Genomic DNA, 144,179 nt, shown 5'->3' with positions numbered 1-144,179 from the left:
ACCTGAAACGCACAAATGAGCCGAAACGGTCAGGCGTCGGCTGAGCAAACGCTCCGACGTGACCATAGCGGCAGGTCGAGAAGGTCGGGGGGTCACCACCTGGCGATGGCCTCCAGCTTGTCAAAGAACTGCGCCTCCACCATGGAGATCTCATCAATGACGAGGTGCCGACAGCTGGTCCAGTGCTGGAGGACCCCCGGCCGCCGGGCCAGTTCCAGACACTGCTCCAATGGGGCCGAACCCGACCCGATCCCTGCAGGCAGGGGCACAAGGGGACAAAGGGAGGTTGTGGGTGCGGTGGGAGAGCTTCCAGAAGCCCCTGTGATAGATACCACACTTGGCAAAGAGTAAAAGAAAGGGCATCCAAGCACTGATTGGTTCTGTAAAATATCTACAAAACATTAATCTTTTTTTCCATTTCACCCGGGATTTCAGGAATTGCGAGGTTAGTTGAGGGGCGGCATGTTTTACATCCGTGTCCTGATGCATCAGCAAAAGCCATTAAAATCAGACGCAGCTCCTGGTTTCCAGTGTGAGTAATATTCAGAAATGTAAGTACAATGGTCGTTAAAGGCACGCAAAAAAAGCAATTTGTTATAATATCTTTGAAATGGATGTTGATCGATTTAATAGACTCCACCAAAGAGTCGCCCCAGGCACACGCGCGGAGAAGCGCACGTGGAGAAAATGAACCAACTCGGCCGAGTGTGTAGCGGAGCTGGAGGGAGGCCGCGGCGGGACTGGAAAAAGCACTTAATCAAAACACATTACCTAAAGTCTTCATTAGCCGTACGCGGAATGTTCATTTTCAGAACAAGGCACCGCGTTTCACGTGCAAAACGGAGAACGGGGCCACGGAGACGTTCCATTTAAATCCGCTGAGATCAAGAAGTTCGGGGGAAGTTCTTTGGTTAACTTTTTTTTTTTTTAAGATTTTGGTGATTTTCAATATTGCCTAATAGGTTTCTCTCTGATGCGTCAGGTGGGTCATCATAGCTTAATGACGATAATGTTCTATGTTTAATCTAAAGTGTGTGTGTGGTTCAGTAAAGCAACGACACACACACACACACACACACACACACACACACACACACACACACACACACACACACACACACACACAATGAAACTGCTTGTCCCAAGCAGCGTCGCGGCAAGCCGGAGGCTAACCCAGCAAGACAGGGTGCAGGGCCGGAGGGGGAGGGGACACACCCAGGACGGGACGCCAGTCCATCGCAAGGCGCCCCAAGCGGGACTCGAACCCCAGACCCACCGGAGAGCAGGACTGTGGTTCAACCCACTGCGCCACCGCACCCCGCTACTGAACCTCAGATATGAATAAAAAAATGGATTGAGCTCACCCCCCCACCCCCCAAACAGCAGGGCCCTTCTTACCTGCAAAGTTATGCAGAGTGGTGCCCCCAATATGACAAGCTGCCACACCAGTACTCGCAGTGGCATAGGTGCTCTTTGGAGGCAGAGATCCCACTATCCTTTTCAGCATGTAGGACTTCCCAGTACCTACACACACACACACACAAACCCATCATCTTTCCATCCAGCTGTGCCAGAGCGACGAGTCGTGCCTGTTGATACTACGCCATTTAGCAGGGCAGCGCTGCTGTGAGGGAAGTGGGTCTGACAGCGGATGCTTTTACCAGCACTGCCAGTGAAGAAGATGTTCTTCCCACTTAAAACAGCATCCAGGATCTGGGCCTGTTCCTTGGACAGCTTCCTACCCAGAGGCAAGGAAAAGCTGGGCTTCTTAGCTGGGTGCAGCGCTTTAACCTTAAACGGAAATTTTAAAAAACAAATTAAGTTAACTGTAAATAACGGGAAACCTCAAACTTTGTTCGCTGCGGAGGCTGACCGGACTGGCTTTCAAAGGCACGAGGACACACTCACCGGGCTGCACTCGCTCGAATCTGGTTGTCGTCGCTTCACCCGCTGCCCCGTGGTCTTATTGCTGGTTCTCTCCGCCAAACCTTTGGCGGGAGGCGGTGCGTTCACCTTACCGCGCAGCTCGTTGGCCTGCTGGACGTCTTTCTTCTGCAGGGGACTGATGGTCTCAAAGGTGCGTGGCAGACCGGCGAGCATCTTAGCACGATCTCCCATTGGCTTCTTGGCCTTCCACGCCTGGTACTTGATGCTCAGGGTTTTTAGAAACACATGCAAGCGGTCTGGGGGGCAGTCAGAAATGAGCACCTGGATGTTGCCGGGGAGCAGTTTGATGGTGCTCTTGCCGTCTCGGGCAAAACGAGTGAAGAGCTGCATTTCGCGAAACGTGAAACTTTGAGGCGCTTTGCCGTTGTGGACACGCAGAACGATCTCCTGAAACTCATTGCGACCCAGGGTCACGGCGGCCTTTCGGATGACCTGGCGCTTGGTGGCCTGGCCTGATGCGTCCAAGTGCTCCACGGCGACACAGCACAGGAGATGAGCAGCGTCTTCTCCTTGGAACATCATGGATTGACAGCTGAACCTAGAAAAAAAAGAGGCCCAAACGTCTTATTCTCCAACAATCATCACAAATGATAAATACCCCAAGAAAAAAAAATAATGAGGAAGTAATAATAAGGGGCCTTTAGTCTCATGATGTTTTGTATTTGTGCCTTTCATATGCACGCACACGCACACGCACACAAAACAGCAGTAGAAGATGAACATCTAAATAGTACATGCATAGGCGTATATATATGACAGATCCAGCGTTCAAGACCTGATAGAAAAATTGTTCGATTACTTTCTGATCACATCAGTCATAATAAAAAAATACAGAATTTAAAATTTAAAAAAAAAAAAAAAAAAAAAAAAAAAAATCACAGACCAACGTCATCAGCTGTCAGCAGTATGACTATGTACTAGACTCTAGAGCGCGGCTATCAATGTGCGATCGCGAAGTTACCAAATATCTGCTTTTTGTGCTCAAGAAGTCACAGTCTTCACACAACAAATGTATCATCGGATTTTATTTTATTTATGTTTTTACCTGACACTTGCGGCAGCAGACGTCCACTGAACCTCAATGCGCACGTTTCAAAATGAGCCGGTCTGTCATTTTAGCCAATCAGAAACGGGAAACGTTTTAACCAATCAAAGCAAGGACATTTAAAACGATGACCAATGACGATGTATATCGTCATTTCCGCAAGGAGCTCCGCCCGCTGAAATGTGGCTTTTGGTCAATTCGTTATCTTCGGGCATGTGGGAGGTTAACAAACATCCAATTGAATTGTGTTTTCGAAATCATTACTTGTTAACTTTAAAGTGTATGAAAAAAATAACAAAATATGCGTACTTATGAAGTATAAATCAGAATGTTTACTTCAAGTTTAGTCCTCAAGTGTCGTTTTCTAAGTGAGTCGAGTTGAGTGTTTGCTGATTATAATTAATAAATATAATCATAGCTGCGAAATTAAATCTCATCACTAAAGTGTTCATGTAGGATAAAAAGGTGATGAGACATTTAGTCAAACACCCCACTCTGCTTCTATTTCACGCCTCTGGTTGCTGCCCCACGATATATACTGTAATATAATTAAATGACCGAAATTTAGTGGTGTGTTCTAATAACTAATTAGTCACAAACAATGGGCTGTGATCTTTAATACAAGGGCTCATTAATTCATCCCTTTCATTAAGGTCATAATGCTCAGCAATCCTCTGATCAGGGCCTGCGTCTATAAGTATATAAATATTATCACTCAACACTTCAGAGGAAATGTTTCCCATTTACCTCATACTTTTCTTCAAAGCAACTTGCAGTGTTAAGCTGCTTGTCATTATTTACCCATTTATACATTACTGGGTAATTGAAAGTTGTAAGTAAAGTTGCATTCGGACACGGAAGTCATGGTTAGCCTTTATTTGGAGAAATCGTCTTAAACGCTCGAAAGAAACATGAACCTGAAATTGGAGTATTTCATAATGATGGAATTTTAGTGGGCTTTTACACACACACACAGTTTCTGAACCGCTTGTCCCATACGGGGTTGCGGCAAACTGGAGCCTAACCCGGCATCACAGGGCGCAGGGCCGGAGGGGGAGGGAACACACCCAGGATGGGGTGCCAGTCCGTCGCAAGGTACCCCACGTGGGACTCGAACCCCAGACCCACCAGAGAGCAGGACCTGGTCAAACCCGCTGCGCCACCGCACCCCTTGTAGTAGGCTTTTAAAGTGAGATTATTATTATTATTATTATTATTATTATTATTATTATTATTATTATTATTATTATTATTATTATTATTATGTTGACCCTGCTCAGGACAGGCGGCTGTTGATAATGACATGAAATGACAAACTTCACTGCACAAAAAATTAGAAATGCAGTCTCCTAAGAGACCCCGGTGTTGTGGTGAGACACATTTCAGTTATGAAAACTCATTTTGTTGGTTAAAAATTTACTAGAAAATACCATTATTCAGGGTTTCTGCCTGCTGCTGTTACACTGTTATAATTATGCCTGAGTGGATTTCAAATTCAGACTTATAAATCATCTGCTGCTACTCCCTAATTAGGAACTGTTTCCAGTAACTTTAGACACTGGTTTAAAAAGCGAGTTTTAATTCTCAGAGAAAGAGTTTGGCACGTGTATACGAGCAAAGCTGTTGTTTCTGTTGAATGAACAAAAGGAACATTTTTTCCCCTTGACACGGTCATAAGCAAAAGAGTTATGGCCTCATTAGCTCAAGGGCTGCTGGTGTCATTGATGGCGGGGTTTGTTCACGTACGCAACGGTTGTTGCGCAACAACGCTGAGGTTGGGAGGAACTCAATCAATCAGGATCGGCCCACGTTACGGCACGGTTGAAGCAATGTATCCCTAAGGTGTGTGACCTCCAGCTGATAGTACCCATTACCCCTATATTCTGTGTTGGTATCAGATAGTTTGACAACTGAACTCAACCCACTTCCTACCAGTTATCATAGATAGATAGATAGATATACTTTATTGATCCCACAAGGGAAATTATTATGTTACAGCAGCAGAATACAAGTCTGAAAATACTTGCAATATAAAAAATATAAAAACAAGCTGAAAAATACAAGAAAAAAATATGTACAATTATATATACAGCTGGAGGAATAATAAGTATATTTAAATAAATAAATCAAAACAGTATGTAGTGCAAGTAGTGCAACAGTATATAGTGGTTTATTTAGCAGTGAAAGCCACTGACATGTTCCATCATATATTGTTTTCTCTTAAATGTCTCTGAGAAACTGTATTTTTCTCTGAGATGTACGTCGCTTTGGAGAAAAGCGTCTGCTAAATGAATAAATGCGAATGCGAATATGACGTTTGCCCACATCCTAGTTGCCGTACAAATGTAACTGGAGGCTGGCTGAAAACAAAAAAATAATTACAGAAATAGCACAGACTTTATATGTACAAACCACCGGTAGGATGTGACCTCACACTTAGCCGTTTTTATACCTTTAAACAAGATGGACTGCAATCTGACCTCATTCCATTAAGTAACAATTTTGCCGTAATTACAACAAATATCAGCAGACATTACATGAGGTACATTATGCTAAGGGCGCCTGATTTTTGTTCTTCTAATTTCTTGAGAAATCCATTAATATTTCAATTACACTCTCCGCTGCCTGGCGAACAAAAGCTGGCCAGCCAAGAACATAAATTTTCTCTGCTTGGATGCAAGACAATATTCAGTCATTGATTAAGAAAAAGAAAAAAAAAAATACTGTACACCATAAATACGCCATTAAAAACTCAGACATCTTCCGCTGCTCAAGGAACAACATAATGCCTTGACGGTAATACAGGTGTTTTTACACTTTTACAATTTAGGTTGGTACAATATCAAATACTGCAACAACAGTGTCCCTCAGTTTGCGAGAGAACGAGTAATTTAGGACGAGTCTAGTCCCGTCTTCAACATGAAATGCAGAAATAACTTACATGTAGCGCATGTACATACTGCATGGAAAAATATCAAGTACTTGAAACATAACATTTATTTATTTTACTGAACAGGTTTATGTCAGTGTTCTCTGTTTTACAGTATAGTCAAATTCTATAGTGCTATAAAATTAGTGGAGGGAGAATCCCGTATATTATTATTGTCTTGAATACACAACCATGGCAAAATTCTAATAATGATGCTCATTTTATAATAAAAAAATTGATCTCATTTAGCTAGAAGACGTGAAACATGTTCAGTCATTGCACTAACACTTCATAAATGTCATACAAGGGGTTGTTTATGACATGAGCTGAAGTGTTCCCAATGGAGGGGTGGGGTGGGGTGGAGCAGGGAATTGTACTCTGCTAAAACAGCCTGTGTGTGTATCTGTGTGCCGGTTCTTCAGTCCTTACTGAAAATCATCCACTGTGGAATCTGAGCACTAATGCATACACACCTCAGACACGCTCTCTGAAGCCATTTGACCCGAGTGGGGTCGCAGTGAACCGGAGCCTAACCCGGCAACACAGGGCACAAGGCCGGAGGGGGAGGGGACACACCCAGGACGGGACGCCAGTCCATTGCAAGGTACCCCAAGCAGGCTTCAAACCCCAGACCCACCAGAGAGCAGGACCAGGCTAAATCCGCTGTGCCACCGCACCTCCTACACCTCAAACAGGCTTTTGCAAACCAAGCGGTCAATTCAGGATGCCAGTCCAGCGCTGCTATGGAAACCTATTATTCTCATTTGGCTTTAAACATTCTGTCCGGATCTCTACAGCACATTAAAACAATGCCACGTATCTTTTCTCCGAACAACGTTAAATTACCTATTGTTTTTTTCCAAGGTTAAACGTATTTGACATCAATGGGTGTAAATGACAGGATACATATTCAAAAAGCACTGAAGCCCATGCACACCAGCACATTTCAGTTGTTATTGGTATCAAAGTGCTGATAATTAATAGAAGCAGAAAAATAATGTAAGGTCATTGGAGAATCAAGTACCATTGAAGTGAGTCATACTTCAACGACTTAACTACAGCAGCAAATCAGTGCAATAAAAAATGACATTTGTGGTCCCATTTAACGTTAAACATCAATCATTTTATATTGCAGAGGAAGTTTAATGAAGATAACGAGTCGTGTTCAGGGGTAGGTCATAAATGTCAGTTTAGTTAAATGTACACCGGCAAATTGCTGTCTAATTCCAGATTTCTCACATGATCTGTGCCTCTTGAACTCCTCCCTCTTCCCACTGGTGAACAAATCTTTTGCCTTACATGTCACGCTTCAGCATTCCTTTGAATAAAGATAAATACATACGATAGGCTGAGTAAGGGGGGCACAGTGGCGCAGTGGGTTGAACTGGGTCCTGCTCTCCTGTGTGTCTGGGGTTTGTGTCCCGCTTGGGATGCCTTGCGGCGGACTGGTGTCCTGTCCTGGGTGTGTCCCCTCCCCCCTCCTAGCCTTATGCCCTGTGCTGCCAGGTTAGGCTCTGGCTCCCCACGACCCCATATGGGACAAGCGGTTCAGACAATGTGTGTGTGATACACTGAGTACAAGAGATATGAGCTGTAAGTAAACTTTCTGTTAAAATGAACACAGCCTATTAGAATCCATGCTAAGTGTTAATATGGATCCTTAGTTGCTTTCAAACATCCCGACAACAGACTCTTTTTCAAATTAGCAAGTTAATGGGACAGCCTCCAGAAGAAAATAAAAGCCATGATTAAAAGATCAAGCTGTGAAACAGTAAGACTGTAAGGCATAACATGGTCATCAATCACAGCTTCAAACTCACACTGTCCTTCAAGTGAGGATGTATAATCAGTTTCACATGGAAAGAATCACATTGCTTTTACGAGCAATATGCTGCCATCATTGCAGATGGAAAAAATCATGCGATTTTTTTTTTTTTGTTTTTATGGGCAATCTGTTACTATAAAAGCTTATCTCCAACAATAAAATGAAAAAATAAATAATACCCAGGCATATTCTCTTTTTATACAACAGGGCATTTGCATTACAGGTAGTGTCTCGCAATATGACTTTTCAAAAATTCTGTGTGGGCAGCTCTTCTTTCCTTGTTCATTGCAACACCAGTTAATTGTAAGGTAGCTGGTGATTCCATCATCATGATACCAGGAGGAAAGGTAATCAGTGTGTTTCTCCTGGTGACTGTAAACCTGATAGGACTGGTGTTATTCAGCGCACAGCAATGCGAGCAGGTCAGCACCTAATCTAGAAGATGGAAAAACACTCCCAGCTCTTTTGTTCATTCTGCTGGAAGAAAGTGAAAGTTTACTCATAGGTTCCCTTAGCTATGAGCTCACTGTTCCGCGTTACAAATTGTCAGACCGTCTGAAATGAGTATGAATAAAACATAGTTTGACAGCCTCACTCAACGGCCTGTATTAATATTGGGTGTTGTAAGTCTCTGATGGGTGGCACAGTGGTGCAGCAGGTAGCACAGGAGCCTCACAGCTCCTGGGTTGTGGGTTCAGAGATGGGGTTCGAAACCATCTCGGTCTCGGTGGAGGTTTGCATGTTATCCCTGTGTCCTTGTAAGTTTGCTCTGGTTTCCTCCCATAGTCCAAAAAGTATGTTTTTAGCTGGATTGGTGATGATAAATTTTCGTTTACACCTATGTGTAAGGGAATGAGTGCATATAACTGTCCCGAAACAGACTGGCATCCCATCCAGGTTGTACCCTGCCTCACGTCCTATGTTTCCAGGATAGGTTCCAAACCACCACAACCCTGCGAATGGACATGACTATTAATATTGGATTGGGCCTATGGATACATTTTACATTCTACAAACCCCACATTATTTGCTGTACAAGTACCCAGGCTTTTATGAGGAAAAACTGGTTTTGACATCATGACTTATTTAATCCAAAAACTGAAAAGGAAACATGAGTGGACAATAGGCAACACTGATCTGGGGTAGAAGTTACAGTTAATGATTTTTTTTCTTGCTGCATATTTTCCAAATTTCCAATCATTCAGCTGCCGCCGTAACTATTTCTCGCAATATCCATACACGTATGTGGTAGGCAGCCAGTTGTACGGTAAGCTGTTCCGCTCGTTTGATTCCCCTCAAAACTGGTACTATGAAATTAATATTAAGACCTCCCCGATAAATGACTAATTCCCATCATTTACTAGTAAATGACTCACTGTACCCCATTTTCCCCTGGATTGTCCCGCAATGCTCTGCACGGGCAAACACGCTTTGTGGTCTAACCTCACCGGGAACACACCGGCTCATGTGGCAGGACACCTAGTTTACCGAAATCCCGTAAACATTTGTTTCTCCACGTTGTTTTCATGTGAGCAGGCGTGCATCTGTCCGTCAGCAGGAGACTGAACAGCACTGGTCGATTTGTTTTTTTTCCCCTCTGTAAATAATTTTCATTGTGCAGGGAACAAAAGCGATAAAAAAAAACAAAGGGGCCTTTTCGGCTCGGCTGGGTTCTAGAACAAAAAGCTGACCTTCCGAAACCAGCAATGAAACAAGAATTTGTGAAACCTGTTTACACAAAGGGCAGCATGACCTGGGCTCTCGAACCTTCCATTCGGTGACATTTGAAAGACTAGTTGAAAGCTGTTACGAAGCTCATGCTATGGCTATCACTGATGCAAACCGTAAATTACGCGGCACTGGAGAAAACGACAGTTACACGGCCTTGACTTTCCCGACAAAGCGGATCACGTGGAAAAACTTGAGCTCCTAAACTCACTGTGGGCAGCATAGTAGCACAGCAAGCAGCGCTGCTGTCTCGCAGCACCTGGGTGGCGCGAGAGGACATGGGTTCAGTCCCTGCTCAGTCTGTGTGGAGTTTGCGTGTTCTCCCCGTGTCTGTGCGGGTTTCCTCTGGGTGCTCTGGTTTCCTCCCACAGTCCAAAGACATGCTCTTCAGCTTCACCCACAGTGTGTGAGTGACAGAGGGAGTGTGTTGCACTGATTTATGGATGAGTGACCCAGTGTAAGTAGTGTATCTAGCAGTGTAAGTCACCACGGTGAATAAGGTGCATGGGCTGATAACACTACATAGTGTTCATTGGAGGTTGCTTTGGAGAAAAGCTTCAGCTAAATAAAAAATGTAATGTAAATGTCATTAACCGATGGTGCACTGGTGTCCGGAGGTTCTGGGAGAAGAACCTGGGCTGTGGCCAAAACCTGACTGGAACCGCAGTCAGCACCAGCAGCCCAGGAAGCCTTGGGGTACTGCTAAATGCACCCATCTCAACCTGAACCCCAGCTACACAAATGGGGTAATTTACCTCATTTGCGGAAGAACCAGGTGAAGTCGTTGGAGTGGTTTCACCGCTCGGTAAGTAGACTAATAATATAAAGCCACTAAAGAGAGACGGGAGCTGTCTGGAAACGGTGAGACAAGTGTCAGATCCCGACAGGGGAGACACATACGAATGTCCTGGGAGATACTGTATATAAGCTGGTTGCTGCTGCTCTTGCAGCTCCTCGTCTCACCAGCGAGGGTTTGACAGGCGGCTTCCGGAGGTAAACATACATTGCTGACGAAGTGATCCGCAGCCCGCAGAGTGCCTCTACGTCAAGGTGTGACACACAGTGCGTGTTGTGTGGATTAAACACCCCAATTACAGAGGCTCACAGTCAGTCTCTCTGCAGGGCGCAGCGTGGGTGTCATTCCCATCGCCGCTTCGGAGAGCATCCTGGTGGTGCTTTCTCGTGAGGGACCCGCGGCTCTGCCGACACCGTTACATCCTCCGTGTGGCCCCAGGACTCTACATCGAGTCATGATGATCTCTGAGGTGGCCTCGCTTTCAAGGGTCAGACACAGTCACTGTTCCACTGGCTGAACAGGAACTTTTCCACATGTGAAGGTCTGCATCTGACTTCATACTAGATGGACAGTACCGGGTCCAAAGCAGTTCAACCACAGGTCAGAGGTCCAGTCCCTTCATTACTATCCATCTTATATTTACATTCACTTGGTACCAGATGCTTTTCTCCAATATTACATGTAAATTAGGGTAATTTATAGCACATTTCCCAACAGGCAAAGAGCTTTAGATACAAACCCATGACTTGGTTTATCCAGTACCAACTGTCTTGCCAGCACACACTACACAAGCACTGCCTGTCATATTCAGGGTTAGGTAGGAAATACTTACATTGCATTCATTCATTTAGCCAATGCTTTCTTCCAAAGCAACTTATAGCATTAAGTTCTTTACAATTATTTACCCATTTATAAGCTGGGTAATTTTACTGGAGCAATTGAGGGTAAGTACCTTGCTCAAGGGTACTACAGCCAGAGGTGGGAATCAAACCTGCAACCTTTGGGTGCAAAGGCAATCGCTCTAACCACTACACTACCAGCTGTAATTCTGGCATCCTAAGGAAATCAGGAGTGACCTTATACTATATATTGTAATATTTCCCCAGGAATGTGGGACTGGGATTCTGTTGGCAGTAGTACGAGACATTACCCACAGTTAGCAGGTATGGTCAGTTGTGGACAGAGCTCTGACTAGATGGAACCAGAACCATCACATTGTACTTGAACACATGCAGCTGTTGGACTGAGTTCCCACTTTGTGCCCTTGGCTCCCTATTAGCTATTGGCAGGAATTATCCCATTTCGGTGAAATGAGTCTAGTGTTAATATGGGCTCTAATTGGCACAGCGGTATCTGGCTGTAAGATGCCCTCAGCCTAATGGCTCTCACTGTGCCCTGTTCCACGCTGAAGTTAGGTAGGAACACCATTTAGAAGCATTTAACATCGCGAGGGAGGTGGGCATTTAGCATCTGGCAAGCTTTTACACATATTTGGCACACACCTTCTCACGTTTTTGTGTTATATTGCTGAGCAGGTTAACAACTATCACGCACACACTCACACACCGATTGAAGCCGCTTGTCCCAAGCGGGGTCGCGGGGAGCCGGAGCCCAACCCAGCAACACAGGGCGCGAGGCTGGAGGGGGAGGGGACGCACCCAGGACGGGATGCCACTCCATCGCAAGGCACCGCCAGAGAGTAGGACTCGAACCCCAGACCCGCTAGAGAGCAGGACCCCGCCACCCCGCCACCCCGCATTTAACAAATATCCTAAGGGTTTAATGCATTTCAGAATAAGTGCTGACAAATCACTACTCAGCCTTGAAAAGAAATCAGGCACGTAAAACGCCGCCTTGCGCCTTTGCCTCACACCTCTTTATCTCCACTTTAGAATCGGTGAGAAGGAAACTGATGTTCCCCAAAACGCACCCCTTTGGTCCAGGTGACGCTCACATTTCCAGTTTGTGAAATCAGAGAAGCTATAGATATGTGCTTCGTGACTCACCGGACCTCTCTTTACGACCAGGAATGCCTCATTCACCAAGAGGCGGCGCGGGGGAGACTCCCCTGGCGTTCGCTGTAGCGTGAACGCGTAAACGGCGCTGACGTTAACCGCCTGTCCTAATGGGCGACAGGCCCTGGCCAGCACCGGCATCAAATTAGCAGCTCTCGTCCCCCAACGACCATGGTCCTTTCCTCTCTCCTTGCTCCTCAATCTTTGTGCTCCCCTGGATGCTCCAGCTCGCTCGCTAAGTCATAATATTTGAGATCTCAGCAACGTCCAAGGAGAGCCGGCACACGAACATAATTTGAACGTTGTCTTTCTGCTGAGCACGCGGGAGCTAAGAGGAAGTCCCTGCACTGATGTACTGTACTTCTCTTTATATCTGCGAGGTATGGTAAACGTGGGTTCTGAACCTGTGCTCCCATCAACAGCCTTGGCTGGACTTCTCAGGATGATGAGTGTATAAGCGAGGGTCGGATAAGAGAATAAAATAACTCCTAATAAACTGCCGTATCAGTATGAACAAGATTCATTCATTCTTCCACATCAGTACCCGTCCAGTACAGGGCTGCGATGGTCCAGAGTCTATCCTGGAAGCATAGGAGGTAAAGCACGGTGCGCACTGGGTGAAACACCTTTTCATCGCAGATATGACCAAGAGGGTTTTGTGAATTGCTTTAAAATTCATACATTTTCCCGTACGTGTTGAACAAAATATACCTTAGCATTGTACAGGGCAGAAGAATTTTAAGGAGACTGAAAATCAAACATCGGCTCAGCAGTTTTTTTTTGCTACCGAAGAGTTTCTCCACAGCCACGTGTTATAAAGATCAGACCTGGAAATCCTCCAGGAGATTGTGGAAAGCTCATAAAAACGTGCGCGCGGCGATCTCGCCAAGATCGGGTCGGGCTTGTTGCTGCTCAGAAAATCGGAGAGCCTCGGGAATTAAGCTCCTCGCCGAGAGCTATTGCTTACATACACCGACTGCGATCGTGTTCTCGGTTAACGAGAAGAGAAAGAGTCTCTGCTTTCATGTCGATTAGATTTGGGAGTTGGCTTTAAGAGCCGAAATTCAAACGCGTAGCTTTCAGTGCCATCCCCTTTCGAACCCAGTCAGTGTGCGCGCGGGCCACTCCCACGACTCAATCCAGCCACTCGTCCTTTGGGAAGCCTGCTTTCGCCAGGATGACCGTGTCCGCTCCTTCTCAAGAATCATCTTCGACGAAGTTGAAAAGTCAAAGGAAACGTTGTACTCCGATATAACGTTTCAGAATCGAACTCCGTTCTGCGTCTACATTCGTGTTCATGAGCAATTGTCTTTGAACATCTAAGAACGTAGCAGTCGCATGTCCTCGAGCCATAGGGGTTGCCTCACCTACGCAGAGAAGAATCGGCATCTGAACCCGCAACCGTAGAGCTGTAAGGCACCAGCGCTACCTGCTGCGCCATTGTGCTGGCCATGGCAATAACATTCCCTGTTCGGATATATTTTGCAATGTACAGATGCCCTAGTAATGAAATGGGCCCAAAGGCTACACAGACACACACACACACACACACACACACACACGATGAGCTTTCCCTCTCTCCTCAAGACTTAACCTTTTCAGCCGAGTGACAGAGCTCTTTTTCTCAACAACAGGATCCTCATTACCGCACACGAAGATGAGCACCTAATGAGCAGGGGAAGGAGAGGAACATGCAGGCCGCCCGACTCTAATGGAATGAGCGTCGAGACACTAGGGGTCTACATCTGATGCCTGTGTTTTACTCGGGAAATCCGCAGCGTTGTAAACATCTCTTTCTCCTTGACAAAATGGACGTCGGTGTCTCCCTGTCTCCACGTTGAGCGGAGATCCGCATGACGAAGTAGCATAATATGCAAAAGCCACTAGGCACATGCTAAATGACGGCAATGAAGCAGAGATGACGCTAAGCCGGTGTTCAGTCGCTGACGGGCCCCGCTTGCTTTTTTGAGCAAAGCGCAGGAATGTTCCACCGAGCACTGAGGACAGGTGTTTAAACCCACCGATTATGGATTGCGCTGACACATGTGCTTTGTTGCCACGGAGACACAGGAGCGATGCTCACCGCGCAGCCGAAGACGGCACCATCGGCTGTAAATGCACAAAATTGTGCGTTTTATGGCTTTGCGTTGATCAACATCCTGCTCTGGCAGCGTGTGGCTACGAGGCAGGTTGAATCCCTCAGTGCGGCGTCGCCCCGTGTGGGAGGGCCTCGCTCTGCTACGACTGGGGGAGGGGAGTCAAATATCCACCGGCCTGAATAATGCAACATTCTGGGTGGCATGGATGGATTAATCACCAAACAGGTTTAGCCCTAAGCAAAAAATATATATTTATTTTATTTTATTTAGTTTATATTTATTAGTGTGTGAGTAACAGAGAAAGTGTGTTCCACTGATGTATGGCTGAGTGACCCATTGTAAGTAGTGTATCTAGCAGTGTAAGTCACCCTGGTGAATAAGGTGTGTGGTCTGATAACACTACATAGAGTTCATTGGAAGTCACTTTGGAGGAAAGTGTCTGCTAAACAAATGAATGTAAATGTAAATATTTTTAAGTGCTGCACTCCTCAATGTTTTCACCGCAGAGAGCCCAACTGAGTAAAAAATAATTGACGAGAAAAAGAAAAAGGGTCCAATATCAGCAGTGCATTGACAGGTATATAAGAATCATCTGACAGCCAATCTTGAGATCACAGATTCTTTTGAATGTATTAATGTTTAGTAATTTTTCCAAAGATTTTCACCTATTTATGGAGGAAAAAATGTTCAGTGTCGAAAACACCTAATGTGTGCGGTAATAGCTTCCTAACGGATGATTTTTTCCTATGAAATTGCTGACAGCTTTGGTTAAACAAAAGAGGACCAGTGGGGGGTCATAGACAAATCTGTTTGCCTTCCTTCTACTATGGTGCAAATTGGAGGGAAAGCAAATCCTACTGAAGATGTGGTGGATTTAATGAGCCGCAAACTCAGGCACCATGCTGATGAATATTTCGAAAAGCATTGGTGTTTGTTTCACAGAGACGCAACCCGTCCGTGAGTAACATTGTCGCCAAGAAGCATGACTCAATGCATTCATATGGTGGAAAGTGGCACCTGAGGATTATGCTTGGTGACTTCATAGCACCATTGATCGTCACTGGAATGGGTGAGAGGAGCATAAGGAAGTCTTTGCAACCATTCAGCTACCAAAGAGGCCTTTGTTGAGATCAGTGGTGTTATAACCCCCCAAGAAGTATCAGCATATCATGACTGAACCCCTTGTTGGCAGCATCCGGGATCTGCAACTTGGACACAGGTGGCTCTTCCGACATGACAATGACCCCAAACACACCTCGAACTGAAAAAAAAAAATTGTTGACAGAAAATAAAATCAGTGTTTTGCAATGGCCATCACAGTAACTAGACTCAAAACCCATAGGAAATATATGGTCTGAATTGAAGAGGGCACAAGCACAGGTCCAAGGGCATTGTGGATCTGCAAAAGTTCTGAATGGAGGAACAGTCCAGCATCCTGATCATTTTGCTCTCCAATCTTATTAAAAATATAGGATAAGTCCTTGTGCTGTAACTTTGCCAGAGGAGGTTGCAGCGAATACTAGAGAAAGGAGAGCCGATAATTCTGAAACCTGAATTTCCCAAGACAACAAGGGCGCCAATAATCCTGGAGAGCACTGTGTACAAAACAATACATCCATGCTGGCTGCTGGGGGCTCAGATGATCTCGGTACACGGTAAATGCACCGGGCAGCAGGATTTAGAATACAGACTACATGGAGGGGATCAGATTCCTAAGAGGGATGAAAAAGATACCATTCATTTAACACACATTGGTCCACACAGCTACTAGAGGAGAGCTAACAGTAAGCTGTCCCTATGCAAATCCCACATGACTGAGAGCAGGCAGCCTGCAAGCCACTGACAGCTCTCCTGGAAGCAGAACCGAGATGCTCCGACCACCTCAGAGCTCCCAATGACCCACCAGTGCCAATTATTTTTTACTGCTGCAATGGTCCTGGTTGCAGCCGACCAACGATCTGGTTCTGGTTATATCCTTGGACAGAGTGTAGGTGATGCATATTTTCAAATCACTCTGTAGATAAAAGTTGATCATCTCCCTCCACACTGTAAAAGAACAGTAACCTGAGAGCCAAGCAGAACTTCACGAAACCACAACCTGACAGCCCACCAAAAACTCGTGTGACGCAGCACTGCATGAGCATGGTGAGTTTTCGAATTGCCTTCGTTAATTACCGATCTCTGGCCGCTACACTTCAGTGCAGGCGGCTTGGCAGAGCTACATCTCGCACTCCACGACAAGCCGCATTACTTAAAACAACATGTCTTTCAATTGTGGGAGGAAACCAGAGCACCCAGAGGAAACCCACACGAACACAGGGAGAACATGAAAAAACTCCCTGATGAAGTAGAGCGGTACTTAAACAACTGAATTTGTTCCTTTAGGTCAAAACCCCCAGAGGAGATCAAGTTCTCCTGGAAGGTTCCAGAAATACTGCATCTGTTATATAGAATAATGCTTTCTCTTTCAAAAATTGTTCACAGTTTGATCTTTGTATTTCCTTCTGTGAATATTTGGTTTTTCTGTTAAAATACACACGCTCTTATCATCACAGTGAAACTTGTATTCTGTCTATGGCAACACAGGGCACAGGGCACAGGGCTGGACGGGAGAGGACAAACCCAGGACAGGATGCCAGTCCATTGCAAGGCACCCCAAGCAGGACTCGAATCCCAGACCCACCGGAGAGTAGGACCCAGCCAAAGCTGCCATGCCACCGTGCCAAAGTGCCACCACACCCCCCTCATTAAATAACCATTTTGTGGAAATCCTAAGGAATACTGGGGGTATACTTCCATACTTCCAAGCAGCACTGTAATAGAGTCTACCCTCAGTGACCCCCAATATTGTTGTGGTGCAATAACCTGAGTGTGATGTAACACTAAGCAAAAAGCTAATTTATCAGGTCAAAATGCATCCAGCAAACACATCTTTCTCTCTTTTGCCTCCTACACAGCAGTTTGTGGGCGAGTGTGAACTAAACCTGCTATGTGGAGGGTTTTCATCCTGCACATTAACGTTCAATATTGCAATGCCACACTACCTTATAGGTCTCACACACACACACACACACACACACACACACACACACACACACCATCTGAAACCGCTTGTCCCATGCAGGGTTGCGGGGAGCCGGAACCCAACCCGGCAGCACAGGGCGCAAGGCCGGAGGGGGAGGGGACACACGCCAGTCCGTCGCAAGGCACCCCAAGTGGGACTCGAACCCCAGACCTACTGCGCCACTGCACCCCCCCCTTATAGGTCCCCCTTGCTTTTATTCATTTGGCTGGCACTTTTCTCCAAAGAAACTTACAGTGTTAAGCTACCTATAGTTATTTACCTGTTTATAGAGATGGGAAATTTTACCGGAGCAAATTAGGGTATGTTCCTTGGTTAATCGTACAGCGGGAGGTGGGGTTTGACCTTGCGACCCTTGGGTCTAAAGGCTGCAGCTAGGGTTAGGGTTAGGGTCAGCTGGACAATGACAAGCAGGCTAGCAAAGGTCGGCTGCTGATCAGCATCAGTCTTGGATTTTCAAGGTGATGCCTGGGCCTCGTGGCCCCGGCTCCTCTCCCCAAGGGTTTCCCAACCGTTAGAGAGTTAGAGAGGCAGGCGGAACACATTCGTTCCTCCCCGTTACGTGAAATCAGCTGCGACGCAATGCAAACATCACCTTCTCCCATCCAAGTCGTACCGCAAACAAGGCGGCGAGGTGTTCCGGGGTAAACGAGGAGCTACGAAATGGTGTCGCTTGGATCGTCACCCAAGGGAATCCCGATTAAAGCATCGCCCCGGTAAGACTCATCATTCTCCCATCGCCATCGCCGCTGTCTTTACGCAGCCGAACCCTGAGGCTGACACTGGAAGTGAAGGCATTTTCAACGTAGTTATGAAAAAGGCCCGACGGCAAAGGCGAATGCCTGAAATGATATTAAATGGCAAACGCTCAATTTTGTTTTCATATTATTTTACATAGAAAATTGTAAAGTACCAGTTTCACTGCTTTGTAGTTGCAGGTCAAGCTGGACGGAGTTAAGGTTAATAAGAATTATTAATTTTTACTTTAGTAATTTTTTTTTAAAACATTTTTCATAATAAGCACGCTTCCTCCAGTCTAAATGTTCGTTCGTGGCCAGAATATTTGCACGCTGTTCAGCCGAGGACGATGGACTCGCTCACCCTTTGCCTACGTACGCCGTGTCCAGACACACTAAGCGCTTTCTCCGTCTGCATCTTATGCACAGCGGCAGCTGGAAGGAGAGCGAAAGAGCTGCGGGAGATGGTGGGAGTGTGAGGGGGTTTATTAAACCCTGTCTCTGTATTTCCCTCCCCCTTCCTCATGTGCGCTGCGGGGGCGGTTGGCCCATTTGCTCCAGGTCGAAGGCGTGGGCACGAGGGCAAGCTGACGTGCGTTGACTCGAAGTCGTCTCGGAGGGAGGCGGCGCGCGCGAGCGAGGCCACGGAGCCTGAGGGCTGCGTGTTTGGGGGTGGGGGTCGGGGAGGGGGGGGGGATGGATGGATGGTGAGTGCAGCTTCCTACGTGGATGGGAATCTACTTAGAGAGACAAAGACAGAACATCAGGCACTCTGCCAGTAGAGATGCCAACTCTCCAGGAGGAAAAGCATCTTCGGTACTCCATCAGACGACGTCAGTAAGACAGAGGAGAATAATATCCTTCTTTGAGTCTTTAATTATATTGACCGGCTCTTTTCTCATGTACATTTACGTTTATTTTTCTTTATTTATTTAGCGGAAGCTTCTCTGAAGCCGAGAACAATAGAAAAGCGCATCGCAACAGGCGGAGAGATTTAATGCAGACACGCGACTCTTGGATACAGCCAGTTTGTCTCGTACCACCGCGTAAACCAGCATACATCACGCAAGAAGCTGCATACGGGGTCTTTTTAAAGTAGGAACAATGCGGTATAGCTGGTCGCATAGTGGTGAGAGCTAAATGGAGACCCAAATGTTGTGGGTTCAGATCCCCCCGTTGACTGTGGTACACCTGAGCAATGTACTTTCCCTGAAATTACCCCGTGTTATAAATGGCTAAGTAATTGTAAGTAAATTAATATTGGATGTCACTTTACAGTAAAACATCAGGTAAATGTAATGCAGCCCATTACATTTATTCATTTAGCGGATGCTTTTCTCCAAAGCGACGTACATCTCAGAGGAAATGCAATTTGTGAATTACATTAGGAGAAAGCGACATAGTTGCAGACGTGTCGTTCTTAAGTAAAGCTAGTTTGTTTCTTTCCTCCATATGAACCTATTTTCATCACACAAGTAGCTACATATAATTCAGAATGTCGACAATTCCTGATCACCTTCCGACAATTTTTTTTTTTTAAAGTTACACGAACATTTACATACAATGCAGGAGTAGCGGATGCGTAAAGGCTTATCTGGGCGTGACCACAAAGTTATGGTGCATGAATATTTACACCTTAGATGAGCTTGAGAGATCATGGGCAAAGTGAGTCTGGAAGAGGTGAGTTTTCAGACCCTTTTTAAATGTGGACAAAGATTCAGCAGTCCTGAGTGAGAGGGGGAGGTCGTTCCACCACAACGGAGCCAGAACCGAGAACCTCCGTGGGACCACCGAGCGGGCAGAAGTAGAAGAGCAAAGAAGTCCGGTTGGGGTGCACTTGATGAGGTAAGTGAGGCGTAACGGAAGAGTTAAGTCTGAAAGTGATGTGTTTTGAGAGCTTTCTTGAACGTTAAGGAGGATTCAGCAGTTCTGAGTGAGAGAGGGAGTTCATTCCACCACATCTGAGCCAGAACCGAAAAACTTTGTGCTTTTCATTTTGGACCTCTTGTGGAGGTATGGGACCACCAAGCAGGCAGAAGTTGCGGAGCCTAGCAGTCTGATTGCGGCAGAGCAAGCGATCAGGGCTTGCACACACACACGCGCACTTTGGTGAAGCTGCTTGTCCCAAGCAGGGTCGTGGTGAACCGGAGCCTAACCTGGCAACACAGGGCGCAAGGCTAGAGGGGGGAAGGCACACACCCAGGAGGGGATGCCAGCCCATCACAAAACACCCCAAGCGGGACTCAAACTCCAGACCTGCCAGAGAGCAGGCACAGGCCCCCCTCAGGGCTTGTAGGTATTTCAAAATGAACGCATTTTGTTTGGAGTGTACGGTTCCCTCCAGCAGCGCGGTTCTGCAACAAGTAGTGCTGCTGCCACACGGCACCTGGGTGGTATGAGAGAATGTGGATTTCATCCCCTCTTAGTCTCTGTGGAGTTTGCATGTTCTCCTTGGGGCCCAACGGTTCTGGGATAAGCTCTGGATCACCGTGACCCTTCTCAGGAAAGCGTGGTTATTGAAATTGGGCGGATGAAGGTTTCCCCCAGTTCCTTCATTATCAAACCCTTACAATTATTTGCATTCGATGGAAATGGGTGTGCTGGAATAGTTACGCTATATCAGTGTGATGTTCTTCTGCTTCCTATACGAACAGTGTGAGTGTGCAGGTCTGCCTGGAACGGAGTCACGCAGACAGAGACAAAGCGTCAGCCGCCGTTGTGCCAATTAAGACCCAGACCCCGGCTCTCCCGCAGATGATGAATCCTCTCATTATTCTAAATCACATTTCCCCTCCCCTACTCATCTCTGGAACCTGAGAGGAGAATACCATTCCTTAAAAGCCAACCTTCAGCATGACAAATGAGGGTGGCGAGTCCACTTCGGCGCGTTCCGGCCCCCTGACGCTGGAAGCCAGGATGACTGCTCGCTGTCTGATGATTTCGCTGTACGTCTTGCATCACCAACATGGATATTCCAGCTGCAATAATTAGTGTGAAAAGCAATTGAATACATGTCCAAAAAACTGATCCTAATGATTTTGAGGCAATAAGGAAATCTAGTCATTCCATGTATCGTATATACGATATGAGATACTATAAGGAGCTAAACTAAACAGGACGGAAGAGGAACTAAAGCTCCTGCAAATAAGACACATGCAAACATTCAGCAAGTCACGCGTTCCGATTGCATGACGAGATTTACATTTTTCATTTAGCTGACACTTTTCCGCAAAGCAACCAACACTCTTTAGATATCTGCTGCTATTAATCCATTTAGACAGTAGGGTAATTTTTACTGGAGCCGTGTAAGGTAAGTTCCTTTCCCAAAGGTACAGCCCTAGGTAGAATTCAATCGTTCGACCTCTGGACCCAGAGGCTCTCACCGCTACTCCACCAGCCGCCCCAGCACTTTCAGTCTAGGGCTTGTAACGAAAAGACAGGCAAGACAGAGCACTTCTGCATAAGCCATGATTTCTCTACAGCAATAATAAGGTCTTATAATAAGTATATTGTATTTCCTGAGAAACTCACCGGTGAAACTTAAAGCAGCACCACAGCCAGAAAGGACAGCATGGCAGAATGAACAATATTTTCATTAACTGGAGCGAGATTTGGCTTCAAGGGGCGAAACTAAGCACGTCACACAAGCTTTAGCGAACCTGTATTGCCATTGCTGCGAGTGATCTCAGGCAACAAAATGACTCACCTTCTTATGGGCCAAAAAATCACGTTTAAAACTGCAAGAATCGCCTTTAATGTATAGGCCAGATATCTATCACTTCTGACTGGATGATGTCATCTAATTCGAATGACACAATAAGAATGACATCACACAAATTTAGTTGCATCGATTCTATACAACACACAGAGCAAAGGATGTAAAGTCGTGTTTGCAATTTTACTACGGCTTAGATTTTTCTCCATAAATTCAAACCCTGACAATAAAACGCTTTTGTGTAGAGGCTGGGAAAAAGCTTATTCGCCCAACAGGTTTTAAATAGTGAGCTAAGGAAAAAACAGCGGGATAAAATTCTTCTGATGCTTTTCTTTCATTACCTGAAATGCAATTGAGATCATGGGGACAGCTAATAATCCAGAGCTATCTCAATATAGCTATGCTGCAATTTATTCAAAATTCATTTCAGATACTTCAACAAAGTGACTTTTTTTTTGGAGAAATAAAAAGTTAAAGGAACGAGCTCGTTCACAATTTATGTCAATCAGAACTGGTGGGGTTAGGACTGATCATTTAAGTCATCACTGATTAGTATTCATTCATTCATTCATTCATTGCTTGCTTCATTCATTAATTCATTAGTTCATTCATTCATTGACAATAAGTGCTTCTTCAATGCAGGTTTTGTGGTGATACCCATCCTATTTTGGAAGCACTGGGCACAAAGGCGTTCCTTTACAGTAGTTAACAATCCAATCATTGAAATGTCCCAGATTTTGCTCTTTTCAATGTGTCAGAGGTTTACCATGGTGATTTCATCATTCAAAACACCATTAAAACTTATTACCATCCACAGGTATGGATAAACTCATTTTTTTGCAGCAACGCCATTGTGTGGAAATTTTATTTGGCTGTGGGAGATATAGTCCTCCCACAGTGCATGAAGTTGAACAAATGTGACTTATGGAAGGATTTGAGTAAAACGCAACATAAAATTGCACTGAAACAATAACAACAATGTATTAAATTGAAAAAAAAAAAATAAAAAAACACGTTTTCAGATTGTTCTGAAAAAGTGGTTTATATGAATTGGCCAATCTTTTATGGAATAAATAGGTCCCAGAAGCTTCACTGGCACAAGACTATGGAAAATTTATTCAATTATTTAATAATAGAAAAAATGTACAGTAATTGTAAACATTAACAGGTTCATTCAACAAAATGTAAAAAAAATGGTTAATACTTGGCTGAGTAGGGCCTTCAACTACTCTGCTTTACACTCTAAGATCATTTTTTCCTGGACTGGCCTTATGGGTGGTCAGACAGAACCTCATATTCCAAAATCCTTCAGAGAAAATGTATTACTACAGTAATACCACACACACACAGAGAAACTGCTCGTCCCAAGTGGGTTGTGGCAAGCTGCAGCCCAACCCGGCATGGGAGGGATGGGACACTCCCAGGATGGGACACCAGTCCCTTGCAAAGCACCCCAAGCAGGACTTGAACCCCAGACCCACTAGAGAGCAGATACAGGCCAAACACACTGTGCCACACACAACCACTGTAGTAAATAACTGCCCAAAATGACAGAGGTGAGCACAATTAAACACAATGATCATCTGGCTCACTGAGCGAGAGGTCAGATTATCGTGAAATGAAGATGTGCTGATGTGCTGTTACACCCCCTTAAGCACTATGGTTTTAAGAAATAATGGCAGCCCTTTCTTTCAGAGGTTAACACACTTATAAGGATGAATCAGGCTCACAAATATTGTCCAGTGACAACAAACAATGTATGGGAGATGACATACACTCATACTATAATTTCACATAAAAGCGCAACGGAGCTGAACCTGAAAGGCGCTTCAGTGTTTTGCTGCTCTCAGTAAATCATTTTTACTGCTTCAATTTCAGTCGTGACTGACGGTCCGTAATGGGGTTCTTTATCAAGCCTTCCCTGAACCACTGAAGGGTGTAAAGGCCACAGCTGACATCAGTCCCAAACTTGCCATCCTTTGTTCATATACATGTCAGGGCATCACACACAGACACACACATATATATATATATATATATATATATATATATATATATATATATATATACTGTGTATATATGTATATGTGTGTATATACTGTATATGTAGGTGTGTTTGCATATATATATATATATACAGTATATACACACAGATATGCATATATATGTATATAGCAAATTATGTTCTGTAGAGTGTTGCTTGAAAGTAAGTGAACCCTACAGAGATGCTCTTTATTACTCTATAAAATTTTGAAACAATTTTAACTTAAATTTATGAAATCAGTACATTGTTATGATTTACACTCCTGATTCTACTTACCTACTTGGTTTAACCAGTGCAACTTGGGGTTCACTTATTTTTTGCACCTGCACTACTTTTGTTTTCCTACTACACACATAATTTCCTCTAAACCAGCATCTTGAAGTGGTAACTACATACCTATTATGTCATCTGTTATGTCAGATGAGAAAGATTGATTCTCATTAAATAGCCATTTCGTGGTAAAACTGCAGGATACAAAGGGTTTACATACTTTCAAGCAGGATTTTGTGTGTATATATATATATATATATATATGAGGGGTGCAGTGGTGTGGCAGGTCTGGGGGTTCGAGTCCTGCTTGGGGGCCCCGTATTTCTCCCTGTGTTTGCCTCCCCCACCATCCAGCGGAAGGACCTGCCGACCCACCTCTGTTCCTCCCTTGACTTCCCTTGGAAACCACGCAAGTGGTCGCTATGGGTCAGCTCCAACTCAGCACCTTGCATGCACGTGTGTGTATAAATATATATATATACACACACACACACATTTTCGGAACCGCTTGTCCCATATGGGGTCACAGGGAACCGGAGCCTACCCGGCAACACAGGGCGTAAGGCCAGAGGGGGAGGGGACACACCCAGGACGGGACACCAGTCCACCACAAGGCACCCCAAGCGGGACTCGAACCCCAGACCTACCAGAGAGCAGGACCCGGTCCAACCCACTGCGCCACTGCGCCCCCCCGGGTACTGTAGTAGTTGGAATTTATTATATATACATGCTTGAATACTTTGTGCCTCCGGTAATTCCCCGATTACCTTACCTTTATGAGACACATGGAAATACGCAACATCCGATGCTCTACACTAATCTCAGCATTTAAGCAGCATGACAAATTTGTGTCACCGATTGCCGTCTTTGTGTTCGGATGCATATTTAATCTCAAGATGATGCCGTGCACAACACGGACTTTGAAATGTAAGCAACGCAATATATAAACAAGTAAAGATCTTAGATAAAATTCTGAGATGATGTGCATTTGGGTAAAATAATTTAAGGGGGAAAAAGAAATGAGGGGAATTTTAACGGGAAGCGGAATTATTTGCATATTTGGCCTTTTTCATTCGGAAAGAGCTAATAGCGGAAACAGGAGAAATAGCTTGGAAAGAACTGTTAATTAGGTACGAAATGCTGCAAAAATCATTTCTTTGTTAAGCAGGGACCAACGAGTTAGAGCACTATGGTATGACACGTTGTCTTAAATGGTGAGGAATAAACCACCGTCATCTCCGAACAGGTTATGAGCCACATCCAAAAAGAGCTCTATGTCTCAGGGATAGACTCCAGATCACCACAACCCTACATTAGGACAAAGGGTGGGGAAAAATTAATAAATATTCATTACTCACTCAGATTAATAAATTGAACTGCTCAGAAACAAATATTGGACTGTAACCATACATCTTTGGCTTATTGCATTTATTGCATTTGCACTACATTTATTTTATGCTTTACTCCAATAGTGACTTACAATTTTAAGGTACTCACAATAATTTACCCATTTATACAGCTGGGTAACTTTTACTGAAACAAATTTAGGGTAAGTACCTTGCTCAAGGGTACTACAGCTAGAGGTGAGAATAAAACCTGCAACCTTTGGGTCCAAAAGCAGCAGCTCTTAACCACTACGGTAGCAGCTGTACTATAATTAGTCATAACCATTTAATAGTGGGGGCATGATTTGCCAACCTCATTCGAACAACGCTGAGATCTGACAAATTTTCCACATATCTGCTGGTTTGTTTGTTTAAACACATTATACTGTATAAATAATTGAACTGAATAAATATCCACCCACGCATTGTCATTCAGCGCTTGTCCTGATCACAGAGCCTATCGCGGAATCACTGGGCGCACGGCTACGGAAGGGAGATACCGGCTGGGATGTTGTTCCGTTGCAGGGTAAATGAATGTAAATACTAGTAAATCTGTAGTAAAAAAGGACGAAAGGCCTATTGCAGGTCCAGGTACCGACACCCGTACTGTGAGCTGCCCTTTCTCCGGTCTTCATCAAAGGTCAGGCTATTGGCTTCATTAAAGCTGCAAAACACATAATAAATAAGACTTCTGCTCGTCCACGGGGCGCCGGGCGTAAGAGCCAGAGCCGATTTTTCTCCTCCGTTCGCGAACGAGGCGGCGCAGGAGCCGAACAGATGAATGGTTCGCGCGGCGGAACGATGGCGTCGATGCAACCCCTGCAGAAAGTCCAAGTGCGGCAAGATGCATCCGCACACCGAAAAGTTTTCTTCCCGCTTGTTTTAGGGAGACGAAACGCGTTTGATCGTTAAGACGGGATAAATCTTTCGTTAAAGAACACCGAGGATTATTACGGAGATTTTTCCGCTCGAGGGGTGGAAATACGCAAAAGAAATTAAAACCATGAATTTACCACTGAGGAGAACAGGCGTGTGGTGAGCAAAATGAGACACTCAGCCAGAAATCAATAACCGGTGAGGGCCAAAGTGTCAAAGGGTCCCGAGAGGAATGGGTCACAGCGGCGACAAACGCTGAGGGGAACTGGGTTTGTATCGATCTCGGCTGTTTCACCGGGAACCTGGACAAATGGACGCCCTCCGGCAAGGTTCAGAGAGGAGTCGTACAGCGTCTTGTAAGACTCTGAGCAGCAAGAATGAACGACTGAAGGAAGGTTCCTTGCGTTTCGGGGGCTTTTGGGGCGCCCCGGATGCACACGCCTGAGCATCATTCCCTCACTCGCGCTTCTCTTGGCTGCGCTGGTCATCGGCTGGCGACTAGACAAGCTGACTGGCGACTAATTAGCGTGTGGAGCGACGGCCAAATACCGCCGCTGTAGACGACATGGACAACAATTATTCAGTGTAAAACAGCAGTTACTATTATATTATCACACACACTGTCTGAAACCGCTCATCCCGAGCGGGGGGGTCGCGGCAAGCTGGCAACACAGGAGGAGGGGACACCAGTCTGTCGTCAGGCACCCCAAGCAGGACTTGAACCCCAGACCCACCAGAGAGCAGGACCAGGCCAAACCCACCGTGCCACACTATATTATACTAGATTATATTATGATGTTTATTAATTATTATTCACACTTGAAAACAACTGCGAGTATAAATCAAGGACAGCAAATAACAACGTTGTCCGGAGCGATCAACTACTGCTGTCCATGTCTGAAATAGTATGAAACTATGAGCTCCCATTCAGACCTGACGATTATAATGTTATCTGTTAGGGTAAAATTTATCTGTAGCATCCTCCATTTCTAAAGAAAAATAAGGTTTTATTATTATTATTATTATTATTATTATGAATTAATAATATAAAAATAATTTCATTGTATTATTTTAATATTATAATTAATTATCAATAATATGACTAATCAGATAATTATACAATTATTTTTTTATATTAATTTTTGACAATTAATAATAATAATAATAATAATAATAATAATAAAATGCACAATGACATCAGGGCTTTCCCCGTTTATCAAGAGTTAAGGTAAGCAGTCTCAGAAATTTATTCTTCCATCTAAACGGTCATTAAAATTTTCGGCAGGCTAGTGACACCTGATACACCTGCAGATATTCCTGAATGTCACAGAGGAAAAGATGTTGCGGCGAGATGTGATCAAACAGCCAAGAGATCATTATATTATGGAGCTTTATTGACATTTTCTTTTCATTGCCAATACTTGGTGCATAGACGGCCTGCTTATCCGTATCGTTGCGTTGCACGTTACTGTACCAGCACAAGGGCGTATTAATCAATAGACTAATTCATAAATGCCAGCGCATTTTGTTGTGCTCAGAGCGCTCTGAAAGGACACCGTCGGACTGAAAGGATGCTAGTGCTGTGCTCACAGGTCAGCGTTTAAGCGTTAACGTCCCTCACTTAGCTTTCTCCGATGCATAGTGACATCACGCTCATGTTTCCGCACATTTGTCAGCCGAGGCACGTTGGACTCCTCTTGCTAACCGTGACTGATTTAATTAGTTGGCTAATTTCAGAGCCTTGGACAGATAAATATGTCCGTGGGGTACCGACGACGGGAAGTAAATTGATTTAAGAAAATTGGTCTCGGTTTTGTTTTTCGGATGAATTTTAAGTGTGCCGAGAGAGCAATAGCCAGGTGAATGTGGGGGGGGTGGGCGTGTAGCGAGGCAGCCGACGATAAGCGGGCGCATTTCACAGACCTGTGATATGATATGGAAGACGGGCCCTCTACTCGTACACACTTGCTAGGGATGTATATTTAGTTTTACAGTCTACACTGGACATTTGCTCTATCAACAGCATAAAGGGGAACAGCTGTTAGTGTAGTGGTTTGAGCTACTGCCTTTGGACCCAAAAGTTGCAGGTTCAATCCCTGCCTCTGGTTGCATGACCCTTGAGCAAGGTACTTACTCTGAAATTGCTCTGGTAAAATTACCTGGCTGTATAACTGGGCAAACAATTGTAAGAATTGCAACCTTAACATTATAAGGTACTTTGGAAAAAAGCATCAGCCCAACAAATAAATGTAAATGACCAAAATGTTCAACCTTTTCCCAGTAGAAAAATTTGCATCCGCATAATTCAGACTAACTCCGGAATATCCGCGCTCCTCGGATTGTGTAAACCTTCAACGGCGGTACATGAGCTCACCTTTAAAATACTGTAATCTCTTGCCCTTGTCTTATGAATGTGGATGTTTTTGCAGTTTCTCTGTGTACCATTTGTGTCCCTACAGTGACAGGACCCAGTGCTTTTCTGAAAAAGGAGACCTGTTTAACTAGCTGGGTATTATATTATTGTATATTGTGTATCGTTACATTAATAAATGAAATATCACGCACACATCGTCCTAAACCGCTCATCTCAAGCGGGGTCGCGGTGAGCCGGAGCCTAACCCGGCAACGCAGGGCGTAAGGCCGGAGGGGGAGGGGACGCACCCAGGACGGGACGCCAGTCCATCGCAAGGCACCCCAAGCGGGACCCGAACCCCAGGCCCACCGGAGAGCAGGCACAGGTCAAACCCGCTGCGCCCCCCTCTAAATGAAATATATTTTATAACATAATATTTGGGGTGTTCTTGGCTCCATGGGGATGTGACGAAGAAGCTGCTGCCAGAAAACACCGCGCTCCTGACATTACCAGTGTCACGCATCACGAAAAAAGCACAGTAACTGAGACAAGTGCGAGTAACATCGTATATAAAGCTGTGGTTATTCCGTACGTGTTAAATGAGCAACGTTTTGGATTTCTACTGTAAACTGCCATTCGAATATAATTTCAAGTAATCTTTTTTTGTCCTCCGTAGACTGCATGAGCATTAAATTGCCACAATTCTCTAATCATGATAAATTAATTAAGTCCTGCTGGTATGACCCACCACCACGACCCATCCTTAGGCCTCTGTTCTCATGTCTCCAGTTTAGTGTGGGTAGCTGGTTCTACCTCCAGGTGCTGCTCTGGCCTGTTGCTTCCTCTTCAAATTTAATATGATAATAAACATATGCAAATATATACAGCATCTTGATATAAGTGGAACTGAAACAATTCATCCGTACTTTGACTCTAATGACAAACACTTTTACTCATGTATTAACAGTAAAGTACCTGTAATGCTTCTTATGTTTTGTGTCATTTTGTCTCAAAATCCTCAGTGCCAATTCTAATTATGCTTTTTTAATATAGAATTATGCTCACAGAAATAAGACGTCTGGTACTGCGGTAAACCACGAAACCTTAAGGAACAATTTGGTGACACCGGCTGACAGCTTCATCAGCGCCCAAGGTAATACAGCCATTTCTCCATCCTACACTTCCTCCATCGATACGACAAACCTGACAATGCATCGGTACGACTCTGCGGGGCTACACTGTCACTTTCCCGACAATGCGGTAAACAGACTATTGTTTAGCTGCGTAACGCAACAAAGCCATTTATTCCTTTAAATAGACAAAATGTACTGCCTGAAAAAAATGTTTTCCTAAAACTGTGTCTGATGTGACAATTGTAATAAAATAATAACTTCTACAACACAGCTCATGGGACTGCGCACAGGTTTCTGTTCAGAAACACTGCAGGAAGCATCAAAAAGCAGGTTCCAATGGCTCTCAAAGCCAAAAAAAATCAGTCTCTAAGGAACTCAAATCATTTAACACATACTGTATAGCCACAGGGGGTGCGGTGGTGCAGTGGCGCGGTGGGGTCCTGCCCTCCGGGGGGTCGAGGGGTTCGAGTCCCGCTTGGGGTGCCTTGCGATGGATTGGTGCCCTATCCTGGGTGTGTCCCCTCCCCCTCCAGTCTTATGCCCTGCGTTGCTGGGTTAGGCTCTGGCTCCCTGTGACCCAGTATGGGACAAGCAGTTTCAGAGGGTGTGTGTGTGTGTGTGTGTGTGTGTGTACCTGCTGCTCTATTCATAGTTATCACTATCCATTGTTATTAACCGCTCGTTCAGTGCTGGGTCACTGTGGTCCGGAGTCTACCCAAGAATCATAGGGAGCGAGCCAGGGTGCCAGTAGGCACACATACACACTCTGGGCAACGTAACGTTGCCAATTTGCCTGAAACGTGTCTTTGGACTGTGAGAGGAAACCAGAGCACCCAGGGGAAAACCACATGAACAAGGGGAAGAACGCAGAAACTCCACACACACAGATGAACCAGAACCTCGATCTACTTGAAATGAATTTGAAGCTGTGAGACAACAGCCCTATCCGCTGCACCGCTGTGCTGCCGAACCCTCAACTACTAATTTAAAGATTGGTTCATGCAACCAGCACTGTAATCGATTTGGAGGCTCTTCGAGAAAGTACAGGATGTAAGGCCTTTGAGGGACCAGAATACAATGGAGGACAGCTGTGGGGTGGACATGCAGACAGATGCTGCTGCACAGACAGACCCCAATCTGCTTTAGAACCCACAACCCTGGAGCTATGAGTTCAGGCGCTGAGCAGCTGGGCAGCCCATGAGCTCACGGAGGGGATTAAACGGAGCAGGACCCTGGGTCAGTCTCTGGTCGAAACAGTAGCCACAGTGGTCACTATCCCACAGACACCCTCTCCCTAAGGGAGGGTCCAGTGTCACCTGCACCCCTGACTCACTCTGGCTTGGTTAGGCTAGTAGGATAAACAAAAGTGCAGTGAACAAAGTGAGATACAACAGCCAGTGAGGGCTACGGTGAAAAAAAGAATAAACAGAAGTATAATACATATATACGTCATGAAAGCATTCAGTTTTTTCCATTCGAATTTACAGCAGCTACAATAAGTGCACAGAAGAGTGATGACGATATTTTCTGCAGCGACACTGTTAAAAGTGTCCTTCCTGGAAGAGAAAGAAAATCACAGCAAAAAAATGTTCTGCCAAAAAACACCTTTACGCTCTTCTCCAAAGCAACTTACAATGTTAAAGTACTTTACAGTTATTTATCCATTTGTACAGCTGGGTAACTGTTACTGGAGCAATTCAGGGTAAGTACCTTGCTCAAGGGTCCTACAGCTGGAGGGGAGGGGATTCGAACCTGCAGATTCAAAGGCAGCAGCTCTAACCGCTACGCTACCAGCTGCCTATATAAACAAGAAAACATTTAAAAAATATATCATTTACAGCCAGGTTTTACTACACATGGGTTTTTGAAATCCCAGTACTTCCATTCTATGGCACAGGTTACACAGAGGAACAGAAAGAAGCAGCACAACCTGTAGAGTCTCGCGTTACATAAGGAGAGCAAACAGTCATCCTTGGCATGTTGCCCGGTGATGATGATGATGATGATGATGATGATGATGAAACAGAAGATCCCAATGAAGCGCAAGAAGGTCCCCGGCAGGTGTGTGGCGTCAGGGCTGAGGGTGACATCAGCACTGAGCTCCTTTATATCGGCTGCACTAGTAGAGCCCGGGGCTCAGAGCCCACTCGGGAGCGCGCAGGTGGAGCAGAGCGCTGCGCTCCGGACACGCGCGGTCACGGGGCACCTCGGGTCACACAGCGCAGCAAAGCACACAGTAAGTTTTAAATCCGTTACTTTGTTGCAAAGAACATGTGCTCGTCGCCGGCGAGATCTTTTATTTTAAGTTTCGACTGAAGCAAGAAGAAGAAGAAGAACACGACGGAGAAGAGTAGGGCAGCAACAGAGTAACGTAGCGATAATCGGCGTCATCATCATCATCATCATCATCATCGTGGTCGTCGTCATCCGACCTCGCGCTGCCCCGATGCCAGTGAGACCGCAGCCGCCCGCGCTCATTATGAACGAGAGCAGCTTCTCCTCCTCCATCGCCGCGGCTGCCAACTTCTCCGAGCTCGACTCGATCCACCTCCTCATCTGGGAGAACGGAAGCTCCTCTCCGGCGCCCCTGCGGCTCAAGGCGCGCGCGGTGGCCACCTCCGCAACCATGTTCGCCGTGGGGGTCCTCAGCAACCTCGTGGCCGTCGTGGTGCTGCGCGTCTCCAAGAAGGAGCAGAAGGAGACCACCTTCTACACGCTCGTGAGCGGCATGGCCGTCACGGACCTGCTGGGCACGTGCTTCACGAGCCCCGTGGTGATCGCCACGTACGCGGCCAACAGGTGGCCCGGCGGGGAGCGCCTCTGCCACTTCTTCTCCTTCTCCATGCTGTTCTTCGGCTCTGCGGGGATGTCCATCCTGTGCGCCATGGCCGTGGAGCGCTACCTCGCCATCAGCCACGCGTACTTCTACTCGCAGCACGTGGACCGCACGATGGCGCGCCTCGCGCTCACCGCCACCTACCTGGCCAACGTGGTGCTGTGCATCATGCCGAGCTTCGGCTTCGGGAAGCACATCCGGCACTTCCCCGGGACGTGGTGCTTCCTGGACTGGCGCGCGATGGACCCCCTCGCCGCCTCCTACTCCTTCCTGTACGGCGGGGTCATGCTCGCGCTCATCGCCGTGACCGTCGCGTGCAACGTCGCCGTGTGCCGCTCCCTGGTGGGCATGAGGCGGAGGACGCGCGTGGCGAGGGCGGACGTGTGCGAGCACGAGGGCTCCCGGCGCAGGTTCCACAAGCTCTCCTCGGTCAGCTCGGCCGCGGAAATGCAGATGTTCTGGCTGCTCATCTTCATGACCGTGGTGTTTCTGGTGTGCTCCATCCCGCTCGTGGTGAGTGAGCGACTGCGGAGCGCGGATCGTTATTCGGACGCGCCTAATTAACGCGCTCGGCGACGGCGCGCAACGCAAATGGCGATGCGCACGTTTGGAACGCGATGCGGATTGTGCACGTGATTTCATGCATTTCAGGTGCAATCCAGATATAGCAGAGAATCAATCGATTAGGCGAGGCGCGAATATTCATTAAAAATGTGATCCATCATAAGAAGACATGCAGGAAGTGTTTCGGGACGGGTAAGAGAGCTGGTGGAGTAGTGGTAGAGCTCCTGCCTTTAGTTCTGTAAGGCACAGGTTGAGGTTGGAATTTCACTAGCAGCTGCAGAGGGTCCCTCCCGAAACTGCTCCAGTAAAGTTACCCTGAGTAGATGATTTATTCATTTAGCAGACGCTTTGTCCAAAGCGACGTACATCTCAGCAAAAGTACAATTGATGCATTACATTAAGAGAAGGAGACATAGCTGCAGACATGATGAAGGTCTCAAGCAAACCTGTAACCTACCACGTTGCTGCACCGAGGTTCATCGTTCGAGTGGGTGCATAAGACACAGGACAGACAAATCCCGATACCCTCCCTCCCACCATTTAAGTATTAAAGAAAAAATCAAGTTCGGGGCAAGAAGTGCGTTTCGAATGCGCTGCGCAGGACTGACTTCACACTGTATTTCACGCGCCCTAATAATCCCCCCTCCAACCCCACTCCCACTCCACCCCACCCCAGGTGCGCATCTTCGTGAACCAGCTGTACGGTCCGGCGCAGATCTCGGCGGGGCACAAGCCCGACTGCCCGAGCGACCTGCTCGCCATCCGCTTCGCCTCCTTCAACCCCATCCTGGACCCGTGGGTTTACATCCTCTGCAGGAAGAATCTGCTCATCAAAGGCTGCGAGAGGCTCAAGCGGACCGTGGGGGTGGTGCGCGAGGGCCACGCGCGCAAGGTGGGCTGGACGAGCGGCCAGCAGAGCCCGCCGTCCTGTGCGCGCAGCAACCCCACGAGCTACGCGTCCCTGCGCGGCACGAGCGCCTTCCCGCGAGACTCGGGCTCCCCGGCGGTCACGAGGACCAAGTCCTTCACAGACTTCACCGTGCGGCAGACGTGGGAGCGCGAGGCGGCGCGAGCGACCTACCATCCGTTCAACGCCGACCAGAGCGCCGGCCCCGCTTTCGAGAGCGCGCTGAGCGCGGACCCCGAAGCGCGCGAGGACAACTGCAGTTCGCCGTCCGTCCTGCAGGAGACGCCCGTGCGCGCGGGGCGCGGGGAGGCCGCGCCGCGCGTAGAGCGGAGCGCGCGCGCACTGCGGGAGGTCGTCACGTGCACCTTCAGCTCGCCGGCATCCAGCGCGTCCGAGAAGTGCGCGTGAACCGCGGCGCTGTGTGCGCGCGGGGAAGCGCGTGGTCCTCGGACGTCTTTAATTGACACGACGGAGCAAAGGAAGCGCTAAATATGAAGCTCAGTAGAGGATCAGGCTGGAGATGATTTGTAGCAGGAGGTGATGTGTGCATTTCAGGCAGTCCTAAAAACGAACGTCTAGGTATCACGCTAAGCTGCTCTTATTCCCTCGCGGAATTACGGTGTACCTGTGTAAAAACGGCGCTGTGCACGTGCAGGCAAAATACTTGAAGAAAAACGCACATGATGGGCTAATTCCTCCTGCATTGCTGCCATCTGTGAAGCCATGTACTTTTACATTTTAATTCATTCCTTTAGCCCTCACTTTTCTCCAAAGCAGCTCACGGCGTGAGGCTACCGACAAATATTTACCCGCTTATGCAGCTGGGTAATTTTCGCTGGAGCAATTCAGGGTAAATACCCTGCTCGTAGTTTATCTGGGGCAGCAGGGGGCGGAGTGGTTAAGGCATGAATCACCTCTGCTGTAGGGCCCTTGATCAAGGTCCTTACCTGGAATTGACACAGTATGAATACCCTGCTCCAGCAGCAGGTAGATTATTGTAAAGATATGTAACACTGTGCGTGGCTGCAGACGAAAGTGACAGCTAATGGATGATAATAACAATATTTTAATATCTACGGCTGAATTGTGGCACTGCCGATAGGGGCAAATTTTGCTCGCGCGGTAGGCCGTAGGATAGCAGGGTGTGCGTCGCCAGCACTGCGTGGAACGTCTCACCTTTCGCCGCTACGGCGAGGAGAGCACTGGGAGGAGCACCTGGAACGTTCTGTCGCCGCACTCCAGGAAAGCTGGCGTTTCGGATCACCTGAGAAGCGAATGCGGTGTCAAGCTTGACACCGCATTCGCTTCTCAGGTGATCCGAAACAGGGGCTCCTCGAGGCAGGGACCGCCGGCGCTGCGTAATTCTCACGGAATGAGGTTACTCCGGGTCACTGTGTCCAGGAGAGCAACGGAGATGCCCCCTGTCACACACGTACTGACTCGTGTGCCAAAGCTGGTTCCTGGGGTCCGGCCACGGGGTCGGGGAGGGGGGGGACCTTCTCGGCTCTGCAAGGAACCCCTACGGACAACACTTTTGTAAGAATCCACAGAAAGGCAGGTGTTAAAGCAGCTGCTGGCATTACTTTGAACAGTGACATTATTCTAAATGAGGTGAGCATAAATATTTTATTTAGTGATTACTGTACCGGGGTTCCTTTCAAAATGAGAAATCCTCCGCCCCTGCTGCACGGCTGCAAAAAACGCAATTTGGGACAATATTTTCAGGAGTATTGAGAAATTTGTCTCCCATGTGGTTCAGTTAAAGAATCTCCACAGGAGAAACAATTAAGTTTTTTTCAAGGAGAAGCATACTGAGCATAAGTCGTCCTGCTGCCGTGGTATTCCGAGTGTGTTTCCTTTTGGAAATGCTTTGTGGCATAAGTCACCATCTGTGATTTTAGTTTTATGCCGAGGACCACGTTCAGGAGAGACCGGTCAGGCAGGAGGCACATGGGCATCGGGCCTGTGTCACCGTACCTTATTTATACAGGAACGTCCGCAGGCGACAGCGTTACGGCGGCGCGTGTCACAAATTAGGCTGGACCGACGTGACCCCGACGGAAGGATCCACCTGGAGTTTTACTCGATTTAACGCTCAAGCCCTTTGGAAATTGATTTGGGGAGTTACGGGTTGCTACGAATTGCCCTTCCGCCTGACGTTATCGTGAAATATGAACGACCGAGTGAGCGCGGGCTGTCCGGGCTCCGGGGCCACGAACTCGTTCCGCTCCGAAATGCCGCTGTGTGTTTTGTTTATGTCGCGTGCCGGGTGCCACTCGAATGCAGACGCGAGCCGTGGAAGAGCGTGCCGTCCTGCTAAATGTGCGCTGGAGCAGAAACGTAGCTGTCTATTTTCTAATTTAAATAAAACTCTCAATTTTTCATTAAAAATTATCTGTTTGTATACTGTCTTAACATTGCCTGAGTTTTCTCGGTTTTATCGGCAGCGGATGGGCTGCCCTAGTCCTTTTTACCGACATGCTGTCGTATCCTTCAGGTGGGAAATGCGGTATGTTGAGTTAAATGCCGTAAGTCGCTTTGGATAAAATCGTTGGGTGAGTACTGTATGACGAAGGAGCATTTTTCATTGCAGGGGAAATAAACATGGAGAGATCCCGTACAGTCCACGCAGTCAGTAAAATTACATGCTGTGCAAGGTAAATTTACCACAGTTCACAGCCAGAGCCTGATGATTGTTCACTCCATTGTAATGTGAGAGAACTGAGGGCAGCCATTCCCATGGAAACTCTCTCATACACACACACACTGTCTGAAACCGCTCGTCCCCAGCAGGGTCGCGGTGAACCTGAGCCTAACCCGGCAACACGGGGCACAAGGCTGGAGGGGGAGGGGACGCACCCAGGACGGGACGCCGGTCCATTGCAAGGCACCCCAAGCAGGACTCGAACCCCAGACCCACCGGAGCGCAGGCCCTGGCCAAACCCACTTCGCCACCGCACCCCCAACTGTAATATATTTCTGCTGTAATTTTCTAAGTATTTTTTCAATTCATCACAGCGCTTTAAAATTGTTTAGCATCCTCCACAGAGCATATCCGCATCAAAGCTCCAATATATTATTCTCCTAAGCAAAAGCAAGTATTCCATCAGCATCCATGGAGCTCTTCTATATATAGTTCAGATCCTGACAAACTTTTTACTCAATCGTGACATCATGACATGGGACACAGGACACCCCTTGTGACACCAAATAAAAAAGGAATGTTAACCAGCTGATGCTACATTGTAAAAGGAATTAAAAGTTAAAGTAAAAGCTACAGGTACTGTCCCTGTAAGTCAAACACGACAAAATCACTAAATACACACACAGTCTGAAGCCACTTGTCCCAACCGGGGTCACGGCAAACTGGAGCCTAACCCGGCAACACAGGGCACGTGACTGGAGGCGGGGGGACACACCCAGGTACCCCAAGCAGGATTCGAACCCTAGACCCACCAGAGAGCGGGACCCGGCCAAGCCCGCTGTGCCACTGCACCCCACCCAATCGCTAAATAAATAATATAAAAAAACTAAATAATAATACAGCAGAGCACTAGATAATGGGTGCCCACCAGCCCAGGTAACTATTGTCTGATGTGTCAAAGTTTAATTTCAGCATTGCAAGGTTACGTTTTATCAGAAAAATTTTCCATTTAGCTGAGCTTTTCTCCAAAGCACCTACAACGTTACTCTCCCAACAATTATTTACCCACTTTTACAGGAGCAATTTACAGTAAGTACCTTGCTCAAGGGTACTACAGCTAGAAGTGAGATTCAAACCTACAGCCCTCTGGTCCCAAGGCAGCAGCCCCCCCCCACTACGCTACCAGCTGTATTATAGGAAAGACCTTCAAGGCCCCACTGCAGTACCGCTCAGAGCATTAATTCTCAGAACTTTCCAGAGAGAGGTGTCCACGATGATCTCAGCGCCGTCCTGCTTGGAGCCACGATTGCTACGCGCAGCCAGAGCGACGCAGGCGCCCCCTCCGCCAGCAGAGGAACTATGGGAGAACTCAGAGCTGCTATGAACTGGAGCGCCGGCACTGGGTCGGTGCCACCAGCAGGGGACACTGTCACACCAGGCTAAGGCACACGTGTGTCCATCAGCAGCAGTGCCAGTGCCTGAACAGCTGTTTTATCAGACCCCGCTTCCAACGTGGGGTCTTTTACACTCTCTGCACACGGTTTCCCACAAACAAATACCGCGAACCGATGGAGACGTCAGATTTATGAGTGAAACATGAGTCCCGGGCTTTGAGAGCAGGGTGTCCACGCTGGACCTTTTCTCCCTCCATCCATTAACAGGACGGTAACATGAGCCGCCGTCTGTCATCGAAAGCACGGCTCGACATTGCGCCTGGGTTGTGGCTGCTTGTCCTCGGCGAGGGCAGAGTTGCGTTTCCTCAGGTTGGAGGGCTCGCCTCGCGAGATGCGGGCTGATGGTCCCTGGGACGTTTCCTTCGGCAGAGCCCTTCGCCACGCTGCGCATGACAGGTAATGGCTGGGGAACGGGACCCCTGTCAGTCATTCCTGTGAACGAGGCATCGCAGAAGTCATGAACTCACAGGTAAGAGTAAAATCAGCAGTGTCTTTTTATTACCGCTTCGGCATGCGAGGTGTCCTCTAGATAGCCCTCGCCGATCCGATTGAACACCTCTCTAACGGGCGGCACGCTGGCACGGTAAATAGTGCTGCTGTCTCACAGCACCTGGGTGATGCGAGAGGACATGGGTTTGAACCCCACTTAGTCTGTGTGGAGTTTGCATGTTCTCCCCGTGTCTGTGTGGGTTTCCTCTGGGTGCTCTGGTTTCCTCCCACACTCCAAAGACATGCTGTTCAGGTAGATTGGTGTGTGTGACAGAGAAAGTGTGTTCCACTGATTTATGGATGAGTGACCCAGTGTAAGTAGTGTATCTAGCAGTGTAAGTCACCACGGTGAATAAGGTGTGTGGGTTCATAACACTACAGAGTTCACTGGAAGCCGCTTTGGAGAAAAGTGTCTGCTAAATAAATAAATGTAAACTTCTCAGTTGACACCACAGACCGACATCCCTCCAAGGGCGGAAACAGGATCACATGGCGGAGCACGAAATGCGCAGGTGTAGCAATGTGGTTTAACAAGGTAAGTGCGACATAAAGAACGGACCCCGGTCCAACCCGCCAGAGCGAAAGGGGATCGTGTACGAAACGGCCAAAAATTCACAGGCCGAGCCAGGCCCGTAATCCACGTAATGAATATCAGAGCGATTGGGAACGACGTGTTTTACGGGGCCTGTGCCGCCCGCATCTGTTCTTAATAGCGTAATTACCCCCCCTTTTGATCCATAGCATCTGGGTAATGTACGACCCGGCGAGCCACACGGCACCCAGGAGGGCGACGGACACGCTCTGCTCATCGAAGCCCTTCGCTCTTTAAGCACAGAGGAGGTGGCTTTTTTGTGTCCTGCGTGTGGGTGGTCAGAGAAAAATGCGCAAAGATGTCGAGGCAGATTCGTAAACTTCCCCACATCTGCGCTCTTGGGCCGAGCAATAATTATATGACGTTTTACAATATACCGCACGCTGCACCGTCCAAAGCGTCGAGCCGATTTGCGACCGCTCTCAACCCGAGGGTCTGCACCGGTTTCCGATAATATTTTGGGGTGAAAAAAATGCAACGCAAACAACGTGCTTTAAAACCGTTCTAAAGTCTGCTATGAACTGGCTATTAAAAAAAAAAAAAGTACCGAGGGCATTTGAAGTAATCTTCAAAGTGTTGATTCGGATTTACGAAGCCAGTTTGGCGCAAACGCGGCGGTTTCATTAAATTCCTCGCGAAAACAGGGTGTCGGATTTTCAGAAGAAATGGCGCTGCGGACGCCCATAAAGAGCCGAGAGAAAGGAGCGGCCGATTTACCGCGGTTTCAGCGCCGCGTCGGCTGGGTGGAGCTCGGGCGCTTTCGTTAAGCATGAACGGGTTCCAATTGAGAGTGGAGCTGAAAGGAGGCTCTGGAGGGTAGGGATAGAGGGCCTTTCGGGGAGGGTTCGACCCCTCTCAGCAAAGCGCATCCCCCACGGAGCACTTCTGGCTGGTTGAACTTGGCTTCTTCCCTCATACTTATCGCCGCCGGCAGCTTCGGGTTTGGTCCTCTGGGCATCGGGTGCCTCCTGATCCTCAGGGCGAAGCTGTAGGAGGTGAACCGGACCGATCCGAGCGGACGTTCAATATTAACGATTTGCTAAGACCGAAAAAACAGAAAAAGAGATTTAAATGGAAAAACCACTGAAAACTTTACAAGTTCATGCGTAGTGGGAGGACAGTAAACGTCTCACCTGTAGAGCAGCGGTTGTGGTGGTTCGGAAACGACCAGCAACAAGAAGCTTTGGGGTTCGGCGTTGCCGCTCACGTTCGCAATACGTTAATAAAATCACGCAAAGTATATGTCAAATATATTATTCGTGCATCCATTTTTAATAATTACTTGTCTTAATGCAGGGTCAGGGTGGTCTGGAGCTTATCCTGAAAACATGGGGCATGAGGAAGAGTGCAGCCTGGGCAGGGCTCCAGTCCATGGCAGGGCAATCATGCACACTCATTTACTCACACTCACACACACACACAATTTAGAGTCACCAGTTCACTCGAAACATGCCTTTGGACTGAGTGAGGCCCCCCACAACACAAGGGGGACGATCTCTTCCCAGACTGAACCGCATTCGAACCCGCAGCCCGGGAGCCGTGAGCAACCGGCGATGCCCGCTGCACCGCCGTGCCACCCAGCCTCACTAAAAGTCAGACCGTGATTTCGTGCTCGGAGTGACAGGTAGGCGAGCTGGTAAATGAACGTGCGCTGTGCTACGGCTCCGGGGCCGAGGGGCTCTTCATCGGGGGACGTTGGCATCGGATGCCGGCTGACGGGCACTACGGGGGTATCGGGATTTCTTCTTCCGCTACCAGCAAGCAGAGGCGCCCGGAGGCTTTCCCCGTAGGGCACGGGAGTTCACAGCAACCCTCCCCTCCCACACACAGGCATCCCTGTGACAGGCAGAAGGTATCTCCCAGCAAGCACGTTCCACCCGGCTTTTCACGAGCGCCGGCGAACACAAAGCTCTCGCCCACTCGCGCGGCACCTATTTCCGAACGAATGTTTAGTCACCTGTGCTCCGAGCTGAGATCCAAATCGCGCCGGCCTGCCGCCCACGATGGAGGCAAAAGGTCTCCCTCTGTGGGTCCCTGTAAACAGCGGCGCAGGCCTCTCCTCTGCACAGGTAAATAAAAGGCTCCGCTTCCACAAAAGAGAGTGAGTCCCGGGGAAACACCAGGGGTGGGGGAGTCCTTTCGCTGCCAGAGAGCATGCTTCAGGTGTCTTATCTGGGAACTTGTAGCAAAAGGAAAAGGCGATCAGAACGCGATGGCTGCTGGATAAGAGAACAAAACGCGCTTGTGCCGTAGTTTACAGAGACGTGCAGATCCGGGCGTCTCCTCCGTGCCCCCGGCGCGCGCCTCTTACGAAAGGCCCGGCGCTCGGGACTTATGCAACAGAACTGTCAGCCATCCTCCCTCTTCCGCAGTCAGTCTCGGGTCCAAGGCAAAGGGCATCGGGTTCCACCCGCTCGACCGACAGGCGCGGCCCCCACCCACCTGACCCGGCTTCGCTCCTCTTCAGCAGCAAGACCAACGCGTTGATGGTCATCTATCGAGGCTTCTAGGAGTCGCTGCGTGGTCACCTAAGGGTCAGGAGGGGGTGACCGTACCGTTTCACATTTCCAAATCAAGAGTCAGACACGACTTGTCTTTTTTTGGAAAATTTTTATTTCTACTGAGGAAACAGCCTTGTACAAAAATAGAAGGGACCTTTGGAGATGTAGATAATAATATTAACAATATCAGTACTAGAAATAATAATAATAGCAATAATAATAATAATAATGATGATGATGATGATGATGAATCCTTTACTGAATAATAAATTCCATTTTGCATTTGTTTTGAAATACTGAGTTTAAAAAAAATTAGTTCCTACATGTCTGCTGAGGTTCTTGTCCCTGTTTTCAGAGTAGCCTGTGAGGCTTCAGAGGTGAAGGAAAAGCGAGGCGATGAGCCGAGAAACGCCGCTGACTCAAGCGGCTGCAATAAGGGCAGCGAACCCCCCCGCCACAAGAAAAGAGGAGGTGATGGGAGCTGTGTGGTACACACTGCCACTCGTTTCTCCTTGTCTGACTCTCCTAGGCTCACTGGGCCTTCAGTATCACATCCGTTCACTTCTGCACGCAGCTAGCGGACATTTAAAGAAAAAAATAACAAAAGTCTTTAAAAAAAAAAATCTGAGGACAACCAAAATGACGCACGGACACTTTGTAATAAATAAAATAAAAAAAAATAACAGCATACATACATGAAACAAATCTCATATAAAACGGTAATTAATAAATAAATAACTTAAATGAAATAAATATGTTGCCTATAGAACAATTATGCGAAGAGATGCATAGCATCCATCGGTGGAGTTTGTGCTTAGACAATGAAGAGAAGCTCTGAAGGAAGCTCTCATGGCTGCTGCGGGAGGGTGTGCAGAGGAACGCGCTCATGCTGAGCGGCCTCACCGTACGTAGGGCCTTCGGCACCAAAGCGGTCTTCTCCAGGGGGTCCTTACATTGATTCATTTCGCAGGTGCTTTTCTCCGAAGCGACTTACCATGTTAAGGTTACAAACCCATTTATGCAGCTGGGTAATTTTACTGGAGCAATTTAGGGTAAGCACCTTGCCCAAGGGTACTACAGCTGGAGGTGGAGATCAAACCTGCCACATTTGGACCAAAGGGCAGTAGCTCACCACTGCGCTACCAGCTGCCCCTACCATGCTAAGGCCGGGCTCCCTCGCGTATCAGCAGCTTCACCCCGCTGAGATGTTTGGCCAAGACTCGGGATTTGTGGGGAAAATTCACGGGCGCTGAGTCACGTTCCGCAACAGCTGCCGAAGAGCTTCCTTCTGGTAAACAGAATTCGGCGTTTTATGAGACACTTGCAACAGAGCATTGTCGATGGCGGCTCCCCCCCCCCCCCCAGCGGGCTCGTATTCGAAACCTCGTGAGTCAGTGGCGGAGGACAAACAACCGGCGATTCCACACGACAGGAAAATACTGAGGGTTTGTCGAGAAAGCGGCGAGAGTTTACGTGGCCGGCCTCGTATTTCATCTTTCATGACCTTTTCATGAATTACATTTCTCAGGATAGGATGGGCCAAGGTATTCTTCATTAGAATGTCAATAAAAGGTGATGTGAGGAGTCAAAGTAAAATGTAATTTTTTTAACCTCTACATTTGTCTTTAAATTTATCTATGCGTAAGGTCAAATATGACATTAAAAATTATGCGTAATTTCGAGGTTACTTCTATCGTTTATCACTACGATTAAAGGCGGACAACAAATAACGGCTATCCCAACGCCAGCAGCAAAAAGACGGCTGAGTACCATGAGGAAAAGATTTACAGTTACAGTAACATGAAATCCTGAGAAACCACGAACAAAAAGCAAATGTCTTCGCACAGCAAACGCGACGATGGGGAGAGGAAAAAGAAATCTTTGTTTCAGAAATTGTTCCGACTTTCAGCAGAGCTACCGAGTCCGACCGCACACCGATTCTCATCGCCCAGTGTGGGCTGAAGTCGAAGAGCAGGGCTTCCAGCAACACATCTGAAATCCCTTTGGAAGGAGAAAAAAAAAAGTATGGTGGGGGTTGGAAAGATCATGAAGGTTCCCCAAGTGGTCCCAAAGTACACAGTCTGCCTAAAAGTATGTGAATCCTATAGGGATGGTCATAATTCTTGTACAAACTTTTAAAATTTAAATCTTGCACCTATAAAATGAATAAATGATTATGATTTACACACCTGATTCTACTTACCTACTTGGTTTAACCAAGGCAAGTTGGGGTTCACTTATTTTTGCACTACTTCCATTTTTCTACCAGACCCATGATTTCCTCGAATCTAACATACGGAATTAATAATTACACACCTATTACGTCAGATGAGAAAGACCGCTTCTCATTTTGTGGTAAAACCGAGGGACGCGAGGGGTTCACATACTTTCAAGCTGCACTGTACGTGCTGGTCTTCTTGGTCAGGGTTAGACCTTAGTAAACTGCCCTTGCTTCCCCAGCACCAAGTTCTGAAGACCTGACTACCTTTTAGTAGGTTTGATTTTCCAGTCCCATGAAAGTCCATACTGAGTGAGAACTACAGTACGTGGTCTGGATTGGCACCGGATGCGGTGAAATACAGTACCTGTGAAAAGAGCGAGTCCACTTACTGTGAGTGAGTTTTTTGTTATTTCTGGTCGGCATTCCGTTAAGAAGTCTGACCGGGAAACGAGCAACCATGTCTTCTGATGTAGGATATTTGTGGGTCTCTTTCCTTTCACTCCCGGTCTGGTCAATGCCATCCAAGCACTGCTCAGGTTGTCCAGGTGGACTCGCACATTTCACTGGTACTGTAGATCCAGGATCTGGGTATTCCTCCCAAAACTGGTGCAAGATTAGGTCTGGAGAGACACCTTTACACAGCAGCAATAATCATCTCAGGGTCATATGAACACATTCATTCTCAGAGTCGAATAGAGCAGAACACAAAAGATCAGAACCTGACTGCACCTCCAATGAGAGACCCCCTCAAATACAACAATTTAGACCGAAATTTGCAGAACATAATGATGTCAGAAGATGCCCACTGAATTTCTTTTACATAACCAAAGCGAAAGCAGTAGAAATAACCCCCATAACTCTGCCCGTTTCCCACCGCGTAGGTGAATGGGACAGGTACTCAGTTGAATTTGCCCTCATGGCTTGATGTACACAGATTAGGGACGTAAAGATGAGATTCCCCGGGTCGACTTTCAATCTCTCATCTGTTTCCAAACAAGTCCGCACGGTCTAATCCCAAACGAATCTCCTTCAACCGCATCCAAAAAATTCCCCGGTGACTGGTCATATCGGAGCCACGCAAACTTAAAACCACATTTAAGACCCGACAGATGACAGGACGCTGATAACAAAATGCGACAAACATTCATATGCTGTGAGAAAACAGCACTGCCTATAAGCCAAGGAAGGGAAAGACGTGCAGGTGGAAGCCTTGTTCTCTTTGGCAACGTCATTGATGACGCCGAGAAAAGAAATGCCCTACATCACAGAAAGATCTCCACCACAGTTTATTTGGTTAAATAATGGTCTAAATGCCCCAAACTGAAAGTGACCATTTTACTGCTTAGTCACATAGTAGACGTGAAAAAACATTCTAGTAATCTATTTGAACTTCATTCCTTTTCTGTTTGTTTGCAAATATATATTATCTATGTAGAGATTTCATATATCTTTCCATCTGCACAGTGGTACACTATAAAGATTTTCTGTTGCAAAGTGACACAAAAACGTTATTATTGCATGTTAAAAAGCCCACGTGACCCTTATGATTTACCCTTATGCCTTACAATCTTAGTATCTCTTACCATGTTATGACATCATCAGCTCATGGCTACTTCATCCTGCTTACGGTCATTTATTGTTCCGAGTGGTGACCGGCTCATACCCCCCGTCCGCAGTCCCATCCCAGAGACAGTGCGGAGTCGCAGTGAATCCAATTTAATATCGATCCTTGTGCACACCCAAAAATTATTCTGGCTCTGAGCACAGCCACTAGTTGGTCACGCAGACCGGTGTCGATTTGCCAGGCTTTGAGTCGGTCGATGATGTACCTACCGACTGCGAACGGCCGATCGCCAACAGCCGCGACGCCGCCGGACACGGAAGAGCAGCTGCTCACCTCCCGCTGCTCAACACGAGATCACGCTACGTAGCCCTGTATATTACCGATATGGACACAGGCGGATTTTGCGGGACGTCGTTGAGTGGACGTCAGGATGATGGTATCACAAGTAATGCTTACACTTTGGTTTCCCAAGAAGCTTCTTGGGTTTTTGAGCAAAATTATTGACCTTAAATATCTATCTTCATTTGACCATGAGCAGCTACAGTTCCCCGACAACGTTCCCGGTCGTAGTCATCCGTCCTCCAGAGTGTACGGTGCGCGATTTCCACTGTGTCCCAACGCTAAGCGAACAACACGGAACCACGCGAAACCTTCTGGAGCGGACCGTTCCTCCCCAGCGTGCGCTCATCTCAGGCACTCGTAGTACAGTGCCTATGTGTCTCTACTCTTCAGACCGGGGTAGTCCGTCTCTGGCGTTCCCACCCTTCGAAGCAGGAACCCCCGCACTTGGTGCAGGCAGGTTCTTGCCATCGTGTCCTCATTTGTCAACTGGGCCCAGAGGGAGTGGAAACAGAGAACGCCAGGACCTCAGACTGGAACCCTGGACCATCGTTCCACAGCAGCCGCTGAGGGGAACCTCCTGGCCTCAGAACCCATCCCGGCCCTCCTGCGTACATCCCGGCTTCCAGAAGCAGATCCCTCTCTTCTCTTCCCTGCTGGTGATCCTCCGTGGGGTGTTCCCCCCTCCCCGCGCTCAGCCCACACAGCTACAGCTGGCTGCCGACAGGGACTCAATCGTCCGCCAAGTGGTCTGGGCGTCCATAAAGGACACGGTCTCATAGCGGGTAGGCCGGCAGCAGGGGTGCGCGCTCACCTTCTTGGCAGCCTGCTTAGATATGGTCCGATTGTCCATCAGAGTCTTGAGCGCCAGGTCGTAGTTCAACCGCGAGCTGCGGCAAGTGCCAGCGCAGTACTTGAACAGGACGATCTCATCCGAATCGAAACCCAGTCCGAGGTCTCGGACCCGCATCTCCTTCCTCTCCATGCGGCAGTCCCGGCTGCCTTTGGACTTCTTCCGGTTCTTCCGCGAGCTCTTGAGCGGGGTGGAGCCGGAAGGAGAGCGTGCGAGGCGGCCGCGGTGAAGGTCGGCTCTGTCCGAATGCGGCAGGTTGGCTGCGAAGACAGACGGGCACCGAACAAACAGCATGTAACCACAGTCTGCCTGGGGGAAAATGCACATTAATGATGTGGGTCCAATAAAACCACCGTACCTGTTATCACGACACCCTGGGGTGCGGTAATACGAAACTGTCCAGCCAATCAGGACCCCGCGAAAAAGACGACGAGATCAACGGGAAGAGAATGTTCCGGCTTACCGAAGAATGCTCATTTATGAGGACCATGTATCGAACGCGGTTCGCACGACAACTAGTCTGAGATGCAAATTCAAAGCATTTACAGAACATGAGCCACATGATCGTTTAAAGCAACGCGGTTCCACTGAGTGTTCGGTCACGAAAAAACGAAAAAAGCGAAGACAAGCATGTGGTAACGAAATGTAGGCAAGGCAACATGCAGCTGGTTGAATGTTTATTTACAGCAGTTTTGTGCCGACTTTTTATAAATAACTTAACAGGAAAACAGCACCAATAGAATAAGCAGGAAATAAAGTGGGGATCGAGTTAATGCAAGATGTCTGTTGCGCATAAATACGTACGCTGACGTTTAATAAGTGGCGCTGTCCCATAAACAAGGCCATGTCTACATCGGGGACGGGGAACGTCCGGTGCTCGCATGTTGCAAGATGTGAGGCTGGGGCGGTTAGTCATCCCACGCGGCGCTTTGCGTGTAAATCAGTGTAAATGCAGGGTAAACCTCAAAAACCTGAAAAATTAACACAAGGTTCCCTGCCCTTGACATCTGGATTCGGCCACTTCGGGGCAGCGGGTATTTTAAAGGGTCACAGATTCGGGACCGAAACACGAAACAGCGGTCCTCCGTCTGACTCCGAGTCAACCTTCATCGGCGGCGACCGAGGTCCCGCCGCTCTTGGACCACTTCCTCCGGTTGCGAACACACCGGCCACGTTTCCAGGGGCGTGCGATGCACACGCTGACTAGAGCTTTCCGCTCCGGCAGCCGGTACCGAACTCCGACGGCTTTAAGACACGGTTCTTGTTTCGTTGCCCGCCGTGGGTTTCATTTCACCCGGTATGTTCGCATGCCGTTTCTATTATGCGACGGGCACGCGAGCGTTCCCGAGCGCATCCGCAGTCTCCGGGTCCCTCGCTACATGTGCGCGGAGCGTGCGGGAGGAGAGCGGGCGGCCGCTTGCGTTTGCTCGCTGAGATCAAGACCGAGCTCGGAACGAGAGCCACATGATCCCGCTGGGTTTCTCCGCAGCTCCTCTTGCCGTCCTGGGGGTCAGCGGCAAAGCCACACTGGTATCCACGGAGATGATTAGCGATTATGAAAAAAAATAAACAAGCAAAGCTGCGTCTTTCAGCAAAGCTACCCAGATATAGGCCCTATAGGGCCATGCGCTGAGCAACCTGTAACTGTCGTTACAGAGACAGCTTTTTACTCCCGACGCTTACAGTTTACGTCTTCACATTTAAGAACCAGCATACCGCAGTCAACCGCCTCAGCGGTACCTCGCCACCGCAACTCACGGAGGAAAGCTCGCGTTAAGATGAAAACGTCCCACGTTGTTCTAAACATCTGGCATCACGTAAGGTATTATTTTACACATTCTTCTCTCTGCCAGGGTTTCCTACCAATTTTAGCTGTTCTACTAGGTCTTGCACCTTTTTTCACATTAAAAATCAAGGAAGCATAATAATATACATACCACGCACCTGGAATAAATTAAAGTGTGAAAATTAAAGCCATAAATAATTAAGCTCTCTGTTCTAAAAAAAGAATAGAGAAAAAGGCAGCCGGACACACGTGACATTATTCTTGGAACATGCCGATCCCGTTCTAATAAACTTTAAGATCCTCCCTGCGAAGCGCTGACCGAATCTGGGACCGAACTGCTCGGGACGTTTGGAGAAACCTGCAAAGCAACTCTTTCAAAGTGCTCGAGTGGCGCGACAAGATGTCGGCGAGCAGCACGCGGCCTCGGAAGGAGAGCGGCGACTCGGCCCCTGTAGAAAAGCCACGGTGGAGCCACTCGTGGAGCGGCGAGGCCCTGATTTCCATGTTACGAAAGCGACGCGATTCGAGCGCTCGAGTGAAAAGATGGTCGCGCTTGGTCGGAATCATGGACGGTACAGTTACAGCGGGGGGGGAGGGGTTATGGTCCATGTGGCGCCACGAGCGTCGAGCTCCAAACCGCAGGCTGCTATGTTGGGGTCTTCCAGTGTGTGCGTGTGCTGTAACTTCCTGAATTTCAGGCTCATTATTCCAGAATATTCTGAAGGACTCGACTGCCCTCCATTCTTAATTTAAGCAACTATATGACACTACAGGACGAGATGGGCTGGGATAGGACAGGATTCGACAGGATAGGATACTATATACTATACAGTAACTATATACATGGTCTATATATACATACGTGTGTGTGAGCGAGAGAGACAGAGTCCAGTCAAAGAGACTGAGCACTACTAGTGTACTAGATTAACAAAATGCTAAAGGGTTCAGAAGACAAGTGCTCTTACAAAGTAATAAACCAAAGAGGTCATGTGATCAACACAAGCTGGATGCCAAGGACATGCAAGGGGATGTGAAGGGCTGCAGTCGTTCAGTTTCCCATAACCGAGCGCACTTGAAAAGTTTATGGCGCAGTACATGATCTCGGAGGTTTAGAGCACATGGTGTGTGTGTGTGTGTGTGTGTGTGTGTCTGTGAGTGTTTAAATTCCTCCCACTGAGCTCCCTGCATATAACACCCACCCCCCACCCCCAGGCCACAGCTGCAGTAATAATATTGGGGAAAAATGACAGTAAATCAAAGTGTGGTTTCGTGAACAGTGATGTTCATTTTAGACTTACATTACTTCACTCAGCTGACGCTTTCCTCCAAAGCGACTTACAATTATTCACCCAGCGATACAGCAGGGTCATTTTTTTTTTCCCGGAGCAATTTTAGGTTAATTACCGTATTCAAGGGTATTACAGCTGGAGGTGAGACTTGAACATGCAACCTTTGGGTCCAAAGGCAACAGCTGTAACCACTACGTTATTATTAAATCAAAACCAGTTAAACGACCAATATGTTTATTCAGTGCTGTCTTTCATAAATTTGATATCCAGCTGTTCGGTGATTAGCGTCAGCAACGTAACGCCCTTCCTGTTGGGTGCGGAGAAGGACGTGGCTCAGCGTGATGCGAAGGGTACGGTGACTCACCCAGCAGGGCGCCCCATGAGCTGTGGACGTCCCGACGGACCTCTCTGCCCTCCACCTCCGGGGTGGGTGGGGGCTGGCGGCCCGCTGCGTCCAGGTTGAGCCGGGGGTCTAGCTCCCTGCCCGCCCCAGGAATCGCCCCTTCTGCCAGAGTCAGGACGCACGCCAGCATCCAAAGCATCACCTGGGAGGCGGAAAAGAGAAGCGGCCGTGAGTCTCTCAACCAAACACCTCCGTGCTGTGGGGTCACGGGAGCGGGCAGGGAAATGAACGCTTTCGGTCCTCCCTCGGTGGACGCTCGGTTCCCGCAAGGCGACCTGCACCGGATGAGCTGTGCAAGGTCCTGCGTGGGGGGGGCAACGGGGCTTCGTTCTCAGGATGTGCAGTGCCGCGACCCACCTCCTTTTGACACGGTACACACTGGAGAAGGGCAGCAACTCAAAAGCGCCCGTGAGCGTACCCGCGTGAACCTTCGAGCGGGCCGGTGAGCGTAACTGGGAGCGGGAGGAGACACTGAGCGGGAGATGCACACCGAGAGACCAGATGAGAAGCCCTGTCTGATTTACCGCAGTGGCGTTTCTGGAAACAAAGGGTCGAGTAAAGAGCCCAGAGCCACAGTACAGTGCAGACGGCCTCCCGACTGCGTGTGTTCAGAATTAGCCCCGTGGTGACTCCTCTTCAAAACTGCGGCTTTGCAGCACATCGAACTTATTAACATACGCAGTTGTGCACGAGCACTGCTTTTATTAGCACTTTCGAGATCAAACGATGAGAACGAGGGCAGTGAGAGAAAAAGAGAAATTCACGATCCGATAAAATGACACATACAACCATGCAAAAGGATAAGAACCAGACAAGTGCTTTAAAAAGTGTTTTTTTCTTTTTTTTTTTTTTAAATAACCTCATGGTCTGATAAAATACACAAACAAAATCCTCGCCGAATAAGTGAGGATTTATTACACATTACATACTTTTTTCATATGCACTTCACGGGGGCAAAAAAAGGCAACTTTTATTCATTTTCCCTTTGATTAATGGAAGATGAAAGCTAAAGAAATGAGGATCAGATAACATTTTTATAAAATACCAGGCACGTTTGCCGGTGAAAAAAGCAGCTTAACAAAACAAATCCTCGCAATTTAATGTTCCTGTCACTTTAAGTAAAAATGAGTATGAAAAAACATAAAGCAGTTAGTCAGCAGTGCTCACTTATATTAATAAATACTTTGAGTTACCACAGGTATTTCCCCGCTTTTGTATGTCACAGAGCCATGAAATGCAGTGGGTGTGTGTTCCTTATGCTCTGCTGAGAGCTCAGAACCACATTAAAACACCAGATCCCTGCTTCCGAGTGTGTTCTGCGCACAGCAAGCAGCCTGCAGCCCGACTGCGCTCGACCACACACCCTGTTTCGCGGTGCGACCGCTTGTAGGTCACCGAGTCGGGATGGTCCAGAGGACCCTTCTGTTGCGCCATGAGTCCCGCCGCAGATTGCCTCTGGGAGCCTTAATTTGATTCGCTGCTTGTTAGTTGGCCCCGCCCACCCATTCATCTTAGGCTGACACCATTCCAGCTGCTCCTAGCAAACTGATCCTTGCTGCTCTGCGGAACCCATGGCAACCGGCACCACGTCCGCTCGCCTTGGACAGCCCCCTACACCACATACCCCGTGACTCGGGGTGCAGGTCCACCAACTGCTCATCTCTGGGTTCACCAACCTTCAGCAGAAACTCACACAGCGGTGAGTTGCACCCAGGCGAACGCTGCAAGCGACACCATCCCTCGTGGGTCAAAGGAATGGGAGAGGTTACCCAGAAGCACGTGCTGTGTAACCCAAGAGCAGCTGTACCACACAAGTTGTTAGGATGCATCATGAAGCCACATGTCCGACCTACTGAATTTCACCGAACATAAGACGCTCATAAAGCCCCACAACGCAGGCGCCTGTGTAATTCATCAATATTCTTCCAGAAGTGGACCAACCAGAGAAGTGACGCACGAAACCTAGGTCTTCGACATGAACACAACACTATAGGAAGCACGTGGGCTAAAGGAACAGTGGTCCTTACCTTGAAGTTTCGCAGATGATTTGGAGGACCTGCTGGGAGTTTGATGGAAGCCTTCGTCCGACCCGCCTCCCTGCACGGCCTCGCCTCACCTGAAGGAGGGACAGAGGCACCGCTGTTAACTGTGCAGTGAGCAGGTCCAAAGGAATGGAGTCAGCAGGAGACGTGGTCCATGGGTCACCCCTTGGTCCAGAGGTTCAATCCTCCACCTCTATCCTGAAGCCCAGAGCTCTGTTCGGCATTATGTGTCTCGTCCGGCGGAGCCAGGCTGCCCTCAAGAGAAGGGCCTTGCAGGAATCCACATCCAGGTCCAACTACTCCTTCTGTAGAGCTGCCTGCTGTCCTCCTCACAGGTCTTCTCGGGAAAAGACCATAAGGGTTTGCCAGAAGTGCACAGGTTCTAAACCTCAAGAACAGATGCTCATGCTATAGGGTTACCAGGCCATCAGAACACACCTTACAGTTATAACGTCCACTGCTTTCATCCCCATCGGACAGAACCTGCAGCTTCTGTGACATGTCCAAGCGTGGACTCTGCTCTGGTCCAGGTGTGTGGAGGGCATTATAAACACTCACTAAAACTAGGAAAACACCATACAAACAATCCAATATCGTACATATGCTGTATGGTTGTCTACGATTTTTATCAGGATTCCGGCTTGGGATGAAGGGACTGCAGCGGACATGTAGTCTCAGTCGACAAAGAGGTCCCTGGGACAGCTGGAGTTCGTGAAGATGACACCACTCTCTTTCATCAAAGCTTATTAATAGACCTGATCCCCCATACCAGGTGAGCTTGATCCACATGTTCTTCTTCCATACGGTGCACCATCTGACTTTTGTTGTTAGACCGATTGCACCCGTTTAATACCCGTTATGAACTCCTAATGGAATGTGGACAATGGAACGTCTCAGTGCTGGACTAAGCCTTCCAGGTCTGAAACAGAATAAGGCTGGTCTTTGCAATGCGGTGAGACACATGTGATCGTCCTGGGGGGGCCAGTCCCGGGCAAAGCGAAAACTCTGTTTCTGAAAGTCACCAGTTAAAATACATCTTAAAGTGCAGAGGTCTGCAGAGTATTTTTCAAATCACTGCATATGATAGTCAGTGGAAAATTGATGCTGTGAGGCAGAAGGGTCCGCTGAATGAATGAAGAAATGGCTGAAGAAAAAAATAAATAAATAAATAATAATGGTGGGAGTGAGATTTCAGTATGCCCCTTCACCCTTCCAGCGGGGAGCCGAGCTCTCCTAGAGGAGGTCAGGTGAGGTGCTGGGAGAAGAGCTCTTAACTGGAACCTGTTCTCTGCAGAAGGAGGAGAGAGCTACTCCGGTAACCCTATTCCTGCATGTGGGGCTTGTGTTACTGCCCAGGGAGGGTATCCCTGCTGTGGAAGGAGAGACCGGTGGGTGTGTGTGTGTGTGTGTGTGTGTGTGTGTGTGTGTCTGGGTGACAGAGAAGGGGAAACACACACAAATTAACACATAAGTAAGTTACAGACCAAAAGGTCATGGGGTGGAGTGGGGGGGTCAGCGAAGCCTTGTTAGGAAAAGTGGATCCATCCATATTTGTGGAAATGCAAAGTTCCAGTTGGGCAAACGAAGAGTAACACCCACGAAAGCAACTTTTATATTCCCTGGCTTCCTCTTCCTTTTGCTGTTATAATTAATGTGGTTATTGGCAGTAAATCGCACTTGGATATCTATTACACGGTGGCCTCCTAATCAAGTCTAAGCATTAGATAATTTTACTGCTTATAAACACAGTAAAAATATGTGTTACTCATAAACATGCTGTAATAGCTTCTAGGAACCCTGCCATAAAATTATAAACAGTCATCTGTCTTGCAGGATGAGGTATATATATTTAGCCAGGTAAATCACAAGCCAGACAGCGGCATGTTCTATTTAAATCATTTTTTATCTATTTTACTGCAGCTGGTTTCTAAAAATAGCACAGCAAACAAACACCCTGAATGCGGCTGCCTGTAGGCTGGATGGCACAGGGGCGAGGTGCACACGCACCGGGAGGCAGCCGGTGTCGGGTTCCCCTGCAGGGCGGCAACGGGTTCGAGTTAACCCAGCTTTTGTCCGGCGAGACTGTACAAGTGGGGGTTGAGCGCCTACGGAAGGGGGTCCAGGTCACTGTTGAAACAGTGCCTTCATGTTCTGGTACCTTGGAACCATTGTACTGCGGTAGCGCTATGTCATGTTTGGCAACATCACATGACAAATCTGCAAAAAATATCTTTTTTTCTTTTTCTTTTTTTTTTAAATAAATGTTTTCCAGAATCACCGAGTAAAGAAAGAGAGAGAAAAATACTTTCTAATGAGTTCCATGTTTTTGTTACCAAACACCATCTGCAACTGTGCAGACACTTTCATTCGCGGAAAGTGCATCGGCGGGATTTTAGGTTTGCTACAAATGAGAGGGGAGACCTGCAGCCGCGTTCAAAATATGACGGCGAACATAAATTAGTGTGGCTGAGGGCCGGGAGAACGAAAACGCACGTCTGTGTGGGCCCGAGTCCCGCGGGAGAACGCCGGGGAGGCGACTGAGCTGCGCAACGCCGAGATGCTGAAACCGAACACCGGGCCTGCACGCACTTAACGGGCGGAGGGGCCGTTCGGCAGGGCTGGAAACGCTGCTCCAGGAGGGCGTACGAGGCGCGTCGATGCCGTTGACGGTTGCGTCACCACGTCTTTAATTGAGTCCACGCGGCACTTCGACTTCATTTAGCCCGCAATGGTAATTATTACATGTAAAAAAATTCAGGACCCATCAAAGCTGCGTGTTGAAATACTCCTCAAATGGCCCTCAGTACGCAACCTCGAGGCGTGAGTGCCCCCCGCCGCCCTCCCTCTACTGAGTAGGGTAATAGAGGTCCCCATGAATCAAGTTAGAGAGCAGGATCTGCTGGTCCAAAGCCATTTTACAGCCCTCTTTCCAGTGGCGCACCCTGGGAACCTCACCATTAACGGTTTTTCACCTGTCGTTAACGGTGAGGCCGCGCAGCGAAGGGGGGAAGCCACTAAATCAGGAGGGCATCAAAAGCTACCTGGGGAAAGCCGATACGCTGAGTGCACGCATGATTATTTCCAGCTCAGTCCCGGGCCTTCCGCCTTCCTTCTCGTAACCTCGCACCTGCGTTCCCGACCGAATGCTCGTTCCCATCCGCCATAAAGCCATCGATAAAATAACAAAACCCATCCGGCACAGCACGTCCTGAGCGCTGCCCGCGACGGCTTGTCGGATGTTTTTGCCTCCCTCGGGTACGGAAGTGTCGGCTTTACTCGGTTTTCACGGTAGATCAAAAACACTGGGAGACCATTATATATCGGTCAGCGCACCCAGAAGTGGTGGGAAATACAACTTCAGTTGGACAAACACCTGCCTACGGGTCATATTCGAGCCCTTTTTACTGAAGCGAGTGAGGATATTTACAAGGCATGGTCATGAAGTTAAAAGGATGTACGTGTCTCTGCCAGTGGAGCTCCGTAGAGCACATGGATTTGTGGAAGTGAAGCACGAGCCCCCTTTCTCCGGTGGGTAGGAACTAAGTCCAGACATGGTTCACAGGCAGGGATTACTGCTGTTTTTGTGAGACGGGCAATTAGAGAGCGTCCTAATCTCCGCTGTCACTTCAAAAAGGGCCATGTTGAGGCAAGCGTTCACCTCGGACTCAACTCCTGGCCCGTTCCCTTCTCAGGGCAGCGGGAAGGAAGCGAAATATCTCCACCCAGCAGTGTGGCACTGACCATTATGTGCCGAGCTTCACGGTACAGCTTAACACCACATATGCTCGCAGTGTACGTGAACACTGCCTGTTACTTCTGGGCACAGTTTTACACTGAACCCAGTAAGACAGAGCAATACTACTCAACGATTCCAAGGGAAGCTCACCATTAATTTAGTTAAATACAACACAGCCCAGTGTTACACATAATTTCCGAAGACGGCAGAATCCTTGCCAGTTCCACCCCATGAAATCACCAGTATCGAAAAGTGCATAGCGCTGCTCCCCATCTTCTAATACGGTGACATTTCAGCTCCGTACCCCTGATTAACATGCACGGAGCTGTTTGGTGCTGTTTAACAAAGCGCAAAATGAGGCCACCGCTAACACGGTGAAGAAGTCGAAAACACGTCAAGCGATGCAGAGTCTTGTTGGACATGTTGCCCAGCAGACGCAAAGCGATGCGGTTACACCAACTTCTACGGCTCGAGGGCTTGGTCACTAAAGGGCAGTTAGGAAACTCCAGGAACAGCCAATAGCGATAGAAAAACAGATCTGATCCAAGCCTTCTTCTCCATAGCAACGGGCTGCAATTGGCTGCATCCATCACAATTCCACACGTGGAGGAATTTCGGAATAGTTTCTTGAGCAATCAGCAAAAGTGCAGTCCTCTGGGGGACAGACTCACCAGGGAAAAAGGCCCAGACTTAAAGAGGCCCTACTCTTTCCAACCGTTGGAGCCATCGCCCCAGGCTTGCGCTCTTTAGCTCCGCAAAGATTTGCGGTTCCTTCTAGAGAAGTTCTTAGCCCGTGACGTGGAAGTGGGGGAAAGTAACTGTCTCTTCGAGCACAAGACGCACACCTTACATGGCTAAGGTCTCAAGAATAAATCCAAATGTAAGACACACTCCTGACATAGTCAAGGTCTCAAGACTAATGCATCACAGGAGTGCTGAAACTCATAATTTTTCTGAGAAATTCCAATCCGGGAAACAACCTTTATCAGCAAATATCAACCTGCAGTGAGATGCTGCAATACGGCCGTATATTTTTCCATCAAAACTGCTCCAACCCCAGCTGGAATTAAACTCTCTGTTTTGAGTCCACCTAAAAATACACTTATGATGTATTACAATGGGGCACTGTGGTAGCAAGTAAACTCTCCCTTGGGTCCACCATTCATCTGCAGATTTCTTCCTCATACTTCTTAATGTATATGAGCAGGAAATACATTCTGTACTATCACGATCAGCATGCATCACGGCAGCGCACCAGAGAAGGTCTTTGTCCTCTCGTGATCTTCTTAGCCTGCTGACGACACAGGCAGGTATTACCGTAACATAGGTTGAACATAGGTAAAGGTCAGTTGGGCTTCCCATCAACGATCAATAGGGCTTCCCGCCAGCGATCAGCAGGAGTTTCCATTGTTAGTTAAACTACTATGAGCTCTGTGACTCATCTACTGAAATAATCACACACTTCATTATCCCAGGTTTTCTAGCAAAGGGCTGAATCACAGAAATAAGGGAGACCTAATACACAGACGTAACTCGACTGCAGCTGCTACTACAAACTGTATTTAAAAGTTGTTTTACAAGGTTTTGTATAAATGGAGTTTATTAAAGGAGACAAACAATAATTTTAAAGTCCTGATTCTCAAACCACTGGGATCTGCAGTGGGGGAAAAAAAAAAAACAAGCAAACTCACACAAAGCAACTAATAAATTCTCTCATTTAGACCACATAATATTTAACTGGGAAATCAAGAACTTTGCTGAAGAATAGCACAGCAGGACTTTTTTTGTGACGACTTGACGTATACATCTTTGCGAAGAAGCCAAGACAGTGGATCAAATTATGGAGTGTGGAAGAGTCTGAAATTTACCCTCAGTCACACACACTTTCTTCAAATAATTAATAAAAACAATACTGTATTTCATATAAAATATCCCAGCTTCCCACAAACCCAGAGATTTTCTTCCTAAATCCACTGATCCCCATCCTCCCTAAAGCAGCTCGATGAGACATGCTCCTGCCTATGAGATGGATGTCACTTAAAAGCTTGCTGAAAAAGTATTTCTGATCAGCTTGCGAAGCGTAAGAGGAGGTGGGTTGATGAAGAAATAAAGCAAGACAAAGGGACAGGGGGTTCTCATTTTTCGTGCCAACTGCATTCTGGAAACACGGGCACATCTCAAATTTTAAACTGTTTTTTCCACAACTGAAAATAACGGTAAATGCAACATTATTAAGTATAATATATAATATTTGAGTTCCACATGTGTAATTCTGACCCTGCTTTCACCTTATACATGGGAATGATGGGACCTTCCATACGCTAAATACCTTCTGTACATCAGCAGGTAATGAATTCATACAACTATGAGTCACTCTTAGTAAGATGTTTGTTAACCATAATCCCACACAAACTGCACACATTAATAGTGTTTATAGGGTTAAAAAAAAAGAAAACTCTTGAAACATCCTGGAAAACGTCAACACTGCAACACTAGCGCCATTAGTAATGGTGTAACTACGAAAATTTTTATTCGCACCAGGTAATTTAAGAGAAAATGTACTTCGGGGTATATGGCATTATTTTTAAATCAATTGGTTTAAAATTGCATAAAAAACAAACCCACTGCATAGATATTGTAGCTAATGCCTAACAAAATGTGCAAGATAGCCAGCTGCCATATTTGGCTCTAGAAACACTGGCAAGGAACTAGTTAAGTAGAATAATTTCATTCACAAATCTTCCTGCTATACCTGAAATTTTCCAGCCACTCCTTGCTACCTGGACCTAAACTCGATTTTCTCTGCTGGAAATGATCTTACAGGGCTAGCGGATATAAAGGCGCTAAAGAGCCCATCAATGGTACGTCGTTAGCTTACGTAGCGAAGTTTAGCGATCCCACTACTTAAAAATGCAACAGCTTATTATGTGAGGATACGCATTTTAAATTTTCATACAAAAATCCCATTTGACATACCATGTATTGGTTTTGACCGATGAAATATAGTGTTTGGCCAAACAGTCTCCAAAACCGTCAACATGGCGATGTATTCGTAATATTTAACTGAGTATCTTAAAACGTATACGAGGATTAAAAATAGGTTGTGCTGCGCTTTGACGGTAGCTGTAGTGCTGTTTCAGAAGGAGCTCTTCAGACTGGACTCTGACAGAGGAATGTAGCACTTATCGTCGGATGTTTTTGTGCGACTGTTCAGCGTGCCACTAACCCGTTTTGGCCGTGTTTACACGACTCGAGACAAAGCGGAGGATGCCAGTTATCATACGGTTAGTGTCAGACCAGGAAGAGTCATCACCAAGAACGGCACATTCCAAGCATAGCCTCGGGCTGTATTTACACACCATATACAGCCTTGAAATCCTTTTTATTTTGCAACAACAGATGAAGCAGACCATCTCCCCGCATGCTATAAAAGTACAGCTCTGCCATCACAATTCCCCTCTGGATGGAGGCCAACTGTGTGGATGTTAAAACCTCACCACAGACAAACAATGCGAGCTTCACGTGAGCTCTGGAGCTACAACTGTGATGGTTTTGCTGTGGGACCACCAGACAAGCCTGGAAGCTAATATGGCAATATTTGGAAATGGCAGCAAGCTTTGTTTATAAGAACAGGCGCTCGAAAGCATAGAGTCTACCTGAGGCTCCGGTTCCACCACGCAAATACCGTCATGTAAAGTACATTCTTTTCCCCTGTGATGTTTTCCGAGTGCGGCGGCCCAACCTTTTGCCCGACCTCTCCCGGGCTTTGATCCTCGGCGGCTGACCGACGAGCGTTTGCCGGCATACCGCGGCATCCATTACGGCGCATCGCAGTCGCGAGTGTGGCCACTTGGCTTTGCATGCGCTGCGCCCCACCTGAACCTTGAGACGGGTGCGTGCGACGACTCCGGCTCAGACTCCATTTGCCTTTACAAATTGAGTGGATATTGTTTGCATGCCCCTGCCCACGGAACTTCTTCGCCAAGTTAAGTTCCTACCGTGGCTGTCTGCCTCCGCATAGTCGTGCGACTCTGACCACCACGGGAACGATCGCTGCAGGGCTACACGCAGATCCCCGACATTTCCTACAGCGGAAGCAGGCTCACCACCTGCTGGATCCACTGTACCTGCGGAGCCGACGGTTCCCGAGAAACGTTCCAACCGCACGTTAATGAGAGGTTTTGGAGCACTGACAAGCTGGACAAAGTTTCAAATCCCAGCAAGGACATTAGCCAAGGCTGTGAGCAGGGTGCTTCTTCTGACCTGCTTCCAAAAACATCGAGCTGTGTAAATGGGGGAAAGGTCAGCGTCAGTCTTGGTGAGAAGCCAGCCGTGAAAGGAAAGCGTCTTGAGCGCTGGGAAAAAACTACGTAGAGCTTATCAACACAAATCAACCCGACTCGTCAGCTCGACAGCCTTGATGCTCCTGTGCCTCTGGTGTTTTGGTCCGCAAGCAGATGCCTTTGTCAACTAAAATGCCCACATGACAGAAGTCTGAAAGAGCCCAGGTGTTCTGTTAGAGATGACAAATGTAGCTCTCGAGCAGGTGGTTCCATATGTCAGGGGAGATCGATTAGCTAAAGGGTCGGTCTTGCGCCGCACAAGCTACAGCCCTAAAGAGTCGCTTTGTCTTTGCACACAAACCGATCAGTGTGAGATCCCTGAAAAAGAGCAGGGAATTGCAGAAAGAGGTTCAATTAATTTGTGCTCTTATTGGTGCCATCATGTGAAAACAGGGACCTAGGGAGTGTAGATTATCCATCACAGTGCAAGAAAGAGGGGCCAGCAAAATATGAAATGCTGTTAATGTCCCCAAGAGCATCCCAGGATTGAGACTGTTTCTAGAAAGCTCTCCGAAGAGTGACTCAGGCATCCTGAGAGCATTCTACTGTGTTTACACTCGTGCTGTTACTTGGCATTCCAAGGCTTTGTGTTTGTAATACGGTGATTTAGACTGCATTACCAAACCGCAAGTCACAAAAAAGCACGGGTAACGGGGGCACGACTCTCCGGTGCCAGCACTTGTACGGACGACGCAGCGATTTTGTCGCGATTCAACGTTGCCTTTGCTCAAATCTTGGGACGGCAGGGCTTAATTTCCCGCATTGTCGCTCCAACCTCACACATCGCTCGAGTAAAACGCAACCCTTGCATGGCGATGCACCACAGACTCTTCCAGCTCTTCAACAGCATCAGCATGAGTCAGCTCACCTGAAAAAGCCAGCGATTCCTCGTTCAGGAGGACCGAGGAGCAGCTGACACCTTGAGCTCAGCTCATCATTCTTCCAAGAGAGATACAGTCATGAGGAAGCAATTGAGCCAGAGAAGAACACATGGCTGCAGGGAAGGCATACCTTTTCCCCAGATCTGCTGCACGCCAGTCGTCCCTCGCTCTGCTCTTTGTCGCTGTGGGGTGATTTAATTGCGGCTCTTGGTGTCCTTTCCCTACCTCAGTACTTAAGGCGGTTTTTGCGACTACAAAGCCCAGGAGTTCATCAGCGCTCTGAAGCACGAAAGCATCCTGCAATTACCGCAGCCACAGAGTGATGAAGCCCTAAACTTTTCCCAGCCCTGTCGCTTTGTCAAGCCTTCGGGGCATTTACTCAGCACTGGGGTTCACACTGGCTCAATTGCTCAATGTCTGTTTGGCAGGAAGTGCAGAAAGTACAGTATTTATCGGCGTGCTCCGTGCCAGCACGCCCCGCAGCCGAGTCACCGGCGAAACACTAACACGCCATTGCCTGGAGAAAGCAAACGCAGGCTTTGATGTAGAGGTCCTGAAAATCGATGTAACACCGTCCCAATACACCACTGTCTTATAATCAGAGCAGTGCTTCTGAAGATCTTAAGAGAACTGCCAGAAAGAAAATTATTGACTCAAATTAAAGGTGTATTTCAAGCAGACACACCCTTGCACGCTGTCCATAATCATACCGGAAAAGGAGGATCGACCAATCAAATCACAGGGACTAGGAAAGAGAGGGAGGAAAAACAAAGACCGAAGTGAGCTTGCAGTGTCATGTATCTGCTTTGTCCTTCATGCCCCACAGTCCACAATTTTTGGTTACCTTTGGTTACCGCTCCACGCTGCTGTCGACCGCCTTCAGATCCGAAGGTGGCCGGTTCTAATCTCACCTACTGCTGTAGTACCCTTGAGCAAGCTATTTACCCTAAATTACCCAGGATAAATAGCTGTAAGTCACTTCAGAAAAAGCAACTAAAAGAGCCGTCGTCTTTATCCTGCTAAACGAATAAATGGAAAGCACACCCTGGCTTTTGGACGTGGTGTAGGTGTGCTGCTCGGCTCGCTGTACCGGCGCTCTGGAGCATCTGGGGTTCTGCGGAGCACCATGTTTCGAATCACTTTTCTTACGTACCCTTCCCACCTTGCCCCCCTACAGCCCTGAACCCCTGGCCCCTGGCCCCGTGCAGTGAGACACTGTGATGATTAATAACAGACCCACGCATTTCCAACACATCTTTCTTTCAAGCCTTCACCTCGCACTTCCCTCCAATGGGTCCCTCCGCCTCCTTTGGCAATAGCTGGTGCTCTTTTGACCCTTCGGAATAAGTACTTCATTAAAGCTCCTCTACATTTCAAATGACCCCCCCCCCCCCCCCCCCCACTTTAATAAGCAAGAAAAAAAGTGTACGTGATTAAACAGAAAAAGTAGTCAACAGTGGAAAAGGTGCTCTTGAGCGAACCATGCCTTAAATGGTAATAAAATGGATCAGACTGCGCCGACGGTGGGGATACTGTTTCAGATGGCAGGACCGCAAGTGCAGTAACTGTGACCTGGTCGAGGGAGTACAGTCAGGGACCCGTGGCAGCAGGAGAGCTTTTCCATGTGTGCATGCGTGAGCATCGTGGCTGTCCAAGGGTGTGTATGTGTGACTGCGTGTCCATTTGCCTATGGCCGCACAGAAGGGGATCAAGGTATCTGTTCTAAATACACGGTTAAAAAGTAGTAAATATGCACAAAAAATCCAAGACAGCCAGAGGTGACATTTGGACCGTAACCGTCGAAGGCATGCTGAGTCTGTCATTTTAACACATTCCTACACAAAGTGGTCCCGGCGTGTGATGCAGACACATGGATGGAGGAAGCGTGTCATTTAAGTAGCCTTTGGAAGAGGTGCTCTTCACCTGGGATGCGTGGATGGGCTACAGGGCGTCTGCGAAGTGCAGGTTTGCTCTCAGAATGACACAAACCAAACAAAAGGTACAAATGAAACAAAAACTGTACTATGCCGTTACAATGCATGCTATAATTCTGTGTGAAGGGCATCAATTTTCGGCGCAATACATTTAGAGCAGCATCAAAACGTATTTCTAGACATTCTTCTAGGAGGGAAATGATCACTTTCGTCAGATTCCTGAAGGGGTCTGCGGACCGGAAAAGGTTACGGACCTTTGGCTTGAAAGAATCCTCTTTCTGGGTGGCAACAGAAATTGAAGCCCACAGTGGGTTAGTATTTCATATTCATGTGAGCATCACCGATAAGCTTCTAGAAAAGCCAAAGCCCGTATAGTCCTGAGCACATGGCCTGCGGAGAGCAGGTGCTCTGGACACAGCGGAGGACCCGAGCGCCTGTTTCTAAGCTTGGCGCCACAGGCTAAGGTCTTTCAAGCTGATACAAAGCACATATGCCCCCCCCCCCGACCCCCCTTTCTCTGAAAGAAAAGCAATTATTTCAATCAGGTTCCTAAAGAGCCAGTGCATCCCCAGGACCTCATATCTCCCAACACATTTGTCCAAATTATATCCACCAAAGGAAAGTAAAAAAAAAAAGGGGGGCCATTAGTCCGTCTGGATGAACAAATGATATTCGAAGCATTTCCTTGTCGCCCAACTCAGTGTCTGGCCAGGGTCGCGTAATGACCAAGCCGTTGTTTCAAAGGAAACAGCCCAGGCATGATTAATGCTTTCGACCCCTTGGGTAGGAATCAGAGGAATACCGTTTATTGCACTGAGCGAAAATGGACAGCAGCTCCACTTGACATGATCTCGACACCTTTCATTCAATGACACAGTTTCCAAAGGTTTTCTTTCTTTCCGTTTTATTATTAACCTTCCTTTATGTGTTCAAGGTGTCCTACAGCGATTCGTACCTTGAGGAAGGGCATTAGAGCAGCGGCGGCACGGGCGACGGGGCTCTAGGGCTCTAACCACTGCGCCACCTGCTGGCCCGAGCATTTGCAGCACGCTGAACGGACGCGGCAGTAACTGCGCATCGAGTGAAGAAGAAATCATTTCGCTCACTTTCCCGGCCAACTCGGACAAGAAGAAGAACACTGGACCGCGCGCGGCACGACTGACGGTTTCTGGGAGCCTGCCTCTCCTCTCCCGCGCCCTTCGCCCGCCCGGTGCTTCACGGAACGTCACGGAGATTGCGCAACGCGCGCGCTCGATCGCGCGGTCGTTACGCGAAGCATGTGCAGCTCTTGCCCGCGACGAAGCGCTCCCTCCGTAACGCGACGTCGTACGCGCGGGGCTCCCGCGGCACCGTCGCGTCGGCGCCACTTGCGCGCGAGAGGCGGCCGAGATCCCCCGCGCGGCGTCGGCGAAGGCGGGTGTCGCGCGCGCGCGCGCGCGCGCTCCTCCGCTCGCGCAAACACCGCGAATCGCTTCTCGTTCGGCGATCCGCCGGCGGGAGACGCAACCTTCGTACCCTTAACGATATGGGTTCGGGCCCCTTAGCGAGGCAGGTTCGTTTCTGGGCTGCAAGTTAACTCTGAACTTGCGTCCGGCGACTGCGAAATGAAATGGGAAGAAGCGTTTGAAACAGCGCGGGATTTCAACATAATGACACCGGGAACGAACGGCATCATTAACATGTAGAGTACATCATCATCATCATCATCATCATGTCATATCACGTATTATTATATAATCGTGTTTTCTTTGGCGGAGCGAAGCTGCAGCGCGAAAACAGGGATGCGAACCCTTCAATTTCTTGCCTCCTTCCTCGCCTTCCTTGGAATCGCACAACAAGTCAAGTGCGGATGAACTTTCAGCAGCTGCGGCTCGAACCTGCAACCAGCCGCCCGGCGGAGCAGAGTCCAGCAGAGAGTGAGAGCCTCTGCCGAATACGAATTAATATAATTTTGTGTTCGATCGATCGATCGATCGACGCCCCCCCACCACGCACCCGATTCCGTGCTGCCCGGGAGGCGGAAAGTGCTCGGAAACCCTTAAGTGGGATCATTAACGCGCAGACAAACGGCAGCGGTGCGTCTCCGACGAGGTGCCATCCGTCCAGCCGGCAGCTGTGCGAGGGAAGCAGGGCCCCGGAGTCCCGGCCGAGTCCCGGCCGAGTCCCGGTGGTAACAGGTGCTCTGTCGCCCTCCTCGGAGGGGGCAGCTTTACGCGCGGCTGCGCCGCCACATTGTGGCACATCATCGCTCGCTCGCTCGCTCCACGTCGCGCTCGGGCCACAGCAGCCGCGTCCCGGCGTCGCCCCCCGCGGCCTTAAACGCTTCGCGGCGAGCGCCGGGATGGAGAAATGCGTAAAGTTGCTCGTTACCGTGGGATCGGCGCGGCGGGGTCCCGTGCGCAGCCTGACACCCCCTGGGGGGAGCAGCGCGTCCTCCTCCTCCTCCTCTTCTTGGGCAGCCGAGCATGTCTCTGGAGTGTACAATCCACGGGCACGGGAGTGGAGTGGAGTGGAGCGGATAGGAGTGGAGAGGAGAGGAGAGGAGGAGAGGAGAGGAGAGGAGAGGAGGAAAGGAGAGGAAGGTTCCTCTAGAGGAGCATGGCTCTCTGTGTCCGACCGCCCGGGCGCCAGGAGGGATCTGAAGGCGCCTCCCTCCCTCCCTCCCTGAGAGACGAATCCGTTCCCTTTCGCGCTTTCCGCTAAAAGTCGCTCCTTCTCCACCTCTGCGCTCATTCCTCCCAAGTGGCCGCTGGAGAGGACAGGGGACAGAGGACGGAGGACAGAGGACAGGGGACAGGGGACAGAGGACAGGAGACGCGTCCGTCGCTCAATTGTCGGGAGGAGCAAAAAAAACTACTGACTAGTACTTTACCCGTTTTGTCTCCGAGCTGTCTCATAATAATAATAATAATAATAATAACAACATTAACATTTTACGGAGCTAATAAATATCTGTCTAACACCATTTCTACTCTCTACATCTTCTAGTGAAGCTGACCTTATATATGTTTTTTATTGTCTTTTTCGAGAATACAGGCGAGGACCTTCTCTACATTTTGGAAAAAATTAAATAGAATTTATGGCTTCAGACTATATATATATATATATATATATATATACACACACACACACACACACACACACAGTTTTTTACCTGTAAAATGTATAACCATTATTTATGGAAATTTCCTTTAAAAAATTAACAGTAAAATATACATTATACAATATAAATTCCAGATTATAATCTGTGGAAACTCGAGCAAGGATCTTGAAAAGCCTATTATTACTGTTTATTCCCATGTTTAATTCTTCACTTATGTTTGACAAATGCGGGACACACGGACGATGTACAACAGCAGGTAAAATCCTGTGACATCACATACTTAGACTGAGTGATGCTGAACAGTTTACAGAATGAAGCAGCAGCTCTTGACAGAATAAAACAATTACACATCACCACGGAGCCTTACATTTCCACTCTAAATAATGAACACAAAAATCATTTCACACTATTCCTTTAATGCCTGGAGGCTCCACAACCTGACAGTACATATTTATACATTTACGCTGCAGCTGTATATTTAAAGTGTTTTTTTTTCTCTCTTTCTTAGTTTTCCAGATTAAGATGATGGGATGTATGTCTGAGGTCAGTGACGCTTCTGCTGTATATGTTAACAATGTGTTTTTTTCAACACGGAACATTATTAACAGAATCGCAGAAAAATGCTGTTTGTTCTTACCGTGTCTGGGTGCTATAATGAAAAGTAGACGTTCCAAACTGAAAACAGATGGGGAACGGCGTGTGTCGACCGTGTGTGTGTGTGTGTGTGTATTTCCAGTCAGAGTGACACAGCGAGGTCGTTCCAGAGGGGACGGTGTTCCTCGCTTACTAGTTTCCGAGCATCTCTCTGCCCTGATGATGAGCGTGAGGATGCGGGCAGAAAGGGGAAGGATGTGGTGCCACTGTGTGAAACGATGGTGAGTGTGCTAAAAAAAAAACGGTGTGATCTCAGAGCGGGACCAGGCCGAGCATGGTAAACAAACCCCCGAACGCGCTCCTCACGCCGCACTCTAACCCGCTGTACGGGCAGTCAGTTGGAGCACAGAGAGCGAGTGACGGCGCCGCTGGAGACAAACAGCCGGAGAAGACGCGTCGCTGGAGGCGCGAACGCGCTGCGTGCCGAGGCTCCCACCTGGTACTGCTAAGGCTAACAGAGGACCCAGCTCTCGTTGTATTTGTGGCAGCTTTTCTAGTGCTGGGACAGCTGGTGCTGTAGTGGTTCGAGTTACTGCCTTTGGACTCACAGGTCACAGGTTTGAGCTTCACCTCCAGCTGTAGTACCCTTGAGTAAGGTACTTACCGTAAGTTGCTCCAGTAAAGTTAACCAGCTGTATAAATGGGTAAATAATTCTAACCTCAACACTCCAAAGTTGCTTTGGAGAAAAGTGTCAGCTAAATGAGTAAATGTAATGTACACCATCAATTACTCATTATCATAATTTTATGCAAAGTGACTTAGAAAGTTAGTTTTGTGCACTGAGATGCACACACACACACAGTCTAAAACTGCTCATCCCGAGCAGGAGCCTAACGGAGCCACACAGGGCGCAAGGCCGGAGGGGACGCACGCAGAACGGGACGCCAGGCCGTCACAAGGCACCCCAAGCAGGACTCGAACCCCAGACCCACCAGAGAGCAGGCACAGGCCAAACCCACTGTGCCACCAAACCCCCCGTGTGATAAGATACTTTCAATTATTTACCCTTTTATGCAGCAGGGTAATTTTTACTGCACGAATCCCAGGTAAGTGTCTTGATCAAGTTCACTCCATCATAGGCAGGGATTCAAACGCAGACACCTGAGACTGCAAGGCGATGTCCGTAAACACCACGCCACCTGCACCTGCAGGGTTATTATTTTAATAACAGAATTAATAGTCCTCCACTTAGCTGAGGTTTTCATTGAAAGCAACAGAGTATTTAATCCCATATTTTACTGGTAACCAAATACAACATTCATTGCCAGTGATACTTATTTCTATATTAAAACATCTTCACAGCAGGAGGCAGAATGTCTCCTCCTTCCTGAAAAGGTACCTTCAGACGGAACCACGCAAATCTGCCATCACCCCCAACAGATCTCGCTAATTTACCTTGCCGTTTCCCAACCAAGGGGGGTGCGGTGGCGTGGTGGCGCGGTGGCGCAGTGGGTTTGATGGGGTCCTGCTCTCCGGTGGGTCTGGGGTTGAGTCCCACTTGAGGTGTATTGTGATGGACTGGCGTCCCGTCCTGGGTGTGTCCCCTCCCCCTCCAGGCTTACGCCCTGTGCTGCCAGGTTAGGCTCCGGTTCCCCGTGACCCTGCGTGGGACAAGTGGTTTCAGATGACGTGATGTGTGTTTCCCAACCAAAGTTTCTGGAAAGATCATCACATCGTATACGTTTGTGAAAGTGCATTGCAGGTCATACCAACAGCTCGACTGACATTGCTATGCAGTGTGTACAGCACAGCTTGTGTCCACAATCATACAACCTTAATTAGGCACAAATAATGTTGACTACAATCTCGCTGTCAAATGACAAAGGGCTTTGGTGACTCTTCATATTCATACATGCAGTACAAGCTGTGTGAAAATGCAAAGCGCTTGGACAGAGCCTCGCCCGCCTGGTCTCTTGGGGGACTTTTGGGAATCGGTGTCGAGCTCGACGCAGGTGTGCCTCTCAGAGGTAATACTTACCTGAACGCCGAGGGCCGCGTGTACAAACCACAGCTCTCGCCTTCGATCGTGGTGCTGTTTGCTCTGCCATCGAAGCCTAACCTGCGTGTCACGCCTGATGCCGCCTGTCCGCAGGTGACAGCGACAGGCGACAAGGCCTCGTGGGTTCGCTGAGGGGTGGAGCAGCCTGCGCGGTGCCATCAAACACCGACCCCTCAGCTTTCCCTTCCTGACCTATCCTGCACAGGCCATGATCAACATGACATGACCATCACGGGCCATCTGGAGAACTGATCAGAGCGGTACAGCGGCACGGTGGCACAGCGGGTGGCACAGCGAGTAGCGCTGCTGTCTCACAGCGCCTGGGTGGTACGAGAGGACGTGGGTTTGATCCCCACTTAGTCTGTGTGGGTGTCCTCTGGGTACTCTGGTTTCCTCCCACACTCCAAAGACATGCTGTTCGGGTTTCCCTATAGCGTGTGAGTGACAGAGAGCGTGTGTTCCACTGATGTATGGGTCAGCGACCCATTATAAGTAGTGTATGTAGCAGTGTTAGTCACCCTGGTGAATAAGGCGTGTGTGGTCTGATAACACTACGTAGAGTTCATTGGAAGTCACTTTGGAGAAAACCGACTGCTAAATAAATGTAATCAAAACCATGGCATTCAGAGAAAAACCGTAACGTACTTAACAAACGAAAGCCAGCAGACCGTGAAATCACAATGTTCGGCTCTAATACAGCCTGTCGGTGCGTTATTCGCGTCTTCATTGATCGTTGATTACGCGCGGCCCATCGTTAGTAGGTCTCGGTTGTGGAGAAACCTGTCATGGAGATGCAGTTGGGGGGGCATCTTGCTCCCAACTTGGGTGACATGTACGAAGTATGTTTTTGGGTTAGTTCCCCCCCAAAGCAGGGTTCTGTGCACTTCATACACACACCCTCTACACACACTCCTACCGGTTCCCCTGTTAGTTGTCAGGACCGTTTTCCAATTAATTCTTTTCCAATGGCCAACGGCTCCGGATGCGCTCCGGTCCGGAGGACGTTGGGAGCGAGAGACCTTTCTCTCCGACACAGAAAGAGATCATTCGCACGCATGGATGTAATCAGCGGTTGCGTTGCGGAGCTGCGCCGGACACTGCCAGGATGATGTATCGTCACACACGAATACTTCAGCTGGAAAAACAAACTGCTAATTTCTTAACAACATCGGGGACACGGAGCCCCAGAAGCAGGAGCGGTCCAAAGGCGAGTCGCGGCCGGAAACCCGCGCAACGGTCAGATGGAGTCGGGCAGGAGCTCCCCCGATATCCACGGCTCCTCCCCGGGGTCAATGGGAAAATTGGTACAAAATACTTAAGCAAACGGCGAAATAATTGCTGCCATTTTTATGACAATAAATCACGGGCGGCGTTTTCGTTCATACGCAGCTTGGAGAACGCACGGGGAGGATAGTATTACACGAAGCGAAGGGCGATAGGCCTCGTACTGGAAGTTATTGTCAGGAAGTGCAGAAATATATACGTACTGTTTGGTCGGTGTCTTTTGATGAGATCCCATTATTTGCGGGCTCCAGCCAAACACGTACTTCTTCCAAAATCTGGTTTGGCCTCGACCGCTCTTTAAAAAGGCTTTGGATGTGACCGCGTGCTTTCATTTACTCCGGAACCCCGGGCCAGATTTCCCAAAGAAAACGCCGGAGATCCGTCGGTTCCTTTAGCGCAGAGCCTCTCAACCTCTTGCAGGCCACAGGGCCCTTCTAGAACGTGGCGCACGCTACCTCGCCCCTCCTGGAAAACGTCCGCAAATCAACGCAAAGAAAACACTGCATTGCGTTTACTGCGCAGGGAATCGATAACCTTCGCGTAACGTGTGATAACGGCAAGGTCATTTATTTTATCTTTACGCACTTAGCGCGCGTCGCAGCAAGCCTGAGCTTAACACGCGCTCCAAAGCCCACGAATGGACCCCCGCGGGGTTCGCGCACCCCGAGCTCTCGCCGGCTGCGGAGCCGTTTCAACTCAAAGTGTCTCTTTATAAGGACACGCCGGAGCTATTGTCGTACCCGAACCTTCTGACCCCAGGGTCACGCCCAAGGAATCCGATGCAGGAGGAATCCGAGACGCGTCTAATGGCCGTCCCCAAAACATACTCGGCGTGACCCCCGTGACCTCCACTTGGAAGCCCCTGCCAGGGGTGCGGTGTGGTCTCTAGCGCAGAGGCGGCGCGTGTCTGGGTGGTCAGGGCGCCTGCCGCCCATGGCATCCCAGCCCCTGTGGAGAAGGACACTGGTGGCAGCAATCATCCCTGACCCCCAGCAGGCCTGGCGTTGTGCCGCTTGGACTTCGGCAGCTCCTCTGATGCAGGCAGTGACCCCCCCCCCGACAAAGAAATGAAAGAAAACAATATGAATCAGCATAAGATCCAGCAGAGACAGTCCACGAAGGTCACGGCTGCACACCTGAGAAAGGATGTAAAAAGTCGTGAGACGCGGGAGGGAACCGTATGAACGCCGTTCCGCACGCAAAAGCCCCCGGTCACTTTTGAATTCGCACCGCGGCACGAGGAGTTTCCCACGAGGCCGTGCGTCCGTGGAGCTCATCCGGCCGACACGCGGACTCGTACCTTCGCGCCCGGTTTACGAGGCGCGCGATCGGGGCCGTTTTTGGGGGCCCCCCCTCCCACCACCAGTGTCAGTAGCAGTTTGGTTGAGGCCTTGCTGCTGGACCACAGCGCGTTCTGGGTTCGAAATGAAATAAGAGGAGGAAAAGAAAAAAGAAAAAAAAGATGTGAGCTCGGGTCAGCGAGCTCACACAGGGGACTCACCTGTTCCGAGGCCAACGGCCGAGGCTCCGGAGCGAGAGGCCCGAGACGTGCGCGGCGGTCCTGATCGGAGGCGGTGGCGGCTGACCGGGGGGTTGGGGGGGGAAGTCGGGGGCGGCCACCGGCTGGAGAAAAAGATTATCGTACGAAGAGGGAGCAGAAGCCGTTCGGCATCCGCATCCTAAACCTGGAAGAATAGAGCGTAACGCTGAAATGTGACGCAATAGCAAAGGTACCAAACGGGCCGGAGGAAAGAGCGGGATCCTCTTACGCGGCCTGGAAGAATATTCCTTTCTCGCCTACGAAAATGAACGCTTTCCGACTTCCCCAAAGGTCTGAGCGCGACGCGTTCGATTTGCACGAGCGCCGAGCCACAGACGAGGTTCCAGATGTTGTCCGAGTGCGTGCGTGTGTCGTTCCGCTCCAGACAGAAGGGGAAGTGCACACCTCCAGATGCGAGGGACAGTTTTAAGAGCAGGCAGCCTCTCCCGAGCCTCTCGGGTTGCCTGCGGCCCCCCGGAGCCCCTCCGTCCCGCTGCTCCATGTTCCTTCCTGGCCCGCGCTGCCGTCCCTGGCGCTCGGCTCGCAGAAACCTTGTTTTAATTTCGTTTTACGAATCGAAGTCTCCGCTTAATGGCAGCTCTTTGACGGGCTGCAAATTTATCGTCGGCGGAGCCCGCGAACGGGGCTCCTTTCGCAGAGGCCCTCCTTCCAACGCGTCGCATTTACACGTTACGCCGTCGGCCCGCGCCGTTTCCCGCAGCGGGGCCGCGAAACCCGAGAAGGATTGCGGTTCGCGGCACGAAATCGTTGCGTGTGTTTGGCGACACCGACGATCGACTTTAACCGCGCGTCCGCGCCGCTCCGTGCCGCTCCCGGGGGACCGCATGAAAACCATCGGAAAAATCAATAAACGCGCCAGCAGAGAGAACGCGTGCGAGCGGAAAAGCTCGGAAGGGGATGGCAATCCGGCGCGGTGCTTTTCGTGTTTTAAGAGACGTGGCCGTCTTGGCCCGTCCCGTAGAAGCCGGGAGGTCTCGGCGAGTCGGCCCGAGGGAATAACTCACGGAATACGATTCGTAACCCGACCGGGAATTTCCGCAAACCGTGTCGCGGAAACACTTCGCTGGAAGTGCGGCGAAACGTTCGGGTGTTTTGCAAACGGGGCGGACCGGCAGGTGTCGGCCTCCCAAACCGAAGCTGTCGTCCTCCATCTGCGCGACGCCCGACTACATCACCTTTGACGGCCGGCGTCGAGCAGAAGGACCTTCCCACCCGCTGCGAAACGCCGGGGCTGTAAAAGGCGCCTGTCTCCGGGAAGCGGGGGGACGATGGGGGCTCCCGACTTCTCAGCTGATACTTTAAGTAAATGGAGCGAGCGGAGGGTATCGCCTTCCATCTGCACATTATTTTCACGTTTTGCCGTTTACGGGGGATTTCTCGCGGAGGGGTGGGGGAGGAGGTGGCGGCGCAGCTGGCTGCTCTCGGAGGAAGCACACCCAGGAGCTGTCAGGGAGAATGAGCCCTGCCGTCGTGAAGGCGTGCAGACGGGCCTCCGGGAGCAGCCGCGTCCCACGCTCCTCTCCGAGCCCAAGTCCGCGCGGCCGCCCGCCGACGCACCTTCCCGCGGAGTCGCGCAACCGCTCGGACCCGGGGCCCGGCGGATCGCCTCCCGAAAACGACGGGCGGCCCCGGAAGCGAGCGCGCGACCTCGGCGGACCCCGGCGCCACCGCGTTGACCTTCCTTCCCCTAAGTGCCGAGGGCTTTCGGATGAGAAGTTTCTCCTCGATGCTCAATTAAGCCGGCAGCTGCTGAGCCGTGCCTTTGCTTTCATAATCAAGTTGCGTGTGAGAATGTGTGCGTTTGTGCGTGCGCGTGCTTGCGTGCCCCCGTTTGTTTGGGAACAGCACCCCCCCCCACCAGCTTTCGAGGCTCCGCTCGCCTGGGCCATTTGGCTGAAACTAGATCCCCTGCGCAGGGCCAGGGATTTGACTTTCATCCCTGCCAATATAACCTCCTCCTGCAGGTAGTGCGGGAGAAGAGCCCTGAGGGGGGTGTTGTAGCTGGGCAGATGTGGTGTGTGTGTGTGTGTGTGTGTATATACAGCGAGGCCCAGATCCTTTCCCCTCACGCTCCCAGCAGCCTCTCGGAAACAGACTGTGGCTGAAGGCTCCAGCAGAGGGAGGCGACCGCCGTCGTTCCGCAGCATCGCCCTCGTCTCCCATCCTCGTACCGTGGGCCGCGGGGCCACCTACGCGGACACGGCCACCTGTCTCGCAGCTCTGGGGTGCAGATCAAGGCTCCGCTTTAAATAGGAGACACCTGCTCTACGTACGCATATTTCAACTGTGTCACAGGCTCACACACTTTCTAAAACGGTGAGCTATTTACTGCCATCCCCTCCCCGCGCACCCTGTGTCCGCAGCACCTGGGGGAGGTGCGGGGGCCCCAGGCCGTGAAATTTTAGGTGCGGGGTTCAAGCGCGGTGTCACGGCAAAGGCGTCAACAATGAGCCACGAACACCGCAGCTGCGAGTCCCACGTTTGTTTCCGCGGCGACTAAAACGAGACCGGCGAGCCTCCGCACGTCACGTCACCCGGTCGCGGCCGAAGGCTTCGAAACGACCGTCAGACCGCGAGCGCAAGTTTTAATATGTTACGTAACATATCGAAGAGCAAACCTGAGGGCAAAACTTCCGCTCCTGCACGTGAACCCGTGACCAGTCGCCGGCAGACGGGTGGACCTGCGGTCAGGGTGTTCTCTCACCGAAGGCACCGGTCCAGCGCAGGAGTCGCCGTCTATTTCTTCTAAGGCTCCGTTTCACGGAATTATATTCGTTTTTGTGTTTGTTCTAGAGGAAAAGGCTGAATTTCAAGTCTGGTAATCAGCACTCAATAATTTGTTCTATTTTTAGTAACGCACAGAACTGTACCAGTTCATGTAAAGAGCACTTAAAACTGACCTTAGCAAAAGAGTTAATACTCATTTAATACTTCTACTTGATATTTAACACTGCCAGCAGGTGGCATAGTGGTTATAGCTGCAGTCTCTGGACCCAGCAGTTGCAGATTCGCATCCCAACTCCAGCAGCGGTACCTCTGAGCAAAACTTGGTCCAAATTGCTCCAGTAAAAAAATACACACACACACACACACACACACACACACACACACACACACACACACACACACACACTGAAACCGCTTGTCCCGAGTGGGGTTCCGGCAAACCGGAGCCTAACACAGGGCACAAGGCTGGAGGGAGAGGGGACACACCCAGGACGGGACGCCAGTCTATCACAAGGCACCCCGAGCGGGACTCGAACCCCAGCCCCACCACACAGCAGTCCCTGGCTAACCCTGCCATGCCACCCGCGGCCCCCCGAATAAAAGTAAATGCAATATTAATTGTCAGATGTTTCTTTCCATGTCTGTGTTTTGATCTATACCCCCTTCCCCGCCCAGCCCTCCAAGTCTCTGATAAGTTTGCAGACATTTCTTGCTGTTCCCTGACTTGTATTGACGTATTTTTCTAAGTACGGTCGCTTCCAGCCACCGCCGCTCACGCCTGGCAGACGCACCAGAGACAAAATCCAGAGTGAGTCAAATTTGCCTGGTATCCAACTGGTTCCGAAAGGGAAGAAACGGCGCATTTTATCATCCCAAAGCGCAGCGAGATGAGGCCAGATGGGCCTCCGGGGCAAGCAACATGGGGCGACGGCGCTCAAGCGCCGCCGGGCGATTAGATTCCAACCGTCGCCGGGTTGGAATCTAATCGCCCGGCGGCGCTTGAGCTCCGTCGCCCCTTGTTGCTTTTCCGCAAATTAGCAAATACTTAACACCTGGAAGAGCCGCTGCGCTCGCCAGAGAACGCTTCCTGCCCAACTAATGACTCCTGGCTTAAAACGAACAATTAAGCAGGCAAGTGTGGATTCTCCCGCCGTTCATTTAAACAAATCATCTTTCTAAAACACAACTAAAAAGCTTTGTAATTTTTGGACCGCGTACCAGCGAATATAATGAACCGTATATTGGCCTACGAACGTAGCAACGAAAACAACGGTAAACGAAGGAAGAAAAGCAGTCGGTTCAAGCGAGTAAAATAAGGACGGCGAGACCGAATGCGTCCGGAACCGACAAGGACTCGGGTTTAACGGTTGCGTCACACGCCTTTCGGGACCGTCTCCGAGAGCGCGGTTCTTTGGCAGTTCCTCAAAGTACTGCTCTACGTACAGCGATCATAGTCACCAAACCCGCCAATCAGTTAAGGCGATAGGGCTGAGACAACCATAACGCTGTGGGAGCCCCATTCCGGCTCCCAACACCCGCACGTCTCACAAGCGCTCTTAAACAAGGGTGTGATTTACGCTCGCATCCACCAAATAAGGTGACGAATCGGGGATTTGACTCTTCCGGATTCCACCGCGTCGTGTAGGACGCCGGTTCCAACGTCTCGCTTCCCCTGTTGGAAGCATCATCGGGGAGCTGCCACGTCTTGTAGAAGCTAGACGTGAACTGGAGCGTTCGAAGAGAGTGGGTGTATTTGTGGGCGAGATCGGGGTCGGAGGTCGTAGCGGGCGGTCCTGATAGGTGGTGCTTTCCAGTGTCCTACACGACGCGGTCGAATCCGGAAGAGTTAAATCCCCAGTCAGTTGACACCGGCCGCGGAAGCCTACGGGTTTTGAGGTGACAAATTATTAATACAAGCTAAAGTGTGAAGCTGAGAGAGGATGAAAACCATCGCACCCGGGCCGCCTTCCAGAATGGGGCAGCCAGCACCTCCCGCAGCTCCGAACTGGACTTTTTCTTCTGCAGGAGGAGGGGGACACTATTGTCATAAGACTCGTCACCACACGCATCAATATGCTGACGCAAGGGAGTGTGACATGACCTGAAACCCATCTCCAGTCAGGTGCCTCGCTGGCGTTCGATAAAGTGGGCAAAACTCCGGACAGGAAACCAGGCCCTAGGAGGCGGTTACGCGGTGCTGAGCTGGTGCCCATCTTAGCCGGGCAGGTGGAGTGAGGCTGACCATCTGACCGCAGGATCGCGCCAATCTAAATGCACTCCTCCACCTCTGGCCGCTTGGTCGTCCGGACTCACAAGGGGTCCAAAATCCAATCTGCGGAGGTTCTCATGCGGTGGAATGAGCTCCCTCCGTCCCTCTGAACTGCTGAATCCCTCCCAGCATTCAAGAAGGGTGTCAAAACCCACTTTGAGACCCACTTCTCTTCTGATCTCCTAACTGTTACACACATTTTCCATCACATCATCTTTACTTCCCCAGACACAGATGGAGGAAGCTGCCATCAGAGACATTCCTACCGTACCTCACTGTACCCCTGGCAGGGAGAGGCAACAGGAATGTCTCTCATCTTCAGAAGAACACTGCTCTCATGGCTCCTGCACAACTCAGCTGAGTCACACTCAATAAAAGCATTTAAAATAGTAACAGCACAATAAAACATCTCTGGGAATTGAGTCAAAAAAAAGAGTTTTAGACATTTTTTTAGTGATTTTTCAATCAATGAGATTCCCTCGGTGTGGGAACTTTCCGGGAGGGTGGAGCGAATTCCACTTTTGGCCACAGCTTTCTCCGTTCCTACACGTAGGACAAAATGCTTCGGTGCCTTTACCTCCGACTGGACGTCCTTTGTAACCTGAGCAGCTGCTTTTACCTTAACCTGCCGTCTTGCTGATGTCGATTTTACTACGCCATAACCCTGCCACACCTAACCCTAAAACAGCTCCAGAACAGGGTGTGCTTCCAAGGTTGGAGTTATGTAGGTCACATTCAAATGAGCTCCCGTTTAGCCCTTTTTTAAACCGATTCAGCCACTCACAGCCGACGCAGCACACACACTCGGAGCTCAAAGCAAAACCGCGGCCCGAGTGGTGTGTGACGGCTGGGCTGCTAAGCAACCAGGAACGCCAATGGAGCGCGGGTTCGCCAACACGAGTAGCCCTGGTACGCCGGGGTTCCTGCTCAAGTGTCCGTAGGGAAGTCCTGAACATAAGAGCACACCGCGGTACACTGCAGAGGGTAGCTTGTCTTAGTCCATGCAGCCAGTAAAGTCCGGTCACGGCAGGGGGGTGGCTTCGTGATACGCTGCTCTTGTCCCCAGGGCTGAGCCGGCATTGCCGGAGGGGCAGGGAAGGCAGCACCGGGAGCGTAGGTTACGGGTTCGAGATGACTAACGTGCAGCTGTGAGCAATACTGGGGAATCCTCCGACTTCCCTCACATGACCAGCATGGTCAGGCTGCATCTCCTCCCTCCCCGTGTGTCACACCCATGACATACACATGCGTGTGTGTGTGGGGGGGGGTTGCTGACACCGATTCGTGCGCACTCACACACTAGCCTGCAGCACTCGTGGTAGAAGTCCAAGACGATGGCTTCCCTAAGCGTGTCCAATTCTTCCTGTTTACGAAAGGTGACTCACAGGTTTTCAAAGTAAACATCCCCCCCCAACCGTTATGTATTTTGACAGAACGCACCACTGGTGATGCGTTTTCTGCACTCCAAAGCCCACGGTCTAAGAGCAAGAAGAACTGGCATCAGGCTGTACTGGTGACCTACGTGACCTGGATTTAAACCTCTAGCCAAGTATGGGACTGGAGGGGCAACATCTAGCAAACCTAACCACGGTTTCCAAAAGGTCTTCACAGTTCATCAGGTAGTTGCCCCCAGAGCAGCAGAAGACTGAGACCAGTCAAATTCAACAGTGAACTCAAAGGCCACCAACAGCAGGACAACCAGAACCACACAGAGGAGAGTACCTAGGAAATTACCAACATTAGGGATGCGAGTTCAATTCTCTGGCCAACAATTTCATAAAAAGCATCCCCCCCCCCCCGATGCAATTCCAAACAAAGAGAAAAACAAAGCCTATCCTGTCCTTTACATTGGTTTGCTTCTAACATGGATGATGGGTTTGAGATCTTCCACAGTAGTATGTGTGATGTATCTCGTGAAACCCTACGCTTAATATTACCGTTGTATTAGTATCATTGGGTTATTTACATTATGAAAGAACATTAAAATAGTTTTTCCCGAGGATGTTCACAGACATTCATTTAACTTGACCAGAACCTTGGCTCAAAAATTCATGTGGGATTACAGGTATTCCTGGAATTTGGAAACAAATTTTGAACTTAAAACAAGGCAATATGGTAATGTTTTACTGTTTCAAACACTTTGTATTTCAACAAGTACTTCTGAGTAGTCATGGATGGTGCAATGAGGTTAATGTACCCTCGCTATCGATGACACTTTAATGATAGGTGTGTAGCCATGGTACACACCTCCAACAAACCGCTCCTCCTCTCCCCCTAGGCCAACATTGCTGTTTAAAGGAGAGCTCACCGGTTCACGAAAACAGCAGCAGGTTTGTCTTCCTGCTGGATTCTCATCTGGCTGCTGAAGTCCCCTTAAGTCAGGATGGTGAAGGAATCTCTTTGCTTTTGGTGAAATGTCAACTAGGCTAAAACCTGCAAGAGCACTTTTAATACTCTCTCATTAGCATGTTTCCTTAATAAATAACAGCACAGGTAATAGACCTCTCGCCTTACGAGTGTCAAAATGCTTAACAAATGCTTGCTGTTGTATAATTACAAAAGTGTTCCCTACGTAAGAGGAAACCTGTGCTCCATTGAGGAGAAAAACAGTCCAGTGGTTGTACAGATACCCTTAGAAAGCATTTCAGATGTGACTGACAGATTAATGGACTTGCTGTCCAATTAAAGTCTCTGGAAGACTGATGCAGAGAGCAGCTGAAGAGTTGCGCTTCAGGCCAGACAGTCTGTCTCAGGGCGGTCGAGTGTCGTCGAGGTGCGACTACTTAGAGATGTGGCAGTGGATCATTTCCATGGCGGCGGAGGCTGGCAGCTCTGTTCAACGCCTACACGTCATGGTTATTGAAGAGGAACAAGGACAGTGCTTGGTCTCAGAACACTGGTCGCAGACAGGTAGCAAGGCACATAGGGTAAGACATTCTATTATTATAAAATGAAAACCCCATCAAAAAGTGACAGAGAGCCAATGTGTTTATTACAAGTTATGTAAAGAATTTCTGAATCATTTCGTACATACTGTAAATCAAAATGTACCACTGATTTTTGTAGGATCAACAATGATTTGAAACTATCCAAATCAGATAATCCATGAACCTTAAATGGAATAGTTTTATTCGGTACAGCTTGCATGGCCATGGGAATCCTGTTCAGATACTGAGAAAATGAAAGGGATCTTTTCAGTCCGATATTCCTTCTCCTCCAGCAAATACCTTGTTTTTCATAAACCACAAGTAAAAGTGAACTGAGTAAAATAACATTTAGTAAATCTTGGCCAGTTTTAGGAGCAGATGTAGCCATTACAGCGATAATAATAGTAGTGAAACCTTTTTAAACTTCTGGAGAAGGTAACTTGTCCAAAGGCGATGAGCCTGGAATCTGACTGGTGAGCACAGTTAGTGCAGTGGTGTGTGGACCCCCTGAACACTGGCTATGCGCTATCCAGCAAGTAGGCACTGCCTCTCTACATCTTTTACTTGTGAAGAGTAGCACCCATGTGTACATCACATCTGTTTCTCCATGAAACAACAACCAAGAAAAATCTAAATGCCCCTTTAAAAAAACAAGGAACAAAAAACAATACATCTGGCTTGTGCAGAAGACAGCATCACAAAACAAGCTCATTTTGTCACTTTCCAGAAGGAAGTTTAGAAATTTATTTTTTTTTTCAGAGAAAGAACAACAACAAAGACATGTAGTGTTTCTGAATAATACTGACAGCTCCCCCCCCCCATACAGCAGATCGGTCTCAGCCTGTGGACTCCTACCGACTATAAAATGCTGCCCATGAACACTACTGGGAAGCACATTATGGTGGCCCATCCAGTCAGCAGCCTTCAGTTTCTCAGCAAAGTTGTCTTACTCTCGCAAAGCAGCCTAAAAGTGTATGTATGAAAATAAATAAATCTTAAAATCAAAACTTCAACCAACTTAAAACTAACCAGGTAAAATACGAGGGATTAAAAAGGACTGCATCTTGCCCTTCTTCCCAGACAGGGGCAGGATATGTACAGTATTGCCCGGACGGAGGCACTCCTATGGAAGTAGTACCGAGGGGCGATGCAAGCCATTAAAATGCACTGTAAATCTTTGACGTTTACACAGTGAATACATTCAAGCACTTGAGGAGGCCGCCTCCTCCAGAGGTACATTTGGCACAAAGAAATCACGATCTCGCAGATTCGTTTGCTACCTCCCTATCTGTGTCAGTACCGTTCACAAACGGGTTCAGGCTGATGGAGGCCCGCTGTGGCAGACCTGAAGGAGAACACCCCCGTCTGTGGTCTTCCAAAGCAGTTTCGGTCTGAAGGCACACGTCTCTGTGGTTGGGGGGTAGGGTAAGGTGGGGTGGGGTGGGGTGGGGTGGGGTCGGGTTGGGTCGGGTCAGGGGATGGGGAATTGAGGGGAACACATCCTTCCATCCCGGTGAGAAGTCAGTCTAACTGCCAGAGGAGAGGCGGGGATGGGGAGAGGGGGTCAAAGACAGGCACACGCCTCCACTCTCCCTCCCTCCTTTCTCTTCTCCTGGCTCCTTCTTGTGCGGTGTCTTTCATGAGTGGGTGGTTCCGCGAGGCGCTCAGATGCCGTTGGTCAAGTCCATGATGACCTTGGCTTTCACCAGCTTGCGCAGGAACTCCTTCTCTTTTGAGATGTTGTGAGTCCATGACTGCAGGGGCAGGGAGGGGAAAAGGAAGACTGTTCAATACAAGCATGCATCCAAAACTTTGCATGTGCGTTTCTGCATGTGTGAGAACGAAAAATCTCAAGGACATCCCCTGCATGTATTCTTGGTACATCTTCTTTATGCAAGTAATTTTAACAGCATCATTTCTGTTGATCCAAAAACGGCTGCAACTGGTTCTCACAACGAAATCAACCGTGGACTGCTGCATGAGCTTCTTAGGAAAGGTTTGCACACACTTGAAGGGTGGATCAACATCATTCGCTACCCATCTCTCTTATTGGCCTCATCAAGAACTCTGCTGCTATATTTTTGGTAAGCAATCTCCTATTCATGAAGATTTCTATTGTTCCACACTATAATTCAATTGGATAATTCAATTTTCATTTACAATGTAATTGAAAATGATTCATTAATATTTAGTACATTTTTTCCTCTCCAAAGCAACGTTCAACTCTTCGTAAAAGTGAACCGATGGAAAACTTTAGAAGCACACACAATTAAAGCAGTTTTTTTGCTGCTATACACAGCAAGTAGCTGCCTATAGAAATGACTTCGATAAGTACAAGGGTGGTCGAGAGACTGTGTGATGCAAATTTATGGAGCTGTTAGATCAGCGGAGAAGGACATCTGAAAGTGATGAATTTTGACACTCCCATCTTGAGAAGTTCTCGGATCTAAAATAGGCAATACCTGCAAACAGAAAATTTAACTATGTTCGCCTTTGGATGAATGACAACAAGGTATACAAAGTCCAACTTAAAGACACCATCCAGAGTCAACAGGCTTCAGCAGGTGGTGCAGAAAAAAAAGAAGGGGGGAGAAAGGCACATTCAGTAGAGTGGATGAGAAAGAATCCTACACATTCTAGAGAAACCAGATTTTGCTTCAGTTGGAAAACAGACAATGAAATTAGACAGCTTGGGATGACGACAAATTGTCACCACTGGAAAAAATGTTGAGTCCGATCGCGTCGCAAAAGGCAAAGATCTAAGTGCAAGTGCCATGGCTTGTTCTAGAATGCGGCCAAAACTTATCTGCATGCCACAGCTAATGGAATACTGTAAATCATAAAGCCTGTCTACACTGTAATTTCAGAGAGACCCAGGCACATCACTGACCAGTGACCCTAGAAGATGCACAATGGCTTAAAGTCCAAAACAGTAACATACTTGGTGCCGTAGCGTGAAAGAAAACAAAATCCCTCCAAAACCGAAGGCTAAACAAAAACACCTTCCATCCACCTCTTCCCAAGTCACCAAACATGGAATAGCAATTTCCAAAGCAGAACTTTCCCTCAACACCACTGAAGATGCACTCCACATGAGGAATTAGGAAATGAGTGCTCCCCTGCTTAGAGCGGTTCCTTAAATCGTGTTTGGGAGAGAAGCCAGAGTGCGGTAAATCAGGCGGCTCTGTCTGCTCTGCGGGGGCTGCAGCAACCACAGTGAGCGGTCCTGCTCTGTCGCAGTCAGGGGAACTTGGCAGTGTCTCGACCTGAAACAAGAGCTTTTACTTCCTGTGAGGTGGCCAGGTGGGACAGAGTGCGTGTGCGCGTTTACCGTCTGTTCTCAGCAGGCCAGCTGAGGAACCTGGGTTCCAAGGACATGTGGGCTTCCATGTGACAGGTCAGTCCCCATTCAGATGGTGTTTCAAGTGCTGCGTGAACTGCAAAGCACTGAAATTCTCCTTTCTCCCCTATGAGGCTCAGACATGGGCTGGGCTGCAGAAACGTGAATGAAAAATGTTTCTACCTGTAGGACGCCTGTGGCAAAGTTTCGTTTTAATGTTGTCCTCTGCGGTAAGTTACTTCGGCAAACAACCAAACTGGATCATCAGTGCATGGTTGGAAAGGGGTGGGATCAAGCATAAGGCTTTCCAGTACCTGGAGTTACACATCTTTTCTGTCCCAGAGCATGAGCGTGCATGAGGTCCTCGGAGCATCTGAAAGCTTCTTTCGGCTACCTTTGCAAACATGCATGAGGTCCTTCAACTGACCTTGGAACAAGACTCCTTAGGGTTACAGCCACAACTAAACTAAACATGGAAAAGGACTTTTCTCAGCTACGGACCACAGCGTGCATGTGGTCCCTTCAGCTAAACCTGAAGCAGGACTCTCTCAGCCTCCAATACGAGCGCGCAAAACGTCTGACTAGAGGACGACTGATTTTGGCTACCTACATGAGTACGGACGAGGTCCTGCAACTAAACCTGGAACAAAATTTCTCTCTGCTACCAACACAAGGATGCTACCTGCATGAGGACTTCCCTTGGTACTGACACGAGCGTACTTGACGATCCTCAAGGCAAGGATTAGCGGCGTTCCCTTGACTCGGCTGCACGCCTGCCAAGCTCTGGCACAATTTACCGAAGGAATGCTAAAATTCCGAGCACTTTCCATATGTACTAAGGGCACATCTGTTCAGTCTTGCCACTTTCCTACATTTTGCACTTATTATGAAGCACTAATGCAAAGGTCTTTAATCATCTTTACCCTAGGGTGAATTTGCTTGTTTTTTCCAGTGCTTTCTAAAATATACATTATACATTGCTCCTTGGTAACCATGCCAAATACTATTTCACTTCTTCTACAGAAGATTTAGACAAATACAAAGCGCAATAAAGCCATAACATATAAACATAAAATATTTTGCATAAGGCATATTCATTTCTGATACATATGTAAGAGAGAGAGAAGTGCTTTCATCAAATGGTAGATTGTCAACAAGAGAAATGTTCACTGTGAGATGTGTGTACACGGAAAAAACATCACAAAGCAATATTTAAACTAAATTTAATGGCAATTAACTTGGTTTAAGACCCCTGGGGATTTACTGTAGAGGAATCCCTCACACGCTAAAAACGTAAGGACAAAGACTAATATGACCAAAGGGCTTAGTAAATTAAGGCAATGACACCATTAAAAATAAAACTGCACATCCAGGTAAATGGTTTACGGCCGGAAAGCTTCTTCCCTGGCCCTTGGCTGTGTGCTGCACTGTCACGAAAAGATGTGGTGGTTTTTCAGTGCTGCCTCCCTGGAGGTGAAACGCAGACATTGAGAATTGAGCCAGCTTAGCACTCCATGTTTTGAAAGCGTTTGAGTGGAGTCCAGCGCCCGACTGAGCCCACTCTGTCATCCAGCATTCTTCTGGGGCAGCTCCAAGGGCCACTCAAAGAGCTCCTGGCTACAGACACTTGATAAATGGCCAATGTGAGAACACCTGAAGCAAAGGCCTGTAAACATGACTTTGTGGACCTTTACTGCACTATCAACGGGGTCAAGCAACTGGGCACCCAGGTCCAGTTACATCCACAGTTGGTGGTGTCACCTATGGAACAGGACTTGAAGACAAAGAAACGTTTCTGAAGGTGCAATGAGCAGTTCTGCGACTAAGACAATTGTAAACAGAATGTTCCTGGTTTGAGTCCCGCCCCTGCTATAGTGTCCTTGATCAAGGTACTTGCTCTGAATTGATGCAGTACGAATAACCTGATGTATAAAATGGGTAAGTGATTGTAAAGTTCATTACTTGACACTGTAACCCTCCTCGGAGAAGTGAATCAGATAAATAAATAGATGAACACGTTTGCCTGAAATCACCGTCATTAATTGTTTAAAACTGTAATGTCAAGTTTGTTGGGTAAAATATATATTTTCAAAATGATTTCTTTGAAGAAGACATCTAAACGGAAAATGTAAAACATCTAAACTCTGATGTTATATTCCGGTAAGGTAGGCACCGTGGAGCTGAATTGAACTCATAGCAACTGCTTGAGTGGTATTGTTGGTTGTGAACATGAGAAGAACAGGCTGACTCTGCATACCCTGAGCTGCATTCAAACCTCCGCCTGAACGAGCAGCTCAAAAACTGCGAGGCAGCTCCAGGTGTTATGTTTATGGTGCAAAACTTCATCTGTGCCAGTAATATGTAGAGAAAGAAGAATAATTTACTGAAATCAAATCAGAATCCAGAAGGCCCATATGTTCATTAACACAGACTGCTGGATTAAAGCCTGAAAAGAGGAGGAAACTCAACACACTCCGTCTAGCGCGACACTCAACACTCCACACAAGCCCATCGTCTGTTCAGCAATGCCCAGACCCCTCCAGTGCCAACCCCCCCAAGACAGAAATGGCCACAGCCACCAAAAGCCAGAATCCAGCAACCGTCTGCGCTCAATAATTCACGGCAGGCGGGCGGCAGGCTGGTGTAGCAGCAAATTGAAATGTGAGAGCAGGACTTGTGTGGGGGGGAGCGTGTGGATGCACGGCGGGGCGGGGATCGCGTGTCCTCCTGCGCTGTAGATGTTTTGCAGCCACAGGATGATTAACAGCACCGCTTGCAGCGGGTGCTGAGATGTGGTTTCGGGATCTCGCCATGCGGTTGCATCACAACTTTGGTGAAGGGGGCTCTGAAGTCATGCTGACTGTAGCATCGCAGGAAGCCTTTGCATGCGACACAAAAAAACCCCAAATCCTAAAAATAAAACTTGAAGACTGGCCACCAAGGTTTAGGTGGAAATGTAATAAAACAGCTCGATTCTGATGACACAGTAGTTGGAAACACGCCAAATCAGGTATTCAAAATGAGGACTGCACGCTGCGTCTGTACAAGGCGGCTGCGAACAGGAAGTGACTGCAGCAGCGCTTCTTGGCAACAGGTGCAGAGCAGAAGTTAACTCTAGCTGCGGTTCCGCAAGTCAACTTCACAACAGCTCGATGCATAAAAAGGAAGCGGTCTGCGAGCGCTCGCCAGGTGTTCCATCTTCCAAGAACCCGGGCTCTGCTTCGCACAGATATGACCGCACCATGAAGAAAGCAAGTGTCCATCGTGACACCTCTGATGTATATAGCAACATGACCTCTTGTCTAGGGACTGAGTCGTTGCTTCGAGCTTTGTTGAGGAGTCCTTCACAATCTGCTCAGCTGAAGGGTAGTAGAACTGTACTCGATTTCAAACACGCCGCTTTACCTTGTTCTGCCATTGTTGCTGCAACTATTCGCAGCTCAAGCACTTTGTAAGCCAGTGAGCATCACATACAAATCCCTTTGATGCAGCAGGCATGTAGTTTCACAGATAACTGTGTATCCTTTTTACAAGTGAGCATTCACAGAGAAAATGGGCCAGGTATGATTACTCCTGCAACAAAGAGAAGAGCTAGTGTCCCACTGGGGGCATAAAAGAACCAGCTGGGAAGCTTCGTAGCAGGACCTGTCACAACGAACACCCAAAGAGGTAACCCAAAACCCATCCTTGTGTCTTTCCGTCCTTCAACGCCAGGATTCAGTGGCATGGGTGCAATCTGAGCAGCGTGGCCAAGTTATTTTTATCTAAGGGCCCATAGCATCTTAAGAATATGGTACTGAACAAAGAGAGCCTGGCAACCATGCAGCCCCGTATCTGTAAGCACTAGTGTGGTCAAGATGGAGCCCAGGAGGTGGTGCTCGATGTGGGTCAGGGTTAGCATGCCTGCAGAGGCTAATGCCCCACCCAGGAGTTAACCTAGTACCATCCAAGGGCTATGATTTGACAGAAACTTGTTTTTTTTTTTTTTTTTTTAATAAACATGGAGAAACAGGCTGAACTCATGCAAACTGACACACGCATTTAAAATATGCGACCGATTTCTTTCCATTTGCAAATGTAAATACTGACAGCTCCATGGCATGGCGAAGTGGAATATGAGCAAACCTGTTGGTACAATACCTCTTTCATGATAGACATCTTAACCGGCTCATAATAATGCAGTGGGGCATTCGGGTTGTTCAAGTCGTATCCAAATCCGGCCACAGCAACCTCATCGCAATTATGAAGAGCCATTGTTATGGCAACGGTCCCGAGTGTTGGAATATTCTGTGGAAGGATTGAAAAATAAATCAGTGAAAAAGATCATCTTGAAGGAATATGGAACAATGGCAGACCTATTAAAACAGAAAAAACACATCATGGAGAAGCACATCACAGAGAAAAATAAGTTCATAACTCAAAATGATGACCTTTGAATTGGGGGAAACCCACACAGAAATATAAGAACATGAAATGATGCTTCCAGTTTTGTATCTTATTCAGCATGCATTATTCACTTGTGGAACACATCAATATTACATTTACATTCATTCATTTAGCAGAATATTGCGAAAGGCTGATAATCAGGGAGGGCCCCTTCATCCTCATCACGTGTGAGGTGGTCTGCGGCAAGGCAGGGTGGTGAGGGAAGATGACGAGGGATTGTGGGGCATGTCGACTGGCAGATTAATGGCCCAACGCAATAGACACCTGATGGTTTGAGGGTACCCGATAAGGCAGGGCACACACGTGTCTCCAGTCAGGCAGACCTGCTCTCTGCGGTAGGCCACGTCTGTGTGCAAAACCACCAACTGCCCTGGGGGTGGGACCCTGGCGATGACATATGTCAACCTCCACTTCCATGAGCTTCGCTGGTTGCTGACAAGATGGCCTTTCAACCTCTGACTTGCTTGCTTTGTTCTGCAACTGACCTGTTAACTCATTTTGAGCTTAGTGATTACAATTGTTTCAATACCCCCTGCCACAATCACCAGTTCTTTGGTGGGCATGGGGTGGGGGGCAGGCAACTCTTCCGCATCTCCCAACGAGGAGGATGTAATTCCAGCCATTAGCCAATTTGGTTTAGGGGTCTGTGGTAGCTGGGGGCCAGGCAGGGAGCCCCTAATCACACCGGCTGCTGTCAGGTGTGTGCCGGCCCATCAAAGGGGAGGATATGTCAGGCTCTTGGTCCTGATCAGTTCCATGTGGTTCTCCTTCCCCCCTGCGCTGCCCTCCAGCTCTGGGCCGGGTCCCACGTGCACCGCACATGTTCCAGGTTTGGCATGGGGGTGTCCTGGTGGTCAGGCCCGACAGCTGGAAAATTACACCTCCCCCCGCCCCCAATAACACACACCCTGGCACACTGACTGCTGTCTCCACAGATCACACAGGGGCAGCTGGCTGACATCTTCATCAACTTTCACAGCCAGAGCGCTTATTAAATTAGGCTGTGATTCATCCACGTTAAATGGGTGGATGAGAAGAAAGGGGGGGAAAAATTCCTCCCCCTTCCACAAACAGGCCTTCCATCTTTTAAAGAAAAGCACAGCAATCTGCTTTTGTCGTGTTCATTTCCGGAACACGAGGGAGCAGTGGAACTGGGCTGAACACCCCTCTAATGAGGCTCCAGGTGGGAATGGCCTTGACGTACCCCATATTCGGGGTCCACTCCAGGCCCGTCACAAACACCTCATTTATTGCGCTCGACTCAGCTGCAGGTCTGGGAGCTCTGTGTCAGGGGGGACAACCTGTAGACGTGCAAAGGAGGGACACAAGAGAACCATGGCTATGCACAAACAGGCCCTCAATAGATGACCTGAGAGCTAAAGCTTAGCTTTGACTCATCTGTGCAGCTTCTTGAAAACTTACATGAACTTTGAGTCTAGTTTTGAACACAAAAGTATATCCATCCATTCACCTAAAAAAAAAAAAAAAAAAAAACCTGCATATGGAAGTAGGGTTGCAGTGACCCAAAGGCTGTGTCTAGTGACATAGCACATAAGAATGGGCAAACGTGTATGGAAATTAAGTCACCCCTGCAGACCTCTAAAAGTGCTCCTGGGTTGTACGCTTGAGAATAATAAAAAGGTTGTGGTGTGTGGTCTCGCCAGGGAGGTCACCTACCCCTTTCCCCATAAGGCCGTTGTTCTGCGGCAGGCCGATGAACTGAAAGGCAGCCTCCTGGATGAAGTACGGATTGAGGATGCGCATGTCGGCTGGCTCCCTGGGAACGTAGTTGGCGACGGATTTCCAGAAGCCTTCTGTAACATGCTGAAGGAGGACAGAGTAGAGAGATGGTCAAGGAACAGCATCTGAAGTCTCAGAGTGAATTAATCAAAGACACACCGTTGGTAGCGAGACTGACGTCCACAACTGCGGGCTGAACACGCTTTGTTGAAGATTGTCCAAGCACAGGACTGAATGCAAGAGGGGAAACCCCCAAGAACATGACCTCTACAGTAGTTCTGGAGCCTCCAGAGCCCCAGGTCCACGAGGATCAAATTTTAGGGGAGACAGGCCAGATGTCCAGCGGGGAAATTATTCAGCCTTACCCTGCACTGTGATTAGGGGCCACGCTGCTGCCGGGCGGCGAGGCGACAACGGCCCGGATGGTAAACAGGCAGCCGACCTTGTTGGGTTTAATAGAAATCACCTGTCCAAATAAGTGAACGCTGCCTTTGATATTCCAAATAAAGGGAGCGACCAGTGAACAAGGCAGATCGCTTTGAACTGGCCTGGCATGGCGCCAGCAGCAAGCTGTGGCATGACTCATCGTTTCTGTCAACAGGGTTTGTGTTGCCGATCTGTTTGGGTGCAGCAGCAAAGCGTGGGGCGAGGGCCACTGGGAGAAACCACTCTACAGAAGGTATACCGAGCACCTTCTCTTCTTGGGAGAGGAACGAGGCTCAGAACGTCTGAGGGGAGGGAGGATTTCTAATTAAAAAAAAAAAAAATCAGGGAGAGGGAAACCAGCAGACCCATCCCCGTCTGGCCGGCTCACTGAAGGAAGATTCTCACCGCATTCTTACCATAAAACGGCTTTGTTTACTCGCGCAGTGTACCTATATCGTATCCAACTACTTAACTGGGGCACTTTTAATACACACTTCTTTTATTTGACAGAATACCCAGAGCGCTTGTGCGCTTTCGTTACTTTCCGTATCCTAGACAGTCCCATCCAAAGGACAACGTTCGCCGTAGAGACTAAACCTCCAAGTTGATCATCTATGCTTTCCCCCTATGCAGTTACTGTACTTGCGTGTATTTAACCTGCTGTTCCTGACAAGTGCCCACTAAATGGATGTAAATGTCACACGTCTTCAAATGACAGTTTATCCTCTTCTGCGTAACTTCATCACCTCTGCAGCATCCTACGCTAACAGAAAGTCAAGTGCCACCACGCTTCTCTCACACACACAGACACACACAAACACACGGACACGTGACTCCTGTCTCACACACGCCCACCCCTTTGTTTAAAAGTCTGTATTGATCTCCTTGAAGGTTGGTCTGGGCTGCCAGGAGAGTCTGCTCTCTCAGTCTAGCGACAGAGACGTGGAACATCTGGAGCTGGGGGGGACAGCCCCTGGGCCAAAACAGTTCCTTCTACAGTAAACACCGCGGAGCGCGGAGTGGGGCCAGATCAGATAGAGGAGCTGCCCCTTCCCTCATGGACATCCTGTCACATCCACTAGTCACCTGCTCTTGGCCACACAAACGGCCCTCTACCGGCACACCTGGTCCGAGCGAGTGCCGCGTCTTGCCGAAATGGCATACTCTTGGGAGAGGGGGAGCTCAACGGACAGAGGAACGGTGGCGCCAAAATTAATTTCTTTGCAATCATGCAGTGGGAGTGAGCTCCTCAAAGAAGGAATGGTATGTTCTCTCCCCCCCCCAAACGTTTTTCCACTTCGGCTGACTGGGGAAAGTGAACGGGTGACAGATAATAGGAAGTTCCGAACAACGATTTTCCTGGAGCCCGAAAACAAAGAACCCAAGTTCAGTGTTCGGTACAGTGTGCACAGTGGCACGGGATGAAACGCTGCAGTAGCGTTTTTTTTTTTTTTTTTTTTGTTTCTTTTTGGAAGGCCTTTCTTTGTGAAAGTTATTGGACAATTAAGCTTTAGGTTTACGCAGCAGCGCTGCATAATCAAATATTAGCACCTGTTAAAACAGCCTTTAATTAGAAAGGTGATTACAAGTGCAGCTGGGAGAAATTATAAAAGGAATTCCCAGCCTGCCGTTTTCGAGAGAGATGGAGGAGTGTGGCACGAGAGCTGCCATCTTCGTGACACAGGAGGTGGATGATGGAAGTGGTCCAAGGCCTCCGGTGTCAATCATGCCCCATCACGCAGTTGTGTTGGCATCTGGGGGTGCCAGGTTGTGGACTTCACCTGTGAACTCCCTGCTGAAGTCTGATACTGTTAAAAATGGAAAAGTTCCATTTTTGGCCCTACATAAATACGTCTGTCCATAGGGTCTTCGGATTGTGACTGTGTGGAGAATCCAGGGTTCTACCTCCAATTACCTCCCAAAACCTTTGTGTAAATGTAAAAGATAGAAAGAAGCTCATGCTGGTGGTGATGGTGTGAAGACCAGTGTTTTCATTCAGATGCTCAACCATTCCTAACGGTGCCTCTGACTACATTGGTGGGGTCATGACCTGCGGCCTGGACCTGGAAACAGATCATTCATGAGATTATTTCAGCACCGGGTGGTAGTGATACTCAGCGTGCTAAATGAATCTGAAAGAAACATATGGAATGCTTTTATAAGGTTAATTAGTGCAACCGCGGTGCAATCTGACCATGTGGAATTCTCAGCATGATCGATGGTCACCTCTTATTTTCTGTTACGGTACCTGTATTATATTTGGGTCCTCTGGGCACTGTGAAGTGCCATGACTTCAGGAGAGATTTCCTGGCCACAGACTTATTTATATATGTCTCCAAAGTTTGAAATGCAATTTGCAAGATACTCCACCTGGTTAACTGCTATGGACCTGCTGGCTCAGAACCGGACCCCTGATGGGAAGGCAGCGGGAAGCAGCCAATAGGAAACAGACTGTGATCGAGTGCCTCCGCAGGCTCCCAAAGAGTAGGAATGCCAAGAGCTGCTGTGGTCTGGCAGGCCTGGTAACTGATCCCTCTAACCCTCAACGAAAACATCAAGTTAGATTCCGCTCCCCCTCGAGAACCTGCTCTACTTTGCCTTTAACAAGTTTCCTGCCTGGCCATCAGGTGTTAAATCGACCCATAAAACCACAGCATATGGGCGAGTTTCGCTGCCCATGCCATCCAGCCCCATTTAAAGGGCGATCTTTGGTAAATTGGACCGAAGATTGCTTAGGAGCAGTGCGGCACTGCTGTTTCTCCACTATTCTACACCTGTGTCATGAAGCAAGGCCTCCTGCTGTGGTAATAAATATTCCGCTCCATAAGAGGCTTTCACACCTTGGAATCTGCCAATGAGCAAAGTGACAGACGGATGACTGAAGCTTGGATCGTGTTCAGCTTTGCCGACACGGGGTATGAGAAACGTACTAAAACGCTGCGAGGAGTTAAGAAATCTCTAGGGGGCTCAGAGCTTCAGGGTGATTACGGGAATGGCACATTAAAAAGCCACAACCCAGGAAAATGTGGAGTGTAAATTCAGCCAGAATTTCAACAAAGGACCACTGAGCTCTTTGAAGTGCTCCATTTGCTTCCATGTCTGCAAAGTGATGGCAGAGAACCACAGATCCACGAAGCAGCAGTTTACAGCCATGGTTGTGACGATAAACCGTGCTTGCTGGTTTCAACTGAACTAATTATTTAACTTCTATTGACCTGACATGCAGAACTGAATCTACACTGAACTGAATGAATGCACAAGATGCACACTTACTAGGTGGAGTGAGTATTTGTACATGCCTTTGTTTATTTCTAAAATGCAGTTGTTCATGATCTCAAGTATTAAAAAATTAAGCATCATATACAATTTGAAAAATAGAATGTTACCAGCAACATTTTTACTCAACTGATGAGTTTTATAAATTTTAAGCACACATACACATTTCTCATTTCATGAGCAGATAAAGAATCAAGGACAGTATTAAGTCCAGTGTGCACAGTAGGTAGACATGAACCTGCAGACTGCAGAAACGCACGTGTGCCAATCAGGTACCGGTACAGCACTATGGCACCAAGAATGTAGAATCAAGTGGAAACACAGTATTATGAACTGTGTTCAGGAAGCACACAGTATAAAAACTAATGTAAAAAGGCCTGGATTCCTTCATAAGAAGGAAAAAAGGAATTAAGTTAATTTCTCAAACTCCTCCCGTGGGTACAAAGAATATTTTACTTCACTGTTGATAGAATAAACACAGGGCGCCATTTAGATTAGCCCCCAAAGACACTTAGGAGTTTTTCTTCTTTCATTTTATTGAGATGAACTCTGGAATTACATTAAAGTTATTCAAGCAGAGGCTTGGGAGCCCACTGAGAATCTCAACTCTTAGAGCCAGAAAAGCCATGTCAGGCTTCCCCGAGGAACAGAACTAAGGAGCAACAGGGGCTACATTTCATCTGCTTAAGAACAAAACCATGTTCTTTTCATGGACTGGTCCTGACAGGATGACGGAACTACAAGTAAATAAAAAAGGAGCAGCAAATTAAGGATGTACTACGCAAGTACCACCGATTCAGACTATGGTTTTCAGGCATCGCGATCAAGTGCTTGGCACTCTTATGGAAAGTCACGAGAGAGAACGGCAGAGGTATGGAGGAGCTCTGTAAAACAGGTGTGTGTCCACTGGAGCACAAGGCCCCGACACTTGACATCTGAGCAGCAGGACATTTCCAAGAAAAGCACTTTTACAATATAATTGTAACAAACTGAAAAGACTGCCAACACACAGCTGGGGGGCAGGGGGACTCTCAGGCTGACCGCCCCCATTGAGTTCCAGCTGTGAGGGGCGGTGGGGGAGGAGTAAACACTGCGTGGGAGTTTGGTTAGGGCAAGTAAACATTTGGGCCTAAACAACTGGCCTGACCATGTTGACACTAAAATTGTGCCTTTCAAATGGTTGGGTATGTTTCGCATCCGTAGCTTACTGTTCGCCTCCTGCTGCTTTCACTTAATTCAATTCAAGGTCGTGGGTGACGAAACAGGAGCAGACATGCCAAACACCAAGGAACAGGAAGTGACAAAACTGCCTAAGGCATGTTCGTCAAGCACACAGCAAACATGTGCAGTATGGACAGGTTTCTTCTGCCACCTTCAAGCCAGCTTTGCGCGCAAGAAAAAAACCAACACGGTTAAACAGCAGGTTCTGAAGAGATTTCCAGCACCTCAGAAAACCAAAAAAAAACTCAAAAAGTATGGGCGGATGGACAAAGTTGCAGCAGCTTCATCCTGTGCAGCAGTTATGAAAAAGATGAGGCGAGCTGCAAAGCTGAAGACAGCAAGGACAGCAAACAAAACCCCAGTGAGGCAGAGATGTATCAAAATACCTGGAGCCATTAAGGTGATTAAGGGAGGCTCAATGGTACGTTCCCAAGTGATGAGTAACATCTGTTACCAGGCTGCTTTGGGAGCTGCTCACCTGGATGGACCTGAACGTGCCAACTGGCACTAGGCCCTCATAAGTTTTGCATAGTGTCAATACAGTCGTCCAGCTGAAGCTCCATTTAATTGCTTGAGTGACATGAGGTGTAACCCCAGTTGACAGAGGCGCCCGGTTCCCTTATCGAGCTCGCCGTGATGGCCAGCAGAGCGAGGAAACCTAATCCCGGAGTACAACAGGCACAGCTTGCAGCAATGAATGGGAAATCCCACCTGGGTGCTGCCACAACGCAACCTTCTTCTCGGTACAGAGACCCCCCCCCCCCCCCCCCCCCGCACACAAACCTTCTGTGGCCCCCACCCTCAACACAAAAGACTTCTGGAGCAGTCCTTATTTCAGCTCCCCTGCCTTTTAGCGGAGAACGCTGCCGATAAACAGCTTTCACAAGACACTTTGGGCTGTCCTCACAATGGTATTACTGTATTGAATGACGGGGTACCCTATAGAGGACTGTGGTAACTGTACAGTGCCTTTGTTGGTCTTGGGTATGGAAATGAGAGGAGCATTAGTCTCCAATTTCTTCGACTCTGTACGTTTGAATACTCGTTTGCAACAAAGCTAATGCGGTGCTACGCACTTGGTCCGAACGGCTTCGATAAAAATAAAAGCATCGCCTCTTTTGAAAAGCTGTTAGACTGGAATCTGATTCCGGGGATAAATCAAACAAACAACGTAAAAGCCCTTCAAGTTTATAGCTTAACAGCTTAGCTTTTCTCAATTTGACTCTTACCCTGGTAATAACATCATGACATGGTGAACATCAAGATGGCACACGCCAAAGATGCGCGTTTCCTTTAACCTTATACTATGTTATTCTGCAAAGTCAATAAAGGCTAGAGAGCATGCCACTAAACCCAAGAGAGATGGTTTTATAGGGGGTGCAGCATTAAGTGCTGTGGGTGTGTGTTGCTCAGCTACCCTGACCGCTGGCTTCCAGTTGTGCCAGCAGGTCCTGGACCGTACCGATTTTACAGTCCAAGCTGGGCTCTGTGGCACACCTGCAGAGAACATGCTGCTCGGTGGGCTGCAGAGGGCCAAAGAGGGGCATGTGACAGGTGGAGCAAATGCCTCCCTTCCCTGTGAACCATTAATATAACAACCAAGTTTCATTGCATCATTTTACAAGGCTCCATGTGTACTTATCTGAAGAGTAACTGTTTTGTTTAGGGAGGGGGTGGGGGAAGGGGATTTATGATCATCGACCTGAAGGGTGTCAGATTCAGACTCATTTCCTTAGTTCTCATGACATGGCAAAGACTCTCAAAACCCCCCTTTTGTTTTATTGGAGGGAATTTGAACCACTGGCCTGTTCTTTGAGCTGCCTCTAACCTCTGCCTTCCAAGGAGGGCGAGAGACAGTTTCACACACATACAGATTAGCCCGTTTGTGATCTCTGGGCACAAAGGCCATGTTTAACAACTTAAGTCGCTGCAAATGACCACCTGCACACTCTTGCCTCTGGGCAGCTTTAAGTTACAAGTTAGAAGGAAACAACAGTGGTGGTTTTGCAGTGGAATGTGGAAAGATACTCACCTTAGGCCCCTGAACTTGCGTGTGACCAGAACAGCCAATGGAATAGTTTGGGTATGACGGTGTATGTGTGCTTTGGGGAGTGTTTGTTTATCTGTTTTTTTTCTCTACTCTGACCACCCTGGGGGAAGAAAAATCAAAGACAGAACACTCAATACCTGGCACCTGCTAACATGGTGAAGATCATGCCTGCCCTCACAGAGTGTGGCCTGCGTGACTGAGGGAGGACCTGTGTGAAGAAACCATCCAGCCACCCTAGAGGGTAACAGCCACGATATCTTGCCTGGTTTTACACGCCAAACCTACAGACTCATGTCAACAGAACGTATCACTAAAACAAGACAGACCACATTCTGGAAGTTCTAGTTTAAAAAAAAAAAAAAAAAAAAAAAAAAAAAAAAGAAGGGAAGGGGGCTATGATTTCTGAACACTGGCCTCAAAAAAACAACACACAAACACACCTAGAAACTCATTCTGATAGTGAAACACAGAAGTGCTTTAACAACTGGCCTGTCACAATCTTTGGGCCCCATACAAACAGGACCTTGTCAGACTCTGGAACGGGTGCTCACATAAAAAGAATTATGCAGGGTCTGTTGACAAAAGGCTGACTTCCACAGCGGAGCATGAAGCTGGGTATCCATTTCTCAATGTTAACAACCCTAGGACATCCTTCGTAGCCCTCTGCTTCCATAGTGTGTCTGGTCTCAATGCAGTCACCTTGGCTAGGAGACCGTCTCCGTTTTCCGATATGGTCATACCCATAAGCAGTCTCTGGTGTCTGCCCTGTGATGACTGTAATTTCATACCCTCATGAGAGATCTAGTTTATTTAAAAAACACCTCAGGACTTCCCAGTTTCTTTATGCGAAATGGTTGGAGACTGAATGAATACTGAAATATACATGTGTACAGTATGCAGTTACAGAAACTACCATAAAGAGAGAAAAACCATAGCTGGATGTGCAAAACGTCCACAACAACTTTTTTCCTGCTATTATTCCATCCTTATTCCATTCTAAGCTTATGACAAGTAAGAAAGCTGGCGTAACCTTGTAGGGTTAAAATAATAAAGGATTAAGACAGATAGAGGCAGGAAGCGATGGATTAAAAAAAAGTAATGGCATTTGCTTTGCTACTCCAAGTTAAACTGAGTGGGTTGTGGATTATCTTGAGCTTGTGGAGAAATTCCACGAGAGCAGTGACTGCAGCTGACCTCTCCCAGGGTTCACCAGTCTGCTCTCTGCTCCTGACTTTTCTCCCTCTCTTCCAGCTCCTTTTACAGGACCATCCAGCCTTCACTCCCTCACCACCCATCTATAAGACCTGAAGGGACTGTTAAGAAATGCACCAGGTTTGTGTTCTAGGGAGCTTGGATACACAAGTAGGAGGGCCAGCATTGGTGCCTTCAACGATTTTCTCCTCACAAAATCAAGCACAGCCATCGTAGGCCTGAACATGGCTGAATTAACATAATGGGCGGACCTGGGTTGGGACACAGCACATCGGCAGGAGGTATCCTTAGAGAGCCATGGAGAACACACACGGCTAAGGACTTCTGATGGAGGTCACTAAAAAGAGAGGCAAATTTTAAAAGAATTATACATTGTCTTGTCACTGGTAGTAGCTGCAACAAACAGTGCTGCATTAAAAAGACAGCAACATCTTTCAAAAAGAAAGAAAAAAAATTACTCTTCAGGTCATCAACATGGATAAATATTTCCTGGATGTTTAATAACATAACTAACATATTTAACCACTCACAAGGTGTCCAAAATTGAAAGTCCGTAGGTGCCGTGTTTTGGCCCAGATGAATGAGCACTCTCAAACCTGCTGAAACCCTCTTCGCACTTAAAGGCCTCAAAACCCATCTCTTTCACACCCAGCTCTCTCGATCTAACAGCTACACAAATTCAAATCCCATCACCTGCTAGTCATATTTGTACTGCCTCAAACTGCAATTTGAGAAGCGTGCTTATCTGCCGTGAAATGCACGTTTGACCAGACTTAAGAGAGTATCAACACTTCATGTTATGAACATAAACCTGGGAGTGATGACTGACTCAGGTCTTTCTCTCAGGAGATCGAAGCCACAACTGAGAACTGCAGATACATCCTGCATAATACCCGCAGGATCCATCCTTACCTCACAACTGACTCTGTGCAACTACTTGTCCAGGCCATGGTGACATCCCGGCTGGACTACTGCAACTCTCTTGTGTGGCCTTCCCACTACTGCCATCAAACCTCCGCAGCTGATACAGAACACTCCTGCCCAAGTTGTGTTTAACTTGCCAAAGCGTTCCCATGTATCTCCTCTACTTGTTTCTCTGCATTTACTTCCCATAGCTACCCAGATCAAATTTAAGACCCTGGTTATGGCCTACAAATCCACAAAAAGAACTGGTCCCAGCTATCTACAAGACTTGATCAACCACTACACCCCAACCAGACCACTTCGCTCATCTATTTCTGCCCGCTTGGTGGTCCCGCGCACAAAAGGTAAAGCACGGAGGTTCTCGGTTCTGGCTCTGTTGTGGCGGAATGACCTCCCCCTCTCACTCAGAACTGCTGAAACACTGTCCACATGTAAGGAGGGTCTGAAAACTCACCTCTTCCAGAATCACTTCGGCCATGATCTCTCAAGCTCATGTATGGTGTAAATGTTCAAATAAGCTTTTACACAACCACTACTACTGTAATGTATGTGGACTTTTAAAAATAAAAAAAAAAGAGAGAATGTGATTAGGAATCGTCTACCTTGAGTTTTGTGCACCTACTCATGCGATGAACATCGACGAATAAAGTACAAAGAAACTAGGTTTACTTAAGAATCGCACGTCTGCAACTATGTCTCTCTTTCTCCTAATGTAATGCACAAATTGTATTTCTCTGAGATGTACAGTACGTCGCTTTAGAGAAAAGCGTCTGCTAAATGAATAAAGGTAAATGTAATGAACATGTTTTTAACATGACACTAACACTTTGAAACCAATGTGTTCCAGTTTTACATTTCTTCCCTTGTCAATTTTCCAAAATTTCTACCTGTTGTGGAGGATATGAGCAGCATAAACACATCTAGCTGGCAGCAAAATGTAGAATAGAGACTGTAGGACTGAATTAATTTAACACATCGCCACAGATTTTATAGCTCATGTTCCTCAAAGTGTTTAACAACTTAAGTCACTGCAAATAGTAGTGTGGTGGTCAGAGCTGCTGTCTTTAAACCCAAAGGTTGCAGGCTCAAATCCCTCCTCCAACTGTAGTGTCCTTGAGGAAGGTACTCTATATTTCTCCATAGTTGTGTAAATAGTTAAATAATTATGGGTAGATGAACATTCTAAGTTGATTTGGAGAAGTGCCAGCTAAATTGAATAAACGTAAACATGTAGGGCATTGAATATGAGCCTATTTTTATGTATGTGAATTGAACTTGATAAAGATAGTTGAACCTCGGATTCAGGAGGAGCAATGCGGTTTCTGCCCTGGCCATGGAACACTGGACCAGCTCTATACCCTCACTAGGGTGCTGGAGGGTTCGTGGGAGTTTGCCCAACCAGTCCACATGTGTTTTGTGGACCTGGAGAAGGCATTCGACCGTGTCCCTCGTGGCATCTTATGGGAGGTACTTCGGGATTATGAGGTTCGGGGCTCGCTGCTACGGGCTGTTCGTTCCCTGTATGAACAGAGCAGGAGCTTGGTTCGCATTGCCGGCAGTAAGTCAGACCTGTTCCCGGTGCATGTTGGACTCCGCCAGGGCTGCCCTTTGTCACTGATTCTGTTCATTATCTTCATGGACAGAATTTCTAGGCGCAGCTAGGGAACGGAGGGTGTCTGTTTTGGTGGCCGCGAGACCTCGTCTCTGCTTTTTGCGGACGATGTGGTCCTGTTGGCTTCATCAGGTCAAGACTTGCAGCGTGCACTGGGGAGGTTTGCAGCCGAGTGCGAAGCGGCGGGGATGAGAATCAGCACCTCCAAATCCGAGGCCGTGGTTCTCAGTCGGAAAAAGGTGGATCGCCCCCTCCGGGTTAGGGGGGAGTTGCTCCCTCGAGTGGAGGAGTTTAAGTATCTCGGGGTCTTGTTCACGAGTGAGGGAAAAATGGAGCGGCAGGTTGACAGACGGATCGGTGCGGCGTCCGCAGTAATGCGGTCATTGTACCGGTCTGTTGTGGTGAAGAGGGAGCTGAGTCGTAAGGTGAAGCTCTCAATTTACCGGTCGATCTACGTTCCTACCCTCACCTATGGTCATGAACTCTGGATCATGACCGAAAGAACGAGATCGCGGATACAAGCGGCAGAAATGAGTTTCCTCCGCAGAGTGGCTGGGCGCACCCTTAGGGATAGGGTGAGGAGCTCACGTCACCCGGGAGGAACTCGGAGTAGAGCCGCTGCTCCTCCGCATCGATAGGAGCCAGTTGAGGTGGCTCGAGCATCTGTTCCGGATGCCTCCTGGACGCCTCCCTGGGGAGGTGTTCCGGGCTTGTCCCACTGGGAGGAGGCCTCGGGGCAGACCCAGGACACGTTGGAGAGACTATGTCTCCCGGCTGGCCTGGGAACGCCTTGGGGTTCCCCCAGAGGAACTGGTGGAGGTGTGCGGGGAGAGGGAAGTCTGGAGGACTCTGCTCGGACTGCTGCCCCCGCGACCCGGCCCCGGATAGCGGAGGAAGATGGATGGATGGATGGAACTTAATAAAAATGTTTTGAGAAATCTTTCATTTATTCCCAGATTTTTAAAATACAACTGCATTGATTGCTAAAATAATAAAGAAAGTTAAAATAATGGCCAGAGGTTGACAAACACTAAACTAGCTCATGTCAAGAATCATTCTGCAATTGGGATCAAATATGACTATTTTCATTTATTCTGAAGTAGTTTTAAATTTAAAGTGGTTTGAATGCGATAAAGATTTCGCGTATTACGTTTTTGACTGTAACTTAGTGGTACAAGGAACTCTGAATTTACAAACAATTCGAGTTACGAATAGATATCCAAACCCAACTGTGTTACGGTGAGAGTCAGTGTATATGTAAATGTAAATAACTAGAAGGAAAAACAGGTCAGCTGAGCTGCACGACGGTAATGAAAACCATGCTTGAGTAGCACTTTGAGGGCTCTGTGAAACTGGGGGACAAGGAGCAGACAAGGACAGCAGAAGCAGTGTGCTACAGAAACCCCACCAAGCTGTAAAAGAAAACACTGGATAAGAGAAGCCTCTTCAACCTCACCAGCCACATCTCCACACTGCAATGGTGGGGTGACCCCCGCCGACCGACCGACCGACCGACCGACCTGCTTTTTACTGAAGAGCTCAGACTCTTTGACATGTCTCATGACTCTCCATTCACACATACAAAAAAGAAAACGCTTCATTTCTTTTGGAACAGCCAGTTCTTTTAAGTGTGGCTGACCCATTGAAGTTTTACACTGCAAAAGGGCCCAGTCACAAGTTCCTTTCATGTTGATGGGCTTTTTTGAAAAAGACAATCGAGGCTGATCATGTAGTTTCCTCATGAGACGTTAAACAAGCAACTGTAGACACATAGTTTTCACTAAAGCAATTCACTGAAACCCTCTGAGGATCTGAACAAAATCTGAGTATGTGTCAATTTCAGGGAGTTATTAGTCATATCAGTGATGTTTTCTGTTGGAAGAAACCATGCAGTGATCCTGCGTGCATCTGAGATATTCCACTTGTACAAAAATGCAAGAGGTCGCTCAAGCTATACCTTCCCCTGTATCACCCAACATTCACTGTAGTCTTCACCCTAAACTCGTTTTTCTCAGTCCTGTAAAAACTGTGTGGCACGAGGGAAGACAGAGCATACACACATATACAGATCACAAACTGCAAAAACATGCAGAGCACATGAACACTGCACTGTGAAGCATAATGCATTACCATATGATACATCACACACAAACATCAACACAGACTTGCTCACTACACTGGTAACCCTGCTACCCAGACACATACATCTAATTATTGTTAAACACCTGGTTGCCATGACTCTGCTATTTAAAGCCCTGCCTCAAAATGAGAAAGTTGTTGTCCTGGTCACAGATGGAGAATGAATAGAGATGCTGCTCTGAGTCCCTTCTCTCTGACACGTGAATAAGTGTTCCTGAAGAAAGACAATCTCAATCCAGGAACCCTCGAGCAAGTGTCCTCTTGTCGAGTGAAGCAGGCCTCTTCTCACATACTGGTTTCCTACAGGCACTTGATTTCATTAATTAGTCCCTTTGCCTGGCTAAGGAGCTGAGTTAATTGGAACAATCATGTGATGTTTGGTGCTGAGGGAGTTGCAGTTATGATGGGTCGCACTCCTAGGACACCTGGTTGACGCGCGCCCTCAGAGCCGAGCACCGCAGCGGGGTGGGTTAACAAACCTTCGCTTCAGTCTTTGAAAGCCAGCAATACCATGAAAAGCTGGACATTTTCCCCCCACCTGCGAATGTGAGTGAGACACAATGGGCCACTCCCAAAACATGCTCTTCAAAGTACAACACACACACTGCACTGCGCACTTTCAGCTCTGTAACCGCTGCTCACAAAAAACACAGTGGAGGGAAGAGATATTACTGGATTATGCGAGAGTCAAAAGAGACAGCTTTCTAAAGCTGACTAAATGTGTGGTCACACAGGCCTCTGATCTGCAACTATCATGTTTGTTTAAGGTCTAATAACAGGAACAGGTGGGGGGGGATTTACTGAAAGAACTTACTGGCATACAAAAATGGCTACACACTGCAACCTTGATTTATCTACTTTTGTCAAAAATATATGTAGTCCGTCTTGCAATTAAAAAGGCAACAGTTGCAAGTGAGCCTTATTGAAGGGATTTAATCAGTTCTGGCACTCAAGCGTGTCAGGTTTCAAGCCAAACAGAGGTACGACATACTGTTACACACATTTATATGCCACCTTGAGGATAAATCAGTTATTTCAGAGTTGAAACAAAATCAAGGTAGAATTTTACTCAAAAATATGCTAAGATGGTTATTTCATATTTTGGTAATATTCGCTAGGCATTATACAACTGTTCCATTTACTTACGTATAAGTAAGCATAGGTTAACCTGCCTAAACTGGAGAAGAGCCTCTGGATTTATTTTTCCTGCAAAGAATTAAAAAAACAGGCTCTTTGGCCAAAGAAAAATATTTAGAATGCATCTTAAACATTCCCGACAGATATCGGCTTCAACGGCTTCGGAAAATGCTTGGTGACCACAGAACAAATGGACAAAATAAAAAAAAAAAAGAAAAAGAATAAGAGAATTTAGGGAATAAGCTGAGTTTATCGCTACTCTATGCGAGAGCTCTACAGATGGGGTTTTTTTTTCCCTTTTCCTCTGTAATTCCCATACGGGCAGTGAATGACACACGGACAGATGAAGGCCTGGGGCTCTGGGTGCAGTCTCGTCTCAGGTCTTCCATAAATGGACCCCCAGTCTGCTGCAGGAGCATTAATGGGTGCCACGGGCTTCCCCTGTGGTGGTAAAAGCCATGTTAGCTCAGCCAACAGCCCATTGTATATATTTATATTATCGAGCTGATCCACAGTGACTCTTTGGCCTCATGTGGGTCTCCTGAGGGGTGGGGGTGCTGGAGGCTTCCTGGAAGCTGCTGGAAAAATGAAAGTGGGGCCCACCCATCCCGTCACGCTGCTGCCCCAACCATGTGATTATTTATCAAACTTGCTGCTTGCTTACCCTCCTTTCTTCCACTCTCTTAGTCAGTCTCTGGGGGTTTGGACATTATTAGAAAACCACACTGCGATTTTTTGACCCATTGATTTACTTTCTCTGTCATGTGGGGAAAGTTCTACCTCTTGGAGATCAAAGCCAGTCTATCAGGACCAGAGGCCAGATCAATTATCCAGAGAGGAGGGGGTGCATTCACTGTCTCAGCAGCGACGCTCAAACTAATTCGGCATCTTGAAAGCACTATCGGAGTCACAGAACGAAGTCCCAGGTTCTTGGAAGATCATATGGACTTCAATATGAAACGGACATCTGAAAGATATCCCATTCTGCTCAGTACTGTCTAGCTTTAGACAACGTGGCAAGCAGCCCTCCAAATGTACCTTCATGTCCTTGACTTTACCTGCTGTAGTCTTCCGTATGTCAGCCTTGACGCCTGCAGTACGGAGCCCTCATGTGTGACCAGGAACTTCACCCCCCCCCCCGGATAAGGGCAAGGAATGGCAGATTCATTAAATTGCCATAATCTCCAGGGGAGAGATAAAGAAAGCCCATTGAGGTGGGCAGACCTGACGATTAAGAGGCTAATTCACAAAATGTCACTCACTGAGACGGGAACGTCTTAGCAATTGTCAAGCACAAAAGCAACCATTTCATTTATCACCAAGAAAAAAAAATAATAAGAGAGATCTCTCAACATTGTGGAAACCATTTAAATTACTTTTTGTTTAAACTAGTCAGCAAGGGAGTGACTTTGCTTTAGAATCCAAGACATTCATACTGTGGTGTACAACATAAAGAATGTACATTAATTCAGTTTACCAAAAAATTCACGCCTGAAATCTAATCTTAAGCCTAATGCTGACCTACATGCCTGCTCTTTAAACTGTTAGCCACAGTGCCAGGAGTCTGGATCACTCAATGATGAATAACTAATCATTATATTGAAGCACATGCTGCCACTTGCCTCAGAATAAGTCTTTCTACTTGCAGCACACACAAATAGTGATGAAAGCCAACTCAAACTGCAAACTACTAGAACACATCAACACAACCGCAACTTTTGAGCACTCTTTGTGGATTTTGTTTTGCGCTTAATGCAGGTTTTGATGAACAACACTTTTATGAAGGGCTCAAGTTAAACACAGTAGCAACTGAATCACAAATTAACCATTCGCACCAAAGCAGCCTGCCTCACCAATGCAGGCACTAGATTGTTATATCAGCTCCCTGGTGCCCCCTATAGTTCGCCAAGAGCAGGCTCACCAGCTTCTCCTTGAACACCATCTGTCGGAGCCACTTGAAGTCTTGGGGTTTGAAGGCGGACAAGACGAAGAGTGAGTGGTTCTCGTAGTGTTTTGGCTTCTGGAAGGCCCCCTCAGGGTAGGTAATCCGAAGGGTGGTTTTGGACCCCACGTCCTTCTCATAGCCGCTGACTGGTGCCTGGTTCAACCTAGCAACACAAGATTTTATTGGCATAAGAGCCACCTTCTGTATGCATTTATTGGGAAGAAAGACTCTAATCTCTGCCACAGTACAGAAGAGTTTGACACCTGTTAACTGCAGGCTGCAGCCTGTATTTACAAAAGAAAGGTGCTCATCAAAGCTACATTTTGGCAGAAACCTGCTGGACAGGAGCAATGCCACTGGACTCAAAGAGGACTGCTGGTGTCTGATGGGAAGCAACAGGCTTATGCAGGTACAGTGGCAGCTAGGAAGATGCCACAGAGCATGAGATGTGGCATAAACTGTTGATCGACAATGGCTCGTGGACATTTACATTTATTTATTTAGCAGACGTTTTTGTCCAAAGCGACTTCCAATGAACTCCATGTAGTGTTATCAGCCCACACACCTTATTCACCAAGGTGACTTACACTGCTAGATACACTACTTACAATGGGTCGCTCATCCATACATCAGTGGAACACTCTCTCTCTGTGTCACACACACAATGGGGGAAACCTGAACAGCATGTCTTTGGATTGTGGGAGGAAACCCACACAGACACTGGGAGAACATGCAAACTCCACACAGACTGAGCGGGGACCAAATCCACATCCTCTCACACCACCTAGGTGTTGTAAGACAGCAGCGCTACTCGCTGTGCCACCGTGCCGCCCTGTGAGAGTTAATGATTGCGAACAGAAGACAAGACTGTTCAGCCAAAAGGTCTGCAAGCCATGAGCAGCTGGCCACACAACAGTGGCTGTGTGTGAGCAAACAGCAGTGTGACTGTAACAAGGTGTGGGGCTGGGGTGGGCTGCTTGGGAGCACATCCACTGCTTCCTGGGCCACAGCCAAGTTCTGCAAGTCCACAACACAACGTGGAATCGAGAATTAATGTCTCTGTTTTGATAATTGTTGTTCCTCATGCCAGGACCATGTGTCCCTGAAGCAAAGGCATTCTGCGTGTTCTCTATTTTCCCTGCTCCTTTTGGGGCACCTCTGTTAAACAGAGCCTCTGACAGACTGTAAATCTGGGCTGGGAGAAAATCGGCCCCCTCATTAACTCTGGGACTTGAGTCACCAGACCACTTTGTGTGTTCTGCAGTCTATTAGAGAACAAGATGGAGAAAAAAAAAACTCCAGCTACAATGCAGGGTTGATCAATCAGTAATTAATACCTGGAGTTCACTGTCATTTCAGCAAATACAGGCAACAAATTGCAAAGCTAGTTAGAAGCAATCCAGACCTTGGAGTCAATGAAAAACAGGAGCGCTGTGGGTCTTCAAGGCTAGGCCGAGACAGCCCTGGAGTACGGTTTAAAACCAGCACTGCTAAATACTGCTCACTTGTACACTTATTGAGCTTCCACGGAAGGACATGATTAAAGTGTTTCCCATCAATCACGGTTACACTTGCAGTCATTAGAGTAGTGTTCTGCTTATGAGAATATCTGAACTTAAGACACACATTATCACTCCATCTCCCTTCTGCCTAAAGCTGAACGGAGGCTCTTAGTCATGGGAGTGGAATTCCTTGACAGAGTGAGTCATGTGTAGAGGGGTCTCACTCTTGTTTCTGTTTGAAACAAGAACAGAGGTTGCCATGAAGTGATCCGCAATACAGCTGAAGACCACGCTGGACCTAAATGTAAAAATTACAGGAACAGATGTGCTATGGTGACATACATTCTTGTACTTTAAAACACTACCACAAAAAGCTTCTGGGGTAGTCTTAGAAAAGTGACAAGCAATTGTTACTAAAACTGCAGACGTGTTGATAGAAAATAAGAACTCTGTGGTCTCAGGGAAGGGACAGGGTGTACTTGTGACCAGCTAACCCACAGGCTACAGATCATGCAGGGAAGAGCAGTTAATAGAACAGCAAGCACTTTGAACAAGGAAAGCAACTGTTTGCATCAGCAGCACTCACCTCACAACAACATCGTAGCCATCGATGTGGGACCCAAGGGATTTGTTTGCGAGAACGCCGCCGTTCCCAACTACAATGCATCTTTTACACTTCAAACTAAAAAGAGAAAGAAAATCAAAGGCGTTAGCAAAGGGTACCCAACTTCATTGACTTGCAACACAACAGAGCAATTCAATACCCAAAACGATGAAATGGACAAAGAAATCCACAGCAAAGCCTTCCCCTGGCAAGCAGGGCTTCCCAAAGCTCTGAACCCCAGCATCCTGTGTGCCAGTCAGTTATGTGACTTCACAGTGTCAGAGGCTGGTTAGGAGATCACTTCACAGCATGGTCTCAACCATCTGCTCCCATCACCCAGAGCAGAATGTAGTCTTCTCACAGGCAAGAGAACATGTTTACAAATAAGGCCTGCAATGGCTGCTTATACCACTTGGCTTCCCATACTGACAATGAGACTAATTCGAAAGTATATTAAGTCAAACAACTTCTGGTTATGGGTAAGAACATGAAAAGCATAAAAGCCAAATTTAAAAAAAAAAAAAAATGGTTTCACTAACTAACTCATTATTCATCAGCAGATTTCCAAACCCCTCAAAAATTCTTCAGTATGAATCTTTACACGATCAGGGAAGAAATATTTGTAACGGGGCATGTTGTCAAGGAAAATTTCCAAATGACATTTTGGTTAACTTTGTGCAAAGAATGTTTGCCTGTTCTTTGTTTAAGATATTAAAAAAAAAAAAAAAACCAGAATTCCACAAGGAAGGGAGCAAATGCACTGTGTAATCAACCCTTGATCTCAACATCTGAACTTCACCTTGAAGTAGAGAAACGTGGATTATTCATAAATGTGATCGTTCGGCTTAACTTCAGCATCGCAGGAAGTGGAAATAAATAAATTACCATAATCCACAACAAAAACGTCAGAACATTCGTTTGTTAAGCCATTATATCCCAGGAAGGAAGCCAGTATCTCGTAAGACCCTGCTGGTCCCACCCTCTCTGCATCAGAAGGTTGGAGAAAATGTTTTTGTAAGGAGAGGAATGGCCAAGGTGGACACTTTCTGATGAATTCAGTATTGTGACTTTTCAGTGCAGTATTTACTCAGTGAGTCAGTGGAATTTCCAGGTTAAGGAGACAATGATTTCTTATGATAATCCTTTCAGAGTCTCTTGGGTCACTGCACAAATGGTGTGGAGCCACTGACTTCAACACACACACTTTGCGCTCTTCAGCTGCATTGCCTCCACATGGTATGAGCAGTCTTTGGTGAGGCCATTCATCCTGCAACCAATACCCTTCTACTCTGACACAAAGAGGCTGTTGTGTCTGGGGGGGTGGAGTGGAAGGAGAGCCGATTATGGTTTCATGTGAAGCAGAAAAACTGAAGGACCACTTAAGGGTTATGACGGCTGCCGTCAGTGACAGCTCAACCAAGGTATAGTAAAAATGGGGTGTGCGGCACAATATTATGTCAACACCAAACATGTATATCATGTTTGTGATTTAAACTTGTTGGCATTTCAAGTGTATACCACTCACAAAACTTTGGACCTATCCAAGATTTTAAGATTTCCTTTAACAATATCAAAAGGGGTTACAGTGGGACTGAATTAGTTTTATTCCATATTCAATCCCTGGAAACATAAGTACATAACATAATTTGTAATTATAAATAAAAGAAATACCTTTCCAAGTATTTGTCGAGTCCATATTTCTTTGTAGCAGTTAAAATGACATCTATGATACTATCTGTAGGGAAAAGAAAAGAAAGTTAATACATCACAGTAAAAAATGCAAATATTCATGCATATTCTTTCCAGAACTTTTAGCCAAAGCAAGATACCTAGGAGCCTTAGGTTACTAGCATGGTGGGCTGACAGAGTAGGAGTGAACACTTATTCATGTTATCCAATTATTTGGAGATAAAGTGACAACCTGGTGAGAGCTCAATTTGAAAGGTGGGCCTGAGAGAGTGCAGCAGTGTGGCTTCAGTTAACGGCCCCTCAGAGAAAGACCGTAATAACACTTGCTTAATAATGTCGTTTTTAAACAAGTGCGTTCTACAGATAACGTGTGCAGCCCTCAGCGCTTACAGAATCTGCGTACATCAGCACCTCACAGTGTACCCAATGAATAACATTTTGAAATGTTTTATCGTGAAACGGGGAACATTCTTCACATTTTCTCTGCAGACACCCCCAGATCTCAAACTCATGTGTTATGGCAACCACATTCATGTTTCATATTAATTTTTAGGGAAGTTAATATATACAGAGCTTTGATTAACTTTAATGCTGAAAACAAGGATTCACAGATTTACACAGTTTTTAGACAAGCACCTCAACTTGCCCCATGGAAGAAGAATCTTCTACACTAACTGTAGCCTCATTAAATCATGTTAAGGGTTGGCTAAATGTGGTCCTTGCTCTTCCTGAGTAACTGCATGAAAGCTTCAAGGAGACGTCAAGCTGTAAAACATGACGTCTTCACATAGAAAGTGGACATGTATGTTTCACATAGTGTTCGAATAACCAGAACGAAGAAATACACACCAGGAGATCAATGATGCTATGTCACAATGAAACACATGCTTTCTCCTTCTGTTGGGTCTGTCATGCATCTTTCCAGATGACTAGGGGCAGCAGGTGTCGTAGTGGTTAGAGCTATTACCTTACTCTCAAAAGATCCAGGTTAAAATCCAACCCCCTGCTGTAATACCCATGGAACTTACCCTGAACTGCTCCAGTAAAAATTACTCAACTGTATAAATGGGTGAATAATTGTATACAGCTTCACAATGCAAGACACTTTGGAGAAAAGCATGAGATGAATAAATGCAAATTACTGAAATAATATAGCTTTAGCTTTAAGATGAACACAATTAAAGGAACTTCAAATGCAAACTTTAGTTATATTCCTCAGATTGGACCTAAATACAAACATTTATTCATTTAGCGGGGTGCGGTGGCGCAGTGGGTTGGACTGGGTCCTGCTCTCCAGTGGGTCTGGGCTTCAAGTCCCGCTTGGGGTGCCTTGCGACGGACTGGCGTCCTGTCCTGGGTGTGTCCCCTCCCCCTCCGGCCTTACGCCCTGTGTTACCGGGTAGGCTCTGGTTCCCTGCGACCCCGTATGGGACAAGCGGTTCAGAAAATGTGTGTGTGTGTGTGTGTGTGTGTGTTCATTTAGCTGTCGCTTTTCTCCAAAGAGACTTACAATGTCATGGTTATGATTATTTTACAAGTTCACAATTACTTACCCATTTATACAGCTGGGTAATTTCACTGGAAAAATTTAGGGTAAGTACCTTGCCCAAGGGCAGTACAGCTAGAGGTGGGGATCGAACATGGAGTCAGGCCTCAAGTCTGGACAGGGTATTTGTGAAATAAAGAATCAACCGTTCACCAGCTACAGTAAATCATGACCTGAGAAATCAATGTCTGTGAATCCATCTGAGACACTAACTGACAGAAGCAGGGCACCTCTTAAGGCCTTCTTAACAGTGTACCTCAAAAACTGAAATTGATATTTCCATTGAACTGTTAAAAGTGCTGAGGTGAGCAAAATAGATGCCAGTACTATAACTAAGGTTTGGGATATACGGGCAGGGAAAGGACTACAAATCGCGGATCACTTTCCATCAGCGTCATAATCCTGCAATGCAGCACAACAGAAATGTACTAATGAGCAGGTAAAAGACATTTTCCAGGGTTTTGGATAAAATGGTTTTTCTCACAAAGTGTATCATCAAGCAATATGCAGCTTTTGCACTGATACAAATATATTTCTCCTCCTCAATTACATAATATATTCCTAGGTAAACAAAGTTTTCATTTTGAAGATGACTGAACAGTTTGTTACTACGGTTGCATAGCATAAAACTTGACAGGCAGCATCTCAGATCTGGTGATCACATATGGCCCAAAGGATGCTCAACGCCAATACAGCATTCAGGGCTCCCTACCACGTGTGCAACAACTAGGGAAAATACCACTGGATCAGGGCTCATCCAGACATGCACCACAAGGTTTTTCTAACTGCATCTGTATCTCTCCATCTGTTGGCGAACTGCACTTTTGTTTACTCTGAATTGTACATCGCTTAAGGGAAAAGTGTCTGCTGAATGGATAAATGTAACGGAGCTGAGCACTACGCCCCTTTGCTCGTCATCAAATTTTCCCGAAGCACTCAACTCCACACCACATGGTCAGCAAGGTTCACCTCCTCAGTTCAAGGAAAGCCATAGAGCTAGAGATGTAGAGCAGAAATTATGATCCATACAGTATCTCATAGAAAATGAAGGAAATGGAGAGTGACATTGGCATCTAGAAGGCATACACAACATTCAGCAGGAATCACAAAGGAACGGCACTGAGATGCTCTCATGAGGAAAATGGTATTTTTAAATAGAAAAATAAAAAAGGAGGGTTCCCCTGCCTACCACATTCTATAGCCACAGACAAGACGACAAAAGAACTGTACAGTATATGTGATGGTATAGACTTTTGGCTATGCACTCCAACCGTAGATACGGCAGTAGGAGAAAAATAAACCATTTTCCGTGTTTCTTTTTAATTCCTGATCTCAAGTCCTTTGTGGGGTTTCTTTCAAAAACAACACGTAACACCTTTCCACATACTATGATTTTAAAGGCGAACAAAGCCATTTCATCGTCCACGGAGAAAAAGAAGCCAGGTGCAACGTAAACACAAAGATTCCTTTTTGAAAGCCTTCATCTGTGTATGGAAGTCAGAACTTGACTAAACAAAAGGTCACACTAAGCTACGATACACTCATACCTATATAAAAAAAACTTCTGCATTGCAAAATGTAGGTATTTGTTGAAAGCCAATCGACCTTTACAGACAAGTTGTTCTCTGTTTCATCAGTACTCGTGATGCCAGAAATGGAAAGGAAAACCTATGGCACAGGGGTGGGCTTCTCTCCAGTGTCTTCATGCAAGCCTTCACTTGGCAGATGTCTGCAAGAGGCCTCAGACTGAAACTACCATTTACAGGGTGAGAATCCCAGTGTTTTGCCCCAAAATTAATCCTTATTCTGTATCTGTTTGGAGAAGAGGGCAGCCAAGTGCAGAAGAGATAAGAGGCATGGGGGTGAGGGATCTAGATTGGATTTCCACACTTCAGAAAGAGCAAATAAACATATTGCCTGTGTGGCAGTAACTGGTGCGAGATGCTATCTGTCTATTAATCTCACAGTACCATCACATGTGAAATGTATCGCACCCTGTCATTTCCAAATGAGGGCTGTAAACCTGAGTATTTGCTCCACTCTGTCCTAGTATATTCTGCAAAATGTCCTTTTAGCTGATAAACATCGCCATCTGGAAAGAGTTCTATTGAACGTGACAATACAAGCTGTAAAATGAATGAAAGTTTGCAGTCGGTGTAATGTCAAAATAATTCCTGAATGAAGCTAAAAACGGCATCTCCAAAGAAGTGGTGAAAACTCTTCTCCGTGAAATCTTGAGCAATTTTGAGCAACTACAATGACCGAAGGGCTGAATTCATCAATAACTATTAGCATATATAAACATTTCTACGACAGCAACCATAAATGGAATAAAAATAAACCCTAATGAACCTGTTTTAGACCAAAATCTCTCTAAAATGTATACATCTTCCAGTAAGTATATGATGGAAAGGTTAGAATTAGAATAACATGACAAAGATTCAACTGCGTGTGCCAGATGTACTGTACTCACACACCCTTCCCACGCCCAACCGCAACCATGACATGGTTCACTTGCACTTTATAAAGGGTAGCGCACATAGAGGCAACGTCGGCCCTCAGCACTGAAGTACACATACCAACACGGCAGCGTGGCTAGACAAGTCAAACTGGGGGTCCGATGCACTTTGCTCTTAACTATCTAGGATGAGAGGCAAAAACCTCTGCTTTGCTGCCATTCAGACAGGATCCCTGAAGCTTCCTCTGTGTTAATCTTCGGCTCATAAACTGTAAACACCACTAATTCCAAGGGGGAAATCAGCCTTCCTATAACGCTGATGTCAACTGAATAACCGTGAGTGTCCGATTCACATGACTAGTTATGTTCCCTGTGTAGCATGGTGGTGGTGAAAGATTTATACAGCACCTCTCACCAAAAGAGAACATTAGATTCATTAATTTCTGATATTTATTTATAACATTTTCTCCTCTTTCAGTGCCATGTTTGCCTCAGTATATACTATCCACATCCATATAAGGTTGTTTATTAACTCACTGTCATCGCTTTCTTCAATGTGCAACTGTGAAACGTAGCCCATTACCCAGAATGCCTTTCAAGTCTAAATAACGCCAATCACTTCATAGAAATTTCTGGACCGCTTTATAGGCTCTTGCATACAATGAGCCTCTTCTTCTAAACATAAGTATGTGATATTGTGCAACATTTTAGGATAATCACCTATGGGGAAAAGGCATTACCAATTAGGAAGTAAGTGGACAGGAACTAGACTTACCTTGGGTTTTCACTCCAAATGGAGGTAAATAATTGTTGATCTTCCCCAACCTCTTGTAATTCTGGTCGAGAAACATAGGGGCTAACTTTACAAACCTAGAGGGAGAAAGGAACAAGAAATTCACCAGTGAGCACCACATTTTACTCCAGGTCTTCCCTGAGTACTAGATTTTAAAATCTGGGTTGTATGCCTACAGATTATAGGTGCACATTTACGATAATCTGCTCTTTGTGAGAGCCCCTGTGGATTGATGGGAAGTGGCCTCTCAGGGAGCCCTCTTTGTGTAGAGTGTGACCAGGAGAGGCAGCAACCTGCCCCTGTCCTCTTAGTGGCCCTGCCAAGGGTCTGGAGTCACTATGAACTGGAGTGCTTAGCAGCTTGAACCCAGCCAAGTGTCTTTGCATTATGTTTATGCAAAGTGCACAAAAAGCTTTGAAGAAAAGCAACAGTTAAATGAATAAATATAAATGCAAGTTGTTAACAGGTTTTTTCCAGAGGGGGCAACACTCAAAAGTCACTCCTGCCTTGACCTCTGCTTGCCTGAGCACACTGTCTGAGTTTAAGCTGAAGAACTGTAAAAAGAGCCACTGCAGACTGTCTCTATAAATCACCTTCCCCTCGATCCTACTTGGGGCAAGTAGGCACATCTGCTTGCAAGAGTCCCCCTTCAACCAGCTTGACAAAGCGTTTTGAGGACACACCTTGACGGATGGAGGCTGTGCAGTCTCTGTGAGTGTGGCCGGGTGATGACAGATGGCTGTTTTTCTGACCTGCTGCCTCCCTGAAATGTTTCTCTTCCACAGCATGAGGCTTTTTGTGTCTTCATACCACCAGCCTCAAGGCTTGACTACCGTACTCATTAGTGGACAGTGCACTTTACACCAATGCAGGACAAACCAGGTTTTAGATTTAAATCCATGCTGAGACTGGGGGAGGGGAGGGATACAGAAATGAACTGTCCTACACCCCTCAGTACACCTGACTCCTGTGGTAGCCTATCTAGACTGAAGTCTCTCAAACAGCAGGATTAAAAGATGAAGTGATATGCAAGTTACTTTTCATTTTTGACAATTGCAGGCTACTGTCTGGAGTTTAGAAACACAAAAATTCAAGAGTGTCAGTGGGCCCCTGACAGAGATGGACAACCAGAAAGAAAGGGGAAAAAAAAAAAACTGGCCAAAATAAACGGCCTAATTATGGGGTGTTTCCAAGGGCAGCCAGCTTTTTTTCCCCCCCAACTGAAGGAGGGCACATGGGGTGAGACCAGTTATAAATAATGACAGGGCAGATCTTCAGTCGTGGTTCTGCCCGTCACACACAGGGTCCCAAACAAGGGGCCAGAACCCATTGTGCTCATTTCCTCACGGTCATCTCTCATTAGGGGCCATATTTTCCTAACCGCCCTGCTTGGGTTCAGCCCAGACATTTGATTTAGGACTCCAATCCAAACAACCTGTGGGGCAGGAGAGGGTGCTGAAAATTAGCTCAACTGTCTGGAAGTCAAGAGTGAAGAGAAAGAGTTGGAACACAGTGCTATAAGATGCCTTGCTTAGAAAATGAAGTCGTTCTTCAGTCAAATCTTACTGGCCTAGTAGTTATTTATCCTGCTATATCGTAAACTGAGATAAGCGAACCCAAATGAGCCGCATTTTCCCCAAATCAAACAAGGTAAATCCAAGGTGTTACCGGCTACTTATCTTTACTGAGAAGCTACTTCAGCAGTGGAGGGCTGGCCTATAACACATCCCATGCTACCCAAAGTAGATTATCACATGTGAAATGGATGAGAGTTTGAGTGCCCCCCCCCCAGTTAACAACTGACAAACTCATCAAAACATGAAACTGTAAATGTAACCCCTTAACATTTTCCTTACATTGAAAAGCCCTTTTTGAGAAGCTGATGACTGGCACCAACAGTACAGCTGCATGGGGCCCTTTCACTATGAACAGGTGGACACCATGAGGCATAGCGATCTGAACTGTTAACTAAATCGGCGATGAGCTAGACTACTACGTATTTAAACTGCTCACCTCTAGTCATGACTTAAAGTAGGGTCTCGCAAACCAAAGCCAAGTAAATACAGGTGTGGTATCAAGTCCCCTAGAATGACAAAATGGGCTTGATGCAAACAAACTAGTCTGCGGTCCCATCACTTTTTGTTGACTATGATCAGAAAAGCACCAAAAGAAACCACCGAATACCTATCGCTACAAAAACAACCATGCGGAATTTTTCTGAATTTCAGCGCACAGCTGAGATGAAGACCAGATTTCCCCAAGAGTCCGGGTACCATTCAGCACGCTGCGTCCAGGACATCAAAAGAAGGGCAACAATTAACAGATTAATACAGACAAAACAGTTATGCAGATAGGCAAGTTATTTCCTTTTGGCAGTGTCACAGTCAGGTAGGTCTTTAATCACTGTTGGCCTTCTGCTCCATGATGCTGACTGGTCTGTTCACGGGTGGTTCAATGCAACAGACCAGAAAGGCTGCCCATCTCTGTCTACCAGGTGGTCTCGACTGCTTCAGATAAGGTGTGGTAGAGGGAACTTGAGGACAAGGTCACAACTCCCATTGACCACAGCAGGGTTCATAAACTCTAAAGCGTGGGCTGTTCAACTATTTCCTGAGTAACGGGAGTCTAAGTGGACTTTTATTTGAGCAAATGTTTTTGTTAAATACTCATCGGGCCATTACAGTACAAAAATAATTTACAAGTTCCAAAAATAACCAAGTACTTTTGCTAGCAAAGAACAGCAAACATTTTCTGCACAGTGATTGCATTTTCATCCCTCTCCCATTTACAGTGAAACAATTAACGCCCTTATTTAAGCATCAAAGATGATAAAGACATACAAAGACTGCATATGCTGTAGTCTACTGGAACAGGAGATGTGCTTTAATATTACAAATCGGCAAATGGCGATTTAGCAGAAATCATGCACCTTGCTCTTACAGCACTTCTGCAACAATGGAGGGGATGAATTGAGCAATGATCACATAAGTGTGTTGTTTACCTCTATTGACCACACTAGGAAAAAACAACAACAGGATGTTTGTCAAAAGCAGTAAGAAATTGATTAAAAGATCACACAGTCACAAGAAAAGACAGATAGAAAACATGCCTGGATCTGGCCTACTAATAGCTGCATTTCACTCAAACTTGCCATCTTGTTTAGAGTCAACAACAAAAAGAGATGGGCCAAAGCTCTGTCGGTTAACGGTGGGTACAGAGGACAGTGCACAGCGAGCTCACATGACGGACTCCAAAATCTTGCATCTTCACTGGAAAATTTGGGACTCCACATTCTCTCACGCACTTGACCTGGCCCTGCTCCTTGAGGGTCACCCTAGGTCACCCAGACCAAATCTGATCCCCACTCAAGTCAGGAGGCATGCCCTAATCACTTCATCACATCAGAAAAGATTTGCTTATTAAAGTGAACATTTTTTTTCAACTGCCCATAGTCATCAATTTCTCTTTGACTGTCAAATAAATCTTCATTAACTGGTTACTTCACCTCCTCTAAGAAACTACAGTACCAATTATATGGCAGGAAATTAACACACACAGAAATCTCATCAATATGTACAGAAGGAAATAAAAAGGGGAAAAACCCCACAGCACATCCTTCAACTGAGGCTGTTAACCAGAGCAAGATCCAGACTGGAATCTGAACACCTTGTCAAATCTCAGGGGTGCCTCACGGTTAGGGAAGGAACCAGAAAAGTTACACAGCCAATGGGCTCCATTAACATGACAGATAAGGCTGGTGTGCTGTGGGAACAGCCTGAACAGCACAAGCAGACCTGGGAACCAGAAGCCTGAGAGTCCACAGCACACACACACACACACACATATACTGCTCATATACACACAGTCTACAATAAAGAGGGTTCTGCCATGGAACTTACTGAGCTTTTAGCCTGATGTGAACACAAACTGCCGATTGTGAGAAAGAGGGAAAACTTTCAAATATTTAAAAACATAGATAGATAGATAGATAGATAGATAGATAGATAGATAGATAGAGATAGATAGATATTTTTCAAAAAGAACAATGGCAATTAAAGCTCTCAGAACATGACCACTCCCAAACTAGTGATCTGCATGTTCACCAGGAAAAGAGAATAGAAGAGCAATGTGATGATAAATCAGAGAAGTCCTCTTTTGCCACCTGTTGGCTTGATGTAACAAAAAAGTGACTAAGGCACCACCACTTGCGTGGAGTTTAAAAAAAAAAAAAAAAGAATTTGAAAGTACACATGGAGTCGGACAGTGAGGTCCAATCGCTTACTTAGTAACTGTCAGTTCATTTCATGGCCAAAGTTCTTATTCAGTCCCAGATGATATTTTCTTGATGAGCTCTAACTCACTCACTGCAACTGACTAGAGTCTTCAATTCACATACTTGAAGTACTTCTTAATGACAGCCCACCACCCCACTGCAAAAAAAAAAAGAAAACTTTGTAAGAGATTACTTCCTTACAAGTTTAATTTCAAGAAATTACCGGCAAATTAGCTGTGAATTATATAAATAGAAAAATAGCTGAGCACCAAGTTCAGGAATGTCTACAAAACTATTAACTAATGAACTTAAAGGCTTCTGGCCTGACTTTGCCAGACACACACCTGTTGCTCATATGGACCTAGACCACTGAAAGAAAAACACACACCAATTTACATAGCTGCACACATTATTGTACAGCCACTCAATCAAAATCTTGATGACACTTTAGAGAATTCATACCCCACTGATTTTACCTTTTTGTTAACCTGTATATTTCTAGATAGCAGAAGGGAGGGCAAGGTACAAAAACATGGACCAAAATGCTTTCCAGCTGAAGTCCCACAATGGCTCCTTGCAATGCACACATTCAAGTTATACATTTTCCGAAATATCTTTCATTTCATTTTCAATTATTAATTTTCTTCACTATCCTATTTTATAAAATTCTGTCTTTTGTAAGGGAAAACTGCATCTTAACTGAGCCAGTAGTGGCCAGTAAAATGCACTCAGACAGAGCAAAAACAAAAAAAAAAAAGAATGAGGCCAACAAGAACAGAGAATTTTTTTTTTTCTTCAGTGATTTTAAATGTTTTCATTTTATTGTTGTTAATACAAACGTTAAAATAAGTATTAAAAAAAGACATGCAAGAGACACAATAAAATGAAAAATATATATTTTTAAATGACAAAAAATTTAAAACCACATTAAAAAAGCAAAATTGAAGGGTTTAGTGTTTAAAGTTCTGCATTCTATTTTATTGTGTTATAGTACAGGTGGTCCCCACTTTACGATGTGGGTATGTTCCCTGAAACCAATCATAAGTCTTAAATATTCTAAGGCGAAAATGCATTTAATACACGTAATACAGACCCCTGCGTGGCAGACTGGGAGATGCGGATTGCTGTCGCTGCCCAGCATTGGGAGACAGTATAGCTCTGCGTATCACTTGCCCAGGGAGAAAAAAATTTCAAAATTTAAAATTCGAAGTACAGTTTCTATACTGAATGTCTATTGCCAGCTCACCATCGTAAAGTCGAAAAAAAATCACAAGTCGAACCATTGTAAATCGGGCACCACCTGTACTTAAAGATAAAGAATTTACACTGAGTTTTGAGTGAATCTGAGAGGGGCTTGGAAACAACTGGAATTTAACCCATAAGAAATAATTGAGTAATTTCACTATCCAGTTTTTTGATATCGGCCGATTTTCAAGAAAAAGCTGGGGCTGGTTAATGGAGTATACATGCTTTGAATGAGCTAGATTTCAGCAAAGGAATGAAATAGTGCTAATGATGGAAGGTACAGCACAACAAAACAACAGAACCACCTCTCTTATCGCAAGAAAGACCACAGAGCCGTAGATTACTGTTAACTGGCTGTAGGACGGAGGACAAATGCAGGATAGGAGGATAGAAGCTATGAATAGTACCATCACCCAACGGTAATGACTGGAGAAATGCTACTAGCTTGTTCAATAGTTTCTACTTTCGATTCAGCCAGCTAATGAAATTTCACCTTTGCATTTACGGTTAAAGATGAAACAGAGATAACTTTAAATTTCACTTCAATCATAAGATTTATGCTGTTTAATAATAGACATCATAACTGGAAAAAAATAACATCTACACAAACAGCAAGCAGGAATAATGAAGACCAAAGAGTCAAGACATACACACAAAGAAAGGCTGGTCAAATGAAGGAGCTCCGATTGTGATCAATGATCCTTTTTCACAATCATCTGAATGCAAACATTTAGGATGACAGAAAAGGCCAACAAGGAAACTGTAACAAGCGGGGGGGGGGGACATGAATGGAATTTCCAGGCAGTGCTGAGCAGCATCATAGGAACAACCAGTTCCTTACCTCTTGCCCTGAACTTAGGGAAAATGGGGACTGGAGGGCAACGGGTGTCTCAAGCAAAAACAGTTCCACTCTGAACGATTACATTCCGTTCACCATGCATGTTTATCAGTACATGCTCTTGTTTGTGATGACTAATGCGTCGCTCCATCAAAATGCAAATGGTTACATCCAAGAAGATGGCTGAAGCAGGACGGCCTTTAAAACTTAATACACATCCATTCATCTCAATTTGCCAGGGCCCCTTAAATTTGTCGTACGCTATTAGAAATGCAATGACCAGATCAGGGTCCGCCGTTTCTGCCCTTATACGCTATACACACAAATGCGTCTTTGGTATTACAATTTCAATTTGTTTTCGCGTTGAGGAACAGAACACGTCTCCGATATTTATAAAGATAGTTAAAACAGGACAAGCTTTTAAAGCTGGATACGTATACAGTCATTTGTCTCAATTAGCCTGTAGCTTTCTCGTAAATTACTCAAAGTGTCCCAATCTGTCGAAATCCTTGAATGTTCCATTTGTAACCTTGCTCACAATAAACAGAAACCAAGCTGGGGCATTATAAATTGTTGTCTTTACATCCTATCAGGTTTCACGGTCTCTTCATCATTGCATAAAGACTTAACAAAGAGACAACAGAAGCAATATAATCAGTTAGCGATTTAAGTGAAAGTGGCAACTCTATCCCCCATGGGTGTCCAGGGACTGTCACTTGACACATGCAGTAACTGAACAAACCATTCAGAGACGCTATAAACACTGCCTTGGTTAATGGTGATGCAGTTAAACCTTTCAGCCTTCATTCAACGATGGCTCCAATCCTTGAGTCGATAGCGGCTCTGGTAGGATTTTCTCAGTGAATGGTATCTTTGGAATGGCACCATGACAGGTCCCAGGGGTAAGTAATTTGGCCCACTGGTCATACACTTTTAATGTCATGTGTCTGGTCTATTTCATCCATCCCAAAAGACGGTCCAGAGCATCTTCTGCTCTTTGTTCTGACATCACTGGGCAGCTAGCTTCTTGGCACCACAGTTCTGCTTCTCTGCAGCTAGAACAGAGATCCTGCAAGACCTTGTTTTTCAGTCAAACAATGTACTGCTACAACTAAGTGATGCTGCTATCTATCTGATTTTGAAATACAGCAAAGATGTCCTAACCACACCAAATGCGAATGACATATGAAAGCAGGAGCAAGCTAGCTAAGCTTAGTGACATATGTGACACACTGCCCCATACTACTAGGAGCTCTGCTTACAGAACTGTGCCATGTAAAAGACAGTCAGTACTTAAAACATTTCACATTTGCCATTAGCAACAGAGGGGATCCAGAAATATTTTGTGCACAGAGGTTTGTAACTTGGCATAACAAGCCAGTGATATCATGGAGGGTCAAAGGAGCATTTCGTTCTGTGTGCCACAAGAGGAGGCAGAGTCATTCTGTCCCAATGGTGGACACGACTGCGGTTCAGACTAATTTCAGGCTCTGCCGTATGGCCTTCTTCAAGGCCCCATGGGAAACAAAGACCTTTGTGGTTGTGTAACAAACAAGGAAATGACTTTGAGTTGTGATTTTTTTTTTTTTTTTTTTTTTTTTTTTTTTTTTTTAAAAGCAAAAGCTATCCATGAATTAACCCACACATTCATTCGGATGAAGGAAGGCTTTCTATCTCATCTGAGATGGGATGCGATTAGCCAAGGGCTGTCATGGCTGCAGCATGACATAGCGTCTCTGTGACTCTGAAGAGCAGCCTGAAGAGGGCGAGGAGAAGAAAGCTGAACGATGAATGAAGTCTAAACAAAAGGAGGTCAGGAGAGGAGGCGTGAAAGGAAACTGTGAATGGGGTCACAGAGGCCAGATAAGGGTTTGAGTACAAGTTTTAAAATCAGAATAGTTGTATTATTTAACCTACACGTTAGTTTTTTCTTGTTTTGGTAACAACAGACCAAAGTTTTACGTAATGTTTTGTGGATACAGATTTTTTACATAGCTCACTTTAAATAAAAACAGTGAAAATGAAGAGAGAACCACAGCACACAGTCACACAAACATAAAGGGAATTAATATGAAGTCTATTTTTAAAATATTAACAGAAATATAAACAGAAGATTTTGTGCACAAGACGCCCATATAATTAACCCAAAATCAAACATCAAGTATACTGTGCAAACTCAATCACAAAATTTATGACCTGTACATGCAATCAAACTACTTTCAAGCAGTATAAATTTCACCTGACACCTGAATTTTTTAACTTAAGTTAGTTTTGCAATAAAGGTGAAAATTATTCGAAAAATTATAAATAAAATAAATCAAACCTCTTTGGATCTGAAAAACTAACGGTATTTCATCAATTTTAAAAAAAAAACATCTAATGAACAAGATATCAGTGGGTGAGATTTGTCTCCTCCAGCTGACCCTCTAAGCAGCAGCTTCAGTCAGACGCAGCTGGTGGCTGCAATATCATAGTTCTGCCACTGTTGCCCCCCCACTGCAAACAAATTTGTGCCAAATGGCGGCAATGGGATCAAGGAGCTTTTACTCACTTTGGGTATATGGCTGCCATCTTGGCTGCTACATAACCAGGCTTGCAGGCTCCTTTACTGAGGTTGCCGTATTTCAGCTTCAGCTCAGGTGGCCTGTGGATGGAAAGGGAAAGGGAGGTGGCAATCAAGCGCTTGACAATGGAGATGGTGAGGGGAAAAGCATTAAACATTTGCTTACAGGTGTAGAAAACTCAGCTGTCCACAGGGTTCAACTCAATATGAGAAGTCGCCATCTTATACACATTTCTCGCTGCTTTAATTCATTGCAAAATATTGAACTGAAATCAAGAATTACTGAAAAATAATTATTTGATGGTGTCAACTGTAGTTACATCTTAATTTGTTAAAACCTAGCAGAAATTTGAACTTTGCAGTCCTTGCCAATGTTTCCAACATTAGGTCTCACTCCCCCAACCCCATCGAGTAATGCCAGAAAACACTAAATTTTTTTCAACAGGCTCCACTATTTACTTTTAAGCCTTATACAGCTACATCCCATCAAGCCTGGAATGTATACAAGCAACATTAGAAGTGATAAAAGTGCTTAAAACAATGTTTTTTCACTCCTTTTTTTTTTTGTGACACAGAAGATCTCCCAGGAAGATGTGAAAATTATTAGATTTTAAATAACAGCTCTCAAACCTAAGCTGTGGACTGTTCATTTCTTTCAGGGTGGAAAACCTTCAAGACAGATACCCTGTGCATTCCTCTTTCAAGTGCACACAGGCACATACACCTATACTGCAAATGGCAGATTCATTCCTTCCTTCATTCCATCCATCCATCGTAGGTAAGCACTTGTCCTGAGTGAGGTCACAGCAAGCCAGAGCTATCCCGGCAACATTAGGCGCAAGGCTGAAGGGGTGGGGGGGTTACACGCCAGACGAGAGGCCAGTCCATTGCAAGTTGCCAAGCAGGACTTAAAGCCCAGACCTGGACAAACCCGCTGTGTCACCACACCAACAGCTTTAATTTGTTCATTAATAACTTCAGCCACATTAGCACCTTCTCAAATAAACAGGGAGGCAAAGAGGTCTGAGGGGCCCAGTCTAGGTCCATGCCTGTACCCAAGTGGAAACAGCTTGTAATGCAGGGCGGGCTGATCACCGATGAAGCAAGACCTGGGTGCTTCTTCGAGGGTTGGTTGGTGGGGCTTGTCAATAGCACAAAATAATGCACTTCGATCTGAGGATGCACGAGCAAGCCTATGATAGCCTTCTACAAACCTGCAGCGCAGAAGCTCAGTGCATAGAGGCAAAAGGCTGTTTATATGGAGAATTTTTTTTTTTTTTTTTTTTTTAAAACCCTGTCGACAACATCCAGATCGTGTATTTTGGCTGCTTATGACACTATGCATTCAGGTCAACCAACAAAAACTGTAGTTACATTACATTTATTCATTTAGCAGACACTGTCTCCAAAGTGACATAAATCTCAAGTTACACATTACCCCTAGAAGAAAGGTGTGGATAAGTAACCATGACAGAAAAAGTATACCTAGGTGAAGTTTGGAATTGCAACTGAAATGAAGAGCCCAGAAGTCTGAAAAAAATTTGCACTGGGACGGTAGGGTATATACCGATCCAGCCACAGGACTGAGCACCGGCATTATAAACACCAAACCACCGTTCGTTCAGCATAAAATTACTGCAGAACTCTATCCAGATCCTATAGGTAATTATAAAAGAATCAAATCCTTCAGCACGTGGATAGTCATCTGACTTGTACACAGAGCGTGGAACTACCCAGTGAACAGATATGACTAATGGATGGATATGAATAATCTGGAGAGACATTGATGACTAAGGGGCTTTCAGAATTCAGACACTTGCCCACCACTAAGGCAGGTGGTTGTGTGAATGTATGGAGCCAGACCACAGCCTACCAGTTATGTGCAAGATGACTCATCACCAGTTGAAAACCATGCAAAACAACCATCTCTCAGAAGACACCAATGTCGAAACTACAGGCTTGCATTCCAGAAGCATGAGCTACCCTTTTAATAAACGGTCAATAAACATAAGACACCAGAAGAGGAAACACATGAAATAAGATAAGGTACTTACAGCTCTTCATCCAGCTTCAGCAAGAATCCCTGTTTATCATACACTGGACAGAAAAGACAAGAGATTAAAATGTAATTAATTAGCAGGAACTTTAACAGGTGTGAGAAGTATGATTGGGGGATACAAAGGTAAAAGAGTGCAATTCCTTTCTCTACACTGAACATGAACAAGTACAATGAGTGGGTGAGGCAAGGATCACCAAGAAAATTTTGCAGCACCCTCCCAGTCAAATAATTCACCATTTCCTTCATTAAAGCTGTGCGTTAGTATATTAGCGGTTGAAGAAGCAGCATTAGGGCAAGTCAGCCAGACATTCTAGAGTAGGTGACATTACGTGTATCCCATTGCAACTGCAGCTCACCTAACCGGGACAGCTCAGCCACAGGTGTGTTTAATGGTCTCAATGAATACAGTAAACCGAGGAAGGGAGAGTTAACAGAGGAGAAGTCTGAAACACCTACCTGAATTACACTGAGAAAAAAAAAGTATTAGTATGTATTAGCTTATGTCTTGGCTACCAGGGTTAGTTGTTAAACAGCCATTTGAACAGGACTGCTCACTCAAACCAACCAAAAAAAACCCACAAAAAGTAAATAGCATGCTACAAAGGTTATACACAACATAATGGCATTGTAATAACAATGTTTGATTGTGAGAGTAGCTTATTTTGCCTCATACTTGATTATTACCCTCACGCACACATCCAAAAGCAATCATTTTCTCATCTTACAGTGAGCAGGCTTTATAATTTCAAATCCAAAATGTGCTCTTGTTTTCCGATTACACAATCACATTTTCATTTCAGTAAAAAAAAAATATTTTCTTTACAAATTGGAATCACCACGGCAGACTGGCATATTTTTAATTTTGTCGTATGTTGCAAAGTAAAATTCTGCTGCTTTGCGCTTACATCTCTTCAGTACAAATCAAGTACAAGGAATGTAGTTCTGCTAAAAATTAAGGACAGCCATTCAATACACCATTCATGCAACTTCATTAAAAATACATTGAGGGGACAGTATGTAAATATTTTATCCCCTAAAAAGTAATTTTGTAATCCTTACAAAGCATCCTGTTATCTAAGCAATCATGCGTGATACTGTGTAGTCAGTTTTCCTACAGCAGAGTAATTGACAGATGTGGAATGAACGTCACACAGCTGGGAAAATAAGCGCCTTTTTTTTCCCCCTCTTCACATCACATTCAGCATTTTAGGAGCCATGAGGGATAATGAGGGTGAGTGGCAGCAAATTACTATGGCTATACACTGGACTGAGACAGTGTCTGTCTGAGCTAAAGGGCATTTCGCCTTGCCTCCTATCACAGCACTACGAATGTGACCTCGTGTCCTTCTATGAGCTATTGCGGCACACATCTAATCCCATTGGATGCATTTGTTCTGACGCTCAACTAATTAAAACAGGTCGCTAGTTCCTTTCCATTGACTGCTGGCAGCAAAACGTGACACCGGTGCATGCAACTGACTTTCCAGTGAATTAATCTTTCCTACATTAACACACAGCCGTGGCATATGTGCGTCCACGCAGTCAAATAAACAAGGATTACGATGTGTACGTGGTCGTGTTTTAGCTCACATCTTGAGCATTTTAAAATCCAATTACAAACCGGCTGTGTTCAGTTTACGCCAAAAATATCAAGACAACAGCTCCTAAAACACTTCTGACACAGTTAACATGACTGACTCTGGCAGTAATTTCCCCATTAGAAGACGACACATTTGATATAGCCATTCTAAAAATTAAAATGAAAATCGATACATTTTCATAGGAACCATTTTCCCAAAATACCCACCTTTAGAAGTTTTAACAGTTAACACACACAATGTTTTTCCACAGCATTTGAACATCACTGCTACAAAGTGTTGATAAGACCCACATCCCATGTGCACCAGTTACTTGAGAAGAGAGAAGAAGTGCAGAGGAAAGTGCTAAGAAACTGCTGCATACGCCAAGTCTTCAGAGCAGTGCTGGAAGAAGGGAGTGAGCAGGACAGGATGTCTCAAGTGTCCATCCTGTTGGGGTTGGAACTGGAGATTCTAGCGTGAGACGGCGAGCCTTGTTAGAGGGTACGGGTGGGACGGGCAGAGCAAGGAGGGCTGAAGACCAGGTGATATGACGCAGAGATGAGCGAGCGTGGAGACAAGCAGCTACCACCGAACTGTGGATTTCAGGGCCTTGAGGCAGGCAAAGCGGGGGAATTGTAGCCGGTAAAGGAACTTTGGCTGGGGTGCGGGCAAAAGGGAGTTCCCCAGTTCTTACAAAGACGGGCCTGAGTACTGTGCCTCCGTAGCAACAGTCAAAGAGATGGTGACCGTGCTGGGAACTGTGGGGGCGGGAGCACCTAGGAAGGCTCAGTAGTAAAACCTCAACAAGTGTTTCTACGATGGCAAGGTCCTCTGGGGAGGTTTGCAGCATCCAGTCTACACTGACAGGGACATTGCTGCCATTCACTTCCAATTGGGAAATAAGCAAAAAATGGCAAAATTTCTTAAAAAACAAACAGATTTTAAAAGAGCAGGGGGATTTCTGTCTCTTGTCATTCTCCTGCTCTGTATACCATATCTGTTAAAGGAGGACGTTTGCAGATGGCACCTTGGGACACGCATTACTGTATTCCCAATAGAAGGGCACATTTCACCATTTAAAACACCCGCAGTCCCAGAGGAAAAGCCAAGGCGTGCCCTGATGCCATCTGAGCAGGTAGGAGTCAGAGGGGCATCAGAACAGAGTCTTTGTAAGACAATGCAAAAGTGTGCAGAGACAGAGAAGCTGGTACAGGGTGGGCTGTTTGTCTAATGCTACACAATGTTGGGAGGTCACATGGCTACAGCTGCGGCACAGACTGCCGTACGTTTCCAAACTCTTGGCTAAGCAGTTGGGCTGCGGTGATTTAAAGAACCCCGTTCAAACAAATGGACTTTGAAATGGACTTTGGGAAAAACACTGATGTTCGGATGCCATCTGTGTAAAGAGGATTATGGGTTAATCTTTAAATCATTACTAGTCAGTGCTACAAGTTAGCAAAATTTCCACAGGCTAGATCCTTAAATTGTAGAAGCGACATCAGTATGGTGAAATGAGCTAAATTTAATGTAAAACACCATCACCGCAGGTCAGACAGTTTTCAGCGCTTAGCAAAGGGACCTCCCAACATGGCCACTAGGACTGAATGTTTCCCGGCGTGTTTTGGGCCTGTACCTGGGCCTACCCCTCGTCCCACGGAGAGCACCTTTTCCACCTCAGCGTCTGCAACACAAGAGCGTGAGTTTAGCAGTGCGGGTGGGTGCGGGCACTACCTTGTCGGCAGAAGCAATGGGGGAGAGGGAAAGCCCACACTCACTTTGCTCGTAGCCCCTGTGGGGGCACAGAAGACACGGCTGCTCTCAAATTTTTGCTGAGGGATTAGTAAAGTTAGTGTTCACATTATATGTACTTGAATCTCTTTTCCCAAGGATATCCCACTGATTGGTCACTATAAATGCTTGTTTCCTCACTGTTTTGAGGTTCCTTTTAAGATTCATGTTTCCATCAGATTATACACAAGTTGATTAAATAAAGGCTGGCAAGATTTTTTCAGCATGCCCCCCAATCAGAGAGTCAATGTTGAATAAAGACAATTTTCTGTTGACCTTTTGAAACCAGACCATTAATCAACTATATAGTAGGTAAATTTGCAGTTTTATGACATACTTTATGTATTACTTTCTTCATCGGCACATAACAGTGGATTCCCCCAATGAATAATAGACAGTAAAAACGTGTTAAATGAAGCAAACTGTTAAATGGTAATTAAGTTGTATGATTTGAATTCAAGATTAGTGTTGCTTGGTTGGATGTAAAAGGACAAAGCTGTGTACAGTTGACCACAGATCAGGCACAGGGGCAGCGTCATGGGTAATCAAAGACCATCCCCAGCGTCCCGTAGCATCCAGTCCCCTTTCACCAAAGGCAAATCACAGAGTTCCAGTGTGTCTACCTGCGTCTGTTCGCTCTTTTGTCATGACGGACGGATACAAAGCTTTATCTGCGAACACAGAAGTGAGAGATCATCTCGGTAAGGGAGTGCTGGCTGATCAATTTCCACCCCTCCCCCCCAACTGTGACCCTCACTGAACCCCAACATGACCCTCAGTCACACACATTCTATTTATTTATTATGGTTAAGCTGGTGGAAAGAGCATGTTTCCTACACACCACCACCCTCTGCTGCCCGACTGTGCTCGTGTGCCCTACTTTGTCTCCGAATAAGAGTTTAAATCCAGGTTAAACCAAACACAGCACAGCTGTGAAATGTGGTAGCTGTTTCAAACTGATTGTATTTATACTCTACACAAACTGTTTATTTTCCAAAGGAGCCACCAGATGACATGATTAAAAGAACATATCAAGCAATTAACATGAATTAAGCCTCTGAAGGCTTGATGGGGAATCTCATTGGGGTCGTAACATTTTAATTAACATTCCCTCCTGTGAGACCCAAGGCACCCCTCCAAATCCATAACAGCACTTGTTTGTGAAAGTTTTCAAATACTGTACATTCCAAAAGTCTGACAAATGTATGCATGCATTAATTTTTAAAAAAGAGCACATTATATATTATTCATTTTTAGAAGGCTCCATAAATTTAAAAAGAAAAAAAAAAAACCAAAAAGGCACAAAAGTGGTAAATGTTCACTGGGGAAAAAACAAACTAAACAGAAAGTATGATTTTGAAGTTATTTTGGTACAGTAAGAATATTTACAAAAAGACAAGATGACCCAGTTTTAATAATTAAAACTGACCCCACACCTGTAAACAGGAAATTAAAGGCAGATTTACATATTTAAGCAGAAAAAAAAAAACAAAGAATTTCAGAATACAGAATTTAACAGGCAAGATGTCAAATATAATATATAAAATTGACCAATTGAACAGTTACAGAGAGACCATTAAAAAGACAAAGTGAATCATTCCCAGAAAGTTCAGGGATTAAGGAAATAGTGAGAATGAAAAACAGGGGGATGCCGCCGTACACCCCTTCCCACCACTGAGTGCATCTACCTGAGACTGCTGTGCCTTTTGTTTCGACTGAGGGCTGTAAATGGGGGTCTTTATCTGCAACACAACAAGAAATCAGATGGAGGTGCACAGATTTTCACACCACACACCTAGAAGAGGACACTCTCTACTGAAAGAAAAAAAATCTCCCAGGGCAAAGTGTGAACCTGCTACTGTATTTAAAATCTGTAGTGTTACTACTGTTCTACCTTCTCAGCATAATGCATCTGAGCAGCTTCATTTTCATCTGATGTGTGCGAGATGAATATGCCCAAAGGAAATGAAAGGAACATTAGTCTCCTTCCATAAAGCACATTTATACACTGTACTCGTGAGCTGTCACAAAAACAGTGAATGAAGCACAGCTGTGAAGTGTGGTAGCCGTTTCACACTACTTGTATTTCCACTCTACAAACTGTTTATTTCCCAAAGGAGCAACCACAAGACATGATTAAAAGAAAACTAAGAAACTAATGAAAAAAGCTGTTCAGAAGGTTTTTAGGGGGAAATCTCAATACACTGATGAACTAAAGCTCTAATCCAACCGATTAAAGGAGTTGGAGAGACTGATCCAAGTTGTTCACTGTCAAAAACAGCAAGGCTCAGTTACTGCAGCCCAGAGGTGTGCAGGCATTATGCAGAAAATACCCTGATCGTATCTGAACAAATACAGGGCTACAGTTACACAGACCCTTGTGAAGTTTGAGTGATAATTTAAGCAAACACCCGCGCAAACATATTTACACTATGTACACACCGGCACACAATGGACCGATAAGGCGGCTGATACTGCAAAGCACACTGTAACCATTTAATAATTAAGCACACTACATTTACAACTCAAAACGTACTTTACTTTTACATCTATTCATTTAGATATAAGTTAATTTTACTGAAGCAATTTAGAGTGAGTGTCTTGCTCAAGGCTACTAAAACAGTAGGTGAGATTCGAATGGGAAACCTTTGGATCCAAAGGCAGCACCTCGAACCACTGTGCTACTAACTACCCTGTAAGGACACTTTACTAGAGAAGCGTATTTATTGCCTGTGCTGCACAATATTTCCGTCCTGCACAGCAAACACAGGCAGATTTCACATCAGGCAGCAATTACTTTACAACTGAACAGAGGAAAGATACAAGCTTATTTACATTTACTCATTTTGCTGATGCTTTTCTCCAAAGCAAATAATTGTGTACCTATTTATACAGCTGGGTAATTTTACTGGAGCAATTTAGATTTAGGGTAAGTACCTTACTCAAGGGTGTTACAGCAGTAGATGAGATTTGAACCGCCAACCTTTGGATCCATAGGCAGCAGGTCTAAGCATTGTGCTAACAGCTACTCCCCATTTAAATTAAGAGCTATCGTATGCAAGCAATGCAGGGCCACAGCAGGTGAAAGTATTTGACAATGACCAAGCAAGTAATGAGCTTTATCAATATTTTACATTTTTAGCACTCTACCTGTTCATTTCTTCAAATAGTCAAATAGAAGCATTATGAACCTAGCAGTAAACTTCTGGATTACACTAAGCGGTTAAACCTTTTTTGCAGTAATCCTGTTTTGTGGAATTTGGAATGTTCTGGACCTTGGTCACTGAAAAGTGACAGTACGTTTGAGTTCTGACTACTCTATAATATATAGCTTCATCACTTTTCCTCAGTATTAACCTAAATTGGCTCTAAATTAACTTGAGCTATTTCAAACACTCAGAACACAAGTGAAATACCAATGAGCTTAAGAGTAATCATGACAGCAAAGAAGTAATTTAAAAAAAGTCATTCCAATAGCCTGAGCGTCTAAAACTTTGTTAGCTATGGCCACAAAACCTACCAGCCTTAAAACAATACCAAGTGAACTACACACCAGATTTACAACAGAGAGGGTTCTCACAAGCTTATTATATTTAATTTATTTTTTCCAGCATCTCTCACACACACACACACACACATTTTCAGAACCACTTGTCCCATACGGGGTCGTGGGGAACTGGAGCCTACCCGGTAACACAGGGCGTAAGGCCGGAGGGGGAGAGGACACACCCAGGACGGGATGCGAGTCCGTTGCAAGGCACCCCAAGCGGGACTCGAACCCCAGACCCACCGGAGAGCAGGACTGTGGTCCAACCCACTGCACCACCACACCCCTGCCTTTCCAGCATCTCAACATGATTAACTTGCAACATTCAACATTCTCAAGGCACTGCCGGAAGTTTGGGGAGGGGGTCAAGCAGTGCAACATTTCAAGAACACAAAAATTACTAAAAGTCCTCTCTTGTGGAGTGGGGATACAATGTTACAGTATTGTGGAGTGTGCGCTTGTGAGTGCAGGTCATTGTGTGTGTTTAAGTTCAAGAACTTGAAGCAAACACGAATTGACAGAGAAACCAGGTTCACCAGACTGAAGTTTTGCTTTTGAATGTTTTGATGTATGGCCTGTTGAATCGCTGCAAATCCTTTTACAAAAACACCCCCAGGCCATCTGAGGATGATGGGGCAAAAACAGTTAAGAGACAGAAAGAGGGACGGAGCGTGGAAGACAGACAATGGAGCCCAATTGAGTACCACACCTATGCCCTTCCAGAGACCAAGCACAACGTGTCAAACAATCCTAATATTCAAACCGTGAAGTTGGTTGAGTGGCCTCCAGCCAGCCAGAGCAGCCTCCCTCTCCTCAGTCCTCATCCTCCTTGACCTGTCTGTAGCATTCGACACTGTCAATCATCAGATTCTACTTAACTCTCTTAGTCAGCTTGGGTGCAAAGGAACAGCACTAAGATGGTTTGAGTCTGACCTATCAAGTGGTCTGGCGGGGCTCCCGTTCTCCTCTGCCTCTCAATCAGTGTCTTGCAGGGCTCAGTACTGGGTCCTCTGCTCGGCCCTGTCATTGCCTCCCATGGATTCAAATACCACTGCTACGTTGATACCCAGCTTTTCCTTTCCTTTCCACGTGGAACATCAGATATATCCACGCACATCGCTGCCTGCCTGTCGGACACCTATCCATGGATGTCTGATCACCACCTCCAACTCAACCTCTCCAAAACAGGGATCCTACATCTCCCAGCTGGCCTGTGCTCCTGTCATGATCTCTCAATCAAACTGGACAACTCGCTCATCTTGTTTACCTCCTCAGCTAAGAGTCTGGGAGCGACGATAAATTTGAGTCTCTCAACACATCGAAGCCACGACCCGGACCTGCGGATACATCCTGCGTATCATTACCTCGCAACAGACTCCGTGCGACTACTTGTCCAGGCCATGGTGACATCCCGTCCGGACTACTGCGACTCTCTCGCGTGGCCTTCCTGCTACTGCTATCAAACCTCTACAGCTGATACAGAACACCGCTGTTCGAGTTATGGGAACGCTTCGACAAGTCATGCACATCTCCTCCTATCTTTTCTCCGCATTGGCTTCCCATAGCTGGCCGGATCAAATTTAAGACCGCGGTTACGGCCTATAAATGCATTAACAGAGCATATATATCCCAGCTATCTACAGGACTCGATCATTCGCTACACACCAGCCAGACTACTACGCTCTTCCACATCTGCCCACTTGGTGGTCCCATGCACGAAAGGTAAAGCACGGAGGTTCTCGGTTCTGGCTCCGTTATGGTGGAACGACCTCCCCCTCTCACTCGGAACCGCTGAATCTTTGTCCACATTTAAAAAGGGTCTTAAAACTCATATCTACCGAACTCACTTCACCCATAATCTCTTAAGCTCATGTAAGGTATAAATGTTCACGCCCATAGGGTATACATATGAATATTATGCTCGGATCAGTCCTTTACAGAGCCACTCCTGCAATGTATCATAAATGTTTACATGTATCTCAAAAAAAAAAAAAAAAAGAACTAGGAACATGATTAGGAATCGGTAATATTCTGGTAAAGTTTTATACAGCTACTGGTGTGATGAAGGCAGGAGCATATAGGGAAGGCAACTAACTGTACTTAAGAATCACACATCTGCAGCTATGTCTCAAATACACATACACACAGACTCACTCCCATTGGGTTCCAGTTTAACTGAACAGATTGCACCAACACAGTAACAAATTCAGACGGCACATCATGCCCAAAAGTGTTAACCAACAAGGCCTCCTGAAAATCCAATCAGCTCTAAAGCTATCTGAACAGGTAAAAAGTTTCAAAGGAAAGTGCGAAAAATGCAGTGAAGGATCAGAGGTTGGAGAACCATACACTAAGGTACATTAAGTAAGACTCAAGCATAACTGAGGGCTCAACAAAATCAGGAAAAGCAGAACCACAGAGTACCAGCATTACACTGGTAAACCGTGTTAAAGAACAAAGGCCACCGAGATCCCTCTGCAGTACACTGCTTCTACTTACAAAAACCATATCGCCAGGTTAGTAACCTGTGCCAAAAAAAAAAAAAAAAAAAAAAAAAAATCTGATGTGGAGCATAAGTTTAACAAAACAAAAGTGGCAGTTTTTCTGTACTGTATGCATTTTACACGAACATTATCAGTTATGTAAACATCAGCAGTAACACAAAATCTTATGGTTCATACAGCTTTTTTTAAAAAAAAAAAAAAAAAAAAAAAAAGTGTGACATTCTGCTATGTACCCCACAAGTCAAGATGTGCTCTCAGTAGATGTGTGAACATCACGTACAACTACTTCACGGCTGGAAATCCCACCAAAACGCACCACAGCTTTGAGGCTGAGAATAGATTACAGCAATTTCCCCTGCAGGGGTTATCGCCCGAGCATGAAGCCTCAAAGTAGCACGTGGCAGCAACCAAGCCTGTGCTGAGACCTACTGCACAAGCAAAGATGTCTTAAGAGAAAAAAAGAGATGAACAAGAAGCAAGAGGTGTTTGCTGTAGTACAGTTCTGGTATCGGCCCTAGCATCTCATCTGCTGAACCTAGCGCACCTCCTTGGTTTGGTTTTTCTGTCACCTTTTCACAGCACCGAACAATATGACTTGTGTGTACTGCTGAAAGCGTGCGCGAACACATCTGCAAGGTGGCTGTTTTGATATGCCTCAGGTGGAGTGTAGTTTTGCCCTCCATATGTTGTGCATTTTCACATCCTCAGAACAGAGCTCGAATGAGGGGGGGTGGGAATCCTGAGGACAATGTCTCTCCGCCAGAGTTTTGTCAAAAACCTGGTTCTCGGATGACGCCTCCAAGGAGGAAACTGCCCCAAAGACCACGTTCAGTTTTGATGGAATTCAATCCGGCTTCAAAGTTCTCAAAGTGCGGTCTGCGGACTGCTGCTGGTCGCCACCGCCTTTGAAACGGGCAGCTCGAAGCATTCTTCATAACCTAAAGCGTATCACATACATTTATAAAGGGGCAGGTTAATTTCCTGCCTGGGTTCTTAAATTATAATTTCACTCAATTGCCAAATCTTTTGAATGCCACAACTTACAAAACCATCCAAGAACCTCTGACCCACCTCATTACTTTTTAATTATCAAAGTCGGGGGACGGCCCTGCACAGTGAGGCGTCTCAAGCGGCAGCAGTGGCCTTCTTCGGGCGGAGAGGCTCCCTGTCTGTCCGAGAGAGCAGGGCACACACAGAACGCTTCTAGGGAATGACAACAGGTCAAAATCAACACAAGGTCTCAACAAAGATGAGGGTGCAATGCAAGGGCAAGCTTGCGACAGGGCTCAGAAGGAGAAGAAAGAAAGAAAGAAAAAAAAGGCCCGAAGAGTCAACAGGTGCTGATAAGATGCGTACAGTCAGAAAACTGCAGAAATGGCCTCATGTTTTCACACTTATATATTCTTTGCAACAACTCTAACGCTAGAAAACTTCTCAAATGACTTGACAACTTCCGTGGTGAAAATTCATTATCAAAGACATATCTGAGCCTTTGTTGGAAATGGAAAAGCCAACTGCATTTGCCTAACCTTTCTGATGTGTGCTTATGGAAATATGAAACCAAACATAAGGGATTGCCAACGTAAATCTTTACATTTATTCATTTGTTTAGCAGACACTTTCCTCCAAAGTGACTTCCAATGAACTCTATGTAGTGTTATCAGACCACACACCTTATTCACCAGGGTGACTTACACTGCTGGATACACTACTTACAACAGGTCACTCATCCATACATCAGTGGAACACACTCTCTCTGTCACTCACACACTACAGGGGACCTTAACAGCATGTCTTTGGAGTGTGGGAGGAAACCAGAGCACCCGGAGGAAACCCACACAGACACAGGGAGAACATGCAAACTCCACACAGACTGAGTGGGGATCGAACCCATGTCCTCACGCACCACCCAGGCGCTGTTAGACAGCAGTGATACTCGCTGTGCCGCCGTGCCGATTCAACAAGATGCTGGCAGGTTCTGTTTACTTCATCTTCTGGCATGAAGTAAACAGAACCTGCCAACATGTTGCTGAATCGCGGGAGCACAGACCCAGGCTGTGGTCCAACTGCGTTTCGTGTGACACAAAAAATGGTGCGGTGCAGTCTGGCATGTAAAAAGCGATTACCGCGCATTAGACCACATCCGTTTAAAAGAATGACCTTGCAAGTGCGGTAAGTAACTTGCTAAAATGTTAACAAGTGCCCCAAGTCCACAAAATTCTCAGTCTTACAAGAAGAAATTTGATAACTGCAGCAGATAACCCTAAACATGACATCTTAATGGACTAAACCACACCAATAATGAGAACTTTAAATAGAGAACAGGACATTTGAGCTTGAACTACAAGCTCAAATCTAGAGAACCACTTGATCAGCATGCAACCACCTGCAAGTTACCATCCCCAGATCTGACAACTGCTTATGACAAGTGTGAGCTTTTGCCAAGCTTCTATTCAAAAAAACAAAACTATCACGATTTTACCACAGGCACGTTATTCCCAGCTCCTTCCAGAGTTGAGCATGCAGGTTTTCGCTGCATTTTCATACAGCCAACTCATAATCTCACATTTTCCAATAAAAACATAATTTCTTCTTTTTTTTGTACAAAAGTTGAAAGCTTTTTTATATTTGCTAATTTCTGCCCTTTATTTTCGCCACTGAACTGGTTCAATACAATAGGTTAGAGGAACACAAGCACACAGCAGTGAAGTTTTACTGGTGCCCCTGGTTTGGCCCCTAAAGTTTAGCAGTCCCATACCAAGCCACATCACCCAGGACTCCACAAGACTACCATCTCCACACCTGATTAGTTAGGAAAAGGGTAAACAACTCAGTTTGGCACTCTTACTCAACGGGGCTCTTATTTCGGATGCAGGATTGAGGATGCTGGCAGAAAACAGCCTCGTTGACAAACCGAGAGGGACACCAAGACGCGTCGGCAGGCACACAGACACTTCTGACTTGTAGTGCTGTCCTGGGGGTGCATTTAACCATATCACTATTATCTGAAACTAAAGTCAACACTAAATTCAACACTCCACAACTAGCCAGAGGAAGTGAAATGGCTTGTTTTCAAGATGTTGTACACTGTGTTGTGCGCAAGGTAGAGACATCAAAAAGGCAGCAGTCCTTGGAGCTGTATGAGTGATACCCACAAACTGGAAAAATGGGAACTAGCATTTAAAAAATGCTGGATTAGAAGAGATGGCAGCTGAGCACAAATGAAACACTGTGCAACAGATTCAGAGCCCTGTGGGGGGAATCACACACCTCTGGTGCTTATTTGTGGTTCTGTCTCCCCCTCTTGTGGTCAGGAATCATTCAGAAGCCGCTTCCACATAAAATCACACGTATACTCGCAGGGAAGTTTCTCATTATAAAGATCATCTTTGTTATGTTAACTTTGTGAAAGGATCTACTACGGTAAATCCCCAGCCCACTCACACAAACAAATCAGTACAAAATCCATGCCAAAAACATGACATTTAAACAACTGGATGTAGGCGAGAGTCAACGACTCTAGTAATTCAACTACCGCCAAGTACAAAAAAATTAGTGCTGAATTTCTATGCAATGTATTCAAACATTTATCTACAAGACCTTTATAAGTTATGTCATGAAACAAATTCACTATACTGTTTTCAGATGTGACGCACATTTACACCTTTACATCTTCAGCTAAATACAAATCAGTGTATAAAAACTAGCAAGAACCAGAGGTGATTTTCCTGATTTAATGGGTTCAAAACGACCTCTTATTCGGAAGCTTATGCAAGTCTTGCAAAAAAGTTTCAGAAATACATACAGCTACATAAGGTCTGACAAAGTGTGTCCAGTGCAATAGGGCAAACAAACAAAGAAACAGCCATTACAAGAAATACATGTGAAAATGACTAAGCAAAAAAGGAAACGCGTTACGCTACTTCTGACTTCCCAGCTCTTAACTCATGCAATGGCAGAAACTGGGAAATGCAAATTTAACTTCATGGTACAGTTTGAATACATGAAAACTAAAGCAAAGATAGGAAGGTACACACAAACTTACAAAACAGTTTATAGGTATAATAAACTACTTAAATAAAAACTTGCTGTAATGCTACAAAGGCGAAACTGGGTATTTCCCCCCCCACATGTACCAGAGGTTCTGAGAGCCCAAGCCTTTAACTGGTTTCTAACACCAAGTTTTCTCCAAGTATCACTAAGTATCTCTCCAGTTCGTGTGTGGTGTAAAAGTTCATGCATCGTAACTTCATGATCTTCCCCAGATAGGCCTTTAAACAGCCGCTACTCCGGCACTGTATGTAATTGTTTCTTTGTGTCCCTTGCTCTTAAAAAAAAATAAATAAATAAATAAATAAAAATTTTGGAAGGTGGTCATCAGGATTCATCTAGCCTGCATTTTATGCACCTACTTGAGTGATGAAAATCAGTGCATCAAGTGGAAAGTAACAAACTAGGTTTACTTAAGAGTCACATGTCTGTAGCTATGTCTTTCTCTTAATGTAATGCACAAATTCTATTGTTGCTGAGATGTACATCGCTTTGGAGAAAACATCTGCTAAATGAATAAATGTAAATGGAAGTTGAGCGCGTCTTCTACTTTTCAATATATGACAGTTTGAATATAATGGTCTTGGGCCCCATTTAACCAATCATTACCCTTTATTTAACCGAGTTTTCCAATGTGACGCCGTGTTAGATAACCAACTTAATAATGATTTACCCATTTACAGAACAGGGTAATTTTTACAGTTTAGAGTCAGTACCATGTTCAAGGGCACTACAGTAGGAAGGGGTTTCAAGCAATAACCTTCTGGTAGCAAGACAAAACTAACACCTGCTGCCATATCTATCTCTGGTCACATAAACCTGGTCTACCCACAAATGCTTACAGTGTGTTATAAAGTTGTTAGCCTAGAAATAATAGATAGTGCCTACATCTAAGCCTTTGAAAGGCTTCTTGCACCACCGTCTGGACACCATGATACTGTACAAGGCAGAAAACAATACACAAGCAACATTTCATCTTTGGCAGAATCAAGTCAATACATGTGACTTTCAATTCCTTGATCTGTAAGTGAAATTTCTGCTTTGCCATCATTAATTAAAGCTGAATGAGTCTTTGTACCACAAGCAAAGAAGTAGACGGACCAAGACGCATCAATTTCTTTGTGGCGATGAACAATGATACAAGAGGATAATTTGCAGTGATAAAATATTTAAATTTTATCAGCTCATTGTCAATATCTGCATTAATATCTACTAATCAGCATAAAAAAAAGAACATATACATAAGATGTTGTTGATAGATGCATTTTAAGCCATCCAGTACTGGACTCAGCCCAAACATTATTAGGCTCTTCACAGACCGCTTTTACATTATCATAGCAAACCCATTTTAGGAGCTTTTTTTTTTTTTTTTTAAACTTTTTTTCAGCAGATACTCTTCTCCAAAGCAACTTCTAATGAACTCTATGTAGTGTTATCAGTCCACACACCTTATTCATCAAGGTGATTTACACTGCTAGATACACTACTTGCAATGGGTCACTCATCCATACATCAGTGGAACACGTGCTCTCTGTCACTCACACACTACGGGTGAACCTGAACAGCATGTCTTTGGACTGTGGGGGGAAACCCACGCAGACCCGGGGAGAATATACGAACGCCACACAAACTGAGCGGGGAGTGAACCCATGTCCTCTCGCACTACCCAGGTGCTGTGAGACAGCAGTGCTTCCCACCGTGCCATCATGCTGCCCTTCGCATTCTGAGTGGTTTTCCATTCCTCAGGCTCACACAGTAAGATAGCACTCTCTCAAGCTTAAGGTTGGCATGAGGGCTGTTTGCCAACATTTCACTTTGAAAATGTTGATTCAGATGCCACCACCGCAGGAAAGAGGAGCCAGGCCCCACTGACACCTGCTGCTCCCCCACCATGCCTGTAAAGCACAATCAAACTGTCCTTGCAGTATGAAATGTTCAGACAGACGGACGAACAGGACAATGGCATATCAAGTGTACGGGACGGAGACAGCGAAATACTCACAAGTCTTCGGGGCCCATACATGCAGGTGAAGCTTCCATGCCGAGTAGTAAATAAAGCCCAGAACCAACACGATACACAGGATAAAGAGCAGTTTGCGTGTCGGCTTCATGATGGTCATCTTTCGCGCAGTACCATGCACTACATCACCTGCGGAGACGGAAAAAAGGAGAAAGAAACCAAGAAATCATCAATAATGCACTCGGCAAACCCAGGAAGAATTGAGACAGCACAACAGGCAGTCAAAGGATTTCCTGAGCCTCGCATCAAAAGGGCAACACATTAAACAGCGCAACCCCTTGCCACCACACTGGAACCATTTCCATGAACCATCAAGTGGTGCCAAGCAGCAAAACAAGGAAGCCGCGGGTTGGCAGGACAATGTGCAACAGTAGCGTTGCGACCCCATGCCTGCCCATGTTCTTCCTGGAGGTGTGTGTCCACCTTAAGGCTGTGGCAAAACGCACCTCAAACTTCTACGCAAAAAATATGGTCTTCAAAAATGATATGACGACAAGTTTGCCTGAGTTTCTAAGGCTGAAATCCAGCAATTTGTTATTGTTTACAGTACCTAACACCTTTTCTCCAAAGCATCTCACAACATGGAGTCTGTGTAAGGCACTTACAATGATTTACACTTTTGTACAACTGCATAATTTTTTCTGGAGTAATCCCAGGTAAGTACAGTACTGTGCATAAGTCTTAGGCACTTAGATGTTTCACAAAAATATTTGTTTTAAATGGATATTTAATGTCTTATGCATTGGTGTCAATGGGAAAGAGGATATTTTAGCTTTCCAAACATTCCTTCTGCAAAAAGTGACAGTGTTACAGTAAGGGTTTTTATGTCGTTAAAGAAAGAAAACACACACACACAGTCTGAAACCAACCAGGGCCACGGCAAACTGGAGCCTAACCTGGCAACACAAGGCAGAAGAAGGCTGGAGGGGACACACACAGGACGGGATGCCAGTCCATCGCAAGGCACCCCAAGCGGGACTCGAACCCCAGACCCACCAGAAAGCGGGACTCGGCCAAGCCCACCGTGCCAAGTGGTTGTTGACGATGGATGGTTACTAAGCTTTGTAGGAAGTTAGTTAATTAAGAGCAATATTTTTGCAAGCAGTGCCTAAAACTTTTGAACAGCACTGTACCTCCATCGAGCGCCCAACAACTACAGCGTAGATTGAGTCCGGGGAACCTCAAAGTAAGACAACAGGTATAATCTGCCACTTTTGTTGTCCACAGCATTTAATTCCAAGGCTTTAACAAGCGGAACCCGAGCATCACCGCGACGAACTTGAACACGGATCGCCGGTGATGTTCTCAACTGCAACAGGACTCCTTCCAGGAGCAACAGAGCTCCGCAACTTCTGAACAGCACCTCAAACATTACGAAACACCATGATGCTGAATGAGGTCCGATTTTAGAGCGCGGTCAGCTTTAAGATGTCCAGCTTAGGTTACCTTACTGAGGGAAAGAAAAAAAACGCAAAAGTGTGCGCAGCAAAGGGAAACCGTGACCTGCTGTTCTCTCCCCCGAAACACGTCGTCCTCGTGTTTTTTGGAGAAGTTCTCAAAGCTGTGAGTGGCAAAGCACTGTGCAGAAACAGTCGCATTTCCACGCAAAAACCTTTGGAACAAAAAAAAAAAAAAAGTTATAAAAAGTTATAATATAACTTTTAGAAAGTGATGAAGGCGAAAGACCAAGAACAATATGTAAGACACTGCTCTTAAACTGGACTTTTCTGTTTACTGTTCAAACGGACTGTGACATTTTAACACGACCACCACATATGAACACAGCGAAAGCAATTCCTGACAGTGTGTTCTTCTAACCCTGCCATCAAAACTTCTGAGGGTAAAGGCAATTTCTGTCAATTATTTATTGAATTTTTACTAAGAAGTGAGGCCTGCGGCAGTCACTTACACTCAACACTAATAGGTTCCCAAATACAACTAGTACATGAATGTGTGTGAAGAAGGGGGTTTTAACCATTAAGCTTTCCCCCCCCGACACATGAACAGCTGTCCGGGGAAGACATAAATTCATTTTAAAAGCTTTATTCACGTTAAATGTGCTTTTGGTGCAGTAGAGTAGTCTCCCCCAATCTAAATTTAGCGTCTCGTGTTTATATTAAAAAAAAAAAAAAAAAAACAGGCTAATACAGTTAATATATAGAAAAGCTGGCGGAGGTAGAAAACCACACATTCGCACCACGGACTTTGAGACATTAAAAGCGCCAGTGTGTCGCGCGTCGCCAACTTTAGAGAAGACAAAGAGGGAAAAGTGAGAGAACGTAAATATGCCGGTTGGCCAGGCATCGCGCCGCGGGCTGAAGAGCTAGTTCGCGAGCGCAGCTAGCGCGCGGAATAACGGCTCTGACGCGACAAAAGGAAGCAGCTAAAGAGCCCGCATTTCGCGTTTTCGCCCCCTACAAGTCAACATTTGCAGCCTTCCGACGTGTCGGCGAAAAAAAAAAAGGCACTCCGCGGGAGGGGGGGAACCAGCAACAAAAACAAAAAAGAAAACAAGAGCTGTTTTTGCGCGCCCTCTGGCCGGGCGGTTGCCCAGCGCTAGGAAACGGGCAGGACGAGACGCGGGGCCTGTAGTGTATCGGCGCGCGTGCCGTGTCTCGCTCGGCGCGTGCATATTCTGATCCGCGCGGAAAAGCGGCGGACTAGCGGCACGGGACGAGGCTCGGGCACACAGAGAAAGGCACGGAACACGAGACGAGTACCGCGCGGCGGGTACAGCGATCATACAGCCTTACCGCCTGCTTCGCGGAAGAGACGGATAGCGGGGCGAAAGAGAGTCCGTCATCATCACCACCATGATCGTCGCCGCGTAGTGTAGCGTTAGTGCCGTCCGTGCCGTAGACGCGTTCGCCCCATTACTTCATCATCATCATCACACGGTCGTCTTCACTCTGCCGCGTTTTACCTTCGCTCTTCCTCCCCGATCGAACCCGTGACTCAGGAAAGCGGGGCGAGCGGGTGCCCGCGGCGCACCATGTCCTCCGGACCCCGAGACGCGCGGTGTGTGCGTGCGGCTCCGTGTTAATGCCTGGTGGCGACGCGTCGCCGCGCGAGCTCGCTGCTGTGGGTATGCATCAGGTCCCGTATCTGGTCCCGCGTCAAAGCTCCCCCACGCAGCTCAGTGACAGCGTCGCTAACAGTCACGTGGCGACGTGTTCCGTTGGCGCCAGTATTACCGGCGACACGCGCACAGACGCGCACACACGCACACGCACACACAGTCACAGACGGCGTTGCGCTTTTTTTCCTTGTCGTTCTGACTCCCGGTCATGATTGTTGAAGTTTGCCTGCCTGGTTTCCACAATCTGATCTGTGTGCCATTACCTCGTGTCTCCGCGCTGGAGCGTTTACTCCAAATAAACGTTACCATAAAATTACAGGATTAACGTGTAGGTCAGTCCCGTGTGCTTGTGTTGTACACATTGAATTGATTCAACAATCTGGACTTGCTGAAATGACTTTTTCGTGTCTGACTTTGCCCACAGCAAGCGCGCACACGCACGCACATATTATATGAGTACGCTCCATGTTTCTGTGGTAACTGATTACTAAAAACTGGAATAGATAAAGAAAACGGATACTCTGTCCCCTGTTCATTTTCAATAACCATGTGCCTACTAGTCTACAGGGTCCCAGTGGTCTGGAGCCTCTCCCAGAAGCACAGGGCACTCACACACACTGAGGGCAGCGGAGCCACCAGTTCCTTGGAAATATGTCTTTGGACTGTGGGATAAACTGCCTTTTCTTGATTT

At 46.7% G+C, this 144,179-nt stretch overlaps 4 protein-coding genes across 9 annotated transcripts in view; 1 reads left to right on the top strand and 3 right to left on the bottom strand.

Moving 5' to 3' along the window:
- The window catches only part of pif1 (PIF1 5'-to-3' DNA helicase homolog (S. cerevisiae)), a 7,455-nt gene extending 4,989 nt beyond the window's left edge, over positions 1–2,466 (bottom strand). The window contains exons 1-5 of the mRNA XM_029250452.1: positions 1,909–2,466; positions 1,662–1,791; positions 1,399–1,524; positions 100–253; positions 1–2 (exon numbers count right to left, since the gene is read on the bottom strand). The exon at positions 1–2 is cut by the window's left edge and continues 113 nt beyond it. Coding sequence (XP_029106285.1) covers positions 1–2; positions 100–253; positions 1,399–1,524; positions 1,662–1,791; positions 1,909–2,466 — 970 coding nt within the window. The remainder of the gene's footprint in view (positions 3–99; positions 254–1,398; positions 1,525–1,661; positions 1,792–1,908) is intronic.
- A 29,490-nt stretch (positions 2,467–31,956) lies between these two features.
- On the top strand, positions 31,957–34,694 carry ptger4c (prostaglandin E receptor 4 (subtype EP4) c). Its single transcript, XM_029250144.1, has 3 exons — positions 31,957–32,140; positions 32,286–33,328; positions 34,056–34,694. The coding sequence occupies exons 1-3, from the start codon at positions 31,957–31,959 to the stop codon at positions 34,692–34,694; spliced, it is 1,866 nt and encodes a 621-aa protein (XP_029105977.1).
- A 12,090-nt stretch (positions 34,695–46,784) lies between these two features.
- artn (artemin) lies at positions 46,785–52,964 on the bottom strand. The gene is made up of 4 exons (XM_018734679.1): positions 52,907–52,964; positions 52,449–52,537; positions 50,383–50,563; positions 46,785–47,203 (listed from the first exon to the last, which is right to left on the bottom strand). Exons 1-4 carry the CDS (start codon positions 52,962–52,964, stop codon positions 46,785–46,787), a joined length of 747 nt encoding a protein of 248 aa, XP_018590195.1.
- A 27,638-nt stretch (positions 52,965–80,602) lies between these two features.
- st3gal3b (ST3 beta-galactoside alpha-2,3-sialyltransferase 3b) lies at positions 80,603–143,637 on the bottom strand. Of its 6 annotated transcripts, none has more exons than XM_018734793.2 (14): positions 143,163–143,637; positions 140,392–140,538; positions 129,977–130,030; positions 128,912–128,959; positions 128,134–128,181; positions 124,916–124,958; positions 122,850–122,942; positions 113,925–114,019; positions 109,128–109,191; positions 107,439–107,534; positions 105,327–105,513; positions 89,346–89,492; positions 87,363–87,509; positions 80,603–81,636 (listed from the first exon to the last, which is right to left on the bottom strand). In XM_018734793.2, the coding sequence occupies exons 2-14, from the start codon at positions 140,507–140,509 to the stop codon at positions 81,547–81,549; spliced, it is 1,230 nt and encodes a 409-aa protein (XP_018590309.1). In that variant the 5' UTR covers positions 140,510–140,538; positions 143,163–143,637; the 3' UTR covers positions 80,603–81,546. The 6 variants fall into 6 exon arrangements, with proteins under 6 accessions (XP_018590309.1, XP_018590310.1, XP_018590311.1 ...); XM_018734794.2 differs by having other exon boundaries at positions 143,333–143,637; XM_018734797.2 differs by lacking the exon at positions 80,603–81,636 and adding an exon at positions 88,873–88,969 and having other exon boundaries at positions 87,451–87,509.
- Positions 143,638–144,179: the final 542 nt, after the last annotated feature.

This window comes from Scleropages formosus, chromosome 3, assembly GCF_900964775.1.
Source record: "Scleropages formosus chromosome 3, fSclFor1.1, whole genome shotgun sequence".
Lineage (NCBI taxonomy): Eukaryota > Metazoa > Chordata > Actinopteri > Osteoglossiformes > Osteoglossidae > Scleropages > Scleropages formosus.
Note: the sequence above shows the minus strand (reverse complement) of the source record. Positions and strands in the feature narration are given on the sequence as shown.

Coding starts and splice junctions, on each gene's coding strand:
- ptger4c (XM_029250144.1), top strand. CDS start 31,957: ATGTTGCCCGGTGATGATGATGATGATGATGATGATGATGATGAAACA. Junction 32,141..32,285: donor GCCCACTCGGGAGCGCGCAG/GTGGAGCAGAGC, acceptor TTTTATTTTAAG/TTTCGACTGAAGCAAGAAGA. Junction 33,329..34,055: donor TGTGCTCCATCCCGCTCGTG/GTGAGTGAGCGA, acceptor ACCCCACCCCAG/GTGCGCATCTTCGTGAACCA.
- artn (XM_018734679.1), bottom strand. CDS start 52,964: ATGTCACAGAAGCTGCAGGTTCTGTCCGATGGGGATGAAAGCAGTGGA. Junction 52,538..52,906: donor AAGCAGTGGACGTTATAACT/GTAAGGTGTGTT, acceptor TCCCTCCTTCAG/GTGAGGCGAGGCCGTGCAGG. Junction 47,204..50,382: donor CTCATGGGGCGCCCTGCTGG/GTGAGTCACCGT, acceptor CTGTCTTCGCAG/CCAACCTGCCGCATTCGGAC.
- st3gal3b (XM_018734793.2), bottom strand. CDS start 140,509: ATGACCATCATGAAGCCGACACGCAAACTGCTCTTTATCCTGTGTATC. Junction 109,192..113,924: donor ATTTGGAGTGAAAACCCAAG/GTAAGTCTAGTT, acceptor TTTTCCCTACAG/ATAGTATCATAGATGTCATT. Junction 107,535..109,127: donor CTCGACAAATACTTGGAAAG/GTATTTCTTTTA, acceptor TTCTCTTTTTAG/TTTGAAGTGTAAAAGATGCA.